Source organism: Protopterus annectens, chromosome 6.part0 (genome assembly GCF_019279795.1).
Source record: "Protopterus annectens isolate FY-2018-M chromosome 6.part0, PAN1.0, whole genome shotgun sequence".
Lineage (NCBI taxonomy): Eukaryota > Metazoa > Chordata > Ceratodontiformes > Protopteridae > Protopterus > Protopterus annectens.
Genome location: NC_056737.1, coordinates 257295502 through 257439680, shown reverse-complemented (window position 1 = coordinate 257439680; position 144179 = coordinate 257295502). Strand labels below are relative to the sequence as shown.

Below are 144179 nucleotides of genomic sequence, written 5' to 3'. Positions count from 1 at the left end.
GTTATAGCTCCATTCTAATACCACTATATGACAATCCATTTGTGTTCCCTATTTCTAACAGTAAGTGTTACATCTAGATTGCTATGAAGTACAGTTCAGTGTGTGTGTGTGTGTGTGTGTGTGTGTGTGTGTGTGTGTGTGTGTGTGTGTGTGTGTGTGTTAATAATTCACCATTATTATAAAGTGGTTTGCAAAATGTCACAGTATTAGTAAGGACTCCCATGCTATATCACAGCTCCAGTCATAACAACACAGTACAGTTTTAGTATTGTAGAACAGCAGTTATTAAAGAATAGTACCTTATAAAATGCAAAACAAAATGTCACAGATCTTGTCAGAAAAGTACTGTAAGGCCAAGTGCTACTTTCTAGAATTATCTACAAATACTGTATGTAAATTCTCTGTTGCTATAAAGTGCAATGGAAAGTGTCAAACAGTCATAAATCCTCTCCCACATGAAACAGTTCATTTCAGAAAGTACAGTTCAACTATTTCAGAATAGAGTATCACTCCTTGGCCAACCTTACCTTTGAGGAGCAGAGGCTATGGATGGACCAGTAGAAAATGGAAATATCTTCCTGAGCACAAAAACTCCCTTTCTAGATCACTCGTTCCATAATGAAATATTAAAGTCACATCACCCACATACAGTAGTAACCAAGAATAGTACCCACAATATGAACCCAAAATAGCAAACACAGCAACAATATACAAATGTCTTCCTTATACCTAATGTCAACAAATGGACTAGCAGTTAGTATACCTCTGACTGCCAGTAACATCAGAAAACTGTGGGGTTCTATCCTCACAACAGACACCTAGACTATAATATTAATAGTGACACTGCAGTGCAATAATGGGAAGCGATGCACTATTGAGTGTTTCTCATTTAAGTATGATAACATGCAGAGATCAAATCTGCCCTAGATGGTGGTGTTGAGGTATAGGCTAATAATTCCATAACAGAACCAAAGACCAATAGGAGTGTTTACCTTGCATTCTGGCCACATTTCCTCTGGTCAGGATTAAATACCACCTCAAATGTCCATTAAATAACAGTCATTGGCTACATAAGTGTGATGTCACCAGTCACCAATAAATAAATAAATACATCTGTTATATGCTTTCTCTCACGTCAGTGTGTTCTGCTTCTTTAAAATATAAAAGGAGCTATAAATTCAGTAATTAAAAAAAATGGTCCTGCATGAAGCTGGGACACTTTTTTGTTAGTATCCATCCATTGTTTCTTCAACCCCTATTCATCTTAGTTTCTCTTCTTCTTTCTTAACCTTATATTGAACTGTTGCCATATGATGCTGGTGTATTTATTTGTAACCTACATTATTTGTTTTCAATTGATGTACATATGTAATTTGTAATTGTTTTTCTATATACATTCAAGAATGTCCATGCACAGATTATTTTTTTTGCTACCTCTACTGTGTAACTCTGGAGTTTTTCTCCTTGCGCCTCCACTGAAAAACAGCTTTCAGCTCAGTCAGATTATATTTGGTCAACAAATGGAATGACATAAATAAATAAAACTAATACATCACATTATATGAGCTAAATATGATATTTTCTATAGTTCTAATGTTGCTACTACTCCAAATTTAAACATATAACTGTGGGGGGGGGATGTGAGTGAGCATACATGCACGTGCCATAGGATCACCAAGATCTACCTGATCAAGAGACCTAAGTTCAATTTAATTAATTTATAATGGCTAAATCCAGACAGTCAATGCTGTCTCACAGCAACCCCTTGAACAGCCACTGCCATCCACAGGGTTTAGTAGGCAAGTAAGGAACAAAAGAAGATTACTTGGCATTTCACCTATAAACACACACACACACACACACACACACACACACACACACACACACACACACACACACACACACACACACACACACACACACACACACACACACACACACACACACACACACACACACACACACACACACACACACACACACACACACACACACACACACACACACACACACTCACACACCAATGGGCAATTTAGAGTCAAAAGTCTTCCTATTGCACATCTTCGAGATGTGAAAGGAAACTGAAGTACATGGACAAAACCCATGAAAACAAAGGGAGGATACTCCAGCTTATATTCACATGTACTCCTTCTGGGAGATAGAAAAGCCAGTGATAAAATGAACCTGAATCTAACTGCAAAACGTCCTTTGCAGATGAATATTTAATATTGAACATGACAGCTGACTCTATCATAGCATGGGAGCACAATATATAATGTTTTCTATGATTTTGCCGCTATAAAGTAGTATTTTTATTTCACTTTTATAAAAAAAAATATTTATATAAGACTGACAGAATCAGTCGAATAAGAGGATTATTTTTTTCTCCTCTTTCCTTTAATTATTTCTTTTGCTTATAGTTTCTATTGATTTTTACCTGCCCATTTTTCAGGAGAAGGGCCCATTTCATAACTGTATTAGACAATGAGCATTGTTCCACATTCTCAAACAGGTTGTTAATGTACAGGTAATGACACAGATCTGTGTCTTTGTACATTGGAAGAATAAAAATAGCTTGGACTGAAGAGTTTGGCTGACTGAAAGTGTTTCCTACTTCTTCACAGTGTATGTTTTGGACTTTTTTCAGTTATATGAACTTGCCATTTTACTTATCCTTTGCTCAGTGGCAGAATACAACAGGGGTAAAACAGGCAATCACCCAGGGATCACAACTTTAGGAAAGACCACAGCCAGCCAACACAGCAATAAGTATGACACTGCAGAATAAATTAAATATCTCTCTCTTTTCCAGTACAGGAGGCTCCACCTCCCACTACAACCAACAGTGGCAGCTCAAAGTATAGGAAGTAGTGTGAAGCATATCATTTACAGTAATTTACTATGGAACATGCTGGATTTCACCCCAGGTACTTGCATGAAGTACACATTTACTCTGTACGCAGTACTTTTCAGTTTGAACCATGGCTGGAAATTGAATCAGAGTGTACGTGTCAGTTTCTGAATGTGTGTGTGTGTGTGTGTGTGTGTGTGTGTGTGTGTGTGTGTGTGTGTGTGCACGTGTGTGTGTGTGTGTGTGTGTGTGTGTGTGTGTGTGTGTGTGTGTGTGTGTGTGTGTGTGTGTGTGTGTGTGTGTGTGTGTGTAAAATGCCTCCATTAGTGAGCACTGTGAGGCTAAGTGACTTGCTCAGGTGCACAGTAAGTAGACAGAATCAAATCCTATAATTTAGCCAGGAAACAGGAGCATTAATTCCCCATACCAGCTGCCAGATCTCCATTAATTTCTTCTGCAAGTCACTAAGGATTGCAGTCATTAGAATTTCATAGTTTTTGTGGTTCGTAAAATGCACATTGATGCAAAATATGTTGTTCTGTTAACTTTTAAGTGATTTAGAGTAGTTTGCTTTCATCTGTCTCCAATGTTGCAAAGCATCTCTGATTCTGTCTCATATTTGTGCCTGGTCCTTGAGCAGGTCACTTAGCCAAACAGTGCTTTGGGGCAACTGGAATATTTGGGCTAGGTTTGTCAATCATCCCCTAGACTTCAAGCTTAGTAACTGCCTATGAACCAGAGTAATTTTGGTGTAAAGAAAGGAACATGACTGTAATAAAAAGGAGCTTTTTCATATCAGTCATGTTCTTTGGATGTGATCCTTGATTTCCTTGTTCTGTTGAATGTTGACGGTCTGTTTATTATTTAGCTATGAATAAACTGGACAGCATGACATGTAGGAGTTTAATGATAATATTTTAGCAATGAACACACTTTTAATTTGGCTTTTTTTGCAGGTACAAAGGTGTGAAATACACTGTGTTTGGGCTGCAACAGTTTGTCTAGTACTTAATGCAGATGAGTAAGGCCATGACCTGTTAACAAAATGTCTCTTGTGTTACACATCTTGATTCCCTCAGCTTTTACTTTGTGTTCTGTGTGACTCTGACCAAGTTACTTCACCAGACAGTACTCTGAGACAGCTCCTGAAAAGAGACACTTGTGTCCAGTGGGCTGTCCCAGTCTGCTTGCAAATACATTACACAGTTCTCTTTTGAATTCCTGCACCTTCACTTGTTCACTATATGCTATTTAGTATGAACTACAGCATGACTCTTGTAGTTTAATGGGTTGTCAGATGCATTTTTAGTAAATGTGAGTTTTAAGGAAGAAATCGTTACTGTTTTTCATGCTAAGTCTGTTTTCAAACTGAGGGTGTTTTATTTTGTTTAGAAAATTACTGTCAGTGTTTTTCCTGCAAAATTTGAAATTAAAGTTTTAAATGAAATCAAAATATCTGTGAAAATTGTAAAAGTAAAGAAGAAAGTAGCATGTATACTGACACATTTGAACTATGGCAACTGGGGAGAGGCAGACAAGTAATGGGATACTGGTATGGCTGGCTGGGTCCTGATTTATTGTCCTGAATATTGGCCTATTTGTCTATGATCCAGCTCAGCAGAATCTTGAGCCATGTGCTGCAACAATAAAGCATTATCAGCCATTCGAGTAGTTCAGACTTGTACTCAGTGATGTCAGAAGGGATATCTATTCTTGATGACAGAGAAGACACATAGGTAGGTCAAAAATGAGATGCAAGCATGTAAACCTTTTGGCCCAGAAAACAGAATTTTGTAAGCAGAAATATTTGTGAGTTTTGTATGACTTGTGGGTAGGTGAACAAAAGCTGCTACAGCATTTATTTTGTCTTTGTTTGGATTTATTAATTATACTAAAGAATTAATTAATTCATTAATAAACCTGAATCATGTAATATAGTCTAAACATATTGTATTTTAGTACTATATTTTGCAGTACCTTATTTACAGCCTCTAGCAACTGCAAACGGGTTGACGTTTGTCAGGTCACATAGTCTGAATTAATTGGAGTGAAGATCAAAGCCGTCTGATGTTCAGCATTTATTATGTAGTCATTCTTGCATATTACTGTGATACAGTCTTTTCTTCAAGAGCACACTATAAAGGATTTCTGCATTTAGCTAAATAATGTTAATCTGACAGCTAGGGCAGAGGGGTTCTAACTTGTTAATGAGCTGCTTTCTGTGACAAGTGTGCAGGGTTTGAATCTTACCCCATTCATTTACCTTCTCTGTGACATTGCACAAGTCACTTAACCTGAAAGTGCTTAGGAGCAATTGGGAATTTGGACTAGGTTCCTTAATGATATCTTGGACTGCATACCTAATAAATATGAACCTGTTGTTGTTCGCCAGCCATTCCCTATTGCATAGCTAATCTAGTTCAGGAAATGTTAAGGCAATATCACCAGAACGCCATTTTTTATTTCAACATAGTCAACTTATTCTCCAAGGGCAGGAGGCACTGCATTTCTAGATGAAGTGCTTGAAATGCAAAGTTGTTTGCCAACAGCTGCTTTTACATTAGTAATATTTTCTTTAATAATGTGATATTATTCAGATTACTTTTACTTTTGCAGAGACTGTGCATATCGACTTAGCCTATGTTATTAGGGGGTTAATATTTCTATGTTGTCACAAATACTCTTCTATTTACACTGTGCTATACATGGCTGGGTCTTATAGTATGATGCTAGTTATATTAATTCAGTTTCATGGAGTTCAACAAAGCTACCAGTAAAGTATACGTAATGTACTTCTTCATAACAATAAGGGTTGTATACAGTCAACAAAGTGGCTATTACTGCTGATGGGGTTAGTGGGACTATCTGTGGATGAAAGTGTCTTATGTTCTTATCATCTATTCATTTTTAAACAGTTTTTAATCAGGCTTTGCAGGACTATTGTGCGTGTTCATGTATAAATGAAGTTGGAATACTTTGGCTACTGTGTGCTTGTGTGAAACAAATTTGAAATATGTGACTATAGTTATTATTAATAATAATAATAATAATAATAATAATAATAATAATAATAATAATAATATTTTGCTATTAATTTTTTGACACAGACATCTGAGAAGGATGCAATCAACAGTCTAGCTATAATTGCTACATTTTGGAGATGACTATGGATAAAAATGACTGACCTTGTTAAGTTGATAAAGTTAAATAGTCATTAGCATGCCTTTGTAGGAAAAGTGCATTTGTGTAAAACAAATTGGAATACTTTACAGTGGCCATTTTTATCAAAATCAGGCATATGATTTATAAACAGTCAATAAACTGGCCAGACATTGATGAATTCTAATGAGTGGCCTTTTATGGTTGAAATGCTCTGAAATGGATACTTTTGTTATTATTGCTTTACATATTTTCTTTCAGTGCTTTGAAACTACAAATTTAAAACACACTCAAACAAATATTGCTGTATTAAACAAGAAATATAATATAAAATAGATTCTAATAAATATAAATTAAAATAACTGGGAAGGTGAATCAAAGAACACATGCATTTACAGTCCTTAAAATGTGTATGGGGGAGTCTCATAGTTTGAAAGTAGCCCAAGGTGCACTTAACCCACCACTGCCCACATTCAGCAAGATTTAAAAAAAAAATCTGAATTTGGTGAGAAAAATAAAGAAAATGAAATTGTGTATGTGTGCATGAGTGAGTGTGGCAGAGAAAGAGAGTACATACCTCTCAACTTCTTTGATCAAAAATTAGGAACCACAGAGGCCTTTCATCAATGCACATTACCTGAACAATAAGAAGTATGAAACTACAATTTCTGTCTTTGTTGTCTAACTGTAATTCAATGATTTACCAGAAAATAAAGGAGGCATATCAAGGACATTCTACAAAATCAAGGGAAGTTCGGGGAGGAGGCTACAATGCTTTGCAATGTATTTCATTTTTTGCATGACAAATGAAGTGTATTCAGTAAAGAAAGTGGCTGTAATTGCTGGGCACATTTGTGGTTTTGTGTGTGTGTTTGGGAGATGTATGTCTGAATGCACGTGTGTTTCTGTGTACATGTATGAGTCTGTCTCTGCATATATATATATATATATATATATATATATATATATATATATATCTTTGTGACCTTATCCGTGTGTGTGTGTGTGTGTGTGTGTGTGTGTGTGTGTGTGTGTGTGTGTGTGTGTGTGTGTCTGTGTGTGTATTGACATTTAATACTTATATAACTTATATTCTGGATGTAAAATACTAATTCCAACAATGATTACATATGCAACAGCAACTTTGAAACATCAGGCAGAGACACCATTTTGCAGCCTCACAACACCCTAGACAGGTGTTTTTTCCCTAATAACACCCACCCTGGAGAGCACTGTTGCTTACTTAACACTATGATGTGTGTAATATCCTTATAAGATTGCATCCACATGTGAAAGACATCAGAATGTTACCCATACTTCATCAGATGTGGAGGCCTGCTTATCTTCTAAGAATGAGCAATAGGGTAGACTTGAAATAATTCAAAGATTGTTTACAAGAAAGATTATAGTAACTGTGGGAATTCCATGAATTCTAAAAGGTAAAAGGCTGAAGCAACTCAGTTAGTTTAATTATAATATAAAAGGTTAGCTGAAGACCTAATACTAACAAGCATAAGATTACATCAGACTTGACGAATGACCATTTTAAAAGCTGTATATGACTAAGGAAATCTATTAAAACTTTAATTTGGGGGTGTAGAAAAAGTAATGTCAGGGTTCATTTAGATATACTACAAAAAAAGTATAGTTATAGCCAGAGAATAGTTCAAGAATGGAACAGGCTCCTGGAAAAAAGTGAAAATGCTCTGAACTTTAAAGCATATAAGAGGACATTGGAGTTCTATATGACTAAGATGTTATTTGACCATGAGTATGAAATGATCCTCACTGCCTGAAATGCATATTATATTATAACTACTATGGAAATAAGAAAAACAGAGGTATTAGTTACCAACTCTGGATAACACCAGCTAGAACACTTCTAGATTTGTGGGTAAGGCTGGAATGGATATTGGTGAGGTTGAGGGATACAGAAAAGTTCACAGATGTTTCAGGAGGTACAAAAGATGTGTGTGTGTGTGTGTGTGTGTGTGTGTGTGTGTGTGTGTGTGTGTGTGTGTGTGTGTGTGTGTGTGTGTGTGTGTGTGTGTGTTTGTGTGTGAGAGTGTGTATGTGTGTGTGAACCTGATGTTTAAGCTGGGGGAGGGTGGCTTTGTAAGGAGGGAGGTGGAGAGAATTCCCTTATGTAGCATAGAAGTTCAACTCTGAAGATGACCATATATAGTGAGGGAGGTGGTATGAGTTACTATCTAGATATTTATTTAATTTTTAAGGATTCATTTGTAGTGTTATTTGGGATCAAATGTTCTTGGCCTTGTGAATTTACTGATGAGTTTGTTACCTTCGTCAGTTACAATTTAGCTATACAAATCCCTAACCTAAGGAACAAACATTTGTGGCTTACTTAACTGACTAGAAGGTTACAAAAATGAAAAGCAAACAAGCCAACAGTCCTACATATAAATGGCTGACAAAAAATAAATGAAAATACTTAAAGGAAAATTAATTTAGAGTCTAAATAATATTAATGAATGGTTCATATAACCCAAGAGAAATTTATCTTCATTTTTATAGACCAAAGTTATGTTATACAGACATGAATTAAAGCTAGAATCTTCAGTCTACATAATGAACAAAATCCAAATCTGCAATAAAAAATGGAAAGCTAATACATGATAACAAAAAACAAAAAAAAAAAAAAAAAAAGTAAGTGTGGAGTACTGAGCCAGTATGCAAAATCAATGGAAACTAAACCAAAGATTACAGGTGCATTTGAGCAGAAAAACTGAAGCTGGCATGATCATTCAAAAAGTAATCAGTGGCTTAACTAAATGCAAACACAACTTCTTTGCAAAATGAAACAATAATATATGGATTAAATTAATTAATAAGCAGTCATGAATTAAGAAAAACAGAATTGTGAGTTACCCCATTATGCAATCCATAAGTTCAGGAAAAACACCTTCTTCCTGAATCTTACCAGTAAAATATGTAATCCTAGCACAAACAAAATGGGAGAAAAAGATCAATGATTTCATCCATGCTTTAATTTGTAAAAGTGCATGGACCTTAATTACAATCCTTGGAAATGCAGGACTCCAAATGGGTATGAAGTGGATATACAGCAAAACTCAAAGGCTACAGTATCTCATACTATTACCCTATTTCTGAAGTGATCTCAGGGATACTACGTACAGGAGTAAAGGGGTGAATCTCTTGCATTAAGGGAGTGTGGGAAAATTTTAACAGAAGAAAAAGCAAGCTATACAATTCATTGTTTTCCTGTCTGAAACACAATTTAGTTTTTTGAAGTATAGAAACACTGACTGGCTAGTCTAGCTTTTCAGACCAACAGCGTTAATTCTTATGGTTGTGCACATCTATATACCTGTTCTATGACTGCTAATGATCATGGGATATAACCAGCACTGAAAGAGACACAGAGTTATCTGGCATCAGGCACTGACCAAGGTCAATGAGTTGTGCAGTACTGCAAAGATCTGAAAAGATATGAGATCCGTCATGGCAGCTGATGGTCTAGGGGCGCCCAATAAGAAATGCAAACCTGAGAGTGCAACTTCAAGTAGTTCAAAAAATAAACAGTCCAAACAGCAACACAATCAATGTCACCCACCTGCTTCCCTGGCACTGGTAGCTGCTATATATATATATATATATATAAAATAAAATGGGTATTCTTAATTAAATTGATATATGCTAACATTGACAACAAAACATTGACAAAGCAAATGGCATGTTACCATTCATGTGCCAAGGGCTTCCCTTGGAGCATGCAAACAAAGCCACCAAAATTAAAGTTTAAGATAAATGCACCTCCTAATTGTTAGACATACTAAGTGCAAGATCACATATTACTAAGTAAAAGGCAAATTCCCCAACCCCAGGGATTGTGCAATCTCTCACACACCTGTCGATCATCTGTTTAGTAGATCAAATGTTATCAACGAAACAAATGACAGTCGATGAAATTAAAGATTCCCATATTTTAAAGATAGATAGACATGTAGATAGCACACACGTACATACGTGTACATATGAACTTCTTTGAGCAAGTCACTGATGCACCGGATGGAGGCAAATTAGTGCATGCTGCTTAACTTGACCTTACAAAGGTATTTGACATTATCCCACATTCTGGCAATATACACAAGCTAGAAATAAACCTCCTTAACCCACTGGATAACAAACTGGCTCACTGGCAGAACTGAACCTATTAGTGTAGGGAGCAGGCTTTCATCAAAGAGAGTTGTTTCTAGTGGCATCCCTCAGGGATTGGTCTTTTGGCCACTTTTCTTCAGAATTTACTTCTCTGATGTCTAGTCCAATGTTAAAGGCCTGTAATTGAACAAATATGTGGATGGCTGCAAATGGTCTAACAAGTACAAATAAATACTGCCAGGACCATATTACGCTAAATGCCAAGAAATGTATGAAAGTGTGCTTTGGTAAACATAGCCACCAATGACCCTACCACACAGATGACATCCCCTTTTTAAAACTGGCAAACATGCTATAGAACTGGACACTTTCACTGATAACTAACCATCTAACCTAACCTAACTGCAGCCACCATGTACCAACTGCCATTAATCCTTTTATCTAGCCAGATTGATTGCCAGGATATATCTTCTAGTTCACGGAAGTTTTTATCCCTCTCTACCCCTCCCTTATCAAACGTGTGTTAGAATATAATGTCTCTTTCAGTATGTACTTGTCTAAATATATTACTTAACTCAAAAGACCACAGTACGTGAACTGTGCAATGCTACAAAGATCTGCCCATATTTACCAAAGGACACTATTACACATTTCTTGGTATTTCCACACAAAGAAAATGAAGGGTGCTTTCCTTATTCTTCATAGACTGCCTTACAAAACCTGTTTCTGTGTTTCTTACAGACTTTTGAAAGGAGAACATTTGCCTCATCTACAAAGCCTCAAAGGATCCTGCCTATACAACCTCATAGACATTTGCAAAACAAACAACACCTTAAGCACCCTCTCAAGGGAATTGAACTTCCACTGCAAAATAAACAGGACTTGCTGGTAAGACATATATCTATCTCAAAGAATCACTGTATGTATGGAACAGAATTCTCTTAAATGTAAAACAAAGTAGCTCACTGACCTTCTCCTAACACAACAAGGATGAATGGCTGGAAAAGCACAAATTTATCCTTGATCTGGTCCCTCAAACATTCACTGAAAGAGGACTTTCAAGATGGTTGCACACTGAGTAACAGCTTAATTTCAGCTCTCCCAGTGCGAAAATAGAAACTCACAAGAAACAGACAGTGAACTTGCCTTTTTGGGTAAAGTGCAGTAACTAGCAAGTAAGTGCACTGCCTGAATACCAGCAAAAAAAAAAAGAACCTGAAAGAAAATCAGTCACAAATGGTGAGGAGAAATCACTGACTGGGAAGAATTATGCAGCTGTCTGTACAAGCTCCAGCTTTGGTGCAAGACAAGACTTCCAGTAACCTACAGGAAAAATAACACAAATGTACTCAGAGCTAACTAAAATAAATGAAACACTGAAGGGGTATATCACCTCAAATAAAAAAAGGTTGAATAAATGGGAGAAGCTTTAAACAGATATTCAGATGAATTGTAAAAATCAGTGGCTGAAATGAAGAAAAGGCTGGCTGAATATCAGACTGCTCAAGAAGAGATGCTAAAAAAATAAAATTAAAATACAGGGAATGTAAGGAAAACCTGAGATTTTCTGCTGCACCAGAGAAGCTGGAAGGAGTAGACTGTTTTAATTGTATGAAAGCACAAAAAAGCAACTGGACTGGTATTCCACAGGAGGAATTGTTAATTGAAAGAGCACATCACGTGTATGCTCCACACCTGGCCATGAGAAAACAATCTAGACCTTTAATACTAAAGATGCAATCCTACTAGCAGAAAGAGTTGATTCTGATAAAACTGTGACAGAAGGACAAAGTACTAAAAGTGGGAGACAATAGAGTGTTTGTGGAATATGATTACTCACATATACCAGCAGAAAAGGAGTACGTTTATTCTACTAATCAGGAAATGTTGAGAAGCAGGTGTGAGATTCAAGCTTCTTCTTCTTCTGGCTTTTTCCCGGTTGGGGGTCGCCACAGCATATCACCTGTCCGCTCATGATTGGCAGTGGAGTTTTTACGGTGTCGAGTTGCCAGCCCAGCGCCCAACCTTCCACAGAAGGCACACACACACTCACACCTAGGGCCAATTTAGAGTGTCCAATACACCTACAGCATGTCTTTGGGATGTGGGAGGAAACTGGAGCACCCGGAGAAAACCCAAGTGACTACAGGGAGGACATGCAGACTCTGCACAGAAGGCACCCCGGTCGAGGATCGAACCGGAGAACCTCTTGCTGTGAGGCGGCAACGCCAACCGCGCACCACCGTGGCCGCCCTTAAAGTTGGTCAAGAAAATGATGATCATATATTAGAATTTCAGAAACAGACATGCAGTTTGGACTGGATTAAGTCAGTAAACTCTTATGCATTGAGTTTTCAACAACCAAATTAGCTAAAAAGGGAAACCACGGGAAAAAAAATTCCACACTTAACATGACATGCTCTAATGGGGGGAAATCAGTACATTTCTGATGATCTCATTGTGCTCACAGCTATTTTCAGAATATTCTTTCCTGGTGGGTCAAAATCATTTTTTGATGCAGAACATGCTAAGGTGGAAATACAAAAGTTTGTCCAACAAAAAGTGAGCTGTGAGATTCTGCTTTTTGTTATTCTAGTAATAAAGCCCATAGAGAGAATGTGCCAGTGAATCCTATTCCAGTGTTTCAATGGAAAATGCTTGAGAGACAAAAAAGCACATGAGCTAATTAGAAAAACTGGGAGTACATTGGAAATGAAGCAGAGACAGGATTTGGGAGATGGAGATCAAGCGGAAGAAAGCCAGCAACTCAGAAATTGACAAATAAATGTGGGCTTACAAAGCTTTAATTATATTTGTGAAATATGACAGAACAAGAAAACCTAGAAATATTGCACTTTTTGACTTTGTTAAACTTGTAGGGGACTCCAAATCATATGCCCTTCTTCATGTCAGTAATGTTTGGAAGAACATTTAGGAGGAGGGGAAGAGGAGGGAAAGAGTTAACTGTAGGTAAGACAAAATTTTGTTCATAACAGTAGTTTTTTTTAATAATGCATGACAAAATCTGCATGCTATAAAGTAAAGCTCTCTCAGTTATTTTCGAGTGTAATAAGGATATTAAAGTACTGAAGAACCAAACGAGCAAATGGAACAAGCAGGCACGATGTAGAAATACACCACTTTCATAGTTCAAAAACCACACATGGACAATATTCCACAAGTTAAGCACTTTCTTCACCAACTACAAGGGACTTCATCAGAACAAATGAATGTAACATCCCAGTCTTTTTAATATGTGTACCCCACCTCAATTAATCATGTTTAATTTAATAGAAAGCTTTAAAACATAAAAAACTAAAACATTCAGGTGCTAAATTTGTTTCCAAAACTGCCAGAAAGATTAAGATTCCTGCCAGTTCTTGTACAAATTAAATGGGGTGGACATCAGCATTGATCTAATCATGGTCATAGTGGATGTATGCAATTTATTTTCAGTAATACCCCATGATGAGGGACTAAAATGGTTAGAACAACAGTTACTTAGAACCCATAAATTTAACCAGGATCAAATTAATAAATATGTCACTTTGATGGAGGTAGTACTTTAAAGTAATTACGTGTATTTTGAGGGGCAATTTTACAAACAAGTCAAGGGGGCAGCAATGGGGGCAGCGTGTGCCCCATATTTGCAAACGTAATTATGTCATTTTGGGAGCAAAAATATGTTATTCAAAGTCCCTTTGCCTCCAAGCTAATACATTACACTAGGTTTTTGGATGACCTGTTTCTGATTTGGAAGGGTTCTGAGATTGAATTAAATGAGTTTTTGGTTTACATCAATGATACTGTAGATTTTTTTAAGTTTACTTACGAATATCACAGAAAAAATATTACCTATCTGGACATGGATTTAAAAATTGATCAAGATGGTAAGAGTTTTATTACAAATATTTGCAGAAAACTGACATTTTCCAACTCATACCTAGATTATGACAGCTGGCACCCGCACCATCAGAAGAAATCTGTAGTTAAGGGACAGTAGGTGTGGGCTGCCAGGATGGTTAGCCAGCAAGATGATTTCTTAAGAGAAACAGAGTTCATAATCCAGTTATTTGATCAAAGGGGTTATTCTAGTAGTCTATTGAATGAAATTTGTATGGAAGTAAAAAAAGCGTGACAATGGGATTTACAAGCCCATTTTAGGACACAAAACAAGGACATCACCACATAGGGACATTTTAAGTAAATGTGATGACATTCAAACTAGTTTAATCATCACTTTTAACCAAGATGCAGACATCATATATAACATCATCAAGAACAACTGGGATATTTTACAATTTGAATCGAATGTTGCATTTAGAGTGGGTAAAAATCCTAGATTGGTATACAGGAAGGACAGGTCATTCAAGGACATTTTGGAAACAAATTCATCACCTGAATGTTGTAACAAAAACTAGGTAATTTTAAGTGCAATAATTGTATTTATTGCCCCTACATTATGGAGACTGGAGGAAATTTCAGGTTAAACAACAGGAACATTTTTATTAATGGACATTTTAAATGTAATCGTATTAATGTTGTATACATGGCAAAATGCCAACAATGTCCCATATTTTATATAGGAAAATCTTTAGAAAATTCAAGAACAGAATTGGAAAGTATTTGGGCGACATGAAATACAGTAGGTCAACTAGTGCCCTGAGTAGGCATGTGCAGGACCAAAAAGAGCACACTTTTAAGTTTCTGGTAATACAACAGCTTAAAAAAGACACACAGGGAAAATGCCTAGATATACATTTGGACATCAGTGAGCTGAAATGGCAGCTGCATTTGAATGCTGTAGAGTATCCAGGAATCAATGAAATGACTAGCATAGCTAGTATTTTAGGATAGTGTTTTAATTCATACACACAACATATTTTTAGCATGTATAGGTTGAGTTTATATTATGTTTTAGCTTTTTATGTTTTAAAGCTTTATATTAAATTAAACAATTAAACATGATTAATTGGGGTGGGGTACACATATTAAAAAGGCTGGGATGTTACATTAATTTGTTCTGATGAAGTCCCTTGCAGTTGGGGAAGAAAGCGCTTAACTTGTGGAATATTGTCAACATGTGGTTTTTGAACTATTAAAGTGGTGTATTTCTACATTGTGCCCGCTTGTTCCATTTGCTGGTTTGGTTCTTCAGTTTGTTGTTGTTTCAAAGACCTACTAAAAGATATTAAAGTAAACTTTCTTCCTCTTTGTTTGGTTTTAGGAAATGTAGGCAGTGCAATGTAAAAAAGAAAAAAGAAGAAGAAGAAAAAAAGTCTGGTTAAAAAGCACGATACAAGAAAAATTGATGTGCTTTTTCTTACTCCCGCATTGGGGAATGACTAGATTAAGGCCTTTGCTGATCTGGTAACAAGTTTTAAGGGGAAACAAATAAATAAAAAAGAACACTGAATATAATAAAAAGTTTTCCTCAAATAAATGAGTGCTTGTAGAGGAAACTGTGCATCTGGTTCTCATGTTACCATGAAGACAATCTGATAAGGAGCAATAAAAACAGAATACTTATTTCTTTCAATGGCTAGGAATATTTTCTGAAAGCATTCAAGTGTTTTCCCAGTCTGGGAGAAGAATAAAGATAAGACAAAAGCAGACAGCACTTAGTAGAAGCACAGGCTGTACCATGCATATTAGAGTGGATAACCTTACTTACAGATTTATCCAAGTCTGTTATTGGTGATGTCAGTCTGGGGCAATTGTTCCTATTTGGAGGGTTAAACTTCACTACTTGAAGATGTACATAGTTTTGTGTGTTAGTATTAAGTTAGAAGGTTTTAAGGTTGTCCTGGGGGTGTTTGTTTTATTGCTTGAGGGCTTTCATTAAAACAAAAAGTTTTGTAAGATGTAACACAGGTTCAAATGGATGTGACAAGAAGTAACTGTATGAAATATCAACCTGCCAAACATTAGTGTATGCATGTAACACAAAAGCTGGAACTAAACATTGAAAAATAACTGTTATACATAACGGGGAATAATCAACATAATGACAATACTTTCTATATCAGATACACACAAAAAACAAAGAGTATTGAACTATATTAAAAATGTAGAATGCAAATAACTATGCTACAGGAGACACATTCGGAAAGAACTGAACATGTCAATTTGATAAAGAATGGTTTTCAGGATGGTTATTCAGTGGAATATCTGGGACAAAGGAAAAGGGGAGTACTTATATTCATTGCAATAGTGATAGAAGAGGATAAAAAAGATAATAATTGTAGATTTGTAGTACTATAGGGTTATTGGAAAGAGAAAAGGATTACACTGGTATGTACTTAAATTCCACATAAAAGTATAATGGAGTTTAAGAAAATTATGGGAGAAATAATTAGCAGGGAATATTACTTATAGGTGGGGACTGGAATTTGATTTGCAGTAGTGAGGGGGGGTCAAGAAGGGAAAATACAACCAAAGAGGATAGACTTTTGAATAAATGTATGAAAATATCTGTCATGGAAGGGGAGAATTCAGTAGTAGGACTCTGGAGTGAATTTAAGTAACATTCCCAAAACACAAAAACTGGGCTAGGCTAGACAGAACATATATTTCACAAGAACGTATGCATTTCATTGAAAGTTTTGATACTCATCCAATAACTATTTCAGATCATGCACCAATAATAACTAAAATAAAAATGCAGGGTAGTGAAATAAAAATGAGACACTTGCATTTTCCCACCTATCTGTTGAAAAAAAAGGAATTCAAGGAATGGGTAGTGGAAATTATTTGGGAGTTATCAGAGAAGGTAGACAATTCTTCTGAAAATATAAGAGAGTGGGATAAATTAATGTGGAGTTTAAAAATAGGGTGGAAATAAAAGAAAGAGAGATATGGTTAAGAAGTAACAAGAATTATTTAGAGGGACTGACAAAAGTTAAAGTATTGCAGAATTGGAGGAATCTCACAGAACAAGAAGAGAAGCAGTTGCAGAATGCTAAACAGAAAATATGGGATTACCTCTATAATATTCATGAATTTAGAAAGAATGCTATTAAGCAGCTGTTTTTTTTTTTTTTTTTTTTTTTTTTTGATAACTCCAGAGGACAAAACATTTTTAACACAATGAATTAGGCAACAGAAAGTAGAAAGGGTTGTTGCTAAGCTTACGGAGCCTATAACAAGCAAGTAACAACAGATCCTGTGGACATACTAGGAATATTTAAGAAATTTTATTAAAATCTGTATAAAGCAGAAAAATATGGAAATCAAGAAAAAATACTAATGCAAATATTTATGGAAGAATTAAATATACCAATATTAGCGGTAGATGAGGTTCAACTGCTACTAGTTAGGATAGGAAGAGATGAGATAAAAATGGTGATGTATAACCAATCTATGTGAAAATCCCCAGGAATAGATGGCATTGCTGTGGAAGCCTGGAATCTGGGAGGAAAAAATGATAATGATTTGGAGGGTTTTGTTTTAGCAGTATTTTAAGAAGAAGAGAAGCACCATCATCCTGGATGAAAGTGGTGGTGGCTGTAATACCTAAAGAGGATAAAGACACATCAGATACAGCTTCATACAGACGTATCTCAATTCTAAACCATGATTATAAAGTGTGTATGTATAAAATGGCTGAAAGAATGGCAAATGTGATGCCAAAATTGATAGATATGGATCAATGTGGTTTTTGGAGGGCAGGCAAACATTTGATAACATTAACTGAACAATGATTATCCAGCGGGAAGCATAACATAAGAAATTGCCACTGTTGGTGGTGGTTCTTGATACAGAGAAAGCAATTGACAGAGTAAGCTGGGATTTTATGAGCAGGGCAATGGAAGCATTTGCTTTCCCTGATAAAATTATAAAGTTGATTAGGAGAATACATATGGGATCAGAAGCAAAAATTAAAGTGGGTGGGTTCCTCTATGATAATTTCTGTTGGAGCACAGGAACCAGGCAGGGTTGCCCTCTTTCCCCTTTATTATTTCCACTATATTTAGAACCACTGGCAAAGAAATTCAAAGATATAACTGGTATAGTAGTAAGAGAAGCTGGCTTTATTTGCAGATGATATTATTTTATACCTGATAAAACCGGAAAAGGCATCTCAGTGCTGTGGAACATTCTGAGACAGTTTCAAGCCTTTTCAGGATACAAAACTAATGATGCTAAAACAAAATCAATAACTCTAAACTATGTACCCACACATGAATTGGTTCAAAAATATCCATATTTATGGGGACATGATAAAATGAAGTACTTAGGAGTATGGATTACAAAGGAAACTGTTGTGACAACTAAGGATATATGGGAAGAGACTAAACAACAGATAATGCAAAAACTGAGAAATTGGAAGCTCTGTTTTATGAATTTGGATAACAAGATACAGGCAGTTAAAATGTTTTAGTCTCTTTAGATCTATATACATGTCAGGCATATTTTTATCAACCAGAGGAAAAAGTATGGATATCAATTAATAAGCAGATGAAGAATTTTATCTGGGAGGGGAAGACAGCAAGAGTCAAGTGGGATAAGCTGATTCTTCCAATAAAGCAAAGTGGTTTGGCATTACCTAATTTGAAGGGGTATTTCAGAGCTGCACAGTAAAGGCTCATATACATAGCACAAGCAGAAAACTATAATTCAAAGTGGAAAGGAATGATAACAAAACAGGAAGGAAGCTCAAGAAACAAGGAGACACAGATATTTTTGATGTAGATCTTTATGAATAACCATAATCATACAGATTATATTCTTAAAGTAGCATTCAGTATTCTAAGAACTAAGCCAACATATGAATGGAGAAAGGAAATTCTGCCCATAGTGATGACTGCAATTAGAAATACTGACAATAGGCAAGAGGGGGCTGGAATTTATTGGAGAAAACTGGCAAAGGAATCAAGATGTTGACAGCAAATAATTAAAGAGGGAAAGGTAATAGTATGAGAAGAGGCCAAGAATTTATTTGGACTGCAGGCTAGAGATTGCCTTCCCTATGAAGGATTGATATCAGAGTTCAAACAAAGAGAAAGACATAGGGGGATCCCAAGGGAAAGACCAGCAGTGGTATAGTTTTTAGTAGAATCTGGAGCAGAAGCTGCTGTTAAAAAGGGATAATTATCAAAGCATATAAAATATTGCATGATAACTATAAGAATCAATCAGAGGTTAGAAAGGATTGGGAAGAAAGACTAGCTAAGCAACTCATAAAGAAAGAATGGTGGAGTATATGCATGTCTCTCAAATATGCAACAAAGTCTAAAAGATTTAGGATCTTTACTTGGAAGTACTGACATAGGTATTTTTGTACTCCAAGTAGACTCCAAATAATTTTTCCTCAGGTAGACAGCAAATGTTGGAGGTGTGATGGGGAAGAAACAGGTAATTGGGAACATATTTTCTGGGAGTCTAATAAGTTGACAGACTTTAAAAATTCCCTGCAGACTACTCTATCAGAAATACTGGGTGAGCAAATTGTTGTAACTAAAGAAATTATTTTTTTGAGCTATGATACAGAATCGGAATTGCCTAGACATAGTAAGGCCTTGGTGAGTCTAATTATGGTGGCTGCCAAAAAAAGCAATTACTAGAAAAAGGAAATTAAAGGCTAAGCCAACTGTATTAGAAGGAGAGCATATGGTAACAGAGATAAAACAACTAGAAATGTTTTTTTTTATAAAAGGGTAGATGTAAATGACATAGAAAAAAATGGGAATTGTGGGAATAATGCATGCAGAATAATGCTTTGGAGGAGGAATGAGGTTTAAAAGAAGGCATGATTTGAATGAGCTATGTAATGGTTGACTGACATGTATAACATTTGCAACTAAAAATATGCCAGTATGGTTTGCTTTCATTTATATAAATCTATGAGTACCTATGTCATAAGTGATAGTTTAATAAAGATGTTTCTTGTTTAACAAACAAAACACTCACTGAAAGAAATTAGGTAGTAGTTACTTCGTGATGCAGGGTACTGACAAAACAGGATCTTGAGATTATGCTACTATTGATCTGTTTGATCAATAGCCTAGTACGAACTGATTATATATATATATATATATATATATATATATATATATATATATATATATATATATATATATATATATATATATATATATATATATATATATATATATAAAATAGCACCTGACAATCAACACTGGCTCTAGACAACTGTTTTATATATATATATATATATATATATATATATATATATATATAAATTTGTGTGTGTGATGCGCCTATTGCATAGCTACAAAACAAACAGCATCAGAATTATCTGATCTAGCAACCTAAACCTTACCAGCAAGTAGGACATGTTGGAGGGACAGGTATATGTCTGAGAGACTACCCTTCTCTGGAACAGGATTCCCAAACACATGAAGCACAGTTCTTCCCTAACCAAATTATAGTGTAACTTGGACCAGTGGGTTAGGAATCAGACACTTACCCCTGGTCTGGCATTTATCTGTCTAGTAGATGCAGGCAGCCTGTAAATACTTAACCACCTATACCCAAGCCTACATATACCGTTTAAAATAACCCCAGGGAATTAAAACTTGTGAGATACATTTGGTAAGTATGACTGGGCTTAAGGGGTTGTTAGCCTAGTAGTCACCTATGAACACCTTTATCCTCCAATATCCCAAGGCCATTCCTGAACTCTGAATTTCAAAAACCAAACACCATGCCATTATGTCATTAAATTAGCTTTCCTTTAGTAAAGATTTTGCAACTTTCAACAATTTTTTATTTTGTTGTGGATGAATGACAACTCTGTTTGAAAATATGCCACTCCACCTTGTGTCCTAAGTTATCGATCCAGAGAAATCAGGACAGTCCACAACAACAGGACTTTTGTATTTTATTTATAATACAAACTAGACACCATATGAAAGGCCGCAACATTATATGTTCTATATTTGCAAGACTGTAGATCTAAAGATTTTGATTATGTTTGGTCAAAGTGTAGATGTCAGAAATTAATAAAAACTCTACCATGAAAGTGATAAAACTCTAATTTCAAAAGAAAAATAAATACAAGAGGAAAATCTCTTTGCTGAAGTCTTAAACACAGGTATGCTGGATATACAAAGAACAAGAACAGTGTGTGAGAGTAATTCGTGTGAAGGATTAAAAAGACAAGCATATAACACAGACTAAAGAACCCTAAAGAAGGAAAAATTAAGGCATTTTCTCTGAAGAGTAACCTTGCAGTTTGCTTTATTCATAAATTCTTACAAAGTTTAAAAGAGGCCAACAAAAAGCTTAGCTACATAACCCACTACTGGTAGGATGCTACCAATATCCCCCATTAAGAAGAATTTTCTCATATATCCCAGGTGATAATTAATGATCAACCATCCGGTCACCCAGACTGGTTTTAAAGTCTGCTAGGGAAGTACTCTGATTGATTTATAAGGGCAGACGGTTCCAGAAATAAGTAATATGCTAGGTTAGGTACCTCCTATGCCATCTGGTCTTGTTAATGGGAGTGTAGGTTTAGGTCTCTAGAATGGATGTTTGCTTTACCACATATTCTGTTTAAGTAAAGTTGTTCAAAGAGTGCCGGTTCATTCCTGGCAGACAAAGCTAAGCAGAGGTCATTCTTTAGGAGTCTGTATTACACTGAGTAGAGAGGAAGAGTTTTTGTTTTATCAGAGTAATTAATCAGTAATTTATCAGATTAATACTGAGACCTGAGATCTTTTTGGTGAGAAAAAAATTGAGTTCTCTCAAGCTGGTTTCAGTATTTGATGATTACATACCAAAAGGTGCATTATTTTCAGTGACAGGCCAAATACAGGATGAAAAAGTGGAATTATAACTTTTTTGACCTTAAGGGGATACAATAAAGGATAAGCTCTGTAAGGTAGAAGCATTTTCTTGCCACCATAGAAACATGGTGAATGACCAAGTCTATGATGACTGTGTCAAATTCAAGTAAAATGTTATCTACATCGTAAGGAGTAGTGATGTTAGATTTAGCAAATGATGGTATGCTGTAATTCTTGGTGTTAAGGACAAGCCCATACAGAATAAACTTTGGCTGGTCCAGCATTTGCTGGAGAATGTTAATTCCTGTCATAATGGGGTTTGATAACTGTCCCCAGTTTGCAATCATCAAAAATCTTGGTTAGCCAAAGTCCCTCAGGATCACAGCAGAATACTAGGCTAATTAATCTAAAGGGCCTTTTTAAACATAGCCATATTTCCCATAAATATTAGAAAGGTGTTGGTCCCTTAGGTTTTGTGGTGGTATATAAAATTAGACATGAGTGATTGAGCATTTACAACCTTCTTCTGTCTATAATAGAGACATAGGGGCCAGACCTGAGGTAGATTTATGATTTCCCATCCATTGACCCAAGTTTTGCTTGAGTAAGGGCAGGGAAGAACTTTGCTCCACATAAATATGAAGCCTGCCCCACAGAAGGGATAACCTCTGAGACATCTACCTGTTCTTCCAGCATGTCCTACGTATATTGTAGGCAAAGATTAGTTCCCTCAGTCAGGTGTTTCTGATGCTATTTGTTTTGCAAATGTGAAAGAGGTCCATTAAGGCTGTATGAGACAATGCTTTGTAGGCCAGGCATAGGTCACCTCTCAGCAGGCTGTAGGAGGCTGTGTATAAGGACAAGGTGGTCTGGATAAGACTTGTTTTCTAAAACATGCATTCTTTTTGTGTGGAGCCTGTGTGGATACTCCATGTTGCATATGCCTGTTCAGGTACATGTCGAAGGGGGTATTCTACTCAATGACTGGTGTTATGAGGGCAGAGTTCAACACAATGATAATATATTTAGACCTGGATGATGTATCCTTGCTTATAAGTTGTGTAACACAGAATGATTTCCTTACTACTGTGATTCATGATAACCAAAGGTCAAGATGTTGACTTGTTGTCTACATGTGTTCCCAAATCCCTGACTACTTGGTCAGCTGTTACAGGTGTATTATCAATGTAGTAATTTGTGGAGGTGACTGTCATACCGAAAGATACTATTATGTATTTCTTGGCACTGTGTTTAAGACTGTGGCTCTGGCACAAGTTACTAGTCTGTGTCAGGCCTTCTTGGAGGGTATTTGTGTCTTGGAGGGATTCAGTGAGTGTACCATGTTTGCAATCATCTTTGATCTTGGTCAGCCAGAGGCCTCTGATGTTAGCCTTGACTTCAGAGAAGTCAATGCTAAAAAGAAGCAGTCCCAGAACTGAGCCCTGAGGCATTTTGCTAGTAACCAGCTTTTTTGTGGAGGTAGACTCCCCTGTGTTAACTTCTTGGGTCCTGTCTGTCAGCCAGTTGGCTATCCGGCAAGTGATATAGGAGTTAATATCTAATTCAAGGGCTTGTTTACAATGCCTGAGTGGGTTACTGTGTTGAATGACTTGATCAGGTCGAGGTAGACAGTGTACACCATCTTGCCCTCATTGCTTTGTTGACCTTGTCAACTGGCATTCATGTTGTAGAGATGTACAGGGGACCCAGAACAGAGCCTTGTAGGACAACACTAGTGACATTTTTTCTGTCTACAGCAAACACCCCCCACCTTAATAGTATGAGTTCTGCCAGACAGCCAGTTACCAATCCAGCAAACTATATATGGGTTAATGTTGAGTTGGGAGAGTTTGTCAATAATTATAGCATGGTGATAGTGTCAAAGGCATTGGCAAGGTCCAGATAAGTATTGTGGATCATATGCTCCTACCACACCATTTTCAAGGCTTTAAACGCAATAATTATGAAGTATATTGTTCTACTTGAGCTAATGCCTTTAATATTCCAATCCTTCAGACAATGGAATGGCTAATTATAATGATAATTAGTTTCTGAAGAAATAATAAAATAAGTGAGATACTGATCACCTGTCACTAAACATCAGGTGAAGCTGGACAGCAGCTATGAAAAGATATAGCAATTATATGTGCATGACTACAGTGTGGAAGACAACATCTGGCACTGCAACTATAGCTTTGCTGCTTACCAGTACAAGGTATGTTTGAGCACATTTGAATGCTTTGTTGCTTCACAAACCTAGGAACACCATACAGTTCTACTAGCCAAAACTATCATAGAAGCAGATATTTGGAAGAGATTTCTGAAGTAAGTGAATGCTGCAAAACACTCATCCCTTTGTCTAAGCTCTCTAATGGTAATTCTAAAATGCCTGACAGAGTCAATTAGGGTACAAAACTTGGAAAGTAGTACATTTTTTCTGAGGGAGGCATGGTATATGTAACAGTTCCAGTGCTCCCTCCCTGAGCTTCTAATGATATCAATTCCAAGCATACAATTGCTATAGAGTTACCGATGATCTAAGCAGAGTCTGCATAGCCACTGCGTTCTACCAAAGATTTCATAAGTCTTTGTTCCATGTATATGGATGAAAGTGGTGAGAAGTTGATGATCCTGTAGAGATAAAGGTGAAACTAAGCACAAAAGCTAGCCTATTGATCAATATAAATAAATAGGTATATTATATGCATCTATCTATATATATATATATATATATATTTTATATATATATATATGTATATATATATATATATAATATATATATATATATATATATATATAATATATATATATATATATATATATATATATATATATATATATATATATATATATATATATATATATATATATATATATATATATATATATATATATATATATATATATATATATATATATATATATATATATATATATATATATATATAGGTCTACTTTGATTCAATGAAAACTCATTTCACTGAATCACATTTTACTGTTGGGCAAATAAAACGTATATGCCCTTTTCCCCACTGAAGTGCGATTCTGGATTATATATAGTTACGGCTTGTGGGGGGCATAGCCCCCCACCTATTTAGCTTTTATATTTATGAATGTCATTTCATTGAAAGCTAACAATATAAAACAAAAGTAGGTAGGATGCTACACCCCACACACACCCCAATGTGGGGGGTTATGCCCCCCACACACCCCTTAACTATATATACTAACTCCAGGATCGCACTACAGTGGGGAAAAGGGCGTATACATTTTATTTGCCCAACAGTATTTACATTCAGTGAAATGTGATTCAGTGAAATGAGTTTTCAGTGATTTGAGCTTTCAGTGATTTGGTATATATATATATATATATATATATATATATATATATATATATATATATATATATATATATATATATATATATAGATTTGCCGCCTACTTTTTGGCATTTTCCGGCTTGCTAAAGTTTATATCTGTAACAGTAACAGTACTTGGAACACATCTAGAGCCTCTTTACTGCATTTCCTGTGTTGCACTTAATTTAAAATAGTTTTTTTCTCTAAAAACTGCATTTTACCTGATTTTGGCCTAGCACTCAAGTGTGGGGTCATTTATTGCACTGTTGTGATTATTTTGCTGCTTGTGTATCTCTGCTACCTTTAAACTACAACAAATAGAAAAAAAAAACAAAAAAATCTTGCTTTTTTCCCACTTTCTGAAAGTTAAGAAAGTTCAGTTACAGATTTGCTGTTCTGAACTGTTTGGAAGTTTCTAGAAGGCCAGTACTTGCTTGGGCTAAAGGGAAGTCTCTGTGTTCACCAGTGGGAGTGGTTAACACTGAACAGCCTGCCTGTCCCTGGAGGAGTGGTTACTACCTAGAAGCTGTAGTTTTATTGGCCATTTTGGGTCAATTCTAAACTCCTTGATCTCTCTCTCTCTTAAAACCCTGCAACTCTCTTTTTGTGCGGTTTTGCGCACTGAGCAGCGTCGGTCAGCGCCGCCTAAACAGGTTTAAACTATTCCAGGCTCCACAAAGTCTGCTCTTCACCTTTTCCCTTAGAACTGTTCAAACTAAGTAATCACTCTATTCTCTTTCTAAAGCCCTGCACTTGCTCAGCTCTTATAAGGAAACACTAACTAACTAAAGCACTACACCCTCCTTGACTTCTCATAAGTATTAGACTCCCGATTGGTCCTTCCTGATCAAGTGAAAAATCAGTTCCCTTCCCTAATCTGATCAGTAAAAAAAACAGTTCCCTATACTAATCTGGTATGTCCAAGGGTCAGTTTCAAGGTTACTCTCCAGTCCAGCTGGTGAATCTGGGAATTTTGAGGCAATGTTACAATTGCCTTATGTACACAGACAACCCTCTCCTCCTTCCAACAAACTCTAATACATGTGAGAGATGCAGTTACACAGCCAAACTGGAGGCAGAGCTCTCTCAACCCAAGATTGGCACAGTCAGTCAGGAGGAAATGGTAACCACCCCCACCACAAATCCAGTCTCACACAGACCTATTGCATCTGCATACCCAACACATAAACACACAAAAACATACTCGGAGGCTCTAAATAAAAATCTGCCTAAACAGCAGACCTCCTAAGCAGATATCCAAGCAACAGCCACCCCTCAACAATACCCACAAATCACATATCTCACAAAATCAGTGTGCCTCACAGTCACAGCCCATAAGGCCAAACAACACACCAAATACACTTGTTATAGGGGACTCTATTGTTCAGCACAGTGACGTCCCACTCACCAGACTGAACAAGGAGAAGGTCACTGTAAGCTGCCTGTCGGGTGCCAGGATCCGCCACATAACGCAAGCACTCAGGTCACTCCAAAGCAAGTACAAGTATGACTCCGTCATTGTCCATGCTGGTGTGAATGACCTGAGACGTACCTCCCTGGACTACATGAAAAGAGACATAGAGGAGCTCTCTGACCATGTAGCCCAGGCTGGTATGTCCCTGACCTTGAGTAGCATCTTGCCCTCATGAAGAATGATGCCACAGTATAAAGACAAATTGATCAGTTTCAACAATTGGCTAAAGTATTGCTGTCATTCAAAGGGGATCCAGTGTCTGTCAGCCTGGGATGACATGCTCGACAAGCCACGTTGCTTCGCTAGGGACGGCTTGCACCTGTCACCCTTAGGCTTTCGTATACTGGCCAAGGCTCTTGCCACCCCCATAGTGCCTTTTTTAGGCAAGGCTCATAGGACAAACCCACCTCCATAGACAACCCAAAGATAAAAAAAACTAAAGGTAATGCTACTCAATGCCAGAAGTCTAAACCTCAAGATGCACGCACTCGAGACTCTCCTCAGTATGGAGGAAATCGATGACTGTGCAGTAACAGAAACCTGGTTCAAGACTCCTGAGAGCACCCCAGCACTACCAGGTTATAACTCATACCATGCGTTTCGGCCCCAAAACTCGGACCGAAGCACAAAAGGAGGGGGAGTATCTATATTCATCAAAGATACCTACACCTCCAGGTTAGTGACACTGCACGAAGCATCGGAAACCATCCATGTGCAATTAGCAGCGGGCAAAACTGCCTTTCAGTTTGTAGCCTGCTACAGAACACCCTCCCTATTACAGGAACCCCACTTGGCATACCTGAGAACACTGGAGAATATGAAGGTCTCTCCAAACACTATGTTATTGGGTGACTTCAACTACCCAAACATTGACTGGGAAAACTACTCAAGACCAAACACCTTCACTCAACGGTTCCTTGAATTTATAAACTCTAATGCAATGGAACAACTGGTCACCACTCCCACAAGAGGGAACAACATATTAGACCTGGTCATCACCAACATGGGGACTCTATGTTCCACACCAGAGGTAAACCCCTCATTGGTAAGATCAGACCATAAACAAATTTCCCTGGACATCCATATCCCGTCCCCACCCCCAGCCAAGGAAATCACTGTAAAAAATTTCTCCAAAGCCAACTTTGCACTTCTCAAGACTGAGGTGGAATCCTTCAAAGCCCCTGAGCCAGAGGATAATACAGCCCAATCTGCAGAATCCTTTACAAATGCATTCTATGAGCACCTGCAGGAATGCATGGATCGTGCTATCCCAAATAAAACCAAGACTCACTCCTCGAAAAGCAGGAGACCGGTCTGGTGGACCCCGGCCATAAATAAGCTATACAACAGAAGGAGGAAGCTACTACATGACAGAGCAAAATCCCAAAAAGGGAAGGCATCAGTATTAGCAAGAAACTTCGATCCCTCATAAAATCATCAAAGGCCAGTTTCGAAAGAAAAATTGCCCTAGACACTAAAGATAATCACAAGGCCTTCTTTAGTTATGTCAGAAACATGGGCAGAAACTCCCAGATATGCTCTGAATTGTTGCATAACGGTACAAAATATACCGATATACCAAACCTACAGACATAGCCAACATCCTGGCAGACAGATTCAGTGCAAACTTCTCCCTCCCTTACCCCCAAAGGAGCAAACGCCTATCCCAACTGAATGTAACCTCCCTGACATCACAGATGCACAGGTGAAAGCTTCCCTCTCCAAATCAAAAAACACAGCATCTAATGGACCGGACGGTGTCACAGGCTGTGTCTTACATGAGCTCCAAGAAGAACTGAACCCTCACATTAAGTCACTGTTCAAACTTAGCCTTACTACAGGATATGTACCCAAAGAATGGCGTACAGCTACAGTGGTCCCACTCCACAAAGGTGGTGCCACAACAGACCCCGGAAACTATCACCCCATAAGCCTGACTAGTCTGGTCTGTAAAGCTATGGAGCATGTTATCATGGAACTCACAAACAAAGACATTGGGAGCCTCCAGACACTGGAACCTACCCAATTCGGCTTTGTTATGGGCAGATCTTGTCTGTTAAACCTAGCTGATTTCTTTGAAACAGTTACCAAAGCCATAGATGAGGGCAAGGTAGTCCACACAGCCTACCTGGACCTCGCAAATGCCTTCGACACAATACCCCACTCGGGCATCATAAATAAGCTTACCAGCTCAAATTTCAACCCCTACATCACAAGATGGGTTGCAAACTGGCTCAGAGATAGAACCCACATGGTCAGAATCGCAGGTGCCATGTCCGAATCCAAACCAGTTACAAGTGGCGTCCCACAGGGCTCAGTTCTGGGACCTCTCTTGTTCGGTATATGCTTCTCTGAGGTTCAGGCTAACACGGGGGGGATTATGGCTGACAAAGTTCGCAGATGACTGCAAACTGGGGGCCACAATCGAATCTCCAGCTGATACAAGCATCCTCCAAAAGGGTCTCACAGAGATGGATGCTGCTGCCAGAGCCACGGCCTCAAGCTAAATGCTAAAAAGTGCATAGTCATCCCCTTTGGGAAAAACAAGGTGCCCACAAATTACCACATAGGTGGTAATCCATTAAGTACGGAAGAAGTAATTAGAGATTTGGGGACCAACGTAGATAGTAATCTCTCCTTTGATAATCACGTTGCCAAAGTGGTTAGAAAGACCTTCTATATAGCCCACCTTATCACGAAAGGGTTTGCATCTAGATCAGGAGAGGTCATTGTGCCCCTCTACTCATCACTCATCAGGCCCATAATTGAATACAATGCCCCTTTTGGGATGTACCTTACCCGACACCTGCAGCAACTGGAGAGACCCCAAAAGTACCTCACCAAGAGGATCATGGGCTACAAAGAGATGTCCTATGCAGCTCGACTAAAGAAACTCCAGCTCTACTCAGTTGCTTACCGCCTACTCACAGGCGATCTATGCCTGACGTACAAAGCCATGTCAAACTCAGAATTAATGGACATGCTCCACCTCACAAAATCCAAATCCCTTAGAGCTACACGCTCCAGGGACCTAAACCTCAGCACAAAAATAAATAGGACATGCTGGAGGGACAGATTCATTTCCCAAAGGCTCCCCTCACTCTGGAATAGAATCCCAATTCATGTTAGACATAGCCCCTCGCTGACCCTCTTCAAGTGAAATTTGGACGCGTGGATGGGAAATCGCAAATTCACCCCTGAGATCTCTCCTGTGTCCCTGCTAGACAGAGGCACAGTAAACTAACCTTAAAAGGGTACCTTCTGTGACCTACTTTACAGAGGCACAGTAGGCTAATCTAATAGGGAGGCGGAAGCCAAATACACTCTGGCTAGGCTAATAAATGCCCTAGGGCAGATAGCCTAGTATCTACCTATGAACCTATATATATATATATATATATATATATATATATATAGAGAGAGAGAGAGAGAGAGAGAGCTCTATGTCAGATTGTCAAAGTTACAAAATAAGTTTCGGAACTTCGAACATTAAAAAAAAAAATAATAAAAAACAAAAAAAATCTATTTTTAATGTTTTTGCAAGGGAACAAGCCCCCCCCCTGTACCCACCACACCCCCTGCTAATTAAATATACCAAATCCAATACTGCACTACATTGTGGAAAAGGGTAAATTTCTCATTCCACTCTGTACCACGATCTCCATTCAAAACGTTCAATGTTTCAAGACTTCGATCATATGGTCCTGTTTTGAAACTTCAGTAATCTGATAGGGACCCATATATATATATATATATATATATATATATATATATATATATATATATATATAAACGTAAAGCAAGTGGCGCCCAAGCACTAAGAAACAAAAAAAACACCACAGTCCACCAAGCGCAAATAAATCCAATCCTGAGAGTACGTAGAAAGGTACTTTAATCAGCGATACTCAGCAAACAAAATAACGCACATGCGACGTTTTCGTCTTCAACTTTGTCAATACACACTCATATAACTTTTAAAACTGTATATATATCCCAAAGTTCCCTCCAAACCAAATTTAATTATCCAATAGGAGTGTTTTAGTGATCTATTAATCAATGAAAGGCAAATGGATGTTCATTAACCAATCAAATAAATAAATAACTGGTATTTATGCATACAAATTTAATTTGACTATACATCGATATGTATTAAAATACATAATAAATGTATGAATTTGTTAAAGAATCGTATAATAAATACATAAAACTAAACCATGAATAAATGCATTTTTCATTAACATGAACATGTGTAATGTAATAAAAAATAGTAAATAACAGCAGCAAAATAGCACCATCTAGTGGAAACCATAAAACAATCAAATTCATGTGAGAAGAAATTGAGTTGATAAAACATTGTATGTTATAAAATGTTTAAAATATTTAAAAATGTTTAAAAATGCTAAAAGGAATGTGTAATAAGTTGAACATTGAGTGAATAATGACATTATTAAAATTTAATGATGTAAAAACAAAAGAAAATTAACTTTAAACCACTGGCCAAAGTTTTGCAGCCCTTAGTTTCAGTACAGGTGCAATTGAGACCATTTCATTAAGCCCAGGACTTCTCCCAGCATCCAAAACCACTTGCCAGTACAACTCTCTATACTCGATTTGAGTTTCCCACATGCCACCCCTTGGGGTCATAGGTACAACGTCTAAGACAAAGAATTCGAAGTTCTGAGACCCACATTTTACTGAATGTTTATATAGTGCATTCCTGTCATTTTGGACCCTAATGTCATATAAGTGTTCGTAGATTCTTTGTCTAAGTTTCCTCTCACTTTTGCCTATGTAAAAAGACCCACATTTTTTACAGGTCGCAATGTAAATAATACCTTTTGTCTCACAGTTTGCAAAGGTATCCAAAAACAATTTCCTTTTCCTGGCATCCAAAAATATATGATCACTGCGTATTAAATATGTGCAATATCTACACCTGCCACATTTAAACAAACCTTTCTTTGTGGTTCTGTTCAACGTATCCTCACCTTTGGTTACAAACCTGTTTTCTACAATGTTCTTAATTGTTTTTCCTTTTTGGTATGTGTAAGTAAGTTCCTTGTCAAAAATACCCTCCAAATCAGAAATCTTAGAAAAATTCTTCCATTCCCTTAAAAAAATCTTTTTAATTATGTTTGAATTCCCATCAAAGGTAGTTATTAATCCTGAGTCATATTCCCCAGTGGGGGTACTCTCAATGAAGATATATATATATATATATATATATATAAATAGGGTCCATAGCAAATGCTCGAAGAGGCGTTGCAGAGAATGCCTCTTCATCGACACATACACAGTGAATGCACAAAATCGTGAACGCTGACATCAGTGATTTCTTTCCCTGAGAAAGAAATCACTTGGCCATCCCTGTAAGTTTGCCATTTTCCCCACTATAGTACGATCACGGTGTTGGTATATTTAGTTGGGGGGATGTGTGTGTGTTTGTAATGATGTGTTTATGTTTTGAGGCAAGAGATTTCTTTCCCTGGGAAATGCTGATGTCAGCATTCGCAGTTTTGTGCATTCACTGTGTATGTGTCGATGAAGAGGCGTTCTCTGCAGCACCTCTTCGGTTTTATGATATAGACCCATGTATATGTGTGTGTGTGTATGCATGTATATATATATATATATATATATATATATATATATATATATATATGTGTATATATATAGATGGTGATACCTAATATGGTGAAATCGACTTGCATTTGTTATCTTTTTAGTCAAAACAATGTGGTTGACTAAACAAATGGTTGACAGGTGTATGAGATGACACAATTCCCAGGGATGGTAATAGGTCCCTTCCCTGGTACTGTTCAATCTCAGAGTTAGTGCATATAATTAGCATGGGGTGTTGGGGGTTAGGGTGATTTGCCGCCCTGTTTAAAAGTATTTCTGTTTTGTTTTGTTTGTATTTGATTTGTATGCACTGAGAAATTCCCTTGGCTCATGCATATTGGTGTGCTGACATTAACAAAAATGACATTTGGGTATATTGATCTTATTTAGTAGACTCATATATGTTTGTCATCTAACCCTATCAAGTCTTTCTAAATAGATGGGGAAGAAGTGCAGGCAGTGATATATTTTATTTTTCTGGGCTCAAAGATCTCTGCAGATGGTGATTGTAGCAATGAAATAAAAAGACGCTTACCTCTTGGAAGGAAAGCTATGGCAAATCTGGATAAGATATTAAACAGCAAAGACATCTCATTGCAAACAAAGGCCTGTATACTTATAGATGAGGTTTTCACAGTAAAAATATATGCCTGAGTATTAGAAAATTGATACTTTTGAAGTGTGTGAATGGGGAAAACGTTTGAGAATGCTGTGGCCTCTGAGAAGATCAAATCATTCAGGCAAAGCCCAGACTGTTCATTAAAAGATCTGATACTAAATATGAAACTCTGATATTCTGCCCACATAATGCAATGACAGGATTCACCTGTGAATATACTGATGCTTGGAAAGCTCAAACACAAAAGTAGAAGAGGTACAGAAGGCAAAGACGGATAGACAGGATTAGTGGTTTGTATTTGATGTGAATTTGCAAGAACATAAAAAAGCAGTTGTTGGCAGAGAGGCTTTGTGTACTGAAGTCATTGAGGTTACAAAGTGTCAGCCTTAACTAAATAACAAAAACAACAACATACATGTATAAATGTGTGTGCGCGCGCGTGTGTGTGTGTGTGTGTGTGTGTGTGTGTGTGTGTGTGTGTGTCTGACTGTGTGAATGAGTGCATAAAATAATATATATGGTATATAATAAAACATCAATGCTAAGAAAAAACTGAATGTCATTTCACAGAATTCAAGTTGTAATCTTTTTTAAATGCAGTTTTTAGTTGCTGCTCATTATGTGCCTTTCACCCACTTCAAAACCTGTAACACACAAGTAACAACAAACACAAATTACCACTTGTGTATTATTCATCTGATAATATACATGCAATACATATGTATCAGTCTCTGTACTCTTTTGTGCACAATATATTATTTTTAAAAAGGAAACAAAATATACTTATCTAATGAGTCATGAAGTTTTAAAGATAGAATTTTGACATCTTTCATTCTCTGGACACTGTTCTCAACCTCATTCTAACAAAAATAATGTAAATTTCATAAAACAAAATGTTTCCCAAACCAGTCATTATCCTAGAAACTAAACAAGAAGTACAGTGCAATGAGTTTTCTTTCAAGAAATACCATTATTTAAAATTAAGCATCATAATTCAGACCGTTTCATAGTTAGTCTTCGTTGCATATGAAAAACATGGTGACAGTGTAATACTAAAGGAAAAGCTTTATGCATTAATTAGAATTTATTGTTTTAATCATTCAAAAGGAATTGATGTATGTTGTACCTTATAGATGAACATTCCCACCAAGACAAATTTATAGAAGTTTCCAGGTCATTTAACCTCATCCTATGGTATAAATATAGGGCTTCAGAAATGAAAGAACAAAACACTGAAAAAAAATGAAAGGGTAAATTGAATGTGTTTACCCATATAGCTGCCATTGATTATATTGTTTTTGTGCTGTTTGGGAAGTTTCTTTTTTCCCTTAAAACAGTTCATGTGTATTTCTATACAAAAGGCATCAATGGACAGAGGACTTGTTACATTGCTGTATTTCCTGCTAAAAATTTGCAAAATTCTAAGCTTTATCCATGTTGGCATGGAGCTCTGCTTCTAAAGCCATCTTGTCAAAAGTCCGCACATTTGTCTCCACCCTGACCTTTTCACGAACATGAAAGGAAGCTCTAGCTACGGACCTGGCACCCTCCAGCACTGCTTTCTTCTCCCTGAAAATCTGTTCACTTTTCTCCAGCTTCTTTTCTATGGACATCAAGAGCTCCTTACGTCTTACATCCTCTTCCTGCTGAACCTTCTGTCTGTTGAGTTTCTGGACCTTTTCCTTTTCCATGCGGCTCTGTACTGCCTTGCGAGCTTTCTGTTGGAGCATTTCCTCCGCAACAAGTTGGGCATGCTGAAGTTTTCTTTCTGCAGCTTTAGCCAGTGCTTCCAGATGCTCTCTGTGTTCCTTTTCCCTCTTTTCAGCCTCCATCCTTGCTTTCTGGAGCTGCAGCTCTTCCTTCTTAGCCCTCTCCCTCAGTTCACGATTCCTCTTTTCAAGTAGCTGATTGTAATTTTCCTGAGCCTTCTGAAGGTTTTCTTCAAGTGTTTTACGAAGCATCTGTTTCTCGACAGTTGCCTCTTTGGTGATCTCCTTCAGCAGCATTTCATGCTTCAGCTTCTCAGCTCTGTTCACTGCTTTCTTGGCTTCATGCAGTTGCAGCTCTCTGTCCAGTCGCTTCTGCTCTGCTACAGACAACTTTTCCTGTACAGTTTGTATGCTTTGATCTAAAAGTTTTTTACTTTCTTCTTTGGCCTTCAGGCTATGCTCTTGCTGTAGCTTTTTCAGTTGCTCTTCCTCTTTTGTCTGTTTAATTTTTTCTTTCTTCATCTTTTCTTGTCTATCAGCCTGTTTATGCCATTTATCTTCATGTTCAACAAACTGTTTCTGCTTCTTAGAAACTGATTCAGTTTCCTCCTTGTATTGTTTCTGGTGTCTTCTCCCAACCTTTGACTCCCACATCTTCTGACATTGCTGTAGTGCCTTCTGTTTCTCTTTTTCTTCTCTTTCTCTTCTCGTTTCTTCCAGTTTTTTCTCAATGTCCCACTGCATGTGTGCCACATACCTCTGCTCACTTAAGATATTCTCTTCTTGATGTTTTGCCAACATGAGAGCAGCTATCTTCTTGTCTCTTTCAGGCACTTCCTTCATGCATTTCTTCTTGACTTCCTTAACTATCTTTTCCACTTTCTGTGTGGTCTGTGGAGAGTGACTCAAGTCACTAAGACTGAGGCTTCTCCCAGCAAAGGAGTTCACAGTGAACAATGCTTTTGTCTTGGCACCTGCTTTTACCCATTTCTCCCTATCTTTATCTCTAAGGCTGTCAGAGCTAAAGGAGGAAGTGCCTGATTCAGAAGATGACCTAGTGCCACTGGCATCCTTTTTTCTCTGGAGAGAGTCCCATGAATGGCTCTTGGGTCGTACTGCTGGCGGTGCTGTTACTTTCCCATTTGTTTTGGTTTCTACCTTTGCTGCAGGGGATGAAGGTACGCTGCTCATAAAGTGTGTGAATATCCTCCTTTTCTCTTCTTTAATGATCTTTCCCCGTTCATCCCTGCATTCCTGCAGCTTCCTCTGCCTCTCTGCTTCATACACCTCAAACAGACCAGTGGCCACTCTCATGGACTTGCCTGGGGCTTGCTTAACAAAATCATTAATACTTCTGGGAAGAAGCTCAACAGGACGCACCCCACACCTGACACATGCCTCTAGAGACCTTGGGCTGGTAAGGACATAACGACTGCCTTCTGCCTCTGGGGAGTCAAAGTTAGACAAGTCAAGGTGTAAAAGGGGAGACTGCTCACTCTGCCTGTCCTCCATAGTCTCTACATTTGCATCCATGCCGTTTTGGGATGAGGTAGAGGTCCCTGCAGTAGCACCCTCACACATAAGGGCCTGTTTCTTCTTCTTCTTATCATCATCGTCTTCTGGATCAGCTGGATCTACCATTCCTGTTCAACAGCAAACAGAAACAGAAAAAAGGCATATTAAACAGTGGTTTGTATTGCAACAAAATGCTTCACCCATAACCTTACATTACACTTAACACAATGGGTATATTCATTGAGACTAAGCATATTATAATACAATTATGTTTCAGGTGTAGAAATGGATTCAAACATTCAGCACCTTTACAGAGGGAACAGTGAGGCACTGCCATTCAGCAGTCCTTTCATGCAGGAAGGCAAAGGCTCAATCATTTGCAAACAAGCTATCCCTATATTAAAATGTGGGCTTGGTTCTTCACACTGGCATACCAAATGGATTAGGTGCATACTTGGTTACACCTGACATCAAAGCAGACTAAAAACAGGGAATGCAAACAAACAAGGAAAATATAGTGACATGCCAGTCAGTGCTGGTGAAAGTAACAGGACTGGTACAACCTGCCACACATAAAGACATGAAGGTGTGTGCTTGAAACATATTGTGCCTGACTGACAAACAGGAAAAGTGAAGTTGTGGTATTTATTGAAACAAGCCAGTCCTGGTTGTGACCAATGGCCAAGCGACTGAAATTACCAAGAAATTCACTTTCATTTTAAACAAGGCACAAAAGGGAATGTTCTTCTTAATACCACAACCACAACAAGAGACAGCTGCAGCACAGGTTAAAAATTTTTTTTGACCATCTAAGAGAGGTATTGAGAAGCAAACAGATGGGTTTGAATCCCAAAATTGCTAACTGATGTAAAGAGAGAAGGATGGGCGGCAGAAAGATGGGGGGTTGAATCCCACCACTGCAAGGATTATGGTGCTGTAATCTGCTCTGCCTACCATTAAATGTAAAAATTTTAAATCTAAAAAACTCATGGACACTAGCAATATGGCCTCTCAAGTCATATCACTGGTGCCAAACATGTTTATGTGTACAAAACATCACAGAAATAATGTGAATCACTAAGCAATTCACTAGCATCAGCTTAGTGACAACAGCATACAGGATATATGCACTGCTGCACCAGGGAATGGGCCTACACTGTCTATACCATTTATTCATACTGAATAATCCCTCTAAGCATAGCATCTAGACCCCTTTTTCTCCACTAATTCTGAGTTTCAATGCCTTACAATGCTCGTTTGTCCACTGTAGATGTACTTAAAACTTTTACATTCCTTTGGGAACAGAAAAGCTAACATATTGTGGATTAAATCACATATATTAATTTACCAATTAAAGGTAAACTAAAGTGCAGTTCATATTTCTGTTATATCCAGATTCAAAAAGCAGTTATATATATATACATATATATATATATATATATATATATATATATATATATATATATATATACATATATATATTGTGTATGTGTATATGTATATATATATATATATATATAGAGAGAGAGAGAGAGAAAGAGTAGTAACACAATGTAGAGTTGCCATTATACAATGCCTTATTTATAACAACAGCAGAAACTTTTTCTTTCCTGGGAATAATCCTAACAGTGTGATGTTACCAACATCAGAACATCAGAGTATCCAATGTTCGGCAACATGTAATCTCTTGAATTTACTAAGCCATTACACAATTAAAGGCTAAATATAGCACAAATGTGCAGGGAGAAAATTGCTAGAGCCTCCACATTTAAATATATCCATACCTGCGTATACTCTGGAGTATATTACTTGAAATGTAATGACAGTGCTATTCAAAAAACAGAAATTAAAAATATATCACTTCACTGTAAGTATAGGTCTGGTAAATATATATATTGCTCACAATGACTTTTAGCTTCTAACTAGTTAAGTACCTTTTGTCCTTTCTAAATTTTATCCAAATATTTATGAACTTAGAAGTGGTCCTTAAAGCATGTTTTCCCTTGATTTATCTAGTATTTGTTATATTTTTAGCTGTAATTTAAAATAAGCAAAAGTCCTTTTCTTCCTTCAAATAGTAATGTTCCTTCTGCTAAAATGTCCTCTTACCTTTACATTCCTAATCTTAACACTATAATAATGTTATTTCAGCTTACCCAGTCAAAATTCTACCATCAAAAATCAACAAGTGAATGGAAAATTGTATTCAGTGGTGTTTGTCATACTGACACATACAAGTAATAAGCAGCTGTGATAAAAATAATACAGCAGTGTATAATAGATTATGCCAAGTAAACCCAGCTCATATGAACAATTGATAGCCATATTTTTCAATAATTTTCATTAAAACAAATGTGTTACTTGCAGTGATATGGACAATACATGACAGTAAAATATTATCTTCCAACCCATGTTCAAGCATCCACACATCTGGAAAACTTCATCTGCAACCAGCAACATCCCTAAACAAAAATATAGGACAATGACATGGATATAAAACAAACTATGGTCGTACTGCCAGATCACTAATGGAAAATAAAGGATTTTTGACTGGAAACAGACTGCATACCCTGCTTGGATTACTTTCGAATGCATAGTAATTCTGTATAATATTTCAAATTATATTTTTTTTATTATTTTTTTTACTTAGAATAAGTTTATGTTCGCTACCTCTACCACTATTATCTGATCTGATTAATATACTGCAATTAACTAGATATATATGGATTGAAAATCTTCCACACAGAGAAGTTTCTCACTCTATTTTATCTAATTCAAATCCTGACTCCTTGTAGCTTATAGCTCTCATGTGAACCCCTCCCTCACCCAAATTCTGTAAAAGGTTGCATCCTCCCAAGTGTAGAAGACTGAAGCCTACAGATTTCTCACAAACCACCAGCATGGGTTTAGAAAAGGGTATGATACTAAGATGGCTGTTCCCACATTGACTGAGTCAATCTACTGTTCAGTAACTCCAGGGAACCTCAATGCCATTATCTTCATCACTTTGTTAAAGGCATGTGACCATCTGGATCATTCACTTCTCATCAAAGAGCTCTCACTCGCTGGGCTCAATAAACGAATTATCTGATTATCTACAGGTAGTGGTCTTTGGCACTCCCAATACTCCATTTAACAATGTAATATTCCCCAGAGCTACATCTTTGGGCTGCTGTGGTTTGTTATTTACATCAATGCCCTCATTGTTTACCAGAATACATACAGTGTATAACTTTATAATTTTATAAAAACAATAATTACAATCTGTTCCTGATTATGTGATATCCCCCATTATTTTATCAGTTGCCCAGATTTCTGGCACTAAGCGGTTGAGAGGTGTAATTTCCTATTTGCACCACTTAAAAAGCTGCATTTAGAGAACCTGAAAAAATAAAATGAAACAAAACTAATGCAGATAGCTACATTAGAAGACTGTGTGTGTGTGTGTGTGTGTGTGTGTGTGTGTGTGTGTGTGTGTGTGTGTGTGTGTGTGTGTGTGTGTGTGTGTGTGTGTGTGCACCTCTACTTCTTAACTTCTTTGCTAAAGAATTCTGGACAAAACCAACAATAATGGGATGACATAGACTCAAAATCAGGGACATGTTAAGTATTACCCAAATTCACTTAAAATTAATAGAGTAACAGGTTTTGCAGTAACATACTTTTCTGAACAATAAGACTTTCTTCCTGTAACAGAGCAAAAATATGATAAGGCATCAGCAACATTCTACAAAATCAGGGAAAATTGAGAGGTATGTGGGGTGGAGGGAAGAGAGGAGAGGAAATGCATTGCTTTGCACTGTATGTATTTTTTTCATTAATTTAAACATTATGACAGATTGTAACTGATGAATACATGTGTGCGTGTGTTTCTGTATGTGAATCTCTGTGCCTCTGCATATGTATGTGTGGGTGTGTATGAGTGTCTGCACTATGTCGGGGTGCATTTTGAGGGTTAAGTGCATTTTTACATTCATAGGTGGGTAATGGAGCAACATTAGGGGTGAGTAGAAAATCTAAATTTCTGGCTACACAACTGTTGTATATATGTATATTTGGATGTAAAATACTTCCTCCAAAAGCAATTGCATATCCTACAGCAAATATGAAATATTAGGTGGATGAACTATTTTAAATCAAAAATATAAAAACAAACATGCATATACTAACAGTAAAACAAATACAAACCAAGTTAACAGACAGCCTGTTTTCTAAACACAATGATGTCCACCTGAGTGGGTGTTATAGCCCATTTTCTAAGCACAATAATGCCCTCCAGGGTGAATTTATAGACGAACAAACCCACCCTGTCAGGCATTAGTGTTGCAAATTCACTTGCTATGTCTACATCTATAGTTCCTTGTAACCCTAATGAATCTGGTTCTTCCACTACTTTACCAGATATATTTTCCATAGTGCTCTAGGGAGGCTGTGGTGGTACTGTGGTTAGTGCTGTTGCCTCAGAGCAAGAGGTTTTCTGGTTTGATTCTGAGCTGGGGCCTTGAGTGTGGAGTCTGCATGTCCTCCCTGCAGTCATGTGGGTTTTCTCTAAGTGCTCCAGTTTCCTCCCCCATCCCAAAGACATGCTGTAGGTAGATTGGACATAGATGTGAGTGTGTGCCTTCTGTGGAATTTTAGGCGCCAGGCTGGCAACCCAACACCATAAAACTCTACTGCCAATTGTTCTGCTGTGGTGATCCCTAACCAGGAAATATAGGAATATTTTCCATAGTATTCTGAGAAATTCTAGCATCCATCCTTTCTTCATTAAAGACTTGTATTTCTGTTCTACCTTTATTTAAAATCAAAACTCTGAATTTACTTTACTAATTGCACCTGTTTTTCTGTCCCAATAAACATTATTCTTTATTACACATCTGCATTTTGAGAAATCTTTTTTCTACTGTTATACAAGAAACAAACAAAAATCATCCTTCTATATTTTATACAAATACCATCTTTCCCCATAAGGAATATTATTTTATTTTCACATATTCTCATTTTTACACATGAAACAGTCTAAAATGGCCAGTGTAAAATGTCAGGCAACAGTTTTTGTCAGAGGAATTTGGCAAATGCTGCAGAACAGTTTCAATATTAGCAGCAATGCCTTAACTTTTCAGATGCTTCCACTATACACATACAAAAGCAAATGTACCAAGGATCAGAATCCCTGAACTACATTCGTTGAAATCTTTTCACCAAAAAACACTTTTTAAAGTGTTTTTGTGGGGGGAAAGCTTCCCTACAACCCAATGTGGGGGGCAAATCCCCATACCTCCAAACTTATATACACCAATTCTGAGTTCGCACATACTCAAAAAAAGGGGGATATTCTTTCAAAAAGGGAAGCACGTCTTGCAAAACTTGCCGACAATGATTTCCTATGCTGGAACTTCGACCATCATGAATTGAAGCCCTGGCAGTCTAACCTCAAGAAGTCAAGCTTTGTTCACCAGTAGGTTAACCCTTTTTGGACCTTACCACCAAAACTATCCCGAATGCTAGGATTCGTATCATCCAGGAAAGTATAATCTTTATCACAACTAGTATCAATATTGTCCTAGCGTACTAGATCATTTATTAAATACTTTAATAAGGCAAAATGCTTCATCAATTTAAATTAGCACCTCAAAATTCGCAAACTTGTTTTATTGTTTTTCTGATATAAATTATTTAATATCTTTCAAATCTTTCTTAAATGAAAAATTCTGATTTCATCCACATACAAAATCATGGTATTCCATGAAAATACTCCTAATCCAAAATTCAGAATTTGTTTTAATTTACAGAATGACATTGTAAATGATCTGTTGTTTCACCTACAGAAAAAAAAATCCTAGTTTTTGACTAGGCAGCATTAATAACACTAGAATATTTTATACATTCTGCAAAAGTTACATTACCAGATTATATAATGGGCTTAGTCTGTTTCTTAGCTAAGGTCAGCACAGAATCCGGTACAGAATAAGGTACAGACTTTTATAATTTTCCTTGTCCACCTATTAAAATCTGCAGAGATTAGTCAGTTGCTGTTTCATCTGCAGCTCTTTGTTGACTAACTTGTAAAACTACATCCATCACTTTCCAAGATCTTCTTAAGGATGTTTTCCACCTCCACAATGCTCTTATTCGTTCCTGACTTGTGTACTTCATTTGTCCAACATACAGCACTCAACAAATTCTCCATACTCCTGATGTGGAGACTATACTCTCTTTCCCCGCTTCCTGCAACACTCTTCATTATTACAGCATATGCTCTCATTTCCATATCGTCACAAAAGCTTGTAGAAACATTTCGCTAAGTGAAATTTCCCCAGTGTCCTAGCCAAATCACCCCTACTCAGTTTAAAAAGCCACTTGGATCCTCCTGAAAACAGACACATACATGTTGATAGATTGACAGATGAATGCATATTCCACCAAAACCATTTATCCGGAAGCACTCCCCTAGGCATCAGTCCCACCCCATCCAATCAGCAGTCAGCCTTCCCTTTTCTATCAATGCCAGGCAGACAAACAACAGACACAGTAGCAGCACACGAGTAGCTGTTACTAAAATATACATTTCATTACTGAAGCATGGGAACTGAAATACGGAATTCCATCAGTCTTACACTGTTGGTGTTTGCCTTTTGCTTGTATAGAAATATAGTTACTGAAGCACAAATTTTCTGCTACAAAAATGGGTAAGACACTTAAACACTTCTTAACTATATGCCATGAAATCTTTTTATAGCTCACTGAAGCCAGATGGTTTTCATTGCACCCTTGGTACTGTCCTTCTGTCCAGCTTTCTGTTGACAGCTGCTGTTGGTGTCTTGCTGCAAGGTTTGGAAATAACATCTTAATCTGCACAAGAACCATTGACACAACACTAGGACAGAGGGGTGTTTACTTACAAATACCTCCTACTGGTACACAAAATACTCCTATCCTGACATTTCTCCTTCTTTTACTCAGTCACAATTCTCTCTCTCTCTCTATGCTGTTGATCTTTTTCCATCCTGTTTGCGTCCAGTGTGGATAATGAAAAGTGTAACTGAATTTACCAGACATTCTTATTTTGTCAATTAAATAATCTAGTCTGCCTCAAAATTCTTCAGTATGCAGATGCTCATATCTCCAAGATGTAGGTCATTTGCAGTTTGCTACTTTAAACTCCTTGACTATGCTCCTAAACAGGGAATCAGAGAAACACTGTCAGAGAAAACTGAAACAGGAAGCAAATTGAAATACGAGACATAAGACAGCCAGGCAGGTAAAAGGACCAGTGTTCTTTGGGAAACTTTAGATGTAATGGCAACAGAACGGGTCTATATCACCACATCGAATGGTGATAAGTTTGAACGCCCATTGTTCAAACCTAAAAGTCTGAAAACCCTAAACAGCGAACTCACGAAACAGTGATTATTTTCTCAGGGAAAATAATCGCCGCTCCGTGAAAAAAAAATCACAACTTTAAAACAAACTGAAGTGGGGGTGAGCCCCTTACACCCCCCTACTTAAATATACCAACTCCAAGATCGCACTACAGTGGAGGAAATAGCAAAGCCCCGAAGACACCCCACAATTTTTCTCCCTAGCAAAAAAATTGATGTTCCTTAACTTCGCGGTTTAGGGCTTTCAGACTTTTCGGTTCGAAAAAAGGGCATTTGAACTTATCACCATTTGATGTGGTGATATAGACCCTAACAGAACTGACAGCCAAAGGCATTGCATTACTTTGCAAGGAAGAAGGTTTTCAACCTTTTCAGAAACAAGACTAGCCTACAGTATGGGTTTGTTACATGGAAAAGCATGTGCAATTGCTAATGGAAAAGGACAGAAAAACCAAGAAAGACACATTGTTGCCCTGTTCCTCCTAAATGATGTAATATTATAAAGGAAATGCATAAAGAGGAAGATCACTTGATAAAACAACATTAAAGGAACAGAAAACAAGTAAACAAGAACTAATTTTAATAAGAGAGACATGCTAGGCAAGGAACGTTAAGAGTCAGGCCCAATTTTTTTTAGACAGGAATATAAGGGCAATTAGATCATTAAAGCAGTACACGATGGGAAGGAAGACACGGATGCATAGAACCTGAAGGCCAAAACAACAAAAATTCTGGAAAATGAAATTCTAAACCTGAAACTTTCACACCTGAAGAAGTCTACAATGAAAGGGTGAAGTGATTTACTTTTATTTGTTGTCTGGGAGGTCTAACTGAGCAGGAAAGTTGAGGCATAGAAAGAAACCTCCAGACTTTTATGATTAATAACAAAAAGAACAGAATATCAATATAATTCCTATACAGAGAAATGAGTACACAGACAAGAATATATAGTATAAATGAATACATAGAAAAAATATATGGAGAATACTACAACTAAGAAAACAGGTAGACATGTAATCAGGAATTATGCAGTTGTACCCTCTCTCTCTCATAGAGCTACCTAAAATGATCTAAACACAAAAAAGTCAACAAGAAAAATAACCTAAACTAATCAGCAAAAAGAAAAAAAAAGTGACTGCTTTATTGAGAATACAAACAGTGATTTTTACACATGAACTGTTTGGGGTTCAGATCTTTGATTTACACAAGATCACTATTAAACCGGGTCAATATCATGAAATCGAACTTCCAAAATGTCGAACACCATAAGTTCGAACTTGGAAAATCGAATTTGGATAACATTGAAACTTCAAAACAGCAAATTTTTTCCCTTGGAAAAAAATTTGCTGTTCCAAAAAACACACACATAACACAATCACACCAAACACCTTCAAAACCTACCTAACATACACCACTATCTATGCACTATCCTTAAACCAGCCCTAACCCTAAAGTTCGTCACTACTGCACACTTAGCTGACCCGCACCCTAACCCTAAAGTCCATCACTACCACACACTTACCTGACCAGCGCCCTAACCCTAAAGTCTGTCGCTATCACACACTTACCTGACCCACGCCCTAACCCTAAAGTCTGTCACTATCGCACACTTACCTGACCTGCATCCTAACCCTAAAGTCCATCACTATCGCACACTTACCTGACCCGCGTCCTAACCCTAAAGTCCGTCACTATCGCACACTTACCTGACCCGCATCGTAACCCTAAAGTCCGTCACTACCCGTTCGTACACTTACCTTGACCCGGTCTGAAAATGTCGAAGCCGCAAAAACGGCCAACTAAATTCTTTCCCTGGGAAAGAATTCGGGTTTCCGCTGCTTCGACATTCTCAACTTTCAAACTACCAAGTTCGGCCTTCCGATATTCAGCATTCTTCATATTTGATTTCGCGATAGGAACACATTAAACCGTGGCTGAAAAGTATGCCCTTACCCTGGTATTGTGCAGTCTTGGAATTAGTATATTTAATTAGCAGGGGTGTGGGGGCTGAAAAAATGTTTTTTATTATCTGGTGGAATGCCAGTGAATTATGAAATTCTAGCTGTATAGGCTTACTGAAGGCTTTATAATGGCAAAGCAGGTTCTGGAAACATTATGGGCAGAAGACTGGACTGCAAGAAAGCATGTGCTGTAACTATTCTGATATATTTACTCCTACAATGATTGACAGAGTAGAGCTTGCCAAGCCTTTGATTAGCTTACTGTAGTCTGTATTTTTTTTTTTTTTTTTGCAATGACAGCACTTGCAGGCATCAAATCTGAGCTCACTCAGAGTAGTAAAAAAATAGTAGGGCTGGAGAGGAAGAGGGTACCATTTAGGTAGTGCATACAGAAAATTGCATGTGGGAGAGTGTATCTAATATGACCCACTTGCCAGCCTCTTTAACCATAATGTTCCCTGGAAAGAGATGTAATCTGGAAATGAACTACACCTGTCAGGTTTTGCCCTTAGATGGCAATGCACACATCCTCCAATAAAGCTTATGTGGCTTGCTACCTCCTGCTCTCTACTTAATACTGATCTCCTAAAAGTGACAGATCAGTGATATTATTCTATCTCTGTACATGCCTCCACTGGAGAACTCATTAAGGGAAGATACCTTCCTTATCATTCTTATGCAGATGGCAGACAGCTATAACTCCTTTCCTCTGGACAAAATGTCTGTGGTAGATTCTCTTAGTAAGGATCTGGCATATAACTAACTAAAGTTTAACCTTTCCAAGACCAAGGCCATGGCTATTCACGTCACTAAGTGACTCAGATTCTTCAGTTTTAACTCCTGCCATCACTTATGGTGGTGAAAAGCTAAAACATATGGACACGGTTATAATTGTTAGTATGCTTTTAGATGACAGACTAACATTTATGGACCAGGTCCTATCTGTTGTTGTCATTTTTTTCCATTTCTATTAAAGGAACATTGCCAGCATCACATACCTTGTCCTACCTAAGAATGCTCCTGTGGTTGAGTGTGCCCTGATTTTATTATATCTTTGCTACTCTAACCCTCTTTATCTGTGGCTTCCTAACACAAACCCTGGGTTATAACAGCTTGTACATAACTACATGGCCAGTTTCTTCCAAATACTACTAGTCACCTTCTCAATACTCCAGTCCTGCAGAGTCTGCACTTGTCACCTATTCAAGTTCAAATCACTTTTAAAATTATAGTGCTGCTATATTTACCCCTGTATGATTTTCCCCCTCCACCTTACAGATCCACGAGTCCATATATCCCTGCTAAGTCTTTGTATCCATCACCCTTGGATTTGTTAGGGGTTCCAAGTTTGGGCTTAGATATATCAAGTGGTCACTTCTTCTTCCTCCCAAGCATATTTCTTCTGGAACCTCCTTTCCTAATAGTAAAGGCAGCCCTCTATGCTGGCTGGCTTTAAAAAGTTCAAGAAGGCCGACTGGTACACACTTTCTTATGCATTTTTATCTTTTATTTATTAGTACACTGCACTGAGAAATGTTTTAGCATTTGTTTACCGCATGTGTGTGTGTGTGTGTGTGTGTGTGTGTGTGTGTGTGTGTGTGTGTACACACAAACACACACACACACACACACACACATAAATAAATTTTGACGGTGCTTGTTTCCAAACGTCTTAATAAACCTGAATTCAGAAGTCACTCTTCACAACTTCCAAGGTACACAAAGTGTAACTAAAGATGAGTTACTATAGAACCATGTGTCATTTTCATATACAGGCAAAAAATGTTTTGTGGCATGCTCTGTCTTGCTTCTTAGAGACAATAGATACCACCGTTCCTGCAGCTAACAATTCTTTCCTCTGACACATTCCACTTCTTCTTCAGTATTCACCATAAGCAACCTCCCTTGGGGTTCATTCTCCCTTCTCTATCTAGCACAGGGTAGTCTACTTACACTTAAATACTCTACCCTTCTTGAGGAAGCCATCCACCCTCCTTTTTGTTGCACTGCCAAGCCACTCCTTTTGAGCTCTACTCTTCTTCCTTTGGCACATTTTACACCACTTCCTTTGACGTGTCCCATTCTCCTCCTCTTGTGAGATTCCCTCTACCATTTTCCTCTTGAATATTTCATTATACACCCTCTTGAATATTTCATTATACACCCTCTTGAATATTTCATTAAACACCCTCTTGAATATTTCATTATACACCCTAGAACAATCCACTCTTCAGCTTATCACACATTATATCCTACATATAAGTTCATAGGTTTATACTAGGCTAATGTCCACCAGGGTCTTTAGAAGCCTAGTCCCTCAGTTCCTTGGATGCCTATATGGTGGGGTATGTCAGTAAAGAGATAGCTAAGGGTTATGCAGGGAGGGAGAGTATGTTAGTTGGTGATTAATTTACTTACTGTCAACCACTGTCCATCAGAGGCATGGAGACCAGACCAGGATGAATTTGCAATTTCCCATCTGATTATCAAGATTTCTTTTGAATAGGGGGAATTGTGGAACAATACATACAAAGGAGGAATGAGGTTTAAAAGGCAGCATGACTTAAATGAGCTATGTAATGTTTGTGTGAGAAAGATTGGGTAGATTATAAGTGATGTATAATGTTTGCAACTGGGAGTATGTCAGTAACGTTTGTGATGTAAAATGCTTGCAACTGGGATTGTGTCGGTGTGGTTTGTTTTCATTTATATACATGTATGAATGCCTATGCAGTAAGTGATGGTTTAATCAAAATGTTTCTTATTTTAAGAAAAAGGCAGGATGTTAATAATTTATGTAATACTGTTTAGGTTATATGATGTATCGTGATATATGTAAAGCATAATGTTTGTTATATTACTATAGTTTGATTATTTTTATATGAATGTAAAGTTGCCTGTGTCACAAGTGATAATTCAATAAAGGTGTTTGGAAAAAAAAATATTTATTCTGAAAAGGGTCAGGGACGAACTCTGCTTCACGTAGAAGGAGAGTTTATTCCACAGACATATTGGTCTTTCTAGCATGTTCTATTTATGCCAAAGGTCCTTCAGTCTAGTGTTTCTCATGCTCTTTGTTTTGCAGATGTGCAAGATATAAATCAGAGGTGGATCTGAGGATGCCTTATATGTTAGGCATAGATTGCCTCTCAGTAACGTGTAAGAGACCAAGTAAAGAGACATGGTATTCATACTCTGGATTCTCTTGGTGAGGAACCTTTGAGGGCATTCTAACTGCTGCAAGTACCTGGTATTGTACATGTCAAAGGGGCCATTATACTCAATGATGAGTCTGATAAGGGCTAAGTAGAGTGGTGCTATACTTTTCTTGGCCCTGGATGCCATATCCTTGCTTAGGAGTTGGAGAATATAGAATGGTTTTCTTATTATCTTGGTTATATATTGGTTGAAGGACAGATTACTGTCTGCATAGATTCTCAGATTCCTAACTTGAGTCAACTCTTAAGGGTGTTTTTATCAATGAAGTAATTAACTTGGGTCGATGATTTTCCCAAACAGCACTATAATGCATTTCTTCACATCGAATTTTAATGTATGGCTTCACACCAGCCTTTTTTTGCATTAGACTCTCTTATAAGATGTTGCTGTCATTGGGGAAATTTATGATAGCTCCCAGTTTACAGTCATCTGCAAAGCTGGTGAGCCACAGGCCTTTGACATTAGCCTTTACTTCTGAGAAATAGATGCCAGACAGGAGCGGGTCCAACATGGAGCCCTAGGATACTCCTCTTGTACCGGTATCCTTTTGGAAGTGGCCTCACTGATCCTGACTTCTTGGGTCTTATCTATGAGCAAGTCAGAAATCCAACAAGTTATGTAGGGATTTGCGCCTAGTTCTGAGAGTTTGCCAACAATACCCGAGTGGGGTTAGGTCAAGGTAAGTAGTATGAACCATTTTCCCCTCATCCATAACCTTGGTGACCCTCTTGAAGAAGTCTACCAGGTTGCCTAGGCAAGACTTTCCCTTAAAAAAGCCAAACTGGGATGGGTACAGTGTCTGTAGGTTGTCAATGTCCTTGTTGATCATTCCCATGATAATTCATTCTATGATTTGCATATCAGAATTGTCTGACTGATGGATCTGTAGTTCCTGGAGTCAGCTGATGGCCTGCCTTATGAAGGGGAATGGCCACTGTGGTCCTCCATTCACCTGGCATGTAACCTGTTTTGAGGCTGAAGTTGAAGAGTGCCTCAAGTGGTCCTGCTAACTCTTGTTTTAGGCTATTTAACAGGCAACCAGGGATACTGTCTGGACCCACTGAAGCAGTGTTTTTGACCTTAGCAAGTTCAGCCAGGACCTGCTCACTGTAGATAGTTTGGAGGGATATGCTAGAAGGAATTTCACAGGAGGTAGTGGGGGGAGTGGGGTGTGAATTTAGAGCTAAATTTATCAGCGAGTAAACTTGCTATGTCGCTCTGGTCAGTAAATGCTGTGCCATTTACCACCAGTTCTGCACACTGCTGAGTGTTACCTTTACGGTTCCTGACATAGCTGCAGAAGGCATTTGTGATTGTCCTTAGCCTGGAAGGCTATCCTGATCTCATAAGTGTATTAACAAGAGCTTTTCTTCCTTATTATTACTGTAACATATTCTTCTATTGCATTAAGAAGTGCTTTTGTTCCTCATTCATATTGTAATGTGTTATTGTTTTAATTGTACTATTACAACTTTGGTTTATGTTTATCCTAGTTGGAGCTTTCCTCTCTGGGCCTCTGCTAAAAATGAGCTACCTGTCCACTCGGACCTTCCTGGTAAACAAATGTAAAATAAAATAATTGTCCTTGTTAGACTTTATTAGATAACTTCTTTTCTTGTTAATAGTGGTACTAAACTAACTGCCTAAACTAACCATTATTTCGAGCCTAGCCAATTATCCCTTTTTAATGACTCAAACCCTGCACCTTGTGTTTGTAAGGCAAACACCTTGAAACCCATCCCCCAACCCCCCCCCTTTTAAAGACTGCATAAATATTGAGAAACTCTAAGTCAGAGTCATATCATAGAGGTTCATTCATCAGTCAGTACTCTAACTGCCTTGCCTTACAGCCATTTTTAAGCCTAATATTATCCCTTTGTGAGACTCAAACTCTGTACCTTGTGTTTGTAAGGCAAACACCTTAACCATTAGGCCACCCTCCCAACCAGAAATCAGAGAGCTCTTGTCTCTGTGAGAGTTGCTCTTTCTGATTCTGGCCATGATTTCTTATATTTGGTTATATGCCCTGTTAAGGTAGGGGTTTCACCAACAGAGTTTATTTTTGGTGTTAGAGCTGAACTTACTTCTGGTAGGTGTGGCAGCCTCAATATTGCCATTTCCATGTTTGTACAGGGTTTCTGTAGCTGTGTTCTTGAATTTTGGGGAGCCTTGAATTTTGCAAACTGTTGCTTAACAGGCTACAGTTAGCTTTAGAATAGTTCCTAACTGGTACAGGTTTAGTTGGATTTTCCAGGCTGATTTTTATATTGAGGGAGACAGCTTTGTGGTCCATCCTCACCGATGAGAATGTGACATGGGGGGTTTAATGCTCTCCACCAGGTCCAATATGCTTGATCCTCTAGTTGAAGTGTACACTATCTGCTCCAGGGAGTTTTTTTTTATAAAGCCTAGGAAACAGTGCACCTCCAAGTTACAGGTAGTGTACATTTCCTAGTCTATAGAAGGATAATGAAAGTCTCCAATGAATATGGTATTTGCTTGGATGGTGAGCACTTCTAATTTGTCTAAGTAAGAGTTGTGAGCTTCATGAGTCATAGATGGTGACCTGTAGCTGGCCAGGAAATGGTAAGAAACCTTGTCTATAGAGACTTGGACTTGGATGAACTACAGGAAATCACCCTGTTTAACCTACATGGAGTTGTATTTGTTGCTAATATGGAGTGAGACACCTCTACTTTTAGCCCTAGTCTGTGCTGCTATTGGTCTAAATGTGTGGAAGGCACTGTATCCTACCACTGCTGGACTACTTTCTGTCTACATTTTCCAGAATGAGGAGAACTTGTAGGGTGTGGGTTTTCTTGTTAAGGCACCAAGCATTGAGCAGTAACAGCTTAAGGTTGCTTTGAGGTTTGTTTGTTTTTTTTTTTTTTGCTATGTTGGTAGTTTGCTATGTTGGTAGTTTTGTTATTTTGACATTGCCTAAAAAGGCTCTAAGGCAGTGGATAAAGTTTTATTCAATATCTAAAAGCCCATGGAGGGCAGGAGCAGACTGTGATGTCCCCACTCTGGGCCAGTAATCAAGGAGCCTGAATCCTCACCACTGACACTGGAGAGGGATGTTCACATGGAATACAAATGAATACACTCAGTATTTCCAGATGCAGACGTCTCTGCATCAAGCACAATTTCCCTTAAGAGCACACAAGGAACACACACAGCCCGGGGTCTGGGTTTTTCTCTCTCTGTCTCTCCCCAGGTCCCCAATAAGGCTCCCCACTGGCACAACTGTTGAGTTAAATCCTCAGCCAAGTGTCTAAGCCAAGTCCTCCAGCACCCTCTCTGTGAAACCGTGATTTGTGTCCCCGCCCCAAGCAGCTGACATATACACTCTTTGAGATTTGATTTGCACACACGCGCACACGCACACACACACACACACACACACACATACACACACACACACACACACACACACACACACCTGGGTAAGGCTGGCACAGGTGTCCTGATCTACCAACTTTGCCCAGACTATGAGGGAGATTCATTGCCACCAGTCAGTTACTATAAGGCTCTTAAAAGGGTACCCAATTATATTAAGTGAAGTTAATACAAATGATAATGTTGACCAAGCAGTAAGATTTTCAGGAGTGGCCAGAGGTATCACCAAATAAATATATGCAAATACTCTCAAAGCTTAAATACTTTCTAAAAGAATCAGCCACAATGAAAAGTTTAAACATATTTAATAATAAATAATAAAAGAACATGGGAATACTAAATATCTATTTACAATTTTCAGCCACAGGAAATATTAAAATAACACACATGAATAGAGTCACACTATACAGAAAAACAGTACTTAACTAATCTCACTATATTTTCCTGACTAATCCCTGGTTTGCTTAACTGAAGCAAGGCAAGATGAAGTAGGTAAGAGATCCTTCTATGTCAGGCTCCAAGAAACAGACTGCCCAGTCTGACTGAGAGACTTCTCAATATAATATCTAAATATTATTTCTGGGATAGCTTACAGGATGACATCACATCTGGTCATCTGACTTATGGTTCCCACACTATCTCCTATGGCTAGAAGCTGCCAGGATTTAGTACCTATGTGTCAATAATGCACACACATAGAGTTTTGCTAAGATCAGCTGCAGCTCTTAGAAGTCATAAAACAATTTTAACACTTCTCACAGACATTTCACCTCTGGTTGTAATCAGAACTGTATGATACAATCTTTAAGGCCTAATTTAATTTCATCTATTTTCCAAAGTTAGCTGGAACTGAGCTTAACCTAATCTCTATCCTTCATTAAAACATATACCTTTAAACAGTACAATAATACACGTATATTTATTTTCTGTTCAGCAGGACACACTACTGATACATTTTTAACACAAGCAACTTTACAAATACATTTTTGAACACAAGTATCTGTACAAATCAGTTTGATATACAAATTACATATAATTCTTTATAAAATTCCAGCTAGCTGTGCTAGCATAGGTTACACACTACTTCTCCTGCCATAGCTGGGATTACCTCACACCGTCACACAGACCATCACTAGCAAAGCAATGTGGTCTGTTAACCATGTCCTCCCATGCTGATAGATATTGGACTTCTCTGAGTAACACCAGCAACTAAGCCATTTATTAAAAATTAATAATTTTCTCTTCATAATGTAGCATCATCCTTGGTGAAGGTTGAATGCTGCTCAATGCAAGGCACATACCTGACTCTGACACATATTCGGTGACATCCGTAATATCTCTTTTCATAAAGTCCAGTGACTTACGTCTCCAGTCATTTACACCCACATGGACTATGACAGAATCATATTGGTTCCTGTGGTGCAGTGATCTGAGTGCATGCGTGCTTTTGCGGATCCTTGCTCCAGATAGGCAACTAACCATTAGCTTCTCTTGTCCAACCTGGTGAGAGGGGCATCTGTGTGTTGTACAATAAAATCCCCTACGACAAGAGTACTGGGTAAAGTGTTTGTTTGCCTTGTAAGCTTTGTTCTTGGGGATCATTGGGAGTAGATTTGTGTGTGGTGTAAGGTGTTGCTTTTGGTGTGTGCTTTAGTGTTTCCTGAGGATAGATGTTGCTATTTGATGGCTTAGCAGGTCTTTGAGGTTTGTCTTAAGTGTCTCATTATAAGAAGGTGTGGGTGTGTGTGTGTGTGTGTGTGTGTGTGTGTGTGTGTGTGTGTGTGTGTGTGTGTGTGTGTGTGTGTGTCTGGTGAGTGGCATGTGTGAAAAATATAGTGTGTGTTTTCTTGACGACCTTGTTCGTAAGCGAGATTTTTGCCTCCAAATAAGTTATGTATGTACATCTCTTGCATACTGTGTTAGTTTCTTTAAGGATTAAAAGGTTGTCTGAGAAAATTAGACAATTGCTACATTGTTTCAGGATGCCCATATCTATCAATTTAGCCACAAAGATATTAGGAAATTGCAAATTCATGTAGTCAGGACCGGCATTCGGTTTGGGCTATTATAGTTTGGGAACTGGTTTTACAAGAGTAACCTGACTGGTGTCTATGGTTAAGGTTAGATGTTAGATAGTGCTATGATCTGATATTAGTGTTGTTTGATGCACTAACTAGCTTCCCTAATCTTAGCTCCACACAAAGCCTTTCTGTGTTACAGGTTAAAGTCTTAAGTACCAGCTTTATCAGTTTGCTACTACACAGGGCACTGCTACATGTCGATGCATTAAAAAATAGCTGTGTTAAAAAGCTCCTAATTTATAGCAGACAGAAAATAAGCTGAAAACTAACTCCTGTACCCTCTGGACAATAAATGACTACACTTTAAGCTCCCTGGAATGCTTCCCAACTCAGACAGCCAGGCAAACGACTTCTACCAGATGATCCTGGAATGTCTTAATGTAAAAGCATAGCAAAAGTAGCTCTCAAGTTCAGATTAACACCAAACAACTAAGTCCATAGTACAGCCTCTGGTTGATGAAACATCAAACAATTAACTCCATAATAACTCTTTCTGGCTAATTAAAGAATCTCACTTTAAGCGTCCCTGTGTGTTTATTAACTCAGACAGTCCAGGATACTTTACTAAAGTCACTAGAATAGCAGTCCCAGTCTTCTTTATGTAAAAACACAAATTGGTTATCCAGAAATGAAAGGGTACAAGTAATAGCCCTTTAAGCCCCCTTGTGTGTTTACCAACTCAGATAAACCAGACTACCTTTCTACTCCCACTAGAATTTCAGTCACATTCTTCTTAATGTAAAAGCACACTTTAATTAGCCAAAAGTGAAAATGTTTCAGAAACAAATCAAATAATTAGCTAAAACAAGTAATTTCCACTTTAAGCCTCTCTGTGTGTTTGCCAACTTGAACAGACCAGGTTACTTCCCGACTCCCACTAGAATTGCAGCCCCAACCTTTTTAATGTGAAAACAGACTTTAGTTAGCCAAAAGTGAAAGGTATTTCCTAGAACTTACTCCTTTTTATTACTCCCTTTCTTGACGAATCCTCTAGATATCTTGCTTGTAATGTTCTGTTCTCCTTTTTGTACTACAATGTATACTTAATCAGACACACACCACCCTTTTCCTAAAGCATCTCTACCATTTTTTCTGTAGTCATAGACGGTTTTAGGGACCAGCAAACCCTGAGGTAGTTGGGCCACCCCAACTACAGCAAGTTATCTTATTTTGATATTTTGTTATGTTTGTCAAATCAACAAAAGTTACTACAGCAGCCTTCTGTACTTAATAAACCAAGTGAGTAATAATAACTCTTCAGATGAAAAATCCTAAGGACTATCACTTCTTTAAGATCCAGTGATACCTTTGACTGTTGTGACAGCGTTTTGGCAGGTAGCATGTTTTCTTTAAATATTTACAAATGACATGGTGCCTTTGCCTTACTTAAATCCTGCGGGTGGGCATTCTCATAACCAGCATTAGGCACCAGCAATACCCACAGCTGCGGGCATAACCTGATAACCTTTGACTATGTTGGTACCCTGCAAAAACTGCTGCTGGTTAGGGAAAAATGAGGAGAAAAAAGATCATTCATTCCTCAATTACATCCTTTATCATAAACATGGTTGTGATATGACCCTAAACAGAATAAAGGTAATCAGTGAATGAAAATGAATGAGTTAAGCGTTAGAGACTGGCAGCCAGAGGACCAATCTCAGTGCCTACCTGGAAGTTTAATTAGATTATACCATGACCCCCCCATTAATATTCCAAAACGTGCACGCTGATTGGTCAGCGTGCATGTTGTAAATCAAATTATACTAATGGAAAAAGGTCCGCCCGGACTTTTTCCATTCGTATAAGTCTTTTTTAAAACACTGTTTCGCTATGTTAAAGGAGTTTAACATAGCGACAGAGGTTTAAAAAAAGCAACGGAGATTTCCGTTGCTTTTTTTAAAGCTGTCTCGCTATGTTAAACTCCTTTAACATAGCGACACAGTGTGTAAAAAGCAACGGAGATCTTGCTTTCTCCGTTGCTTTTTTTTTAAACCTGCCTCGCTATGTTAAATGGGTTTAACATAGCGAGACAGCTTTAAAATAAGTAACGGAGATCTCCGTTGCTTATTTTAAAGTGGTCTTGCTATGTTAAACACATTTAACATAGCAAAACAGTTTGTAAAAAGCAACAGAGATCTTGCTTTCTCCGTTGCTTTTTTCAAAACTGTCTCGCTATGTTAAATGGGTTTAACATAGCGAGACAGCCTTAAAATAAGCAACGGAGATTCTCCGTTGCTTTTTTTAAAGCTGTCTCGCTATGTTAAACCCACTTAACATAGTGAAACAGTAAAAAGCAACAGAGATCTTGCTTTCTCTGTTGCTTTTGCCCACAGCTCTGATGTACTGTGTAGGCATGCGCAGTACATCAGAACTTCCGCGGAATACCAGACAGCTGCGGAAGGGCAGCAAGGAGGCATTATACAATGCCATTATTTAAGAAAAGTACATGTTTTTTTCTTAAATAATGTCATTGTATAATAGCAATAACCCACTTCTGGGTGTGGGTAATGCTGGATTTACCCACGGTTGGCTTTGTTTGGTCCCTTGGGACCAAACCACACCAACTGTGGGTAAATCCAGCATTACCCACACCCAGGCATGGGTTATTGCTATAGTAAACCCTCCTAATCTTCAGGAATGGCTTTCTCCTTCTTTATAAATACTGCCACATGTTGCACCTCTCAACTTTTTTTTGCTCAAGAAATCTGGGCAAAGTCAAAAACACTGGCAGAATAAAGGCTCAAAATCAGGAAAATTTTTTGAAATATTACTCTAATTCATGCAAAAAGTTAATAAAATGACATGTTTTGCATGAATGTGAATTTTTTGGACAATGAGATAAGTATGAAATTCTAATGTCTGGCAATATTGACTGTCTGTAATCTTAAATGATTTACCAGTAAATCATATTTTTTTTATGAGGGACAGGGCAAAATCAGGGACATTTTGTGAAATCAGAGGCAGTAACACATGCATTATTCCTCAATAATGCGAATAAATGTGAATTACCCCTGCTGTTGCTTGGTGACTGCTAAGCAATAGTCACTGATCTGCTCTGGCAGTACTAGTTTAACACAATGCATTATATTTGTTGAAATCAATGTAAACTAGTATTGCTATTGTTTACACTGGTATGCACATGATGGTGGGGAGGGGGGGTTGAAGTGTAAGAGTAACAAGCTGGCTGTAATTTCTTTCACCACCCCAAACACCATCAACATCACCATTGTGCTTGTGGGGGGGTGGAGTATGGTTGAAGTATATTTAAGAGTAACAAGTCAGACATAATATCTTTTACTTACCATCACAAACATAGTCCTTACACATGATCGGAGGCTATCTTCACTGGTTTGGCAGAAAGAGGATATATGTGTAACCAATCGCACACTGCCACAGTAGTACAGTGGCAACACTGCCATTTCACAGTGCCTTGTTCTGGTTGAATTCCTGGCTGTAACTTTTCTAATTGGAGTCTGCATGTCCTTCCTTTCTGTTTCTATGTCTATCCATCTGTTCTAGTTTCCATCAGCACATCAAAAACACGCAGCAAGTATATTTGAATTCCTCCAGTATCCCTGAAGGTGAATGTGTTGTGTATGCGTGTGTGTGTGTGTGTGTGTGTGTGTGTGTGTGTGTGTGTGTGTGTGTGTGTGTGTGTGCGCGCATAACCAGGCACATACTTAGGAGGTCATCAAAGTTTGTGTTGAGACTGAGGTCAGTGTGGTCACTGTTTCTTTTACTTTTCTCACAGATCCCATAGGTGACCAAAAAAGGTTAGTATAGCTTGTGTAGGAGTAGTGTACTCTCTAGAAGCAACAAGCTGCAATACAATGCTGTGATCTCTTCCTTTTTTCACCTTCCTCACAATCACACATTGGACAAGTTTACAGCAGGCTACCTTTGGGGGTAGGGTGACAAGTGAGGAGGCATGCAGTGCATATGTATTACAACAGTCTCTTGAAATACATGACTATGACCTTTTGAACCTTTGCTTTCATCTCAATCTAAAACCAGAGGGATGCACAGTCAGCAGCTGTCTTTTTTTTTTTTTTTTTTTGGGGGGGGGGGGGGTAGGCAGCAGGCAATACTCTCAGACAGGATTTATATATCCTCTTATATATTTGTTGTGTTAGCTTATTATGACTGACAAGACTAACAATTTTGAAGATTATGTCTTGACATAACTTATAGGTTCATAGGTTCACATGTGTTTACTAGACTAACAACCACAAGGGCCTTTTTAAGCCTAGCTATACATCCCAAATCTCTGAGAAGTGTAAGCAGGATCTTATGAGATGAAACATTTACAAGCAGAGGCCTGGGAAACATAGGTGTCAAAACAGGGGATGAATTTCCTGTTCTCCATTCAACTGTCCAAGTTACTGAATTGGGATAGGGGAGGAACTCCTTGAAAGAAAAACTAAGACTGAAATACTTTTCTTATGCATACATTTTGTTCAGACCACCACTGGATCAAAAGGTTGAAAAATGCTTTACAATAAAAACGAACAAGTGAGAAAGGAAATCCAACAGCTGCAGACACAGTACTTTAACGTAAGATGGTTTATTATCAAAACTCCACACGTTTTCGTCACCCTCATAGGATAACTTCTTCAGAAAATACAAACAAACTACAAAGTAACAGTTTTTTTGAAAGTTATTTAAAACCTGCAACTGGTGTCATGTGATAGCATAAACCTATCAGCTCAACCTCAATTAGTAGAACAACCACCAATAAATAAGTAAATGGAAGTGTCAGCTGAAGCATTAAAATAAACATTCACTTAAAATTAAAATTATTTAAAACTTACTATCACTGTTTATCGGTAACTATGACCATATCAACTTGTGAAATAGTAAAAAGCTAACCGATGTATACAAATAGACATTTCAATAAAAGTAAAAAAGAAAATACACGTGTTAAACTTGAATTAACATATACATCTAGAATTATACTACAAGCATTATAAACTCTATATAAGGTAAAAATACCACCAGATAATATTATTACTATGTTAAAGAATGTAACTTGTTTAAGGTGAATATCATCACGTGGGACTTTTAAAATCATCTCATGAGATTTTTTAATTTCAATAAGCATGAAATATTACAGTTTTCATTCAAACCTGGGTATACAAATGCATCTAAGGCAAGTTGCCATTCCAGTTCATGTACCTCGAGAAGTAAGGAACAGGGACCTCCCCTAATATCTGGTGTTATTTGGTCAATAGCTTGAAAATAAAATGAATGGCCATTACTTGACATTGTATGCCTAACTAAAGCATTTTCACTTTTGTTTTTAATTATACCGTATAAATGCTGATAAATCCTTTCACGGAATTTCCGGTCAGTTGTTGCACTTTGCTAGGTAAATAATACCTTTGGATTCACAATTCAATTTGTGTTTAATATAATACTTGCTATTATTACCTACTTCAAATGAACTACCCACCTTAATGAACTTACACATCCTGCATGCCCCACATGTAAAAGTGCCATAAAGTCTCATACTAGATTTAGTGTTTTTACTTTCAAGGAGGCATTTCAGATTTGCCCCCCTCCTATAGATGATTTTAGGTAAATGACCTATTCTATCACCTAAAAAATTGTCCTTATGTAAAAAGAACCAATTTTTATATAAGATCATTTTCACCTGTTCACTATCATTATTAAAAGTTGTAATAAAACACATATTATAAGTGGAGGTCTGATGAGACCGATCCTTCATGTCTTTAGTAATTCCACTAACCAACGTAGCGTTGTTGGTAGTGGTAATCTGAGAGGTAATATTGCCCATAGATACTACTGGAGACTCAAACTGAAACACTTCACTTACGTCTATCAATGTCAACAGAGGTTTAAAATGACCACTATTACGTTTAAAATAATTTCTTCAGTTAATGAATCTATTAGAGTAATAGGGTAACCTCGGTTGTAAAACATCTCTTTCAACAATTGACATTCAGCCAGGAAGTCACTTTCCAATGAGCACATTCTTGCAGCCCTAATTAGTTGACTTTTAACTATAGATCTTTTCTGTACATAAGGGTGGGCACTAGTGAAATGCAAGAAAGAGTTGCAATAAGTAGGCTTCCTGAAGGTCTTCGAAAGGAGTCTCCTGTTTACTGAGTCTTTAGTAAATTTGACATCTAAATAGTCAATACATCCAGTGTCAAATTTAAAGGTAAACTTAAAAAAGTTTGTGGTAGAATTAAAATAATCCACTAATTGTAATGCTTTGTTCTCATCACCTCTAAACATAATAAAAATATTGTCTAAAAATCTAGTATAATAAATTAAAGAAGTTTTAATTTCTGGTTTATCAAATGTGAATATCTTTTCCCAATATGCCATGAAAAGGTTTGCTAGGCTAGCCCCACATGGTGAACACATAGCTACACCTTGTTTTTGTAGGTAATATTCACCATTAAACATGAAAAAGTTGTTTGGAAGTATGATGTCAATAAGTTATGTGACTAAATCTATCTAGTATAAGTCTAGATGTATATGTTAATTCAAGTTTAACACATGTATTTTTTTTACTTTTATTGAAATGTCAATTTGTATACATTGGTTAGCTTTTTACTATTTCACAAGTTGATATGGTCATAGTTACCGATAAACAGTGACAGTAAGTTTTAAATAATTTTAATTTTAAGTGAATGTTTATTTTAATGCTTCAGCTGACACTTCCATTTACTTATTTATTGGTGGTTGTTCTACTAATTGAGGTTGAGCTGATAGGTTTATGCTATCACATGACACCAGTTGCCGGTTTTAAATAACTTTCAAAAAAACTGTTACTTTGTAGTTCGTTTGTATTTTCTGAAGAAGTTATCCTATGAGGGTGACGAAAACGTGTTGAGTTTTGATAATAAACCATGTTACGTTAAAGTACTATGTCTGCAGCTGTTGGATTTCCTTTCTCACTTGTTCATTTCCAGTTGGCTTGGTTTTTGATTTCTTGTTCGTTGCTTTACAATAAATTCAGAGTATCATAAAGCTACGGCTGAATTCAATTATTTCCTACATAATTATTACTGTGCTGTCTTGGCCAAGTAAGGTGTGTTGAAAGGATGCAAGGAAAAGTAAAGTTGAACAGTAACACTGAATATCTTTCCTTAGTCATATTTTTTATTTATGTCATTATTAGATAAAAAGTTTGGGAAAAACAACTCTGAAATGCACTTCAGAATATCTAGAGAGTCTTGGCTTCTTGAAAAAGCTGAACAGTAAGGAAAAATGTGGGAAAAGGAGGAATAAAGTAATATGCATGGTTGGGAGTCCAGGATGCAGGAAAATCAGGGAGGAGCACTGGAGGATACGTATGGGGGGCTAAAACAATAGGCAGTGGGGGGTGCTATGTGCCCTTTGCCTGGGCAACATTTTACCCAAGGCCAGTTCTGTACCTAGGGTTGTTGTAATGTATCTTCACTGCAACTAAATACCAGTCACTGTGAATGTCCTTCTGTGAGATGGGCCAACATAATGTGACATATGTAAAAAGGACCAATTTTTACATAAGAGCAGTCTGTGTGTATTACTCCTAAACCTCTTCAGCATGAAGATTGGTGAGTGAGGAGTGGCACCCACAGTGTGATACTTAGTGCCCTGGGGCCTCATCTTGATACTTCCTGGGGGCCCTCAAAATGCTACCACTGGCCCTATCTGTAGTGCAACTTCCTTTGAAACAGGCTATGACTTCATTTGAAGTGCATTCTCCCCATTTCCTGAGGGGCCATCTAGGCTATTTCTACATCAAATCCCACGTTTCTTTCCACAGAAGCACATTATACAGTTTTAAGTGCCTAACCTATGCTTATTTACCACAACCATTTGTTCCCATTGTATGATGCAGACACAGAGCACAAACAATTGAGCAGTGCTACAGCTACAACAAAAAGATCAACCTGAGAGTTTTACCCATTCTCCCGCATCTAGTAACAAAAGAGGATCAATACAAATATTTCTACCAAGAGATGCAACTCAGCAAAGTTAATAAATCTCCCCAATTTCAAAATTAAAACCACACAATCACCTCCTCGCAGCAGCCTCAGATTTAGTATATTAAACAGAGGCAAGTAAACTCTTGACTGTTTTCTCATTTGTAGAGATAGCTGAAGTCAGTGAATTGTAAGACAAAAAGAAATCCCCAAACTTAAGCAAACTTTCACCAGGGATCAAGACCCGCTGAATGTCAGACCGCATAAATTAGCATTGGGAAAGAACCACACTTCGGTCTTAAAAAAAGGTTTATTTCCCCAGATAACCATGCTCCAATATAGACATTCTGCAATGCAGTACTCCTACATTTATCATTGCCTAAGCCTTTCTACCACCTACTACCCCAGTTCATTTTTGTAAACTAAATCACCACCTGGCCAGTTTCATCCTTAAGTATCAAAGTGCTTTCATCTTACGTGACTTCAACACCAGTCTACTGGGAAAACACACAAATGACATCCCAGGCTATCCACCTCACCCTTGCCTTGTCTAGCTGATTTATAATCCCGCTAGACCTAACCCACTCACTCACATCAATCCCCTACCTGACCTACTTATCAAAAATAGCCCAAGCTGCACCTCTTCAACAGAAATCCACCCCTCCCATCCATTAGGGACCACTGTCCTATCATCTTCATCATATCTTACCCAGTGCTTAAACATTCATCCACCTTCATATCATTCAGAGTGATCAGGACACCTTCTTGCATCCCCATTCATCAAGAGGGACAAATCACCAAAAGCTGCCCCTTTACTCAATGATGGTATGCTCCTGATGTTGTTTTATTTACATAAGGGAAGTGTGGGGGAACAGGGACTGGCTTCCACCACTTTGTGAAGAGACACTAAAGTTGATGAATGCCATTTTTCAGTAAGGTGGGATGTGATGAGTTGCCTCAAATCATATTCAGATCTAGAACTCAAGAAAATATTAACCATCTCCTAACTACCTATATACTTAAGCACAAATCCACTCCCTAAAATCTCCTTCTCCACAGCTACCTGAGACTGTAATCCCAGCTCCCTTTCCTCTGTATTCTAAGTAAATGTCAAAAGAAGGAAATGCATAAGCAGTCTTGCTAGTAGATACCAAAAATATATCACTTTCCCTAACTAAAAGCTTTCTTGGTATCTATACAAAGTATTGAACATAAATCCAACCCCACAGGTGCAGTCTTTAATGAACCAACCAACAAAGAAATTTGGCCTTGTTATGCATCAGCATTTCTTAAGCTCACAAAATTTTTCATAACCTCTCATCTTCAGGACAGCTCATTCTTAGACTTGGTTGCATCTTCTGTTCTTTTCTCTTCTACCCCTATTCTAAGCAGTAAGTCAAAATGCCATCTTCGACCCCATACTTTTCTGCTTCCACACTATCGACCCTCTATCTTATGACAAAGTCAGTATTACAATAATTCTATATGACAATGATATGGTTATCTACCATTCTTCATCCTCCCATATCAGAATAAAAAAATGCTTAAAGACAATCTCAAGAATCTGTCATTAGCTCATTCTCCAAGGTATGATACGTAACTCAAACAAGACCAAATTATGTTTTCTGTTACACAAAAGAAACTCAGAACTACTCTACCCTCTTATTCTGCAATCTCTAACCATTCAGACTCACTTCTTGAAGCTTCCAACTAATTTACAGCCTTAGGTATCTGGTTAGATAAGTCAGTCATCTACTACCATGTCATAAAATGAAGCAAAACTAAACCTACTATTGTGGTCCTAAATGATTTCACCTTTCCTCTATCTCTCTAAGCCAAAAGCACCACAGGTACAAGCATCTTACTTACTATAGCCAAAAAAAACCTTCTTTAACAGCAATGCCTCTCAGAAAATCCATTATTCCTTGCAAGTTATAGAAAATAGAATCATAAACCTCTATCCTCAAAGAGGACATCATTGGTATACTAACCAAATGGCTTCATAAGAAAGATTCAATCTGATATGCTCCCCTCTGTCCATGCAAAAGTCAGAAATCAGTTTGTTTATGTATTGCAAATTAACACTATCCACCTATATTTACACTTTGTGGCTGAGTCTAAAAACATCAGCCAACTGATATATCCTGTAACACACTTGGGAATTTCAATTTTCAGCCCAAAGTCTCTGGGTGCCCTTACTACATCACTCCATAATCTCACTGATTGCAGAGTTTTCAAAGTTCAACTCCTTCACCATTTGCAAAATAGACACACTAAACAATCACTTTCCTACCTACTTGATTAGAAAACATTTACAAAATACCTCTAATATTTATTTTCGCTATATTAACAATAAAAAAAAATTCTCTCCATCAATACGATTGGACTTCTCTGAAAACTCTTCCACTTAACAGTGCAGTTCAGTATTTCAATACTTCTTTCCTACAAATACTTAATGATCCAGCCCCAGTTAGAAAATTTCACGCCAAAGCACAAGACACAATTCATCTACTAAAAAAGAGAGCCTGGTCTCTCTATCAAAATAGTCAAAGTAAAAAGAATCTTAGTACCTACCAACAACTTAGGAATCAAGCTAAAAAACAAATTAAACAGGACCTACTTCGAAGCTAATCAACTAAAATACCAGAATAATCCTAAAGGATTCTGGCAAACAATTAATCTCCCTCTCAACCCAGGAAAACCCACTACCCCAGCCCCAACTCTGACCAACCAAAATAAGTGCATAACCACACAATTTAACTCCCACTTTATTAACTCAATAACCTCTCTACTCAACAAAATCCCTAATACACCTCTAACCATACCTCAAACTTTCAACAACAATTCTACCCTTCTCCATCTCAAACCAATCCAAACAAACTATGTAAATACTCCTTTCCAAATTAAAACCTTGCACATTAACTGCAGACCAGCTACCTGGTGACTTTCTACAACTAGCTGCTACTTCCATCGCTTACCCTATATATATTCTCATCAACCGCTCAACCTCTGAACAATATGCACCTCTCCTCTGGAAAATATCTCACATAATACCCTTACATAAAGACGGTCCCTCTATTGACATATCCAACTACAGACCCATAGCCATTCTGTCTCCACTCACCAAAATCTTAGAAAAATGTATACACAAACAGATCTTAGACCATTTTCTGTCAAATAATCCATTAACTAATACACAACATGGCTTCTGGCCCAGGCATAGTACCAGTACAGCTCTAATCAGGTTTAATGATACTGTAAATCAAATTAAAAACAAAAAACAACTAGTCTCTGCTACTTTCCTAGACATGTCAAAAGCATTTGACACTGTATCACATCAAATACTTCTTAACAAACTAGCTTTCTATCACTCCAGCCCTGAAGCCCTAAAGTGGTTTCATAGCAACCTGTCTGATAGGAAACAAGCCACTTTATGGGACAATAAACTCTCCCTCTAACTCCCTATAAATGTTGGAGTCCCACAAGGTTCAATCCTGGGCTCACTTCTATTCACAATTTTTACTAATGACCTTAAAACCACAGTTAACCCAGCCTGAATTATACAATATGGTGATGATGCTGCCCTAATCTGCTCCGTCCCCACTATCAAAGAGCTCAAAGAAAAAACTCAGGCAGCCCTCCACAATATTGAAAATTACCTAACAGTCCATCAACTTATTCTTAACCCCAAAAAAAACAAGCTTATGGTCTTCCATAATACCCCGACAGCTAACAATCTACCTCCTATCTATATCTCCTCTTCCAATGGCACTAAAATAGAGCCTGTTGAACATACACAACTTCTCTGCATCACAATTGATAGTGGACTTAAGTTTGACAAACACCTTGAACTAACTATTAAAAAGGTTCTTGTCAAACTGGGTTCACCCTATAGGGCTAAAACATATCTCACTGACTATGCCAGACTCACAACAGCTAGAACCCATCTATTATCTTCCCTTCTATACTGCTCTCAAATATGTACCAATCTCCGCAAATCTGACCTAAATAGTCTTGAATCTTGCTATAACAAAATTGCCAAATTTGCTACTAATCAGTCTTGAAGATCTTATCATTGTACTGCCCTTCTTCAGCTAAATTGGTTACAGCTGCCTCATCTTCTCACCCTGAATCAGCAACTAACTGTTTACACAGTGTTATACAAACCGGACAACTGCCCAACACTATCTGAGCTTGTCCAACCCTAGAGTAACCTAACATCCCTTAGATCTGCTGATAAAATACAGTTAAAGGTTATTAAAGCACAAAACTCTAATGGCATCTCCTTGCACTCCCATATCATTGCCAAACAATGGAACTCTCTACCACAGCATATTCTGCCCATCAATGGCGCACATAAATTTAAATATACCCTAAATGAATATTTCTCTAAGCATAGGCTTTGCTCCTGTTCCCACCCAGACTAAACACTTTAACCCATAAATGTCTAACTCCTTTTTTCCCTTTCTCAATTACCTCCTGGCTATTTAGCATTCTCACTCTCAGAATGTATGGTACAACTGTTTATTGTTTGACATGACCGCCATTGTTACTTTCTTTTAGACATCATGTTAAGAACCTTGTAATTTGAATTTCTATTTGTATTTTACTTTATGTACTGTAATCACTGTAATATTTCTATCTCAAATGTAAAAATCTATGCAATCTTCCTTGGAGCTTTTCTCCCAGTGTCTCCACTGAAAACGGGCTACTAGCCCAGTCAGACACTACCCGGTTAACAAATGAAAATAAATAAATAAATAAATAGATCCAAATGCTCATGTTTCACCCATTCTGGACTCACACTGACATACTGACATCTCTCTCTCTCTCTCTCTATATATATATATATATATATATATATATATACATACACACATACCCACATACGCACACACACACACACACACACACACACACACACACACACACACACACACACACACACACATACCCTTTTGATAATGTTGGCTGGCTAACTGGCTAATTAGACTTAAACTGTTGTTATTCCTATCACAAATCATATCAGACACACGCACAGCACACGTACAGGTATGTATATATAAAGTCTAATTATAAACTGTTAGTATTCTTATCACATGATTTAGCTATTTCTATTCTTATCTAGCTTGGCCTTTGGACTAATAATTTTATTTCTTTATGGCAATGAACTGCAACATATGTATTATTTCTTGATTTATTGTGAAATATTGCACTGTATGTCTATTGCATATTTCTGTGTTCATCACAATCACTATACCTTGAACAAGGCAGAGTTTGAAATCAGTCCCTGTACATCAACAAGTGATCCTGGTTAATTAATAATCTTTTTCATTATATCAACATATATAAACATAGTTTCATGTATGTAGAGTTGTTTATTATGATACATGTACCTTATTCCTGTGTGTTCAGTGTAACCACTGAGCCTTACACAAGGAGAATTTGAAATCAGTCATCTGTGATCAGTACATTACCCTGGATAACAAATCTTAAATAATTAAAACTGATGTTTTAAGAGCAGAAAAATGCTGGTCAGCAGCTGCTCACTGAAAACAGTCATGAAACAAATTCTCTCACAGCACAGTAATGTTCAGTCACAGGCTCTTTTTTGTCACTTATGCATATTTTTGTGATTTGACCCCAAAATGTGAACCAGCCACAAGTTCAATTCTCAAATAGCATTTTGCATACTGCTCCATACATCAGCATACCAATATGAGGTGCATACAATAACAGGAATTGAAATCATACCATCACCAGTGACAACACTGCATGTGATCTGAACTGAACTACATGGAGGTAAACTGCTGTGGATTGTAACTAATGAAGAAAATGCAGACCATGCAAGTACCATCAGAGCCAGTCTCAAAAGCACGGTGACTCTCATAATGCAGATGACAGACTTCTCAACATCCAGAAAGCCACCATACAACAAAAGAATGCAGTCTGCCTTTCAGCAATAATACAAAGATGCAGAGCTATATGACATGACCATGTGAGGGCCAGCTGAGAAAAGTTAGCTATCCGCTGGACATCAGCAAAAATGAGTAACATCTCCTATACTTTACTAGGGATAATAATTTTCATAAGGTTACATTACTGAATGTGCTTCCAGTCAGGGTGTTACAATCAGGACCTGCATCAAAGCAAGCAACTATACCATGTAGCTAATCTGGTATGCTGTAATGTGAAACAGCTGTAGGCCTCATCCAGTACAGCCTGTTACGTCACAAACATTTTCTGCACAGATAATGAGGTATAACATTAAAAGACAATAGCAAAGCAAGCATACTTGTTCCCAGAATGTTTCTCTCTCCACCCAAAATGATCCCTATGTTTTCCACACTATTACATATGAATACAATGTAACTCAGCAGTTTTTTTCCCTTTTTTCTTTCATGGTATTTTGTTCTACTCAGCTTCTTAGATGCACAATATGTTGCATTTGGATGACATTTTCACAAAACTTTCTGTAAAAAATTTGTCTTCTTGGCTCTTGCATCATATTGACCAACATATTTTAAGGTTTCTAGCCCAAGAAAACCCACATAGAAAGATGTCTGTAGGCCTTCTTTTTCTTTTCTCTCCACTACGCTCATAAATCTATTCAGTCTCTAGAATTTCTCAACGTTTATTTTGTAATGTCATTTAAACCTGCCTTCCATTCATCTCAGTGGGACCACAAACTTAGTGCATGTATGGAATTTCACGGTTCTGTTACTATGTAGACAAACTCAGATAGAAAGCAAGGATAAAATGTCAAAAAAACAAATACATTGGCAGACAAAGGGAATGAACAAGAAGAGATCCCTGCAGCTTACTAATTTAAATAAGATTTTGTAACTAAAGATGAAAAGAGTTTACTTCAGCATGCTTAAAACATAAAGAAAAAACAGTGTGCCACTGGAAAAGACTTTGTCCAAAGATTCTGAAAGTAAGCAGTAACTCTGAATATTCATAGGTTCATAGGTAGGTACTAGGCTATCTGCCCGAGGGCATTTATAAGCCTAGCCAGAGTGTGTCAGCTTTCGCCGCCCCATTGATTAATTAACTGAGCCCCAAGAGTCAATGAAGTGATCCATCCACTCGTCAAGGTTTCTCTTGAAGAGTGTTAGTGAGGGGCTCTGCCTAATGTAGTTAGGAATTTTGTTCCAAAGCATGGGGAGTCTCTGTGACATGGATCTATCCCTCCAGCATGTTCTATTTATTGCTGTGGTGAGGTTTAGCTCACTAGAGCGAGTGGCTTGCAGTGACTTGGATTTCTTTAGGTGGAGCATGTCCATCAATTCTGAGTTGGACATGGCTTGTAAGTCAGGCAGAGATCACCTCTGAGTAAGTGATATGCCACTGAGTACAGCTGGAGTTTTTCCAGTCAGGCTGCATAGGACATATGTTTGAGGCCAGTAATCCTCTTGGTGAGGTACTTTTGTGGTCTTTCCGGCTGTTGGAAGTGTCTTGTGAGGTACATCCCAAATGGGGCATTGTACTCTATGATGGGTCTGATGAGTGACGAGTAGAGGGGCACTATAACCTCTTTATTTCTAGATGCGAACCCTTTAGTAATTAGATGGGCTACATAGAAGGATTTCCTAATTACTTTGGCAATATGATTGTCAAAGGAGAGATTACTATCTACCTGGGTCCCCAGATCTCTTATTACCTCTTCTGTATTAAGGGGGCTGCCACCTATGTGGCAATTCATGGGTGTTTTGTTTTTCCCAAACAGGATGACTATGCATTTTTATTGTTAACTGTTTATTGTTATTGACTATGCATTTTTTTTTATTATATTGTTATTCTATGTGAAGAGACAAATCAGCCTTAACAGGAGAGATGACCAATGTAATAATGTCACTTTCTATGTACAAGGCATAAACTGTAGAAGGAAAAAGATTAGCCAGAAGACAATGTCATGACATTGTGGCCATCCTATCAGGATTTTTTGAGGTAGAACAAATGAAAACAAAACATCACTTACAGGGCTGAAAATACCTAAGTACTGCAAAGCCCATCAAATAAGATAAAGCGGGTTCATATTATAAGCTCGAAGGTCCTGTTCATCGAATATAAAAAGAGCGACACATATTTACCAAACCGCAAATACACCGAATGCCGTAAACCGCAAAATTTAAAATCACGAATCGTCATACTCGGCCAACCCCACCGCCTGCGACATACTACTTACCCAAACAAAATAAATAAACACATACATACACTATATCTATGCACTTACCTTAACCCACACCCTAACCCTAAGGTCCGTAACTATCGCACACTTACCTTACGGAGCTATATCGCAGATGGGCCAACTATGACGAATCGACATTTCAAAATTCCCGAGTTTGAACATTCGCTGTTTCGTTGTTCGCGCAATAAGTGTCACTCTTTTCATATTCGCTGAACAGGACCATCGAGCTTCTAATATGAACCCGATAAAGCATATGCTCCTTTCAGAAGAAGGTAGGAGATTGGCATTAAATCAAGAAAGATAGCAACAGAAATACCTCTCAAATGTCCAAATTTTCATCTCATATTTTTGGTCTGTTCCTCATAAAATTTGTGGTCTTCTGGCAAATCAATGGGATGATCTGTGGATTGAAGTCACTAAATAATGACATACATTTGATTTTCAGAATTAAAATCCTTCAGAAAATGTATGTTAACACAAACCCTGTTACTCTAGCAACTTTCTAAGTTTATAAGAACAATATTTAAAATCTTCCTATTTTTGGCCCTTAGTCCCTCCATTTGTCAGGCTTTGTCCAGATTTCTTGCACTAAGAGCTTGGGAGGTATGGCGACAGATGACACAACACCCAACCCCATGTAAAAAAAAAATGTGAAAAAGACATCTTGATGATGATGATGATATGTTCCTTTCAGTTTCTGACCATAAAAGTCTTTTAAGCTATACTATCTTCTTCTTCTTTCGGCTGCTCCCATCAGGGGTCGCCATAGCAGATCAACTGTTTCCAATTCTTCCTGTCCTCTGCATCTTGCTCTGTCACACCAACCACCTGCATGTCCTCTCTCACCACATCCATAAACCATATCTTAGTCCTTCCTCTTTTCCTGTTACCTGGCAGCTTCATCCTTAGCATCGTTTTCCCAATATAATCTGCATCCCTCCTCAGCACATGTCCAAACCAATGTAATCTTGCCTCTCTGGCTTTGTCTCCAAACTTTCCAACCTGGGCTGACCCTCTAATATACTTATTCCTAATCCTGTCCATCCTCTTCACATCCAGTGCAAATCTTAACATCTTCAACTCTGCCACGTCAAGCTCTGACTCCTGCCTTTTTGTCAATGCCACTGTCTCCAACCCATATAACATAGCTGGTCTCATTACCCTCTTGTAGACCTTCCCTTTCACTCTTACTGGTACTCGTCTATCACAAATCACTCCTGACACTCTTCTCCACCCACTCCATCCTGCCTGTACTCTCTTCTTCACCTCTCTTCCACACTCACCATTACTCTGGACTGTTGATCCCAAGTATTTAAACTCATCCACCTTCGCCACCTCTACTCCCTGCATCCTCACCATTCCTCTATCCTCCCTCTCATTCACACACATATATTCTGTGTTAGTCCTGCTGACCTTCATTCCTCTTCTCTCTAGAGCATATCTCCACCTCTCCAGGGTCTCCTCCACCTGTTCCCTTCTCTCACTACAGATCACAATGTTATCTGCAAACATCATAGTCTACAGGGACTCCTGTCTGATCCCGTCTGTCAACCTGTCCATCACCATTACAAATAAGAAAGGTCTCAGAGCTGAACCTTGATGTAATCCCACCTCCACCTTAAACGCATCCGTCACTCCCACCGCAGACCTCACCGCTGTCACACTACCCTCGTACATATCCTGTACCACTCTTACATACCTCTCTGACACTCCCGGCTTCCTCATACAATACCACAACTCCTCTCTAGGCACCCTGTTATATGCTTTCTCTAAATCCACAAAGACACAATGCAACTCCTTCTGACATTCTCTGTACTTCTCCATCAACACTCTCAAAGCAAACATCGCATCTGTAGTGCTCTTTCCTGGCATGAAACCATACTGCTGATCACTAATCATCACCTCCCTTCTTAACTTAGCTTCCACTACTCTTTCCCATAACTTCATGCTGTGACTGATCAATTTAATCCCTCTGTAGTTACTACAGCTCTGCACATCACCCTTATTCTTAAAAATCGGTACCAAAACACTTTTTCTCCATTGCTCAGGCATCCTCTCACTTTCCAAGATTTCATTAAACAATCTAGTTAAAAACTCCACTGCCATTTCACCTAAACACCTCCATGCTTCCACAGATATGTCATCTGGACCAACAGCCTTTCCGTTCTTCATCCTCTTCATAGCTATCCTTACTTCCTCCTTGCTAATCCACTGCACTTCATGATTCACTATCCGCACATCATCCAACCTTCTCTCCCTCTCCTTCTCTTCATTCATCAGCCCCTCAAAGTACTCTTTCCATCTGCTCAACACACTCTCCTCGCTTGTGAGTACGTTTCCCTCATTATCCTTTATCACTCTTACCTGCTGTACATCTTTTCTAGCTTGGTCCCTGTGTCTAGCCAATCGGTACAGGTCCTTTACTCCCTCCTTAGTGTCCAACCTTTTATACACCTCGTCATACGCCTTATCCTTGGCCTTCGCCACCTCTCTCTTTGCCATGCACCTCATCTCCTTATACTCTTGTCTACTTTCTTCATCTCACTGACAATTCCACTTCTTCTTCGCCAACCTCTTTCTCTGTATACTCTCCTGTACTTCTTCATTCCACCACCAGGTCTCCTTGTCCTTCTTCCTCTTTCCAGATGTCACACCAAGCACCTTTCTAGCCATCTCTCTTACTAGCTCTGCTGTAGTTAACCAGATATTCAGTAACTCTTCATTGCTACCCAGTGCCTGTCTTAACTCTTCCCTGAACATCACCTCACAATTACCATTTTTCAATTTCCACCGTTTGATCCTTGGTGCTGCCCTCACACTCATCCTCCTCTTCTTGATCACCAATGTCATCCTACAAACCACCATCCTATGCTGCCTAACTACACTTTCCCCTGCCACCACTTTAAAGTCTCCAGTCTCCTTCAGACTGGCCCTTCTACATAAGATATAATCCACTTGTGTGCATCTTCCTCCACTCTTGTATGTCATCCTATGCTTCTCCCTCTTGTTAAAATACGTATTCAACACAGCCATGTCCATCCTTTTCGCAAAATCCACTACCATCTTGTTGCCAAATAGAACACATTCATTTTAATATTCACTTTGTTAAAACTGTCCAGGAATGGCTCTATGAAGCAGCAGAAAAAGTAGTCAGATAACCTGTCACTGTCTCTCAGTGATTATAAAATGTTGCCTAGTTTAGGAAGGGTGGATAATATGTGCTTAAGAAAGGGATTCATGCACATGAACGCCTGAGGAACTGAGTCTTCATTTTGCAAAGATAAACTGCCTGCCTGATAACTGTTATATTTCCCATGCTCTGAGGAAACCCACAGAGTGTGAAATATACCAAATATTACTACTATTTTTTGAAACAAACAACTCATTTCCTGTTTATGTCTGAAAACTTTGCTCGTTATCAACAACGGTTTCCTTACTACTGAAAGTATCATTATATTGCTTTCAAACAAGCTTGTAAAATGTTTAATACCAGCAAATATTGTAATTATCACTGTATTAGCTTTTTTGTATTGTACTTTTCTGTGGAGCTTTTTTCCCTGGGCCTCTGCTGAAAAAGTAGGGTTACCACCTGTCCCACCTTGCGAGGGACAGTCCCTCTTTGGGCAGTTGTGTCCTGACCAAAAATATTAAAAATAGCAAATGTCCTGAGATTGTAGGACATAATTATGTCCCATATATTATGTAATAGTTGCATAAAATAGTTATTTCTGTATCTAAAATACCTAAATGTTACAAGAAACAGAGTAAGCAACTAAACTGCTACAAGAATAAGCTTTTATTTAGGCAAAAAAGTAAAGTTCTATCCTTTGTACTGACCATGGGTATGTGTCGGCTTGTAAAATCTGATGTGTATCCCGAAAATGTCCCACTTTGGCCATTTGAAAAGGTGGCAACCCTATGAAAAAGGGCTATTTGTAGCTCAGTCAGACTACTCCCGGTCAACAAATGTAAAATAAATAAATAAATAAGCATAGCATTCTCTTAGAACTAAGACAAACAGACCAACTGTATTTATTTAAACCAATACTGAAAAAACATTAATTAGACAACTACCTGTGTTCCTGCGCAGCTCCAGGAGAGTAAATACTACTCATCAGCACGTTTCCCCTCCCATATATAGGTAACCTCCTTCTAACCCATATATGTCCATCCTTTCCCCATCCCTATCTCATTTAACGTCTCTGTCTCTGTGCCTCTTCCTCATGTTCCACTGCAAACTAATGTTTTTATAAAACAAACGTACATCAAAAACTATAAACTCTAACCTACTTACTTTACTCCTGAAAACTCCATGTTTTCAATAGTTAAATAACATTACATCTTAACATATTTCTAACATATCTCTAAACATATGTCTCTCTATTAACTGTATATATTCGATTTAAGTACATACTATGTTTGACATTCCAGCTGTAAATCCTAAACTGTACATACAATTATAATGTATTTACATAACCTATTCACAATGAAAAATGTCACAATGTTTTTAATATCTGTATGTCAAATGAATATCTTCTGTATTTTGCAATTGTAAAAACTGTGCAGCTTTTTTCTCCCTGTACAATGAAAAATTCATATTATGTTACTTTATATATGCATTTTGAAATGTTCTCCGAACTTATAGCTGTAATAACTGTGGAGCTTTTCTCCTGGAACTCTGCCCCCTGATGGGCAAACATCCATTCACTGGAAGACTCCAACTGTGTCTCCAGAACCACAAGCAACCCCTGGGAAGTTAAATGAAGGAAATGAATGGCTGATGCCTGGTCAGCAGATCCTTAAAGCAGGGAAGACACAGTCTGTGCAGGGCCAAATATACCAGGATCAGAGAGCTGTATATGCTAAATTGTCTAACAGGAAGTCAGGGCAACCCATACAGACCTAAAGTATCGTGTTGGCATCTAGAAATCCCAGTAAGTAAGTTAGGCTGCAAAGTTCTGCACAAGACACTGGTGATTAATTTTCAAATTTGCATGAGATATATAAGGCATTAGAGTATTCCAAATGGGAGGACACCAGGCCATGCAACACAGTGATAAGATCTACATCACCTAGTACCAGGTTTTCCCACCTCTTACATACCTGTAGCTGATTAATAAAGGCAATTTTCCTGAGACAGAAACAAGTGGCTTTGACTACAGCTGAGATCTAGTCCATTAACATTACATTCTTATCAATATTTAATCCTATTTCTATATCACCTGCCATCAACAAGAACTAAAGTTTATCTCCACTACATATGACATTAGAAAACAGAAGTAATGCAAGAAACTCCATGGAATGAATATGAATGGTGACTGTCTTAAATGTTTTGAATTTTGGCTCATTATCAACCATTTGTGTGTAGATGCTTTCCACGTCACTAGCTAGATTGTTTATGAGTAATGCAGACTCTTGAGGGAAGAGGAGGTAAAGTTATACATCATCAGCATGACAATTAAATTACAAAGTTCTTCTCGGAATAATGTCTCCCAGAGGAAGCATAAGTACTGGGCAGAGACAGAAGCCTGGTGAGCAACATAACCCAGAGAAAAAGGAACAGAAAATTTAACCCCTGACACCACACTCTGTGATTATCCAGAGAGGTAGCAGAAGGCAAACCAGTCCAATGATGCCTCAGTGATGCTCCAGAAATGTTCTAGCTTGTCACCTACATGACATGGTCCCCCATGTAAAATGCTGAAGAAAGATCACTTAAGAATCAAGACCAAGTAGCGTCATTAATGCCTCACTTTATGGATGTCATTAAAGACCCAAGTAAGGATCACCTCAGCACTATGTCTAGCTCAAAATCTGGACTGGAATGGATCAATCATGGTGCTAAGAGTCCAGCTGCACTCAAACCAATTTCTCAAGAAGCTTACCCATGAAGAGACGGTTTGAGATTGCTCAGTAATTAATTATTCAGATAATCATAATCTAAACCAGTCTTTTTTAAGTCCTGGATTAATCAATGCCCCTTCAGTTTAGTTGGAAATATTCATTCTACAACTGAGGAAAGGGAGTACTGGTACAGGACTGGACATTAAACACATCCAAAAAGGCAAGCAGCAGTGTAACAAGACAAAGATCATGCCCACTGGTTGTAGTGTGCATACTGGGAACAAGAGAAAGGGGAAACCATCATAATCAGAAAGAGAAAACTCTTACCAACTTCAAGGCAGCAGCAGTTCTCTAGTATCACTAACTGGTCCTTATAAGAACCTAGTGAAACACCTGACATAACAAGGGAAAGATTTCTTGGAAACACTGAGCAGAAAGATTTGCATTTTTCACTTGATAACACCTTCTAAATTGTGACACACACTGAACTATACAACCTCCCTTCCACCTATAAGAATGGTGCTGCTCAGCCTGCTGTAACAAGCTCAGAGTCAAATATTGGCTCATGCAGAACTAGGTGAATGAGCCTTACTTGGCATGGAGCCAATATGTCTAGTGGGATACTGAGGGCCTAATTATAGACCCTCCCCGCAATCAGCACATCAGGAGTAACAGTACTGCAATCATGAACCTGTCCAAGCAGGACAAGGCTCAAGCTTTGGGAACAATTGGACCAAGTCTTGCACCATATAAAGCATAGGTCTGCAAGTTCCGCCTGAGTTTGGACAACCATAAATCAAAACAATGGAATGACCTGACTCCACCACCAAATCACCAAATGAGACTTCAAGTTGGAAGACCAAGTCCAGGAGATGCCCAAAATGGTGGGTAGCTGAGATAACTAATTCAGCAAGCCTGAATCCCTGAGATAACCACTTCAGCAAGCCTGAATCCCTTCATACTGCAGAAGAACTCTTTTACAGAAGACACTAACTCCTCATCAGCCTTGATGATGAAGTCCCCCTAGAATAAGTCATCGTGAGATGCCAGCACAGAGGTAACACTGAAATCAGAGAATTCTTGAAGGAATTTTTTCATACTACCTCCTGGATGGTAATTGAGGAGGTATCCACAGTTTGCTGTAATGACCACAGCAGATTCAAAGGAGGTGGTACTCCAATCCTTAACTCCAGCCTGATCTAGAAGCAGATGCTTTACCACAGAGAATTTGGGGGGGGGTACTAAGGATTGCAACACAATTATTATCCAACCAGGTCTCCATGATAAACGTCAGTTCAGAACAAAGCAGCAAATCATATAGAGTATTATTCTTGTTACGGACTGAACTGGCATTAAACTACAATCTCTAAGCTGGTGCCTTGATGAAACAAATTCTACTTATCTGTCCCAGACTGCATGAGGAATCCATGATTCTTTACATAAGGAAGGAAAAATCCTCCTTTTGTGTTATGTTTTACCCCATTCACCCCATAACAGATATTGTAGTGATCCAGCATATAATGCAGCAGTGGCCCTGAAGATCCCTAGTGAGGGTGGCACTATCATCCGCCCTATGCTTTTTTAAGAATAATCAACAAAAAATCCAGTAATTAAGGTGTGTATAATGAAATAACATTCCTATAAAAAGCATTGACAGTAATAACACAATATGTGTTTCAAAATAATAAAACTAAAAATCTTTTAAAATGAGTTATAAGGTAAAAATATAAATGAAGGGTTCCTGATTTCAGGTGTACACTAAGAAGAGCAAACTCAAGTCCAAATAAATGGAATATCAATAGATAAGCTAGTAGCAGACCAGGGACATGATTTATTAGAAAAATGTCTGAAGTGTCATGTCAGCTTCTCAGGAATAGATGTTGATACTCCATTTTCTGCTCCACAGACCCAAATACTAAATGGAAAGTAATCGTTTAACTCAAGACTGCAAATCATTGACCATTCCTAGTTAGTTCACAGATGTACAGATTCAAGAAGAAAAGCTCTCATGCAAGACAAATGGTGGTAGAGTCAAATTCCTCTTACGAACGTCCATAGACCATCCACTTAACCAAAAGATAACAAACGCATTTACCATGTGGCATAGAATGTAAAAGAAGAAAAGGTTTGTTAATATGCCACAGTATCGGGACCCTCTGAGATTCTGAGCTGAGTCAGTAAGGGTATGAGATCTCTTAGTAAGAACAGAAACAAAGATATGATTTTAGAGCAATACAAATAAATAGTATATGTTGAGGGATCTAGGACTTTTGATCGAAAGATCAAAAGCCCGAATCCATTACCACCAAACACACTTTAACAAAAGTGCTTTCATTGAAAAAGCGCTTTCGTTAAAGTATGTTAAAAAAAAAAAAACACAAAATCTACTTGAATGCAGGGAGGCAAGCCCCCCTGCACCTTCCTACTTTAATATTCTCTCTCTGAGGTTGCACTACAGTGGGGAAAAGGGAATTTTCCCTTACTGCACCGTAGTATGACCGGAACAACAAGCATACTTACGCGAAACTAAATTGGGATTCGGTGAAAGATGCAGTCAAGCATCTGTACAGATCCCATGTTGAGTATCCAGAGATAAAGCCTCCATTAAAGGAAAACATTAAAAGCACAAAGAAAAAACTGTCAAATGAGCTGAATAAGCCATAATTCACAAGCCAAAAGTCACAGATTTGCAGCAAAATAATACTTAGTGTGTCTTATAGTCGGGCTGGTGGGAGTTATTTAAGTGACATTAGATGACAAAACTGCTTACTGCAAGTGATCCACAGCCATGACTGACTGCTATCCACTTTCTACTAAACTAAAAAAATTGGCTGAATAAGCTTAGATTAACACAAGTAAATGCTAAAGTGTGAGATTTCCGCAGCAGCAAAAAAAACTGCTGTTAATGTATTACCAATTTATTTACTGCTTTCTACATTTTAACTGCTTTTTTATTTGTGCTAATAACCTAATACATGCTACTGTTGTGTTACTAATTGGTTACTGCATCAGTGTATGCTTACCAATGTTATAATTTGTAGTTCTATTCCATTTATATATGTATAGCCACTTTGGAAAGCCCATGACTGAAACTGATCCAAGGACCAGCTTTGCAGCTACTGCCTATCTGATGTAGCAGAAGGTTGTAAGCACTTTCAACTCCTGTTAATACAGACCACTCAGGCCCTGTTCTGTACACAGTGCCCTCTCTTCTGTGCTGTCTATCTGTCATTACACTGCATGGGTATGTACATAGTGGTTGAACTGACACAGCAACACACATTTAATATTGTTGAGCTCAGCACCTAGTAGCACCTGATATTCTGTTTACCAGTCACCTCCTCATACACAAATGATTCACATTAAATGGGCAATTCAGTGTAAAGGCTTTATATCTCTGCCTGCTGCCCTTTTTTCACATAGCAGCATGAAATCAATACTTACACTCTTCAGAGCACAATAATGTCTTTCATACCTCATATACACAGTAATGCGAGACAAGGCCTGACTGCTTCCTCACCCCTACATGAAACACAGGTGCTCAGGTACATCCCCATAACACATACACACAAAAAATGAAGCAAAATAAAAATAACACTTTCGTGACTGTTCTCTCCCACTACATGCCAGCACTGAGAAAGCCCTGCCACCTCCCCTCACCCCCAGCAGCTACAAGTTTCAGTCTGTCCCTCGTTCAAATATTAACAAAATTTAGCTAATTTTATCATATCATCACTCCATGTGGTGCTGCGGTAGCGTTGTCACCTCTCAGTTAGACGTTGCCCGTTCGATTCTCAGTTAGAGCGTCTTCTGTGTAACGACATGCATGAATGGGCATTCCTTCGTTGAAGGTTGTGCGTTAGGCCCGGCAAGCCAGTACGTAAAAATCTACTGCCAATCATTAGTGGACCGGAGTTCTGCTGTGGCGACCCCATAACCGGGAAAAGCCGAAAGACACAAACAAACATCACTCCATGCCTTCTGGTCATACTCTTCCCTCCTACACAAATACAGCAACATGATAGTAGAGACTACCACCTGCTTTGTTCAGCAACATGACACCATCAATTTATGGCTTCACTGCTGAAGAATTGTCTCGACCATGAATAGACACAAACAAAATAATATGATACTGTTGTTCTTAAATCACCATTTCAAGACACCTTTTGGTCTTCCCACTTACACTAGACTTCACCAGTCTCAGGCCCCACTACTAAAAAATGCTCCCTGCAAACCCTATTCAGCATTATCTCACCCCCCTGCAGTCCCCCACAAATTTACATCATAACAGTGGGCTAAGGCCTACTACTTCTCTCTCTGCTTTGTGGTTCATCAGTAGAAAAAATTTAAACAGCTAAAGGTAAACAACTATAGGACAGGAGAAATTTTGATTAACACAACAATAATATAACAGTAGCACCAGAGAGAAAAAAACAATGGATACATGGTAACATGACACCAGTGATATTAGTCCATACAGTAATATGACACTATGACATCAGTACATCAGTGACCTCAAAGTTCAAAGGAACACAACACCAATAGTCTCCGGAAACAGTGACATGACAGCAGCCATAACTCCCTTCATGTTAACAGAAACCCCAAATATGTGTAGAAATTAAACAGAGAAAAGCATATAGCAGCAGAATATCAGCCATGTTATACAAATAACTTTGATACTAGCTAGCTGAGGCACTAACCCTCATGCTAGTAGTAAACTCACATACTCAATAACATGGCAGCAATAATGCCAAGTAAACAAAAATATGATACAGCTGTTCTAAGATACATAGCAATGTAATACTAGTAAAACAAAGTAAATGGAATGTGATTAAAGGATGTATATTTGGGACTATAATTTTGGATTATGGGAAGCTGGCTGATCCAACTAAGGGAACACAAGCAAATCACACATAGTATGTTCAGTCGAGACACTTTGATGTTACATCAAAAGAAAGACATGGGAAGTAATGAATGGAGAGGTGTAGAAGGAAGAATAAAAAGAAGAGAAGGGGAAGAGACAGTCAACATACACAAACACTGACATATGTATTGCTATTAGATCTAAGAGGCTGCCATACAAAAAATAGCATAAGACATGGAGATAGGAAAAGTGCCCATGCAAAGAGCCAGGAAAAAAATTTAATTGGATTTATCTTTAAAATAGGACAAAGCAAAACTGGGAAGAAAAGTTGCTGAACAGATTAAAGGAGGAAGAGGAAACAAAATAATTTTTGTATACATATATTTATTTTATTTATTTTATTTTACATTTGTTAACCGGGGGTGTCTGACTGAGCCGAAAAGGCCCTTTTTCAGCAGTGGCCCGGGGAGAAAAGCTCCACAAAGAAAAATTACAGGCACATTTAGTTATTTAGACATGATCAGTATACACACAAATTACAAGAGGCATGTTTTTACAGTGGTATGCGGCACATAAACAGTTACAGTGGAGAGAACAAACAAAAAAATATTAATTTTAAAAATAAAGGTAATTAATAGATTTGTAGTGTACGGCTGAAATTTGGAACATAGGTAGAATACATATATAGTACACAAGATATATAACTGAAGAAAAGAAAGTTGTGACATTGATGGAGAAAAGTGGGAAGAGAGCAGGAGGTCCAAGTAAGCAGGGTGAGCTACTGAACAATGTTTTGTCTACAAATTCACCAAAGATAAAGGTAGAGAGCTCCAAGCAGTAAAAGGCCATGGAGGTTAGGTGAGGGTGACTGCAAGGAAAAGAGGACAGCATAGAAAGAGGCTAGACTAAGAAGGAGAATAAAGCATGCTTCAATTAACAGACTATATAACATGCCCTTGGAAACCAGAGATAGTTCGCAGTGATAGTAAAAGTGGTGTTTTAGGAACAGTTCAGCAAGTGTCATGCCAATGTTGTGAAAAACTAGTGAAAAATTCCCAAAAGCAGGATTCTTAAATTTCAAAAAGTGCATGTTAGTTTTGCATAATATCAGGGAGATAGCATCACACAATTCATTACAGTATTTTGACTATGAAACAGCAGACATTGATAAAGACGAATGTATATCATTGTCTTGATCTTAGCAAGACCTTCAGCACTGTTACACAGAAAGGGTTGATGCAAAACAAATCACACAATTAGGAAAAGGACTGTGAATAGTAAGGTAGATCAAAAGTTTGCCATCTCAGAAGAAGTAGAAGCTGCAGGTGCTACAGGAGGAGTGAAGTCAGTGAGAGAACATTGACTAGCTGGATACTTCAGGAGTCAGGTCTACAGCTATGCAACACATCACTAAGGATAGAAATAAATGAAACTTAAGGGAATAATTCATACAGAAAAAATTTTAGAAGAAAGAGCAGGAGTGAAATTTAAGAGAAGACAGGAACTGAGCAAGTTATGTAATGATGGAGTGAATGAAAATTGTTAAAAAGAAAATATATGTACAATATATAGAAATAAAGGAAAAAATTTTAGTCATATGTGTATACTGCATAAAAATAAAGGAAAAGTTATTATGGTTGTTTTTTTCTGTTACTGTGTACGTACTATGTCACTTTTAAAAAAATGTCATGTTTAATAAAAATGTTTAAAAACGGGACTGGTAAAATTATCAAATATCTTGTCAATGGCCATCAAGACTGTGGCAAATGGAATAGGATGGGGAAGAAATTAATTATAGGGATCTAGGGAGGTTGACAGACTTAACAGAGACATAGCAGCTTAAGTTGCAATGTAGATAAATGTAAAGTTATGCAATCTTATTTTAAAAGAAAAAGTCCTAAAACAGTGTACAGTATAGATAGGAAGATGTTGACAACCAAGAAAGAAGGAAAAGACCTGAGAATTATCATAACACCTGAAAAATCATCAGGGTCAACTGGTGAATATTTATAAATTCACCCATGGTATAACTGGCCTGGCCCTTCTTAAAAAGGGAGGCAAGGCCTAAGGGTAGGTGCCAGCAGTACCATTCAATAACATATTACTAGTGTAGCCAGTAATTTAATAACATCCTTTTATCAATCTGACACACACTGTAATAGGATAATGGTGATGCTTCACCTTCTATTTCTTTACCTACTGACCTAGTTGTCTCTCTTAAATATAGGAGAAGAGTCTTAGGACTGAAGCTACAAGGACTCCTTTTCTTGCACGCCAAGGTGAGGGTTAGCATTAGTCACGCCTCCTCCAAAGGGAAAAGTGGCTTGTGCCTGTACTTAAGATACTGGCTCTCCATCTCTGGTCAGTGAGCAGGACCTGCCTTCCATATAAGTTGTCAGGGGTTGTATAATATAATACCATATCAAGCAGGAAAAAATGGGTATTATATCTGACTTTGTCCATATGCCTACCCTGGCATTTATGCAGACCTAGATGAATGAGCACTCAACCGCTTTGTCTTGGGTTCTGTATTCCTCTTGGTTACTGTGTGACTCACATCCCCAAGAAGGGGCAGTCAAGTAGTAGAGTGGCTGTTTCAGGTGATGGGATGGCTCTTTGTTTTTCATCTGACCTGGAGCTGACCAAGGTTAAGGCTATTGGCTGGGCCGCTCTGGTGGCATAGATGTATAAAGCCCTGACTATGGCCCAGTCAACCCAAGTTCAATTAGTGGCTCAGGTGACTCATGGAGCAGCAGGAAGGGATGGGCATGCCTAAGGAGAAGTATGGTTCCAAGACTGGAGATGCCCTTGAACATAAATGATGAGCATGGGAGGCAGGCAGGGAAATAAATAGGGCAAAGAAAGACTCCCCTAGGAAAGAAGCATAAGAGACAAGCTGGTAGACCCAACATGGATGTAGGACACTTGTTCTGGGCCAGTGATATGATGCTCCAAAGAGAACCAACAAAATTAAAAAAAAAATAAAAAAGTTAAGGCTGGAGGCTCTGGAGATGACTAAGGTTGAGGGTGGAAGCTTTTACTCCTTTAAATCTGTCCTTGAGACAGATGTACAGATCTCCCTTTGTGTACCATCCACCACATTACACTGGAGCATTTCTGCAAGAATTCTTCGATCTCCTCACTGACCTAGTTCATAAAATCATCAGGTGGTTAGTGCTGGGGGGATTTAAGTCTCTGACTGGCTGGCAAAGCCCATGAATTTGCTATGGAGCTCTTAATGGAGAGTTTTAGCTTCCCTCAGTTTTTTTCCACTGCCACCCATAAGTATGGACATTACTTAGACTTAATTTTCCAGCTTGGCATTGAAACCATGGATTTAGTAGTGGAATGTATGTTTCAGTCTGACAATTTCCTTGTCTGCTCCAGGCTTGGTATTCCAGCATCTCTGTTTCCGACTGTTGGACTGGTCAAATGTAGAGACCCCAGGGAAGTAAATTCTCTGATATTCCACTGGTTCCTTGAAGTGGTCAGTATGGATGATCCTGATGTAATGGATGAAGAAGGCAATAGTCCTATTGCCCCAGTGCTTGTGGGCCTTAGTACTGTGGTTCAGCAGAAGGTATGAGCAAGATGCACGCTATTTTCAACTGTTACAATTTATTTCCATAGAAAGCTAGTTTTAGAGGTGTATTCTTTTGGCACAATAATTATTTGTGTACCACTATACTGTGAATATTCATTTATACAGTTGTAAACATTCTATGCTTTTTGAGTGTTGACATTTGCAAGAGATGCTCATTAAAAAATGTACTAATTTCAGTACACTGAGTATGCTTAGCTACACCCTTGAGTTGATCGTGAATTGCAGTGCATACTCAAGCCAGGGCAGAGCTGGTAGTGATTATGGGATAGGACATGCTTGTTCTGGAAGAACATTATGCTTTGCAACAAACAGGACACTTATATCTAAAGAAATATCTGCTGCACCAATCTGTCTTGCTAGATTCTTTCATCTAGATGAAATACTATGGAGCCCAGTCTGTCTGACAGTTTTTCTCCCTGTTGACCTTGAGGAAAATGCATAATTTTTGCAGACAAGTATTCCAGGAAAATTTGCTCTTTCTCAGGATTCACCCACTGTTGGTTGTTCGAGACAGGATAACTTGGATATATACTGGATCCAGAGCCTACAAGACTGATAAAAACTTGCTTCAGTTTTTTATGTCCAGTTACTCTCTCTGTCTGCACAATGCAATCATCCTCAAGAAGTGGGGAACCTTCCATCTTCAGTAAAGAAGGCTATGATCACCTCAGTTCTTAAAAAACCTTGGATGTGAACTTATTAGAAAATTATCACCTTATCACTGACCCTCTTTTTATAAGAAATATTATTTAAAAAGCGGTATATGAACAGCTGCATTATCTAATGTCATAAGATCTGTTAGATCATTATCAGTATAGCTTTAGAGCTAGACACAGTGTGGAGACAAGACTGAGAGTGGTAAATGACCGCTTGATGGTGAGGAATCAATAGCAATATTTGATCTTGGTCCTTAACCTTTTGGTAGCTTCTGACGCTATGAATCACAGGATACTGACTGAATATCTAAGAGCACACTGTGGGTTATTTGGTATAGAGCTTGAGAGGTTTGTACCTTACCATATCAGGTCATACTCAACACGTGGTCATACTCAGGCTGTTACATGCTGCAATGGGCATCAGGACTTGATTTTGACTCTCCTGTTTTTCATGGTTCACATGCTGCCAGTATGGAAGGTCACTGCAATGAGGGATATTTGCTAGCAGTCTTGTGCTGATGATATTCAGCTTAACCTCTCCTTTTGTTTGGATAATGTGCATGATGTTTTATCCTTGAAACACTGCCTAGATTACTTCCTTGAGTGAATGACATACAACTGACTGAAGATCAACGCAGCCAAGATAAAGGTAATTCTGGTAGATACTACCATTCTTCCACTGAATGCTCCATTGCTCTCTTCTGTTAATTACCTATGGAGAGAATCGCTGAATTTATTTCTTATATCCATGTGGCATTGTTTTTGATGTCAGTCTATAACTGTAAAACCAGGTATCAACGTCATCAAGACACCTTATTCCCATCTGAATACTAGTGTCCAGATGAAGCACTTTGCTTCCACTTCAGACCTTAGAAACAAGTAAAAGTTAACTGATTTTGCCATTCTTTGACCACTGTAATGCTCTTTACCTTGGGAAGTCTGACGGTGATATGGTCAACATTCAGCAAGTGCAGAATTCTGCTGCTAGGCTTTAGACTGGCATGTGATGTTATGCAAGTGTTGCACGATCTGTGCTCACTACTGGTTCAAGACAGATGAACTTTTAAAGATCCTCGGTCTCACCTAATGGGCCTTACACAGTCTGAGTTCTGCTCAACTGAAAGTGCTCCTGAGACCTTATGCCTACAAGACACAGCAAAGGTCATTTGTTGCAGGACCACTCGCTGTTCCAAAGGCTCAACTTGAGACCTCTGGAAGGATTTTCTTTTCTTAACTTGCAGCAGTCCTTTGCAATCAGCTAACGTCTTTGATTCAGGCATGTGACAGGAAAGACTCTCATTAAGGAGGGACTTGAGAGAGTCTATTGTGAGCCTGATTTTTGAACCAGAATCTTACTTAAATTTGTATTTGAATTTGTTAACCGTACAACTTTTTAAATAATTTTAAAGATGACAAGCATATACTGCTAATTTTTTAAGGTTTAAATACAAGCATTATAATACTTTAATAATAAATATTGCTACATAATAGGCCTGGTCACTCCAAAAATAATATAATAGCATTCTCATACTTCACTGTTTCTGCCTGCTGTCTGCATTTTGATCCCCTATACTGATACCCATCACCATAAAAATCCACAGTCCTGCATCCCAATCCCCAAATGTTACACTGATTCTTCCCAACAAAGCAATGTGTTAATAACTGTTTAAGGGTTTCCACCATTCCTATATACACACACACACACACACACACACACACACACACACACACACACACACACTGATATACATATATATATATGGGTTCCTATCAGTTGATCGAACTGTCATTACATCGACGCTCACCTCTTCGACACGAAAACATCGACTCTTCATATCATCGAAATGTCAGGTAAGCGATCCTCCCCCTCGCAGGACCCATGGTAGCACTTGTTTTTCTGCTACAACGCGTATGGTTCACGTCACTACCTACAATTTCCCTAGACAACGTTGTGATTTACTTCGCAATATAGCCACAAGTGCTACCATGGGTCCTGCGAGGGGGAGGATCGCTTACCTGACATTTCGATGATATGAAGAGTCGATGTTTTCGTGTCGAAGAGGTGAGCGTCGATGTAATGACAGTTCGATCAACTGATAGGAACCCATATATATATATATATATATATATATATATATATATATATATACATATATACATATATACGTCTTACACACACACACACACACACACATACATATGGGTCTACTTTCATTAATAAAAAGTACATTTACCCGAACCACTAAAATGCAAACCGATTTCAGCTAAACCTTACTTTTGAAAATCCATTGATTACCAATATTTTTTTCTAAGGGGAAACAAACCACTTGGCCACCAGGGAAAAACAAAACAAACATACACAAATTAAACCCATTAAAGCGGGGGCTTTGCACCCCACACCCCCCTTAACTAAATATACCAATTCTGAGATCGCACTACAGTAGGGAAAAGGGCGAAGTTCACCCTGATGGCCAAGTGGATCATTTCCATTAGAAAAAATACCTGTGATCCATGGATTCACAGTAGTAAGGTTTCGGTGAAGTTGTCTTGTGTTTTCCAAATTTGGGATAGACCCAAACCATATATGTGCATATATATATATATATATATATATATAAGTAATATTTACAAAATGCTGTTGAAGCACTCTTGATCTGCCATCTACTCCTTAATAGTAATGTGACATAACCCTAATTTAACTTCACCTCTTCTTAAGGCTTGTGGGTTCTTCAGTTTTTCAGCACAGCATAAAAACATCTGCACCTTCTGAATCCACAATACTCAGCAGTGTACTGGTATTCTTCAAAAAGAGTCAAGAGAAATATATAATCTAGGTACTACAAAAAACAGGTAAAAGTCCAAAATTCACAAATCCAAAAAACAAGGCACAAGGTTCTTCTCCGAAATAAGGCAACACCACCAACTTCAAGAAACGCTGTATAAGCGCTTCCGTTCCTTTATTCAACCATAAAAATGGAACTTCATCATATACAAAGAACACATAATTTCCTTCCATTTAAATACGGCATAAGAATCATGTGTTCAAACTTCAAATTACGTCTTTGTTAAAAACAATAACATCTTTATATTGATATTAGTACAATAAATCCAACTACACACAATGCACCTCATTTGAAACTACACCCTAATCTATAAAATATTAATCATAAAGTATAATTTATACAATTTTAACATTCTACTCAATCCCCGCTAAAATTCCTAATAAACCTTTTTATAAAAACTTCTTATGGGTAAAGAATAAACTAAAAACTATAGGTTGTACCCACCAAAGACATCCTACCTATTTAGTGTATTTTTATTTTTATTTATATTTAATTTTGTTTTTATATCTCTTCTGCCCTTAAATTCAGCAGACTACTAATCGAAATTCTGTCATTTAAGCCAGGCAGGGTACTTGCATTTAATAAAATCTGCCAAAACATTTCCCTATATTCTGTTTTTATGGTTGAATAAAGGAATGAAAGCGCTTATACAGCCTTTCTTGAAGCTGGTGTTGTTGCCTTATTTCGGAGAAGAACCTTGTGCCTTGTTTTTAATCTAGGTGCTACCATAAATGGGAGTGGTGACACCTACTAATGCCCTCCATCTCCATTATCTTGTACCTCCAATCTCCTGCCCTCCTTCTTAGTACACTTAAATCCTCTCTGCACAGCTGCATGACCCTGGTACATTCAGATATACTCCTTATAAGATATACCCCAGGTCACCCACACAGCAGATAGGGGACAGCAAGTCAGACTCACAACTCACAGCCACCAATCATTCTCTAGCTTCCTCTACTCATAATGCACTTTCTAAACCTACCTGCATCTACTTCCTGTACCAAGTTCTCATACCCCATTTATTTCTCCTAAACACAGATAGAATTGATACCTCTAAACAAATAGCATACTTAGAATTATTCAGTTATTCTGCATCATCATTGTCTATTCTTCTACAAAGACATCAACTTTGTTACATTAAACTGTTGATTGTTATTGTCTTTGTAGTTTTCATTTTCTGCAATTTACTCGTATTTGATCTTAAACTTTGAAAAAATGATCCATCAGAACTGGTTTATTCTCCCAATTAAAGAGGTAATAAAATTAAAAATACAAATAATAGAGACATTTTATGACCCTTTAGATCCAAATACCTCTTTCCAGAGCTGACCTAGGTGCTTCGGTATTAAATGATTCAAGAGTCATAGAACATGTACATGTAGACTAAAATAATCAAAACCAGGTCTGAAGGATGTGTCTCATGTGCAGCTCCCATCCTTGACTCTTTGTGATATGCTGATATCCCAGTAGCCCGCTGCCTAACAAACAATGCATACAACTACATAAACCTTACACTCTTAGGTCTGAACTTTCCCCAGAACACTCAGCATTTTCACACAACAGAATGGGATCAATGCATCCATGTCTTAACACAGACGCCTGTTGGCTGGACCCAACATATATCAATATAAAGGCAACCCTTCAAACTGTTTATGTCGAAAGTATGCAGCTAACAGGGTATAGGAATGAGGTCTCTGTAATATATACAAAAGAACAGACACTCCAAATATAAAAAGTAACCGAATGTCAGGAACACAGAAATGTCTCTTTATTGCTAAAATATTAAGCATTCTGGCCTACATTCATAGTCTTCTGACTCTGAAGCTCCTTTTTTTCTGATATTTATAAAAAGGCCAGTTGTACTACTGCAAAAGTTTGCTACGCATTTGGGATTTTGAATACACACTTGTCAAATACAGAGCATCTAAAATGAGCTTCTCCCTTTCCAAACAAGAAACCACCCACAAGTTTACCATTCCCACCCTTTCAAATATCTTATGAACGGTGGAAACCAGGAAGTAACCAAAAGTTTGATCAGGGCTGTGAGAGCTCATACATCACAGTAAGACAGTACATTGCACTCCAAAATTAACTTGCTGTTCTAGGTGTCTAGGCTCACGTTCATCACCATATTAGCATGCCGGACCATTGCTCTCATATTCAGTGGAGAGGCCAGCTACTCCTGGCTCCACATGACCAACCCAAGGGGAAGTGCACTGCAGAAAGCTGATGGAACCAGCTGCCATTTACTTCTTCACTCATTCAACCACTCCAAAAAGCAGCGTTAAGTCTGGCTTCTGCAAGCGTAGTACTCTGAATGCAGCCCTTGCACCCACTCATAATCAAAAAATTCCAGCATTCTTGGCAAATACTGAACAAACACTGCAACGATACATATTTTAGTACAGACACAATACTCTTCATCCCTACCATAGCTGGTTCCCTTTCCAGTCAGTGTAACTGCAGCAGTAGCATACCCCACCATCCCTAGCTATGCTACGGCATTATCCATAACCAACAGCACTTAACTCTTCAGGTTGAGATTTGATCCTCCCGCATGAGAGCAGAAACTCATCACTATGCAGTGCAACCTCCCCACCTTCTAAATGGTGTGCCTTCAAAGCAACATGGGACATGGCATTGCCAAGTCACATCTTCCTCTGTTGTACACTGTTTTCTTAAATATCTCCCAAATAAAGGTACAAATATTCCTGGTAACTTGACATCTCCACAACCTCCAGCTGCCTGTTCCTAACCAAGTACAAAAAATATATATCTAGGCAGCCTTGGACCCCACTATTGCCAAGAGCATGAGCCTCACCTCACAGCAGGATTCACAGGACCTAATATGCCTACCTCAACCTCTCTTATCATGCATCATAATGTTGCTCTTCTGGATCCAACCAGCTCCTACCTATGTAATGATGTTTCTTATATGTCAGCATGCTTACATATCTCCAGCTCCATATATCAAATATTGGTTCCCACGGCATAATACTTGTAGACCACAAGGCTGCAAATATATTCATTTACTATTAGAATAAATGTGCTCATACTTAGTAAACACCACAGATTTGTACTGAAAGAAAATACCCACAAGAATGCATTTATTGTGGCCAGTAGAAACAGAATAAATGAATTACTAGTCAAAATATCATGTGAATGAAAAAACAAATGGTTACAAAGGGCAGGACTTGGAAGGGATACCACTCAGACAAAAAAATAAAAAGAAAAGAAACTACTACTCATGAAATCTAAACATTTCCCATAAATACTAACCCAGCCAATACCAATGTGAAGCCTCTGAATCTAATGTATAACTTCCATGTCTTGGCCAAGCTTCCACACTAACCACATTAAGTGCAAAGGTTTGCCCACTCTTTCAGTTTTCATGCTGCCAAAGGGGGGCAAAATCTACATTGTTGAAGGGATCAGTGTGCCCAAGTCCCTGTCCCCAATTTCACCACGCTCACATAAATATAGCCTGCCAAGTCTGCCCATCTGTACAAGCAGCATTGGTATGACAACTTATTTTAGCCTCCTTAACCTTTACTAAGGAAGGTACAAACCTGAAAAAAATTACTTGGAGCAAAAACAGGAAATTATTTCCTGACTTCTAGTGCAATCACTCCTGTGGGCAATAAGAGGTTGAAAACACAATTATTTCAGTGCTGTCCTAAGGGGATTATAAATTTCACCTGGGATGTAGCAGTCTCTCTGTGTTATATATGAACACACAAACATACAGGTGTGCTTTTCAGCTTCCTGCCTCACAATTTAAGTCATAAATCAAGAACAGAAGCCAGGAATCTCTAACTATGAATTCAGGAAAATAAAGGTAGTTTTTAAATACAATTTATCTTTAAGATCAGATAAATAACTTTAGGGTTCAGCATTGTACTTTAATTTGTATTTCTTACTTTTTGACTCAAAACTTGTGTTCTGGCACTCAGTCTTTCACAGACTTGATAATACTGTTATTTTTATTTTGCTTATAACTATGAGTATCTACATACCTCTCAACTGTACAGATTTTCGCAGAATGTCCAGATTTGTGCCTCATATTTCTGGCGTGTTTCTCCTAAAATCTGTACTTTTCTGGCAAATAGATGAGGAATGAAGTCATTAAATAATGATAAATATTTGAGTTTAAGACTCCACATCCTTCAGAAAATTCATGCTAATGCAAAACCTACTATTTAATCAAATTTCTAAGTTTGTAAGAGCATTATTTCAAATCTGTTCCTATTTGTCCCCCCATAATTTTAGGCTTTGTCCAGATTTTTTGCTCTAAGAGGTTGAGAGGTACCACCTACATCCTCCACAAAGGGTGACGGGTGTAGTTTCTTGAATATAATCAACTGTAATACATAAATTCTCAGCATTCTGGAACTTCAACCAATCAGCTAAGAAAACAAGCTGTTAACCATCTCCATGTTGAGGATGGCAGGTACAAACACTGGATGATGGTGTGCAATTCCAAAAATGTTGGCTCCATTCATGGTTTGATTCTCACCTTTGCTTGTTTTTCATAGCTCTCAGCAAGTCACTTGATAACAAAATGTTCTTGTACAGTCTCTGAAAACAGGGAGCTACTTTGCAGGCCCTTAGTACTTAAAAACAAGCTTATCTATACAACAAAAATCCAACATGTGAAGTCCAAATGGGGGGGGCGCTCCCACCACCAGTGAAAAGTAAAATGTGTACATTTAGAATGAGCCAAAACCAATACTCAACCCCCTGCGAGTTCAACTATATAATGCAAAAGCCTCAGGGTGGAAAAACCCTGCTGAAAAATATGGATTACATGTACCACATATTTACCCTCTAAGGTCACTGACAGTTTGCACACGTTTAATGATCTCCACAGAAATAAAGCAACTGGTTTGATTAAAGATAATAATAAATATCGACGCCAGTGCTCCGACAGATTAATTACTGCACGTTTATAACATATATTACAGTAATCACCTGCCCTCTAGTTAACAAATACAATACAATTTCGATGGTCCGGAACGCTATGTTAAAATAAAAGTAATGAGAAATACAGGATTTTACTAGCCTAAAGACTACTTATTCGTTTCTGAACTGCCTGACATAAGGCAAGTAGCATGGTTGGAGACCGCATCGTCGCCACAGGACAGCAGAGGAGCCCCTGTGAATCAGGCATCCCTGAGGCACTGAGATGAGGACCAGGGATGGGAAAGATACTTACTGTAGCCAGCTTCCCTGCATGCATCAGGACCGCCACCTCTGCTTTATCCAGTTGTCTTCCTCCTTCGGCTCTCGTCTTGTATCATCATCAGTCCGGTTATTGTTTTCTCCCAGCAAACCCTGCGACTCCTGCTTCAGCAACCCAACTAAGCATCATCTCTCGGGTGGGGTGATTGTAGATTCCTGCGGATCTGATCCATCTGTGAGCTAGGATTACACATCAGACTAATTCCTTTTAAGTATAGCTTTTCTCTTTACAGCTATAGCAGGGAGAGAAATGGCGACATGCTGCTTTTCCGTTGCACTGTACAACGAATATAGTTCATTCCATATTTTTGATGGTTTATATTCAACCTGCAGACTACTCTGGTCTATAAATACAAAATTCCATTTGCGAAGTTCCTGTCTTTGGCAGGCATCCACACACATTTGTCCTGAGTGTGTGGTCCTTGATGCAATGAATGCTGCTTTGTAGGTACTGAAACAACAGTTTAGATATACTTAGCAAATAGGACTGACACTGAGACGCCGGTTAGTAATCGGTGATACAGTACAATACACAGAAAAATGTTCAGTGATGGTACTAGCAATACCTGGTGAAGTGACCTCTGGGGAAATTGCATCAACTGCTAATGACACAACTGTCAATAAATTCCCATAAAGTGCAAACAATTGTTTCTGAAAGCAACTAACTATTGCAAGTAAGTTAATGCCAAATGAGTTCGATGTACATATTTATCAATAAGATTGTTTCCCTTAGTGACTTTCACTCTTCTGTCTCTGTTTCTCTCACAACTGACCCATTGTTTTTTTGACGATACAAGTCTGTGGTGTAAGATGTAAAGTTAGTCACTGAGTCAGGAATTCTGAAAGCACCCACATTTTTTTCATCAGAAGTGTGGGAAAAGCTACTAATTTCTTTCTAGATTTCCTGTAGAACTAGCCAGTTTTTTAGTTTTAGCACTCAAATCTGTTTCTTTGAGCTCAGCACTTGTTCAGAACTCGTTGTAAGCACTAAATAAGCTACAAATGACTACAGCACTCAACTTTCCTCACTTGTCTGGAGGAAAACAGTTTTTAGTACTTAATAAATAAGCACCTATCCAGGCATGTCTAAGGGTCAGCTCCCGGTGTTTTCTCCCATCTACCTGATGAATATGGGCATCTTGGGGCAATGCAGCAATTGCCTCATGTACACAGACAGCCATCTCCTCCTACCAACCAACACTACAACCTGTGAGAGATGCACTTATATAGCCAAACTGGAAGCAAAGCTTTCTTCACCCAAGACTAGATTAGACAGTCAAGAGGAGAAGGTAAACACTTGCACCACACCACACTCATCACATAGTCCCTCAAAACCTACACCACCAAAATAGACACATGGAAACACAAAGCACACACCTACATTCACGGAGGTTTTCAATAAAAATCTGCTCAAGCAACAGAGACCTCCAAAGCAGAAACGCAAGCAACCTCCACCCCCCAACACAACCCAAATGACACATAGCCCACAAACTCAGTGTGCCACTCAACCACAGCCCATATGGCATAACACGGTACCCAACACTCTAGTCATAGGTGACTCTATAGTCAGGCACAGTGATGTTCAACTCACCAGGCTAAACAAGGAGAAAGTTACTGTCAGCTGCCTGTCGGGTGCCAGGATCCGCCACATAATGCATGCACTCAGGTCACTCCACAAAAAGTACAAATATGACTCTGTCATTGTCCATGTTGGTGTGAATGACCTGAGACGTACTTCCCTGGACTACATGAAAAGACACATGGAGGAGCTCTCCGATCTTGTAGCCCAGGCAGGTATGACCCTAGCCCTGAGTAGCATCCTGCCATCATCCAGAAAGATACCACAGTACAAGGACAAAATGATTGACTTCAACAATTGGCTAAGCTTCTGGTGTCATTCTAAGGGGATCCAGCATCTGTCTGCCTGGGATGACATGATCGACAGACCATGATGGTTTGCCAGAGATGGCCTGCACCTGTCACCCTTGGGATTCCAGATACTGGCTAAGGCTCTTGCCACCCCTATAGTGCCTTTTTTAGGTAAGGTTCAAATAACAAATTCACCACCATAACAGGTATAAGCAAGCAAAATCTGAGGGTAATGCTACTCAATGCTAGAAGTCTAAACCTCAAAATGAATTCACTCGAGGCACTCCTTAAAATGGAGAACATCAATATCTGTGCAGTGACAGAGACCTGGTTCAAGGCTCCAGAGAGCACCCCTGCATTACCAGGCTATAATTCATGCCACACCTTTCAGCCACCTAACCTGGACCAAAACACTAAAGGCGAAGGTGTGTCCATATTCAATAAGGATATCCACACCTCCAGGCTAGTTGCTCAGCATAATGTATCCGAGATTATCCAAGTGCAACTAACTCTGGGCAAGACTGCAATCCAAATTGTAATTTGCTACAGATCCCCCACCATGTCCCAGGATTCCCACTTCTCATTTCTTGATACACTGGAAAATATTAGGGTACAACCCAACACCCTAATAATGGGTGATTTCAACTACCCCACCATTAACTGGGAAAACTGCTCATGTACCAACTCTTTTGCTCAACGTTTTCTGGAATTCATAAATTCCAATGCCTTGGATCAACTTATCCACACCCCCACCAGGGGCAGCAATATCCTAGACCTGGTCATTACCAACATGGGCGACTGGTGTTCCACACCAGAGGTCAATTCCTCGTTGATCAGATCTGACCACAAGCTAATCACTCTAGACATCCACATCCCTCCCCCACCCCCCATTAGGTAAACCACCGTAAAAAATTTTCACCAACGCCAACTTTACGCTTCTTAAGACAGAAGTGGCAAACATCATGACACCCATGCAGATGGACAATAGAGGTACAACTGCTGAATCCTACACAAATGCACTTTATAAGCACTTACACAAGTACATGGATCATGCTATCCTTAACAGAACCAAGATGCTATCCTCCAAAAAAAGGAAGCCAATCTGGTGTTCCCCCTGCCATAAACAAACTCTACAACAGAAGAAAGAAACTGTTGCAAAAAAGAGTAAAATCCCATGATTAGAGGAACTCCCTGGTTAGCCTCAGTAAAAAGCTGAGATCCCTCACAAAATCCTCCAAAGCTAGTTACGAAAACAAAATCATCACTGATTCTAAAGAAAACCACAAAGCATTCTATAGCTAAGTTAATATTCTCAATGGCAACACTCAGATCTGCTCTGAGTTACAGCACAATGGCACTCAATATACAGAACCAACTGATATTGCCAACACTCTGGCAGATAGGTTCAGTGCTAACTTTACCCCCCTCTCACCCCCTGAAGGACCCATCTCTATACCGGAAGAATGCAATGTTCCTGTAATCATGGCTGCACAGGTAAATACCACACTCTCCAAAGCCAAGAACACAGCATACATGGGACCTGACAACATCCCAGGCTGCGTTCTACCCAAACTACAGAATGAACTGGCACCCCACCTAAGCACCATGTTCAATCATAGCCTCACCTTGGACTTTGTGCCCACTGAATGGTGCACAGCAACAGTTATCCCACTCCACAAAGGGAAAGCCACCACGGACCCCGGGAACTACTGCCCCACTAGCCTAATGAGTCTGGTCTGCAAGGCCATGGAATGTATCATCATGGAACTTATGAACAAAGACATTGGCAATCTCCAAACTCTGGACCCTACCCAGTTCGGGTTTGTAAAAGACAGATCATGTCTCCTAAACCTGATAGACTTCTTTGAAGCATTCACCAAAGCCGTAGACAAGGGTAAGGTGGTTCACAAAGCCTATCTAGATCTCGCCAAGGCTTTTGACACCATCCCCCACTCTGAAATTATAGATAAACTCACCAAACTAGGTATAAATCCCTATGTCACAAGATGGGTTTCCAGCTGGCTCACTGACAGAACCCACACTGTGAAAGTAGCAGACTCCAAATCCAACTTCAGACGAGTTACAAGTGGAGTACCACAGGGTTCAGTCCTGGGTCCTCTCCTGTTTGGTATCTACTTTTCTGAAGTACAGGCTAACACAGAAGGTCTTTGGCTAATGAAGTTCACAGATGACTGCAAACTAGGAGCCATAATCGAAACTCGTAACGATGTGGACATCCTACAAAAGGGCCTCACTGAGACAGATGCCTGGTGTCAAAGCCATGGCCTCAGGCTCAATGCCAAAATGTGCATTGTCATCCCCTTTGGTAAAAATTCTGTACCCATGAGCTACCACATAAGTGGTAGTCTACTTAAAACTGAAAGTGTGATAAGAGACCTTGGGACACAGGTGGACAGTAGTCTCTCCTTTGATAATCACATTGCCACAGTAGTCAGGAAATCCTTCTACGTGGCACACCTCATCACAAAAGGTTTCTCATCCAGGAAAAAAGAGGTCATTGTTCCCCTGTACTCATCACTCATTAGACCCATTATAGAGTACAATGCCCCTTTTGGTATGTACCTCACAAGACATCTACAACAACTGGAAAGGCCACAGAAATACCTCACAAAGAGGATTACTGGCCTCAAACAGATGCCCTATGCAGACCGTCTCAAAAAACTCCAGCTTTACTTCATCGCATATCGCCTACTCAGAGGCAATCTCTGCCTAACATACAAAGCTATGTCAAACCCAGAGTTTTTGGACATGCTACACTTAAAGAAATCCCAATCCCTCCGAGCTACACACTCTAGGGACCTAAACCTTGTCACCACAATAAACAAAACATGCTGGAGGGATAGATTCCTGTCCCAGAGACTTCCCATACTCTGGAACAAACTATCTATCTATATCAAACAAAGCTCCTCATTAGCACTCTTCAAGAAAAATCTTGATGATTGGATGGGAAATGGGAAATTCACCCCAGGGATCACCTCTGTGGCTCTGCTCGACAGGGGCACAGGAAAATAATTTTCTTGGGTGGTGAAAGCCAAGGTACCTTTTTGGCTAGGCTTATATAGGCCCTAGGGACAATAGCCTAGTACCTACCTATGAACCTATGAACCTATAAATCACCATACCTCACCAGTTTCAAAAGAAAAAAAAGTATAGTGTTTCCATCTCAATTCCAGACCCTCTGGGTTTAAGCACTGAATGTAACGCTCTTAATCTAATAATTGTTTAATTAATGTATATTATTAGTCACATATTGATCATTTTTTTTACTTTATTAGATATACTGTTTTTTGAATGTTTTATTTTGCTGAGGTGCAAAAGGTTATTAAAAGTTCTGTTTTTATATCTGGTGGCCTGTGGTCTTATTTCCATCCCAGTTATAACCTGCAAATATAACTCTCATCTTTTCCAGGTTTTGTGGAATGTCCCTGATTTTACATCACATTTTTTCCCTGTCCCTCTCAAAAGCTATAATTTTCTGGTAACTCACTGAAGATTATACTCAATCAGTAATGCCAGCCATTAGAGTTACATAGTTTTGCTTACTCTTCTGAAAAATGCATGTTGATAGAAAACTTGTTGTATTAATTTTCCAAGTGAATTAGACTGATAAATAAAAATTGTCCCTAATTTGTAGCCTTTTACACTCATTGTTTTTGCCTTTGTCCCAGATTCTTGAGCAAAGAAGCAGAGAGCTGTGTCACATGTGGGTCAATTTTGTATGTATAACCCATATTTTCAAAGAGCTCCTTGTCACTATTAAGGTTAAAAAATGTGTCCTAACTGCTAAGTGATTCTCCCTCTCCTTGTACTCTTCAGCACCAATTTTGTTACTACTTCCTGGTGACATCCACATTAATCCATGACTCCCATCTCACCAGCTCATGACTTCTGCTGACATGTCAGTGGCCTAAATATCACACACAGTAATGCAAGAAGTATCCATAAAAAATATCACATTACTCACATTTGGATCAATCTCTTGTCTATATCGCTATCAATCTGATTTCCCTGCTGTCTCTCTAACTTGGCTGATACCAGCTGATTCCAACAGTGCTATCTATCAATCTGCCTGGCTAAACCATACTTATAGGTTCATAGGTGTGTACTAGGCTAATGGCCCTGGGGCCTTTACAAGCCTAGCCATAGGATTACCCTGGCATAGTGCCACCCAACCTTAGTTCCCAATGCCTCTGTCAAGTAGTTATCCCTGGAGTGAATTTTCTCTTTCCCATCCAGTCATCAAGATTTCTCTTAAAGAGGGTCAGCGAGGTGCTCTGCTTGACATGTATGGGTAGTCTGTTCCATAGCATGGGCAGTCTCTGGGTTATGAACCTGTCCCTCCAGCATGTTCTGTTAATTGTGGTAATGAGGTTGAGGTGTCTGGAGCTTGTGGTGTGGAGGGATTGGGATTTCTTTAGATATAGCATTCCTAACAGAGCTGGGTCAGACATGGCTTTGTAAGTCAAGCAGTGATCACCTCTAAGTAGGCAATATGAGACAGAGAACAGTTGGAATTTTTTGAGTCTGTCCATATAACACAAATGTTTAAGGCCTAGGATCCTCTTTGTGAGGCACTTTTGCAGCCTCTCCAGTTGTTGCATGTGTCTAGTGAGGTACATGCCAAATGGGGCATTGTACTCGATGATTGGCCTAATGAGGGAAGAGTAGAGGCAGACTTCTTCCTGGATGCAAAACCCTTAGTAATGAGATGTGCCACATAGAAGGACTTTCTGACCACAGTGGCAATGTGGAGATCCAAAGAGAGGTTGTTGTCAACCTGTGTTCCCAGATCTCTTATAACACCTTCTGTGTTCAGTGGACTACCATCAATGTGGTAATTCATGGAAACTGGGTTTTTCCCAAAGGGGATGACGGCGCATTTTTAGGCATTGAGCTTAAGGCCATAGTTCTGACACCAGTCGTTGGTCTCAGTGAGGCCATTATGTAGGATGTCAACATCACTTGGGGAGTTAATAATAGCTCCCAACTTGCAATTGTCTGCGAACTTTGTCAGCCAGAGTCCATTCGTGTTGGCCTGGACTTCAGAGAAGTAGATACCAAACAGGAGAGGACCCAGGACCAAACCCTGTGGGACTCCACTCATGACTAGTTGGCAGTCTGACTTGGAATCAGCTACTTTCACACTGTGGGTTCTATCTGTGAGCCAGTTTGCAACCTACCTAGTGATATAAGTGTTGATGCCAAGCTTAGTGAGTTTTTCTGTGATTCCTGAGTGGGGAATGGTATCAAAAACCTTGGCCAGATCAAGGTAGGCTGTATGAACAACCTTGCCTTCATCCACAGCTCTGGTGACTGACTCAAAGACCTCAACCAGGTTGAGCAGGCATGATCTACCCTTCACAAAACCAAACTGTGTGGGATCCAGTGTTTGGAGATTCCCTATATCCTTGTTTATTAGGTCCATGATGATGCATTCCATAGCTTTGCATATCAGACTCATCAGGCTAATGCGGCGATAGTTCCCAGGGTCTGTAGTCGCTCCACCTTTGTGGAGAGGGATGACTGTAGCAGTGTGCCATTTGGTAGGGACAAAGCCTGAGGTGAGGCTGTGATTGAACAGGGCACACAGGTGAGGTGCCAGTTCACTCTGTAGTTCATGTAGAACATAACCAGGGATATTGTTAGGTCCCATAGAAGCTGTATTCTTGGCCTTGGACAGTCCGGTTTTAACCTGTGCAGCAGTAATACTGGGTGCCTGGCAATCTACTGGTATTGTGATTGGTCCTTGGGGGGGTAAAGTTAGCACAGAATCTGTTGGCCAGTATACTGGCAATAACTTTTGGCTCGGTATAGGAGGTACCATTGTGCAGTAGCTCAGAGCAAATCTGGGTATTGCCGTGGAGATTCTCTGCATAACTACAGAAGTCCTTGTGGTTGTCTTTACTATCTGCTGCAATTCTGTTTTCATAGCTAGCTTTAGAGAATTTGATGAGAGATCTCAACTTTTTGTTGAGGCTGATAAGGGAGTTTTTCCAGTCTTGGGACTTCACTTTATTCTGCATCAGTTTCCTCTGTCTGTTGTAGAATTTGTTTATGTCAGGGGACCACCAGATTGGCTTCCTTTTTTTGGAGGAGAGCGTCTTGGTTCTATTGGGTATGGTGAGATCCATACATTTGTGTACGTGTTCGTACAGTGCATTGGTGTATGATTCTGCAGTCATGCAACATTTCTCCATTTGCATGGGTGCCATGAAGTTGTCCACCTCTGTTTTTAGGACCCCAAAGTTAGCTTTGGAGAACTTTTTCATGGTGGCTACCTTTGCAGAGGGGGGGTGGATTTCCAAGGTGATTAGTTTGTGGTTGGATCTAACCAGGGAGGAGCTGACTATTGGTGTAGAGCAACAGTTGCCCATGTTAGTAATGACCAGGTCAAGGATGTTGCTACCTCTAGTGGGGGTAAGAACAAGCTGGTCCAGGGCACTGGAATTAATGAACTCCGAGAAACGTTGGGCAAATGTATTGGTACATGAGTAGTTTACCGTGTTAATGGAGGAGTAGTTGAAGTCGCCTAGTAAGAGAGTGTTAGGTTGGACCCTAATATTCTCCGGGGTGCCTAGGAATGTGGAGTGTGAGTCTTGGGACATGGTTTGGGATCTATAGTAGGCTATGACCTGAATCACTGCCTTACCCACTGTTAGCTGCACCTGAAGTATCTCTGATGCGTTATGTTGCTTTCAGGGAAGCATCCAGGCCAGAAAGGATGCTTCCCTGAAAGGTGTTGGAAGAATGTCATTAGTGGATAAAGAGAATTTATCATGTGTGTCTAGGTTAAATTCTGGTTTCTACTCACTGTGAGACCATCATAGCCCTTGTCATAATAAATGATGCCAAGTTCCTCATCATTGTCTTTATCCATATATACCCCAAAGGGGAAAATTATACAGTTTTTGAGGAAGCCGTGCATTGGTTAATTTTGACCCCAATTCAAAAACTATCGTCCTTGGAGACTTCAGTATTGACTGGTTACTTGACAGTTTTGTCCCCAAATGCCACCACAACAATATTATGGTGTTTACCAGTTCATCTTGAAACCCAAATCAGACTGAAAAAGACAGTGCCAAAGAAACCATGACTCAATCCTGAAATCTTCTCTGAGCAACGTTATCTCACACAGGAGTTCCTTCTAATTGAAGCGCACAAACTACAGAAGTTTTTGTTCTCTTGTAACTTCTCCAAAAGTGATGTCTCCTCCCTTAGCAATGCACTATCTAATTCAAAGTGACCTCTCCACTCTCTCTCCCTCTAGACATAGCTGCTTCATGTTTCAATCAAATATTTTCTTGTTTCACTAAATACATTTGTACACCTTCAAAAATGTGCTTGCTCATCCTTTCTGGCCTGGCTGCTTCCTTGAAAGCAAAAACTAATGGAGACTAAAGCCATCTGTGACTTGTACCATATTATTCAACTTCCTAGTGGTTTTACCAAGTTTCATATAACACAAAATAGTGTAAAAGTTCTGTTTTCCTTAGTAAAAAGGGTTATTTAGCCGAGCAAACTAATAAATAAATATATGAAAAAACTTAATCAGGTAAACGTACTGGGCACACAGACATTTTTCAGGAGTGACCAAGTAGCAATGTTTGGTTCAGTGACTTGTTCAGAGTCACTCTGTAGGCAAGTTGAGGCTGTGGATATGATACCCAGGACTGCTGCATAGTATAAGTCTATCAACACATAATGTCAGGCTTCCAAATTGACAGAATATAAATAACCCAAAAAATGTTGAAGCCCAGTCAACTGCCCCCTCTGCTCTGGTCATTCCCCCAGCCATTATCCTTTCCCACAAATGGCTGATACCAGAATAGCTGAAAATTCTCTAATCTCTTCCTTAACATTGTGCAAATACTCATTTTACCCAATGCACAACATCCATCTCTCACTGCACAAATAACCCTGTTTTACTGTCCTATCAGTCCATACTATCAGACTCAATAAATTACTTATAAAAATCAAATTCATCTCACCAGCAACTGACAGCTATCTTCCTGAACTTCTTAAAGTTACAGCTCCATCTATTGCCTACCCTAAAAATAGAACCATGAAAGAAAGGTTCCCCATTGCATAAAAAATAACTTCCCCTTCATAAAGTTAGAACCACTGTTATCTACAATTATCTTCTTATAACCCTCTCAAAAATAGAAGCATGTTTCCATCAGCATCTTAATCATCTTCTGAACTTCAGTCTAGTATTTCATACATACATCTTTGGGCCCAACCATGGAATTAATACCACACTTCTTAACTTCATCCTATGCATCTCAAAACTATGTTAGTACAATATTTTGGAGCTACTGGAGCTTTCAAAAATGTGCCCATAAAAAAAAAAAAAAAAAAAAAAAAAAATACAAAAATCATTCATAATAGATAAAACGAATGTATCCAGAGCCAGATCATGCTTCCTACTATTTCTCATGTATTTGTATCATCTTCTGTCCGACACAGTCTCTCTACTTCAGAACAGATTCCAACAAGTCTGTAATACATTTTCTAATTTACTTCTGGACATTAACGGTCTTTTCCACCTTTGTCATTCACTTCATGAGCTGGCTGTTAAGAATTTAGCCACTTCCTCACTTCCACAAAACTGGACATGGCTCATAAATTACTCTACAATTCTAATTATCCATATCTGTCTGATATGGTCTCTTGGAGAATCCTTTCTAGGAACTTTAGAGAATTAGCACTTCACCAATCCACATAAAAATAGTGGTCAATAAACATGTTGACTAAATGTTTTTAATTTCTTTGGAATGTAAGCACATAAGACAGGCATTCAATCAAATCTCTCCTGATTACCCACCTTCGCAAAAATTGGATAAGGAGATATTACATTACCTAAGGGGACACTTTGAAAATCCTGATTAACTAGTAATTAATTGTGATATACAACTCAGCTAAAGTTTTGATAAAGCCCCTTGTTATGCTGCTCTTACACACGTCTTTTTTTCTATCTTTCTGTTCATTCCTTCCTTCTCCATATCTTTCCAGCAGGGTGCAAGGGAATTTCAGGGAGGTTCACTGGAAATATCCCTAAAGTATATACACAGCAGGCTTGTCCAAAAGACAGTCTGAGTCAATCCATCCAACTACCATTTGGGACAAACTTTCTACCTCTTCCCAGGTGCATTACGTAAGAGTTGGGCAGCCAGTCCTTTCTGCGTGTATTTTCGCCTTCACAGTGACTAGTCTGCAAAAGAGTGCTTTGCTGCCCTAGTTTGTAATCATTAACCTTAGAGTCTGTAACCCCTTCTCCACATACAGTCTACTTGTCAGCTTTTACTCTCTGCTTTCTAACAGATACTGAGATTCACTCCTTTCTGTTCTCACTCCTCTGCTATTTCTTTCTCTTATTTTTCCTTCACTTTTTCTAGAATTGTTCCTCCCATTATTTGTCTCCTCCTTTCTATGTTCAGTGGAGCTAAACCCTACCTAACACAGTATGGCAGAATAAGCACTGCCTCATCTCTTTTCATCCCTATTGTCATATAAGCAGGCCCCATACCCGTCAATTTACAATCTAGTCAACTCTTCTTACAAGACAAGTGCTATAATAAAACTGCAAAATTTGTTACCAACCATCATTATATGTCACATCACTGCCTCGCACTAAAGCAACTTCAGTTGCTGGAATTAAGGCAATATTTAACCAGGTGACAGCTTGTCACAACACATAAGCTCATATATGACTCAGACAAATGCCCAGGTCTAAGTAATATTCTCCAACTCTACAGTCCCAAAAGATCTTTATTCTCTGACAAGAAGCTTCTAACTGTACTAAAACAAACAATATTGCTGGAGAGTCCCTAAACTCAGCTTCTCTCTCTTTCTGTCTATAAAATCTTGAATTCCATACCTCTCTCTCTTAGAATATTAGAACACAATAGGTCTTTCAAACTACACTTAAATGATCACTTAAAAGTACTTGGCTATTCTCTTGCACCTCTCCTGGTTTAACTTAAATGCTGCCTCTTTTATAACCTCTTTCCTCTGCCTCTCAATAAATGGCTCTCATATTTCTCCTGGTATAACCACAATCTGGTCTACTGCTCTTTGTATTTCACAATACCTAATACACTTATTGTCAGCCTCACAGTTCACAAAAAAAATGCCATAAGCATAAAGCTTTGTAAACATTGCATTATGTCAGTAATAAATCTGTTTAATTTTCTTGTCCTCAAATGTAACACTGTATGACATTTTTATTCTGTTGTGTACTATTTCCATATCAAGTGTAAAAAAAACTTTATCAAACTGTAACTAAATGATATTGACCTAAAATGTATCTATGCTTAAAATGTATTTATGATTATTGTCTAAAATGTATTATGTATTGTTTTACTGTTTACTCATTTTATTGTGGAGCTTTTCTCTCCAGGCCTACAATGAAAAGGGGCAGCTTGTCTGCCCAGGTGGACCATCCCGGTAAAAAAATACAATAAATAAATATATAAATATATAAATTACTTCTTATATGCCCTTCCCCCCAAAAAATGCTGTATTACTACCTGCAATGTCTTTCTTATGTTTATTTTCTAAGTCTGCTGCAAAGATTTGTCCCTGTGTCATTGTTTTGTATAACTTTTTGTGTAATTTAATTTGTGAATTGCTGCAATGTTCTTTTTCTGTGTCATTATAATGTATAACCTTCTTATATAATCTTGTTTATTTTGGATTCATCTCCCCAGGTCTTAACTATAAATGGAACTTCCCAGCTGGACATTGCCTAATAACAAATATGAATGAATGAATAAATAAATATGAACTCTTAAAGCAATTTATTGTTGCAGATAATTAATTCCAGGTAGGTGAGCTTACAGATATTAAAAAGAAATAACATGACTTCTGCAGGTATTTGACCTTAACGTTACTGGTTGCTTCCATCAGTGTCTTTCAAGTATATTTCTTGTTTTTGTGATACTTGCCTCATTGCTTACATAAGATAAGCTTGCCTGAAATGAGATCTGAAATCAGTGGTTGGTTCAGAATTTTGAAAATGCCTACTTCACTCTTATCAGATATCATAAATACTGGGGGAGTATTTTCTTCCCATTTACAACAACACAAAAATGCAACAAGACATCTATAAACCTTTGTCAGCTATATAAGCAGTTTCATTAAGATCTGGCTTCTGAAGTGAAGTCCAGTACCACTTCACTGCTATGATTTAAGCACACTGCAATGAGTTTTCCTCAAGGATTCTACTTTGTTCCTCCTCTAAATTTATTGATTTTCTTCTTAATGGCAGACCCGATTAAGAGTACTGGCATCAACTTCAATCCCCTTTTTATTTATTTATTGACATTTGTTTACTGGGAAAGTCAGAATGGGTAGGAACCCATTTTAGTGGAGGCCTAGGCAGAAAAGCTCCAAAGTATTACAAAACATTTTAAGAATAATAATTATAGGCAGGACTTAAATGAGCCTTGTAATGTTTAACTGAAAATGATTGGGTAGATTATAAGGGATGTATAATGTTTGCTACTGGGAGTGTGTTGGTATGGTTTGTGATGTAAAATGCTTGCAACTAGGATTGTAATGGTGTGGTTTGTTTTCATTTATATAAGTGTATGACTGTCTGTATGGTTTAATAAAGACGTTTCTTGTTTAAATAAAGGGGGCAGGAATTGAATAATGTGTTTAATGTTGCTTAGGCTATATGATATATAGCAATATCTGTGAAGTATAATGTTGGTTAATGTTAATTTGTTAATATGGTTTGATTACTTTTGTATAAATATAAAATTGCCTATGTCACAAGTGATAATTCAATAAAGGTGTGTTTAAAAAAACAATTATACAGTCATTAAAAATAATACAAAAACAAATACAATTTAAATTATCACATCAAATTAGACATAATATGAAAACATTGGTTAAGAGTAGATACAAGTTATATGACAATGATTTAACAGTTAGAGATTTTTAACCCTTTTCTGAAGAAATTAAAGGTAAGTTAATATAATACAAACAAGAACTACAATATGAAGTGAGAGAAAACCAGGCTTATGGTATATTCACAGAGAAAGTCAGGGGAAGAGAAATTGTTAGAAGTAAGGAAGTGAGTGAAGAGGGGGAATAAGGAGATGCAGGTATGAATAGGTATTTGTCCACATTTAGGGATGTAATGTAACCTGGGTTTGAGGAAGAACAAGACAGCTTTTGGCTAGGAAGTCTTTCAGAATGGTTTTGAAGGAGGGCATTGACCTGATGGATAGAGATAAGGAGTTCCAGGTCTTAGCAACATGGTATAAGTACAGACAATGCCCAGCAGATTTGTTAGATTTGTGGACAGACAGATATTTTTGGTCAATGGAGCGTAATAACCAACTAGGAGCATATTTATGTAGAATGTCTTTTAGTGCCTGGCAAGCAGATCGATTCTGGATAATTTTATAGGTGGTAAGAAGCTGTGTATATTTTTCCCATTTTATTCATGGGGTTAGGCTGTTATATTAACAGTGACCATCACCTAGAGCTAATATTCACACCGCTGGGTGGCTATACATCATTAAATAACTAAAATGAGTCGACAATGATTCCTTATCAGTAACCGTGTGGAGTCTAGTATTTAAAGACAATCTTTTCTGCAAAATAAGAAAATATTCCTCTTTCTCATCCCATCACATGCTTTTTAAAATATGCTTTTTAATGTACAGAGGCTAAAATGGATGTGTGATAGGCAGGGAGCACAGATCCCTATCCTGAAAGGAGAAAGGTAAGCTTTCATATTTTTAGCCTCTTTGAATGACACAGATTATCAGGAGGTAGAAGCCGCTGTGGAATACAAATTGCCAACTTAATGAGCAGTAGTTGAGCTGCGGTTCAGCCACAAGGCAAGCCAAAAACAAAAGGCATCCAAAATATTTGAAATTCCAGAATGGTTAGTGAAATTTTTGGTAACTCAAAGTTCCATGTCTTACTTGTTACCTCATGTATATGGAATAAAGCAGGAGGCATCCTTTCTAGCTTGTTGGAAAAGGGTTTTATTAGATCACAGAACATCTTGTGTCTTCTGTGAGTAACAAGCTAAGAGCATGTGCACACACACACACACACACACACACACACACACACACACACACACACACACACACACACACACACATGCGCTTGTGCACGCATACACGCATATAGCCAGAAGGGTCTAGTTAATTTTGCATTTAAGGTGTCCAATAGAAAGTGAGCTTGAGAAAATTTTCAAGATAATTTAAAAAAGAGACTAAAGCAATAAGATTATCTTTATGTAACAGAAATAGAAATAAACCTGAAAGTGATACATACCTAGCACGAGTGCCAAAGAGTATGACTTTTTCTCCAATTTATGGTTGCTTGTTTAATAACTAGCCAGGTTATGAGAGTTTGTAAATCTAGGAGAAAAATGTTCCTAATACAGTTAACAAAAGCAAAAGACCTAGAGACACCAAGTTCATCAATGCAGAGAATAAGATTTGAGAGGTACAGGTCAGAAGGTATTGAGAATGTGGATAAGCTAAACAAATGAAGGCCTAAAAGAGGACCTTGAATTACACTGGAGTAAACAGAAGATTTTGAGGAGAAGTTATAATAAAGACTATATTAAACAGCTTCTAAGCCAAAAGATAGTGGTTTGGCTGAATCCAGATAAATAAGGGAATTAAGGACACTATGGATTACAAGGAAGAAGTCCTTTGTGACGTCAGTAAACAAAACACCTGTTATGAGGCCATCATCCAGTGTGGCAAAAATGGAGCCTTTAGGGGTAAGTAGAACAGTATGGAGGCTTCTGTCTTGTGAAAACACATGTTGGTATCCATTCAGGGTGTTGTATTTAATTATGTCATCTAAACCTTGATTATAGATTGCTTTTGCAAGTGCTAGGATAAGAGAGATTGGCCTATAGTCTGAGGTGCAACTACATGGGTTGTTATTGGGAGATGAAAGACAAAGGCCTCTTTCCAGTTAGTAGAAATGTATCATGAAGTAATGACAGATTAAACAGACAATAGAGTTGGAAGGAGATCAAATCTTTGCAAAGATGACAGAAGGTGGACAGATCTTTGCAAAGTTTCACGTACCAGACATACAGATTATTGTTGGCACTGTTGCCAGGGTTGCCTTGGTCAGGCAAACTATTTAGCAAATTTTCCTCTTTGTTGTAGTGAAATCATTTTAAAATAAGAGACAGGGAAGAACAGAGAATGTGTGACTGGATAACCAAATATGCACATCATTATATAATGTCAGAACCAGGATCTTTTACAGAGATAAATACTGAAAATTATATTTTGGACCAGAAATCTACATCAACAAGTCAGGTGAATGCCACCAAACCATTTTTACCAATAATCAGTATTTTACCTTGCAAAGTGCTCATTTCTCCAATTATCAGATGTTTAGCTGTAGAGTTTTCATGGAATATGCCAAAATTTATCCTACCAGAGTCATTTGACTTCATGAAGCCATCTATCTGGCCTGGACAGCGGAAGAAATTTGTGCATTTCAGAATAGTAGCCAAGCTAGATTAAGAAACTGAAGAACTCTAGGTACACAATTTATTATTTGCCATAGGGTCAGAGTGTTGATATATTTTATTTTATTTTACATTTGTTTACTGGGATGGTCTGACTGGACACAGGTCCATTTTCAGCGGAGGCCCAGGGAGAAAAGCTCCACAGTAGAACACATTTAGACACAAGGAAAAATACAGTATACAGCAGTCTGGAGAAACAAGACATGTGCATACAGCAGTATGTAGTAACAAGACAAATATATACATAAGAGATATTTAAACATAGATACTTCTACATTCTATCTACAATTTCAGACATCAGCATTAGCATCCTATACTGTAGCTTGTATTACAGCAGGTATAAGTTGTAAGAGGTCTATTGAGTGATAGAAAGTGGGATTTATGTAATACAAGAGTACAACCATTTATTTTTTGGTGTGATTTAAGTGAGTTTTTAAAGAGAATATTAGTTGAGGCAGAGATCAGAGCAGTAGGAAGATTGTTCCATGTTTTAGCTATGCTGTGGGAGAATAGTGCTTCTCCTGTGGAACTATTAGCCTTTGAGATGCAGAGGGGAGATTTGTCAGAAGAGCGGAGAGGTTGATTTGTATTATAAAGGGTGGATAGAGCAGGAGTTTTTTCTGGATGCCTTATCACATATAAGGTATTAATAAGCTCAATGTGAAATTTGTAACAAAAATAGTTTATCTGAAAGGGATGTTTCCACAGATGAGTTTCACTAAAGATGAAAGTAATGAACCTTCTGTAAGGCACCTCAATGAACTTGCTAAAAATGTTGGGTTTGAGAAAGCAAAAGATGAACAGAGTAGGGATAAAACTGTAATTGGAGAACCATCTCACTCACGGAGTCATTCAATTACCTTAACTATGAAGGTGGCTAGTGCAATGACATCAAGACATTGCTGCCATCTTCTGAGATTTGCCTTGTCTCTCCCCCTGGGATAATTCAGTCAGCCATTGGCCACTTCATCTTATCCACCCATCCAACCCTAAAGGTAGTTCAAGTCTGTTTCCAAACTCAGCAGCACAAATAGCCACCCTGCTTCTGCGTCACTGGGCTGGATACAAGATGGGATATTTTGCTGTTGTTTGCAAAACTATGCATTATGATTAAGAAATGACAACTAAAAATAAAACAGAGAATATTGTTAAGAAAGTATTTTCCTGGGTTCAGTAACTGCAATACCAAAACACTGAATCATACTGGCAAGTATAAGTCCCTATTCACAGAACTCCAGTGTATTGTTAAGACTGATACAGGGGCTGATGTTACTGTGATATTACTTGCTGCCTACATAAATATCTCAAAGCATCTGTAGTTGATGAAGTAGAGACAGAAATACATAGCCATCATAAATTGCAACTGTCCATTATTTTGCAGAATGTCCCAGATTTTGCCTCATATTTTTGCTTTATAAAATTTGTTCTATTAACATTTTGAGTGAACTAGAATACTGTTAAAAAAAAACTGTCCCTGATTTTGAGCCTTTGTCCCACATTATGATTGGCTTTACCCAGAATTCTTGAGGAAAAAAAAAGTTCTGAGGTATAGCAGCCAGCAGGCAATCTCAAGTGCATTAGAAGATTCCTAGCCACGTCTGAGTAGAGGGTACACAACTATGAGTTCTTGGTTTGTGTGCTGGATTATTTATACGCTAATAATCTGCTCAGCAGAGCTGAGGCATGCAAGATGGAGATGATTACCAAAATAAACAAAGTTAGTGTTGCTGTATTTGGTGAAGTTGATCTACTTGCATTTAAGTAAAGGTAAAATTAAATCCAAGCATAATCCCATATGCCTTGACCACACCTACAAGTGTTATTTTGTATACTTTCTAAAGCAGAGACAGAATTTAAATGAATTTAAGCAGCTGGTGTGATTGAGAGTGTAACTGAAGTAAATGAATGGTGTTCACCCATGGTCCTAGTCATGAAAAAGAGTGCTGGTGTTCAAATATGTGTTGATTTGAAAAAGTTTAATAAAGTAGTCATGCTAGAAACATTTATTCTACCTGCACTAAAAGATGTTGAACCCAAGCTGGTCAATATCATGGTGCTCTCCGCATTATGCACCTTCAATGGGTTTTATCAAATACTCTTAGAGGAAGAGAGTTAAAAGCTGGCAGTCTTCATTATGTCAGTGAGAAAGTTCTGACTAACTTCAGCACCAGAAATATTTCAAATGAAGGGAAGATTTGTTAAAAGGTCATGTCGGTGTTGGCGTAAAGGATGATGGGCTGTTTTTTGGTCCTGATAAAGAGACACATGATATGAGGTTGGAGGCAATGCTTCAAGTCATTACAAATTCAGTCTAAAACTGAATAAACATAAATGCTACTTTAAAGAGTCTGAGCTTCAATATTTCAGTCACAGTCTTACCTGCTACTGGAAATATGCCAGAGGCAAGGAAGGACAGAGCAATAGCAGAGCTAAAAAGTCCAGCCTATGTGACTGAGTTAAGACAAGGCTTTGGCATGATTAACAGCTTGGTCTGGTTTGTGCTAGATCTGTCCGCACTACTACTTCTTCCACTGACAGCCTGGTCACAGGGAGATGCTCAAGTCCAAACCTGTAACAGAGTGAAAGAAATGCTAATAACTGCTCTGGTGCTAGCATAGCATAATGTTTCCATACCAAAAACAGTGAGCAATGATACTGCCTTTGGTGATATCAAACCAACAATAGTGAATATTGATGCTGGTAGCTACAGCCTAGGTCAAGTATTATTCCAAATCGGTGAACAAATCTTATGACATGTTGCTTATTGCTCAAGGAATCTAATGGATGCTGAACACAGATGCTCAGAGATTAAGAACGAGTGCTTTGCTACTCTCTGGACAGGAGGGAAATTCTCCAGATTCCTATTGAGACTGACCACAAGCCCTTGGTTCTGCTGACTAATTCTTATAATTTGCACAAAGTACCACCTAGATGTCAGAAATTATTCATGAAACTGAGATGGTTCAATGTTAGAGTAATCCATATGCCAGGAGGGTGGTTAATTGTGGCTGACATATTATCCAGAAATCCTATACATGACTAGATGCAGTCAGATACCAAAGAAAATGTTGCCATCTGTGTACAGAGCATCATGACACTGTGACCAGTGAGTGCCAAATACTAGAGAAGTTGAAACAAGGTATCAGCAATGACCATGGGTTGCAGACCATTATCAGATATGAACAAAATGGATTGCTCAACTGCTGGACATAGGCAAACCATCTGATGTACAAGTGTAGTGACTGAAAGTTTAACTGACAACAATGAATGAGGTTCACCAATGCTCCCAGTCATGAAAAAGAAATTAAAAAGTTTAATGATACAGTCTTGTGAGAGACTGTCAGAGCACCATTGTCCAAATTTGATAGCTTGTTACTGGACCAAGACACTCTTCGCAATTAATTGAAGTGTTAAAACAAAATGCACAGAGCACACGAATGTCACACTAAATATTGTGAGAGAGCTAAAATGCCAACTTTGTGGCTTAACATTAGTCTGGACATTGAAATGTATAATTATCCATAAATCATCATCTTCTTTTGGCTGTTCCCATTAGGGGTCACCACAGCAGATCATCTGTTTCCATTTCTTTCTGTCCTCTGCATCTTGCTCTGTCACACCAACAACCTGCATGTCCTCTCTCACCACATCCATAAACCTTATCTTAGGCCTTCCTCTTTTCTTGTTACCTGGCAGCTTCATCCTTAGCATCTTTTCCCCAATATACTCAGCATTCCTCCTCAGCACATGTCCAAACCAACGTAATTTTGCCTCTCTGTCTTTGTCTCCAAACCTTCCAACCTGGGCTGACCCTCTAATATACTTATTCCTAACCCTGTCCACCCTTGTCACACCCAGTGCAAATCTTAACATCTTTAACTCTGCCACATCCAGCTCTGACTCCTGCCTTTTTGTCAGTGCCTCTGTCTCCAACCCATATAACATAGCTGGTCTCACTACCCTCTTGTAGACCTTCCCTTCACTCTTACTGATACTCATTTGTCACAAATCACTCCTGACACTCTTCCCCTCCCAATCCATCCTGCCTGTACTCTCTTTTTCACCTCTCTTCCACACTCACCATTACTCTGAACTATTGATCCCAAGTATTTAAACTCATCCACCTTCACCACCTCTACTCCCTGCATCCTTACCATTCCCCTATCCTCCCTCTCATTTACACACATATATTCTGTCTTAGTCCTGCTGACCTTCATTCCTCTTCTCTCTAGAGCATATCTCCATCTCTCCAGGGTCTCCTCCACCTGTTCCCTCCTCTCAGTACAGATCACAATGTCATCTGCAAACATCATAGTCCACGAGGACTCCTGTCTGATCTCGTCTGTCAATCTGTCCATCACCATAAAGCATCTCAGAAAAGAGAGGCAGTATTGCTGACAGCCTTACCACAATATTCCATGAAATAGATAGCTGCTGACCACTTATGTGAGTGTGAAATTAAAAGCTCCTAAGTAGTATTAAACTATTACTACTTAGCAGCATTAAACTTGCTCTTAAATAATATTAAAGCATTAATACTTAGTAGTATTAAAGTATTACTACTTAGTTGCATTAAACTATTACTGTCATGCCATCGAGATATTGTATGTACCAACTATGACTAACCAATAAATAATAGGAAAGTTCAAAACTATGTTTACAAGATATGAAGTATCCTATGAACCAGTTTCAGAGAAGGTATGCAATGTGTATCAACTGAAGCCTAGCAGTTTGCTAATCACTATGGTTTCACTCATATCATATCCATTCCACACTATCCTTAATCAAGCAGAGTCAGTGAGAGGGCAGCCCAAACAGCTAAAAAGATCTTGAGACAGTCAGATCCTCATAGAACTCTTTTGTCACATTTTGGGCCACTCCACTCATTGCCACAAGAGTAAGCCTGTCAAAGCTAATGCTTGGAAGACAAACAAGGACTGATATGTCAGTGCAAGAATCCAAACTACAGCAAAAAAAAAAAAAAAATATATATATATATATATATATATATATATATATATATATATATAAGTTTATAATACAAAATAATCATAAAGCCAAGGCCTCCAATAAGGAATTAAAAAAAAATTATACTCCAGACTATGTGTCCTCCAATCACCATGCCTAAAGTGAGAGGGGAAGAGAAAGCTGGAGACAGTAAGTATTGCGGTGCAGAACACTGATGAACCAAGTCATACATGGTGCAACCCAAGTATGGTGCTATACTTAGATGAAATCAGAGACACATACAAGCAGTGGAAGCAGAGAAGCATTGAAGAAAATGCCAAGTTCCTGATTGTAAATCCCTGGTGTTCAAGCCAATGATACTCAGGTTCTCAGCTATTCAGTGTTTCTGTTTTCTTGAAGGCTTTACCACAACCCAGTATATGAGACAAGTCTGGAAGTTCTGAATCCACAATGTGTGTTAACAGTTTGTATACTATCAACCGAAGTATGATTGTACCTTCTTCAGCCTAGAATGTTCCAAAAATTAATTCTAGACAATATTGTCCATTTTAATTGTTTGCCTAACTGTTTTCCTTCCCGAAGTTTAATTTCCTTTTATATGACTGGTGGTGGGTGTGATGTCCACACTTTGTCAAAATACTGAGATTTCAATCAAATAATATGGACAGATAACTGTCTAGTTTTCAATTTCCTCACATAAAATGTGTTTCTGAAATTTCCTCATATGAAAGGTATTTCTGCTAAGAGCAGTGTCTTCCTCAGTTGCTGCTATTTAATGAATAACTGCTTGTTTAACATGCATACATATTTTAGAGTACTCAGTCAGTCAACAGCATTCAAAAATATTAAATATGTGCATCGGCAGTACACTACATCTGTGTCTCTTACTCTATCTCTTTCCTTAGGAGGTAGATGTGATGTAATGTACAGATGCTCTGTGCTTGTATATACTGTGAATATGTATAGTAGTACTTAGACTTTAAAGAAATTAAACGTATCCAGTAATGCATCGAGGCTGGTTTGCCGGGTCAATATTAGAACACCAAACATTTGAAATGTCGAATGTTCTAATATTGACCCGTTTTCAATTAACGTTGAAAATATCGAAGTAACAGGAAACCGAATTCTTTCCTAGGGAAAGAATTTAGTTGTCCATTTCTGTTGCTTCGGTATTTTCAGTGCTCTGGTGGAAAGTTATGGGTCTGGTTCAGGTAAGTGTGCGATTGTGTGGACGTGTGGGTTAGGCCGGGTTAGGTGAGTTAGGGTTAGGGCACGGGTGAGGTGACTGTGCAATAGTGACGGACCTTAGGGTTAGGGTTTAGGTTAAGGTAAGTGGATAGTTAGTGGTGTGTGTATAGTTTAGTGTAGGGTTAGGGGTAAGAGTTTAGGTGTATGTGTGTGGATTGCTGTTTGTTTGGTGTGCTTGTGTTGTGTGTATGTGTTTTGGAACAGCAAATTTTTTCCTAGGAAAAAAATTTGCTGTTCCGAATGTTCAATGTTTTTTTTTTCTCGATTGCTAGGGTTCAATATTAGAACACTCAACATTTCAAATGTTCGGTGTTCTAATATAGACCCGGTTTGCCATATGCAAGTGTATTTTTGAGTAAAGAAGCTGTTCAACTCATTTGTGCTGTGCTGCCATTTTGTGTAACATTAAAGTTAAATTTTATTTCAAATGCTCATTTACATAACATTAGATATGTTACCTACAAAGATAACTAGGTGACCAAAAGTGCACATCGTGACAATGTGGAGGGTTACTGAGGCAGGATAATTGTTGAAGGCAAAGATTCTGAAATTAGTTAGGAAACATTCATGCATCAGGAAGAGATTTAACTGACTTTTTGCATTAGTCACAAATGTTTTCCTAGGACCAAAATGATTTGGAATTTGGAAGTTGTGATTATTTATCACGAGAGTAGATTACATTTTTGTTCCCTTATGGCTTGTCTGACCTGTTTCTGTAGGTTAATATAGTTGGTTTTAGAGTCAATGGATTGAGTGTAATTCCATTTTCTTCAGGCAAGATTTATATGTTTTAGGAGCTGAGACAAAGGTGGACAGCTGGGGACATCCAGGCTTCTCTGTTAATATTTTTTTTGTATCTAAGGAGCAGAAGAAAGTATCTGTTCTGAAAGTTGAGCAGGATAAGGCATTTGACTATATTTGAAAGAAACAGGACATGAGACTAATTAATACAGAAGAAACGGGACATGAGACGAGTTAATGCAGAGTAATTCATTTTTCAAAGCATTTATTTATTTATTTATTTATTTATTTATTTATTTATTCCAGTTTGATTACCGGGGAAGTCCACTGGGTCAACATGGCCCATTTTCAGTTGAGGCCTGGGGAGAAAAGCTCAGAGAATGCATTAAATCAGATTACATACAAGATTTACAAGAAACAGAAGCAAGGTTTTAGAATGAATTAAACAGTTTATAAATATGATTACAAGGAATACAAGACAGTACAGATTATAATTCTTATGGAACTGATTAGAATTAAGCTTTTTACATGAGCATAGGTAAGCAGTAATTCTTTGTAACTCTTTGAAACTGAGTGTTAAGGTTGTATAGATATTTACGTGTATTGAGAAGTTACAGGAATTGAGATATAGTGGAGGTGCTTTATGTGCACGTATTAGAGAAGAAAGGAGTGCTCTATATTTAAAATATTTACAAGTTTTGTTGAGCAAGTATAGCTCTAGGAGTAGAAGAATTAAGTATAGAGGGGTAAAGCTGCAGGAGATTGCAGGGCAATTTGATAGAGCTGTAAGAATGTCTGTAGGAGGAATATAGGGCTTATTTGTCAGTATGGGGAGACTCTTATGTAAGAGCAAGCATTTATATGATACGGTCATCTCCTTCCTAAGGAGGTAAATTATTGATTGGTAGAAAGTTAAAGAGCAGTAGACACACAAATTAGGAAGAAAAAAAAACTCCCAGGCAGCAAATTTTGGACAGATTGTTAGAAATAACAAGGTCTTATAGTGAGTAATTATTTTTAGTAGGTTTTAGTTAAGGAGTAAGAGTCCATGATTGGATAAGCTGCCTTGAAGGTCCTATGGAGCAGATGTGAGAAAGTTACATTTCTGATCACCCATAACAATAATGTTGCTATTCCTAAGAATGTAAGGAGACAAAGGTGAAAGAATGTGAACTAAATTAGCTGGGGCAGAGGAAGGAATTAGTATACTAGAGCTATTTGTATACTATAGCTATTTAGACTCTGATAAAAAAGTGAATTAGGATGTCATTGATGAGCTAGTTTGCTGCATATTTATCAGAGTCAGAATAGAATGCAATTGCAAAATAAGAAAGTTGAGATTTTATCACTTTAAGACAACTTTCACCAATTCTGTTTGGTTATTTGCTGATAATGCTGACATTAGGGAATTAGAAATCAAGAGACTGTGACTTGGGTTTGAACCAACTATCACAGAGTGTGGCACTGTCTAGGTTGTTTTGGAGGATCCTATCATGAATAGTTGTTGTTGTCATTCTTGGTTAGCCAGTTAGACTTTAGTTTACTCAGCATGCCTGTCCACAACTGCTTCTTTAAGTTATTATAAATTCATATTCATTACTTCAGTGATATTGTATATCAATCTTTGCCTTTCTCACCATTCATACCTCTCAACCTCTTAGTACAAAAAAAATCTGGACAAAATCTAAAATAATGGTGGGACAAAGGCCTAAAAATAGGGACAGCTTTTAAATGTTGCTCGTATAAATGTAAAAAGTTAAAAAAACACTGTGTAAGGAAACACTGTGGACACTGTTTAAAACAAAAAACGAATTTAATACTAATACTGTTTAAGCGCTTTTGACCTGAAAGACAACACTATGAGAACTGGTCACTGTCTATGCCTTTAGTTTACACTATAGACAGTGGTGCTATTAAGGAAATTATTAGAAATAACTGCAGAATGTTGGAGGGCAATAGTGACATCTTACAAGTGGTGAGAGTAGCCCCTGTCTTTATAAATAAGAGAGCAAACAACTTTTAAGAAGTTATTGGAGAGTGCTAATAACAGGACCTGTACTAAAATAGTAGGTACTTCCAAATGTCAAAATGGTTCACAGTGTAGGTACATTGCAGATGGACCATATTTTGAGGTGTTTGGAAATAATAAGATATGACAGGTACCAGGCTCTTTTAGTTGTGGGTCTACCTTTGCAGTTTACTTGGCTAAGTGCTCATCATGTAACACATTCTATATAGGAAAAACGAATAGGCAAGTAAGAAAAAGAATATATGAACACTCATGCTATTAAAGTTAAGAATTTTGATAATGCATTAACTAAGAATGCAGCAAAAATGTTACAATTTCAAAAAACAGTATTTCACTGTGATAGATCATGTACGAAGATAATTTAATGGAGACAGAGAGGGGGAACTAGATTTTAGGGAATAGAAATGGCGATTTGTATTCAATGCTTATAATAAGCTTGGTTTGAATAGCAATGCAAATTATAAAGTAATGTTGCAAAGAAAACTTTATTATGATAAATGTAAGTAAATTAAGTACATCTTTTATTTATTTTTTTGTGCTTGCATGTTCAAAAAGTGATAATTGGGATTAGCACGTATTTATTTGGTATAGTATTTTTAAAGAGTTACATTTGAACTGACACCTTTAAGACAGTTGTTGTGTCTTTCGGCTTTTCCCAGTTAGGGATCGCCACAGCGGAACTCCGTTCTGCTAATGATTGGCAGTAGATTTTTACGTGCCGAGTTGCCAGCCCTGACGCACAACCTTCAATGAAGGTATGCCCATTCATGCATGTCTCCACACAGAAGACGCTCTAGCTGAGAATCGAACAGGACAACGTCTTACTGTGAGGCGACAACGCTACCGCAGCACCACCACCTTTAAGACAGTACATTTTTAAATTAATTAATAAGGTTCACCAGCTGATTGGTTGGTTAATTTATGTTCTAACAGATATAAATGAGTTTATGTGCAAATGGTTTTATTCTAATGAAGACCTATTTTTGAGGTCGAAAGCACTTAGTATTGACATTAAATTACTTTTTTGCTTTAAACAGTGTCTGCAATGTTTCCTTACACAGTGTTTTTTGACAGTTTATTTTGTTTCACTGTGGTGGAGGCATTCAAGTTGTTTTATTTCTTTGGTTTTAAACTTATAAAGTTGCTAGAATAATAGGATTTGCTTTAGCATTCATTTTCTAAAGGACATGAAGTCTAAAACTGAAATGTATGTCATTATTTAGTGACTTCAGTTCTCAGTGATTTGGCAAAAAAAAATACATTTTATGAGGAAAAGTCCAGAAAATCTGGACATTCTGTAAAACTCTGGATAGTTGAAATGTATACCATGTTATTATTTTCCCTTCAATCTGTCCCAGCATCAGCATTTTCTGAAGTGAATCCTGCCTTTGCATTACATGTCCAAGGTAATGAGTTTTAGTTTTTACTATCAGAACCAGTGAACATTCTGGATTTATTCCCTGTATTGACCAATTTGATCTTCTTGTAGTCCATGGAATTCTCAAAATGTTTTCTCCAAGACCATAGTTCCAAAGCATTAATTTTCCAGTGCATAACTTTATTGTTAGACTCTCTTCAAGTGGAATCTTGATGAGTGGATGGGAGATCGTAGGTTTACCCCGGGTATCACTTCTGTGTCACTGTTAGAGGCACAGTATACTAACCTCGAAAAAGGGCATAGCAAAATTAATTTAAAATGGGTGGCGAAAGCCAAACACACTCTGGCTAGGCTTATAAATGCCCTAGGGCAGATAGCCTAGTATGAACCTATGAACCTATGAACCTATGAACTATTATAGCCATGTATTATTACTGGGAAATTATGTCTTTGTTCTTTAATATCTGAATAAAAACAAGAAAAAAAATTGAAATCTACTGTGTCTTTCCTTCAAACCATCACTATGTTACACACAGAGCGAATGCTTGTATCTGTTCACATTCAGAAGTTTTATTGTGAAGAACGACAGTGGATTTTGAATTATTTTCTATTTTTTATTTTATTGTTTTTTTAAAGTCTGGTGTTTGGTGTTTGTCCATTCTGTTTTTGTTTATCTTTAATAGCTTATCCAAAGTTGCTATGGGTTTCTTACCAAAGAGTAAGTATCTTTTAATTTCATAGCTGCAGACACCATCTACAGACATCTTCAGTCTCAGAAAATTAAAAATTGTCATTGTCTCCACATCTTTCCCATCTGGTTCCAAAGTCTTAATATAGCTAAATGACATAATATTAGTTTTTTTTTTTTTTAATGTTAAGCAGAGAACCAGTTTCTTTACTTTCACGTTTATCTGCAGGCTCTTCAGGTCCTGCTTATTTTCAGATGTAAGAATGATGTTGTTTGCATATCCAGGATTGTTAATATTTCTCTTGGCCGTTTTGATTCTAGAATTTGATTCATCTAACCTGGGATTTTGCAAGGTGCACTGACACATAAATTAAACAAGCAGGATGTCTACACAGCCTTGTTGCACATTTCCCAGTCTTCAAAGCATTGTTTATTCCATAAATTGTACTGATTGTTGCTTCTTGCTCTGTATATAGAATCCACAGGAGGTAAACTAGGTGACCCAGCATCACCATTTCTGTTACTACTTGCCATAGTTTGTTATAACCCGTACAATCAAAGGCTTTTGAACAGTCAAAAAAGCAAAAGTATTTTTTTTCATACTCGCTTTCTCAGGTATCCAGCAGATGGTGGCAGTTTGATCTCTGATGCCTTCAACTCTTTCAAAACTAGCTTGCACATATGGCAGTTCATGGTCTATTTACTTGTGGAGTCTATCCTATATGATCTTAAAGTATACCTCGCCAGCATATGAAACAAGTGCAATCGTTCAATAATTTGAGAATTTTTTTCATTGTTCCTTTTGGGATTGAAATATAAACTGACCTTTTTCAACCCAATGACCACTGTGTTTTCCAAATTTGCTGTTAAATTATGAGCAGTACCATAATAACATTTTTTTGCAGAATTTTAAACAATTTGGCAGGAATACCATCACTTCTAGCAGTTTTGTTATTAAAAAGTGTTTCTTTGGTCCATTTGACCTAACTTTCCATGTTGTTTTGCTTTAAATCAGAGAACTTACTGTCACATTTATCTTTGATAAAAAACTTTTTTTTATGTTCCTGCAAATTGTTTTAAATATCTTCTGCTTCTGCTAGCTCCTCCCATATTGTACACATTTTTTACATGGAAGTTTCCCTTAGTATTACCAGTTTTCTTGAAGAGATCTCTTGTATTTTCCATGCTAATATCTTTTTCCTGTTCTTTGCACTATTGTCAGCACCAGTGACATGGTGGAATAAAACTCTGACTATGGGCCAGGCAATCCGAGTTTGATTGGTGGCGTATGTACTTATAAGTTCATAGGTGTGTTCTAGGCTAATGGCCCTGGAGCTATTACAAGCCTAGCCCATAGGATTACCCTGGCATCATGCCACCCGACCTTAGTTCCCAGTGCCTCTGTCGAGTAGAGGTGAATTTTCTATTTCCCATCCACTCATCAAGACAAAAGTATTCTCTTTTATTTTGTATGCCATTACTCTGATTGGATTGGACAATTCTATAATTAATCTTCAGGCCAATTGTAAATATTGTATATAGTTAGTAATCTTGTTTCATTCATTAGACAATGTATTAAGAAACTATATGAAAACATTTTTCTTTCTTTTTTTTTGAAAAAATTAATAAAAAGAATTTGAGTAAAAAAAGATTTCTCTTGAAGAGGGCCAGTGAGGTCCTCTGTTTGACATGTATGGGAAGTCTATTCCATAGCATGGGCAGTCTCTGTGTTATGAACCTGTCCCTCCAACATGTTCTTTTCATATGTGTGTACTAGGCTAATGGCCCTGGAGCATTTACAAGCCTAGCCCATAGGATTACCCTGGCATTGTGCCACCTGACCTTAGTTCCCAGTACCTCTGTCGAGTAAAGCCACTGGAGTGATCCCTGGGGTGAATTTTCTATTTCCCATCCACTCATCAAAATTTCTCTTGTAGAGGGCCTCTGGGTTATGAACCTATCCCTCCAGCATATTCTGTTGATTGTAGTAATGAGATTGAGGTCTCTGAAGCATGTAGTGCAGAGGGATTGGAATTTCTTTAGATGTAGCATTTCTAACAGGGCTGGGTCAGACATGGCTTTGTAAGTCAAGCAGAGATCGCCTCTAAGTAGGCGATATGAGACAGAGAATAGTTGGAGTTTTTTGAGTCTTTCCATATAGGACAAGGGTTTAAGGCCTAGGATCCTCTTTGTAAGGTACTTTTGCGGCCTCTCCAGTTGTTTCAGGTGTCTAGTGAGGTACATACCAATTGGGGCATTGTACTTGATGATTGGCCTAATGACAGAAGAGTAGAGGGAGACACTGACCTCTTTCTTCCTGGATGCAAAACCCTTAGTAATGAGATGTGCCACATAGAAGGACTTGCTGACCACAGTGGGAAGGTGGTGGTCAAAAGAGAGGTTGCTGTCAACCTGTGTTCCAGATCTCTCATAATACCTTCTGTGTTCTGTGGGCTACCATCGATGTGGTAATTCATGGGAACCAGGTTTTTCCCAAAGGGGATAACGACACATTTTATGGCATTGAACGTAAGGCCATGGTTCTGCTGACACCAGTCGTTGGTCTCAGTGATACCTTTCTGTAGGATGTCAACATCACTTGGGGAGTTAATAATAGCTCCCAACTTGCAACCCTCTGCGAACTTTTTCAGCCAGATTCCCTTCGTGTTGGCCTGGACTTCAGAGAAGTAGATACCAAACAGCAGAGGACCCAGGACCAAACCCTGTGGGACTCCACTTGTGACTGGTTAGCAGTCTGACGTGGAGTCAGCTACTTTCACATTGTGGGTTCTATCTGTGAACCAGTTTGCAACCCACCTGGTGATATTGGGGTTGATGCCTAGCTTAGTGAGTTTTTCTATGATTCCTGAGTGGGGAATGGTAACAAAGGCCTTGGCTAGATCAAGGTAGGCTGTATGAACCACCTTGCCTTCATCCACAGCTCTGGTGACTGACTCAAAGAAGTCAACCAAGTTGAGCAGGCATGCTCTACTCGGTTCCTATTACCAGATCACAGATGCAGTTTGTCAAATGCATCTTGATCGAACTGACAAGAGCAAAAAGGCAAAATAACCAAGCGGCTTTTCAGTGTAGACTTTCCCTGGGAAATAATTTGTTTGGCCGCTTTCGTGACTTTGCTGTTTTCGGCACTGTAGTGTGATCTCAGAGTTGGTATATTTAAGTAGGGGGTGTGGGGGTGATTATGTAATATTTTAAAGTATTTTTTTTTTTTTATTTTGGAACAGCAATTTTTTTCCCTTGGAAAAAAATCACTGTTCTGAGGTTTCGACGTTGTAAGCTTTCGCTTACATGGGGTCGTCTAAGCGTGCGATAATATAATATAGACCCGATCTATCCTTCACAAAACTAAACTGTGTGAGATCCAGAATTTGGAGACTCCCTATATCCTTGTTTACTAGGTCCATGATGATGCATTCCATAGCTTTGCGTATCAGACTCGTCAGGCTAATGGGGCGATAGTTCCCACGGTCTGTAGTCACTCCTTCTTTGTGGAGAGAGATGACTGTAGCAGCACACCATTAAGTAGGGACAAAGCCTGAGGTGTCAGTTCACTCTGTAGTTTATGTAGGACACAGCCAGGGATATTGTCAGGTCCCACAGAAGCTGTATTCTTGGCCTTGGACAGTGCTGTTTTAACCTGTGCAGTAGTAATACTGGGTGCCTGGAAATCTACTGGTATTGTGATTGGTCCTTTTGGGGGTGTAAAGTTGGCACTGAATCTGTCGGCCAGTATATTGGCAATATCTGTTGGCTCGGTATAGGAGGTACCATTGTGCAGTAGCTCAGAGCAAATCTGGGTATTGCGGTAGAAATTCTTTACATAACTACAGAAGGCCTTCTGGTTGTCTTTACTATCTGCTGCAATCCTGTTTTCATAGCTAGCTTTAGAGGATTTGATGGAGGGATCTCAACTTTTTGTTGAGGCTGATAAGGAAATTTTTCCAGTCTTGAGACATCACCTTATTCCACATCAGTTTCCTCCTTCTGTTGTAGAATTTGTTTATGGCAGAGGACCACCAGATTGGCTTCCTTGTTTTGGAGGAGAGTGTCTTGGTTCTATTGGGTATGGCAAGATCCATGCATTTGTGTACGTGTTCGTACAGTGCATTGGTGTATGATTCAGTGGTCATGTAACTATTCTCCATTTGCATGGGTGCCGTGAAGTTAGCCACCTCTATTTTTAGGAGTCCAAAGCTATCTTTGGAGAAGTTTTTCATGGTGGTTACCTTTACGGGGGTGGGGGGTGGGAGGGATGTGAATTTCCAAGTTGATTAGTTTGTGGTCAGATCTAACCAGGGAGGAGTTGAATATTGGTAAAGCAATGATCACCCATGTTAGTAATGACCAGGTCAAGGATATTGCTACCTCTTGTGGGGGTAAGAATGAGCTGGTACAGGGCATTGGAATTAATTAATTCCAGGAAACGTTGGGCAAGTGTATTGGTACATGAGTAGTTTTCCCAGTTAATGGAGGGGTAGTTGAATTTGCCCAGTATGAGAGTGTTAGGTTGGACCCTAATATTCTCCAGGGTGCTTAGGAACGTGAAGTGTGAGTCTTGGGACATGGTTGGGGACCTGTAGCAGGCTATGACCTGAATCACTGTCTTACTCAATGTTAGCTGCACCTGAAGTATCTCTGATGCATTATGTTCAGCCACCACTCTGGAGGTGTGCGCATCCTTTATGAATATGGAAACACCACCGCCTTTGGAGCTTCAGTCCAGGTTCTGGGGCAGAAAGGTGTGGAATGAGTAATAGCCTGGTAGTACAAGTGTGCTTTCTGCAGCCTTGAACCAGATCTCTGTTACAGCACAAATGTCAATGTTCTCCATTTTAAGGAGTGCTTCGAGCGAGTGCATTTTGAGATTTAAACTTCTAGCACTGAGCAGCATGACCCTCAGATTGCATTTGTTTGTAGAGTGGTAATTTGGTCTTTGGAACACCACCTAAAAAAAGGCACTATAGAGGTGGCAAGAGCCTTGGCCAATATCTGGAAGCCCAGGGGTGACAGATGCAGGCCATCTCTAGCAAAGCACTGAGGTCTGGCAATCGTGTCATCCCAGGCAGACAGATACTGGATCCCCTTAGAATGACACCAGAAACTTAGCCAATTGTTGAAATCAATCATTCTCTGCTTGTACTGTGGTATCATTCTGGGTGATGGTAGGATGCTAGGGTCATACCCACCTGGGCCACATAATCCAAGAGCTCCTCCAAGTCTCTTTTCATGTAGTCCAGGGAGATACGTCTCAGGTCATTCACACCCACATGTACAATGACAGAGTCATATTTGTACCTGTTGTTGAGGGACCTGAGTGCATGCGTTATGTGGCAGATCCTGGCACCTGACAGGCAGGTGACTGTTACTTTCTTCTTATTCAGCCTATAGAGTGGGACATCAGTGTGCCTCACTATTGAGTCACCTATAACTAGTGTGTTGGGCATGCTGTTTTGCCTTAGGGGCTTTGGTTGAGTGGCATACTGTTTAGGAGAGTTATGTGTCTCATGATTAGTGTTGTGTTGTGGTGGTTGAGTACATTTCTGTCCTGGAGGCCTCTGCTGTTTGGGTAGATTTTTAGTGAGAGCCTCTGCAATGGTGGGTGTGTGCTTTGTGTTTTTATGTGATGGCAGTGCTGGTGTGTGTTCTGGAGGGCTATGTGTTCCACGTGGTGTGGTGCAAGTGTTGACCTTCTCCTCTTGACCTGCTATTCCAGTCTTGGCTGGAGAGTGTGTGACTTCCAGTTTGGATATATAAGTGCATCTCTCATAAGTCTAAGTGTTGGGAGGTAAGAGGAGAGGGTTATCAGTGTATATGAAGCAGTTGCTACATTGCCTCAGGATGCCCAAGTTCATCAGATTAATAGGAGAAAGCACAGGGAACTGACCTTTAGACATGCCTGGAGGGGTGGGAATTAATAATAAGCACTGGAGCTGTTTCCTTGTAGAACGTTCAGTGCTGGTAGCACTTTTGTGTGCTACAATAATTACTACAAGAAGTCTGGTAAAGTGCTAGACTAATAAGCTAGTAAAAGTGCAGGAGAGGAGAGAACTAGCAGATTTAAGGGAAAATTTGAAGAGCAGACTTTGGCAATGCTCATAGGCTTACAAACAGTCCTGGATACAGCAAATCTGTATCTGGACTAGACTAGTTACAGGAAAGGTGGCAAACAAGCACAAACATGAACTTTTAAACCAGAAAGTTGAAAGAGATAGAAAAACTGTCCAAACAGCCAATAAACTACAATTTCTAGGCTGGACACCACTCCTCTTGTGGTAGATAAGCTACCTAGTGCTTACCATTCCCCCTGATAAGCTAGAAGGCTTCCCTCCAACACAGAAAGGTTTGGGGGGCTCAGAAGCTTACATACAGTTCTGGATACAGCAAATCTGTATCTGGACTAGACTAGTTACAGGAAAGGTGGCAAACAAGCACAAACATGAACTTTTAAACCAGAAAGTTGAAAGAGATAGAAAAACTGTCCAAACGGCCAATAAACTACAATTTCGGGGCCAGAAACCACTCCTCTTGTGGTAGATAGGCTACCTAGTGCTTACCACTTTCACTGACAAGTTAGAAGGCTTCCCTCCAACACAGAAAGGCTTGGGGGGCTCAGAAGCTTGATGACATGGGAAGATGGGTATACCATCCTGAGGTGAGGGGAGGGAGGAAAAAGAAGTATACAGCCACAACCCTCAGAGGATTGGTGACCTTGTGTAGGCATTCTGGGGATGAGGTTTCAGACCACCAAGCCACTGTCTAGTGGTAGCCTACATTACTAAGTACATAGGAGCATGTATTTGCAGGGGAAAGTGTTATGGGTCCCCACAGTGATGCAGGTATATTGTTCCCTCCCTGCCCAAGGTGTGGAATTAAGTTATTCAAATGCCCTCATAGCTGGGATGTCTGCAGTGCAAAAAATAAAAGCAAAGGAAAATAGAAAAAAAACACAAAGATAATTTGGAGGAAAGCTTGAGTTCTATAATGGGGCATTGAATGTAATCCTAGCAAACTGTTTTATTCAGAGCTTGTGTTTTATAAGGACTCTGCAGTCATTACAGTAGTCCAAAACTCATGAAAAAACAAACCACAAACATTCTCCTATATGAAGAAGGAAAAGAAAGCTACATTGACTCTAGATGACAAATCAAGGCTACACTTTGCAGTTTGCTTGCTCCTTCTACTGTCCAACATGCACAGGAATTTTTAAAGCAGGTGGCCACCTCCAGAATGCAACAAAGTCCTACAGAGACAGCTAGCACTGAAATACCTGCACCAAGTTATACATGATACAAAGTACTAAAGCATAAACAATAAAGTGACTCATCTTCATGCTCTCCTAGAAATACATGCATTTGACATCTTATGTCTAACTGAAACATGGTAAAAACCAGCAACCCAAGATTATGAAATCACCCCTCCAGGATACAATATTTTAAGATTAGATTGCCTGAACAAGAAGGGTGGGGGCGTAGCAATAATATATAAAGCAGGGCTCCAAGTTACTTCACTAGATATACACCCACCATCAGACACCAATACTGAAATTCTTATCACTAAGCTTCAACTAAATACTTGTAAGTCCATCAATACTATAGGCTCCTATCTTCCTCCTAGCAATAATATCACCACCCTTGAAAATATCCTCAGCTGGCTTTCCACACACTACCCACAAGAAACCATAGTGCTAGGTGACTTTAATATAGACTGGCATAGCTGTAATACTGACAATCCTACTAACCACATAAGCCTACATGGCTTTTCCCAAAATATTACCTCTCCTACTAGAATCCACAAACCTACCAATAATGAAAGAACCTTAGGCTGGATTCTAACAAATACTCAATCCCTAACATATACAGCAAGCACCCTACCAGATGACATTAGTGACCACTCACTAACATACATAATTAGACAAAAAGCTAATATTCTCTACCCTACCGTTTACAGAACCACTTGTTCCAACAAACATTTTAACCCTGAAAGTTTCCAAAATGAACTTAGTGTGTGCGACTGGTCACCCCTAAAACACCTCCAGATAGAGGAAGCAGTGACATACTTCAACTCCAAATTCATAGAAATCTTGGACTACCATGCCCCTACTTGTACTCTTAGGAATAGGACAAAAACTGCTCCACGGCTAACAAAGGAAACTACTTAGAAACAAATTCTGGGCCAAATGGCACACTACTAGAGACCTAGCTGATCATTTAAAATTTAAACAGCTTAGAAATGCTACTAAAAAATTGATACTATTAGATAAAAGAAACTTCTACTTTCAACTTCAACAAACTAACCAACATAAACTGCAAAAAGTTTGGACAGGTATCAATAGACTCATACATCCAAGCCACTCAAGGACACCAACCCCATCAGGAATAGCCCATGAGACTCCCAAACAAATTGCTAATGCCTTTAACACCTTCTTTACTGAAGCCATCCAATCACTTGCCAACTCATTACCACCTGTGTCTTCCAATCTGCCTTCCTCCTCTACTAACTTACTGCCTTCATTTCAACTACAACCTGTTCCTACATACCTCATCTGTACCCTTCTTCAAAAACTTAAACCATCTACCCCCTCTGCCGACCTATTACCAGCCAAATACCTCCAAATTGCAGCAAAAGCAATAGCCTATCCCATTTCTATCCTAATAAATAGAACCATAACAGAAGGTACCATCCCATCCATTTGGAAAATTTCCCATATAATCCTCTTACACAAAGGTGGTAAATCAACAGAACTCTCTAACTTTCGTCCAATTGCCCTACTCTCTCCCTTAGCTAAAATTATGGAAAAATGCATCCACCATCAACTATTAGACCACCTTCTCCAAAATAGCCTATTAGCAAACTCTCAGCATGGCTTTAGACCTTTCCATAGCACTACCACTGTCCTCCTATCATTTTCTGACCACATTAACAAAAACCGTAACAATAACACTCTTTCTTCTGCAATCTTTATTGATCTCTCAAAAGCATTTGACATGGTCAGCCATCAATTACTGTTAAATATACTTAAGTCCCTCTCACTTGATACACAGGCACAACTGTGGTTCAAGTCCTACTTAGATAACAGGCAACAAGCAGTGATTTGGGAAAATAGTCTATCTAACCACCTTCCTGTCACCCTTGGTATACCCCAAGGTTCTATATTGGGCTCTCTTCTATTCTCAATTTTTATTAACGATCTGAATGTAAACATCTCTCAAGCTACATGCATACAATATGTAGACGACTCCACATTAATATGCTCTGCTCCTCGTCCATCTGAACTGCAGTCCCTCACCCAAAATATCTTTGAATTAGTAAAAAAATGGTTCTTACAGCGCTGTCTCCTCCTTAACCCCAAGAAGACTAAATTATTGCTCATTACTCCCACACAAAAGTCCACCCCAGTTGACTTCACTATCAAATCTATTAATGGCACGGCCATATCTCCCGACACTACCACCAAACTCTTAGGAGTAACAATAGACCATAACCTTAACTATGATACTCATATCAATACCACAGTAATATCAGTCAACAGAAAACTAGGCTCCCTCTATAAGATTAAACCCTTCCTTACTCCCATAGCTAGAACTACTATTGCCCACACCAACCTCATCTCAACTCTCCTCTATGCCTCTCCTATATACACTTTGTTTGTTTGTGTCTTTCGGCTTTTCCCGGTTAGGGGTCGCCACAGCGGAACTCCAGTCCGCTAATGATTGGCAGTAGAGTTTTTACGTGCTGGCTTGCCGAGCCTAATGCACAACCTTCAACGAAGGAACGTCCGTTCACGCATTTTGCCACACGGAAGACGCTCTAACTGAGAATCGAATGGGCAATATCTAACTGTGAGGCGACAACACTACCACAGCACCACCACCATGGACCTCTCCTATATACACTAATCTATCAAAAAGCAACTTCAAGCTGGCAACGTCCTACAATAACATTGCCAGATTTGCAACTGGCTCCCCTTTTAGAACCCACCACTGCTTAAATCTGAAACTACTGGGTTGGCTTGAGCTGCGAAATCAAATACAGTTCCACCAACTTATTATTTCCCACAAGACCCTTTATCATCCAAGCAATACACCTATCCTTATGAGTCTAATCACCCCATATAGAAATCTTACAAACCTACGCTCAGCAAATAAACTACTTGTATCTAGACAAATCCCCAACAATAAAGCAGGAGATTCTCTTTTCTCTAACACTGGGGGAAAATCTGGAACCTACTTCCTGGTGAACTCACATCTCTTTCTTCAACTCCACTATTCAAAAAGAAACTCAAAATATACCTTACAACCCACTGGCTGTGTCCTTGTACCAACCCAGACTAAGATTCCTCATCCTGTTATCCTCTTATTCTTATCAGTTAGCTAACTTGAGACTGTTCAAAACCTATTCCTCTTAGATTCTATTACAAGTTAGGATGATCATACCCAACAAGGGTCTTATGAATGTGTCACTGCCTTATAGATGAGTCACTGCCTTTTAAATAATGTGTCCCTGCCTTGTAAATAATTACCTGTTTTTCTCTGACATATACAACCTGGATTTTGGAATGTAAAAAAAAAAAAAAAACTTGTTTTGTTTTTGTTTATCTATCATGACTACTATGTTACCATGTAAACAGCTGTTTTCTTTGACAAGTGAACTGTATCTGTAGTTGCAATATTCTGCTTTGTTTTATGTGGAGCTTTTCTCCCCGGGCCTCTACTGAAAATGGAGATATATCCAGTTAGACTAGCCCGGTCAACAAATGTAAAATAAACTAAAATAAAATAAAATAAATAAATACTTAAAGACTCAAAAGAAAAGAAAGAACTTTTGGAAGCCTGGCTTGGGATGGGGCCAAATGGTCAGGCAAGAGAGTATCTCAGTGAAAAGGGAAAACATGTTACAGAGGGACACCTGGGTTTGCAAAGAGATGCAGCAAAAATATCAGCAGACGGCATCACATGAGTAAGTAGTATGGGTACTCTGGTAAGATAAATGCATGGAGCAAAGTCAGGAAATTTAACCAAACAGTATAAAGAGGAAAACAGCAGCTGAACTGCAGCTGAGAACCGAGTATGGTGGAGCTAAATGTAAGCTGCATGACTTCAACAGTGAGTATATAGCCAGAGACATGTAACAAAATAGGCAAAGATGGACAGGGACAGATTAGAAAAAAAACAGCATTCTATATAGTGTGCAATGTAATGTAATGTAATGTAATGATAAATTGACTATGTTATTCAGATAATTTGTTTCACAGCAGCACTGCAAGTAGTTAGTTATAACATGTCCACACAGGGTGACTACAGTACAGTAGCCCTTTAGTAAAAGCAAACTACAGACCTGTTCTCACCCATAGTGATTGTGATATATATGATTGTGATTTATACATCTCATATATTATTCCATCTTGGCTTGCAGCCAAATCTATATTTACTTATCCTAATACTTTATCTAGCTCATTTAAAGAAATCTCCTTTTCCAATTCTTTATTCTCTTCTCCTGTTAACTTTTTACTTTCCATGTTTTTTCACTACCTTCTTTTCTTTAAACATTTCTTTACATACTGTACTACACTATTCATAATCTTTTCCTGAGTTCTTTCTATTTCTCCTTTTATATTTCTTTCTTTCATCACACTACTTCTTTTACTAATCTGCTTAAGTAACTTGATGCTTCTTCTCCTTTTCCTTGTAAAAATATCTTTGCTTATATAATAATTCTTGTATTTTGTCTTGATTTCTTTCATATATTTCTTTTTCTTTGTCAAAGTCCTTTCTGTCATTATGTTTTAAATCTTTCGATGTATTGTTATATGTTCTTTTACATTTCTCTTTCTCTACTTTCCTCACATCATATTGCCACTGTAAAAAAAACTTTTTTTCTATTTTTCCGTAAATATTACCCACCATTCAGACTGATTTTTATAAAATGTTCTCATAGTAATATGATCTTTCCATAACTGTATTACTAATCTCTTTCCTTCTTCATTCCATGCTTTCTCATTTATCCTTTTTATTCATTTGCCTATTTTTATATATTCCTTGTTTGCTTTTATCTCTAGTCATATTGCAAGATGATCAGAAAATCATGTTTCAACTATCTCCCCTCCTCCTACAGCTAAACCTTCTGATACTATAAAATCATCTATTTCAGTTCTATACATATTTTTTTGTAAGTTCATGAATTTTTGTTCCAAAGTTTTAACTTTTAACATTTTTCTTATATCCTTTTCTATCTTTTTATGCTTGCCTCTTAAATCACAATTAAAGTATCCTGTTATTATAATATTCATAATTATCACTACATAGTCTAAAATCTGATGAAATAAGCTCACCCCTTCTTTACAGTTAGTATAAGCATACAAATGTTATAATTCTATAGACTTGTTCTTTCCATTTTAAATCTACAATTATTAAGCTTCCTAATTTTGCTAAAGTTACATCTAATATCTTTACTGTATTTCTACAGAATACAGCTATTCCAGAACATCTCTCATTTCCCAAATTCCAGATTACCTTTCTTCCCCATAGTTTCTAGTATAATTACATCTATATCACATGTATTACACCACTCCAAAATTCCAATTCTTCTTACTGTATTCCTACTACTATTCACATTTACAGAAAGCACTCTAAAATTTTCATTTTCCATTTTCCTTAGATTCATGGTTTCATAAATTCATAGCTTAACTACTGGTCTAGCTTTCTTAATAGGCCATTCTAAGCCTAAGCAATTTTATCTCCCAAAGATGAGAATCAAACTCTGTACCTTGTGTCTATGAGTCAAACACCTTAACCAGAATACTGACCATCAATGTTTAGTTGTATGTATTCTTTTTCATCCATTTTCTTTCTTTTTTCTTTTGTACTTATCCCTTCAAATTTTCTGTTTCTGTCTATTATCCTTTTACCAATAGAATTCGTTTTCCCTTTTGTTTCCTCCTAATGTATGTCTTATTCATCAGCTTTTTCAGAACCGTCTTCTACACCCTATTTATTATTTTTTTCTCATCCAATTTTAGTTCTCCTACTTCTAACATTTCTTCTCTTTGTTAATTTTCTTCTCTTTCATTTTCTTTTTCATTGTTGTTACTTTCATTTTTGCAATCCATCCATAAATATCCAAGTTTATTACATTTTTAACATTTCAAATAACATTTTTTGCGTCTTGTCCCATTTCCCCACAAATATAACATTTTCTTTTTTCACAGTTACTTATCAAATATCCTTCTTTTCCACAAAAAAAATGTTTTGGTTGTCCCCAGTATTTTATAACACCCCTATTCCCCTCCACATTTATCATGCTTGTTATATGTATATTTTTTTCTCTTTCCATTTTTATCACAATATTACAGTCCCAGTCACCGGTACATAAACCCTTTTGTTATAAACTTTTGCAATGTCCAGTACTTTTTTTTTTTACATAAAGCTTTCAAATGTCCTTTCAAAGTCTCTCTTTCTACCTCTGTTCAAAATTGTACATGAATCTTTTTTTCCCTGTTAAATGCTTTTATCAAACAAAGATTTCATGGGTAACGGACTTTTTTTTTCATATTCTCCCAAAAAATTTCCATTGAAAGAAACAGTCTCAAAAATACTGGCACGAAATGTCTCTTTGTAATAAGAATAAATGCTCTTACCTCGTGTGTTTTTATACCTAAAGGAGCTATTAAATTTTCCCACGCTTCATACCTGTCCATTTCTTTGTCTTCTTTACTTTGAATCCTTACCACCTACTTCTGTTGTTCATTCATCTTCTGCCTTCTTTTCTGGTACTCCACTTTTGCCTTTTTTACTTTCTCTGCATATGTTTTCTTTTCCATCTCACCACTATTCTTCAGGATTGTCTCTGCATCCTTCTTTTGTATTTTCTCCATAATGCCCCTCAGAAAAAAATCTCCTTCATCTTCTGGCTCACTCTGCACCACCATTTATTTAAGTAAATCATCCCACAACCCTCCCAACTGGGGGGTGGGTTATAGTTATATATCCATCATTTTCTGAGTCATCTCCATCAAACAGGTTTCTTTGAAACAGTTCCTCAGAATCCTGCAAACATTCTCCAGTCTTGAAATTTGTTTTCTCCTTCATTTCTTTCACTACTCACCACCTCCTTCTCTTTCCATACACCTTCCAGTTTCTCCAGGCTGCCTTTGCACTTGGAACTGAAACAGGAAGTCCTCCTCCAAAATGGGTCTCACTCACAACAGTGACAAGTGGAGGAAGTCCCCAGTCCCCCATCCAAATTTCCCCTAGTAGTATAAATAATGCATCAGGTCTCACCTGAAAAAAGGCTACTAGCCTAGTGGAACTAACCCTGGCAACAAACAATAGCTAGATAGTGTGAAGGCTGCCAGCCTAGCCAGATATGATTTTATACATAATTCTATCATTTGTAAATATGAATGTGGAACTACATACTTGTTTTCTTAAATGAAAGAATATGCTGTGAAATGTGAACTTAAAACAATGTAACAACATTGCCCTCTGCTGTAAAGAAAGCTAAGACAAGCATTTATTGTTTGTACTGTGAAGTTCAAATTATTTCATGACTGTCTTTGATGTTTAGAATTCAGCTCCAGCCGGACTAGATGAAGGCATCCTGCCTATTGTTTTAACTTAAGGAATAATTACTAGAGTTTACATATGGAATGTCTTTTATTGATGTAGTTTCCTGCAGCTGCAAGATAACAAAAGAATGTAGTATCTGTCAGCCTGGGAACATCAGGAAAGTGAAAGAATGATGCAATGTTTATCAGAACTGTAATTTCAATTTAAACAGAGAGAATCAGAAGGCATTAAGCATTTTTTGTCTTGATCATCCAACTCACAGCACTGTCTTACTCATATGTAAGTTATCTTAGACTTGTGTTTTCTTTTAGAAATAGCTAGGAACTAGAAAGATTAGACTAAGTATTTTTCTGTAATGTCAGAACTGTACTACTGAATTATTTTAAGTATTTCTGTGTGATCTCTGAACTCTTGTCTAGCTCTGTATAGTAGAAAGTATTGTCTTGTGTTTTTAATTATTTATTATTAAATATTTTAAAACCTTTCAACTGTGGCTGCTTTGTGTAAATATAATTTAAGCTCTTAAGAGTATTTGCATGCCTTTGGTAAAACTGTACAAGGCTACTCTAATAGCTTTAGCCCTGGGTTATACTTCCAATTGGATAATAATATTGCACAGTAATAATTGGACACCCTTTTAAGGGCCTTTGAGTAGCTGATAATTATTAGTGGGTGGTGGCAGCTGGTACTACCATAAAGTCTGGGGAAAAAGGGGCACAGCTGGAGAACCTGTGCCAACCTTCCCCAGGAGTGTCTGTGTGGTTGTATAAACTCTTCTCAAAGTGTGTGTGTGTGTCAGCTACTTGGCAGGGACATGAAACACTAGTTGGACAGAGAGGGTGCTAGAGGTTTTAGCTTGCCCACTAGGCTGAGATCTGGACCCTATAGCTGTGCCAGTGGGGAGTCTTATTGGGGACCTGGAGAGCAAGGGAGTGACCAGCCCCAGACTGACTGTGATATCTGTGTGCTCTTAAGGGAAATTGCACTTTACTGTGTGTATTTGTTATCCTCTCCTCATATATGGGACACCCTCTCTGGTGTTAGTGGTGAGGATTGAGGCTCCTTGATTGCTGGGCCAGAGCACGGGTGTCATAGATAGATAGATAGATAGCTAGACGGATAGATAGAGAAAAACTCACATAATAGATAGATAAAAACTCATATAAGGGTACATGGGATTAATACATTTATTGTAAACAATGCAGCACTTTAAAAGAACAAGAAAATAATCAGGAATCATAACAAATATCTTCTGAAATGCTGATCTGGGAAAGGGTCATATGGTGCTGGGTTGTGCTTGCTAATTTAATGAAAAGCTTACAAAACAGTGGCAAGCTAGCATCCAACCTGCTAGTAGTATAGTGCAGCCCTTTGGAAGAGTATAAGGTTAGGTCTAAAGTATGGCCTCAACAACTACCTTATACATACTGCAGAAGAAACAGATGACACGCATGCATGTAACAACAGCTCTGCAGATACCCCAATTAAAAACTTATGAAAACCCTTACAAAGAATTATTCATTAAATATGTAAATATGAAGTGAAACTTGGTGAAACGCCCCGTTAAAGAGGTTTCATTTATGGAGGCCTTCAACTAGAGAAGAAATCTCCAGAGGTGAGGCAACCTTGGGTTTAATTATGATTAGGTCACTGTGGTATGGGATGGGCTGTAGGTTGTTTTATCACAACAAAAGAATATAGTTTTATGCATTTTCTGACTCCTGTTTTAAACAGTTAATTTCATTTAAAGGGAAGATGCACAAATGGTTTTCACACAAACAACTTCATTCCTTCTGCCTCTTAAAGCATGCTGTACATTTCTTACAACTCGAAGTTTCTGCAGTATAAAGATTTTCACACAGTCCTGCCACTAAATGTCATCTGACAGCTGGCTCTGTATTTATGTTACAATACACTGGGAGCTTCTCTGGGAACCAGTAGAGGTTATGATGCATCGACATTTTGTGGAATATTTATGGATTTAAGCCAATGCATGATTATTGCTCCATGAAGAGTAGCTAAACAAATACCATACAAGCTGAGATGGACAGCTTCATTTTTAAGAGGTAAGATTTTGTTCATCACAAAGGCAATAGGTGTTCCAGCCTCTTATTCTACTAGCCCCATTATGAAAGACTTGTAGTAAAATCATTAAAGTAAATGTTCTGCTTCTTTATTCAGTTTTAAGTGTATAATTATATATATATATATATATATATATATATATATATATATATATATATATATATATATATCGACCCGTAAATGTCGAACCCTTAAAACTGCAAATGGCCATTTACGCAATTTTATTTCCCTGGGAAAAAAATTGCTTACCACACAGCACTACTAAGAAGAAAAATTACTATAAGTATATGCACACCTGTTGCTAAAAAGAGAGCGACCAGTCCAAACATAAAATCCAAAAATAGTTCAATGAAGCACTTTTTGTCTCACACTGAAGGTGTAATGTAATTTTATCTGAAGAAGTCTCACCACAGTGTGAGACGAAAAGCACTTCATTAAACTATTTTTGGATTTTACGTTTGGACTGGTAGCTTTCTTTTTAGCAGCAGGTGTGTGTATACAAAAAATTCGCTTGGCCGTAGGAAACAAAACAAACCTTTAAACACTAATCAAGTGGGGGGCTTTGCCCCCCACACCCCCCAACATGGGGGGCTGTGCTCCCCACACCTCCCTAACCAAATATACCAACTCCGAGATTGCTCTACATTGGGGAAAAGGGCAACTTACCAATGACGGCCAAGCACATTTTTCCCCAGGAAAAAATTTGTGTAAATTGCCATTCGCAATTGTCAGACTTCAACATTTACCGGTCGACATTTAGGTGTTCGATCACCTAAACTTTCGATCATGTAATATACACTCTAGGAAAAAGGCAAGAAAGAGTTTGATGCATAGATCAGAAATTTCGATTTACTCTCTTATCGGAAAGGCAGCCTTCTGAGTGCTGGTGTAAAAAACCCTGTTCTTTGTCTTGTGTAAAGGAATCTCTGCACTGCCAGGAGATGTCTCCTGTTCCTACATAAGATACTTTGCACTGTGCAGACACAGAGGAATATAGGAGTCACTATTCTTGTGAAATCCTGCCTTAGCCACTTTATACCTTTATTTTTGCTCCACTCTTTCTTTAAAATGTTTAATGTAATTAATTTAATTATATATCTTCTGGGACCTTCCTATAAGCAGTTCATGACAGAGAACACATTTATAGTTATATACAGCCAGAGAGCTATGGCCCATTTGCAACACCTTTCACATATCTGCATTGAACCTCGTTTGCCATCTTTCTGGACACCTAGTCATCTCTTCCAAGTCTCTGTCAAGACTCCTCACCATCTTTCACTGCTGCACCTATCCTCATGTCATCAGTAAATGATCCTTCTCATTCTTTGTTCAGCTCTACCTGAAATAATGACACTGAAAAGTTCTAGAACTAGGCCATCCTCCTCCTCCTATCCAGCATAACCCTCCAAGTCCTGTTCAACAACCAACTTGGGTTACTTTAATAAGTCTAAATTATTGTGACTTAAATGTCTTTCCAGATGTTCTACACTACCCATGGAACAGAAATTAAATATGCTAAGTCCACAAATCTAAATCATTGTACAGATAACTATTCTGCAACATAGCAGACTTTGAGCTGCAAGTCAAGTGACTTGATGAGTAATCTGAACTGAAGACCTACACATTTTCAACAGCTCATTGGATAGTGCAGTAGTGTCAGAGACTGTGAGAATAGCAATTGTAGTACCTTGTACAATGTGATCAGAAAAAAATCCAGAGAACTACAGTCTGTCAGCTTAACAACAGCAACAGGGAGCCAATGGCCTCTTCTTAGGGGAGACCTGAGGTGGTATTCATACTGACTAAGGGAAATTTGGCCAGGGCAGAGAGGAACATCCCTTACACATTCTATGAGGGGGGGGATGAAACTCTGTGTTTCATTTCCTGCTTCCATTCGAGTGCAGTGGCAGCCCAGAGAAGCAGAGAGTACAGTAGAGCTAGAATGAGGAGATGGTGGTAGCAACAATTCACTGTCCTTGCAGCATTCTTTTCTGTTGAAGAGCATCATGAGATGGAAGGTGGAGAGGTTGATGTCTGTAGGAATGCAATTGAGCCTTATTTAACAGAAGGAGCACATGATATTGATGTATTGAAGGTAATTGAGCCTTTAGAGATAATGTGCACTGAGAAAGCAGACAAGAGGGAAAAGGAACAAGTGAAGGTGAGCGAACCTTTACAGGATTCTGAAGTAGTGTTTCAGAAGAGACTGAAGATGAAGATTTGAGCCAAATTGGGTGTATTATTACAACCTTATAATGGAAAGAGTGCAGGAAAAACAAGTCAAAGAGATGCTAAAGAAAACATATGCAGATATAGTAAGTGAATGTTGAAGAAGAGAAAAGAAGAAGGTTGAACAAAGAAACAAGAAATACCTAGTAGCAGTAAAGAAGAAAAAAGTCTGAACTGGTGTGATATTTGAGATAATATACTAGCCCCACTGGGTATTTCACCACAAGAAATAATAGCTTTCTATTCATATTAATAAAGACTCTTTTTGTGACATTGTATTTGAATCTAGTCAATGTATGGAAAAGTTATTGGGAAGACATGAAAAAGAACTGCAACCCATGAAACTTGTATGTTTTTCAATTATTTAATAGGGAAACAAAAAAATGAAATATTTATTCAGTTCTGCACTGAAATTGAAAACAGACACTCAAAAAATGTTTAAGGATTCTGTGTAAAGAAGTGGAAGACATTACAAAAATATATGATAGCAGAGGTTATGGACTGGGGCTGGGAATGTAATCTTATATTAAAAATGGAAAATTACAGAACGATGCATATTCCAAGCATGATAAAGGTGGAGGGGAACAAAGGTACTGTGAAATACTGGGGGCAACAAAAAAGTTATTTATCCCCCAGAAATTGTGATCATTTAATTAGTAATTGTGACAAAAGAAAATGTTACATTTGTGGCAAAGTGGATTATGATGCTAAATGGTGTGATCTGAAGTGTTGTGAATGTGAAAAAACAGATCATTTGTGGCTGGACTGTAAAGAAAGCAAAGAAGAAAATAAGGAGAGCGAGGTACAGAACAAGAGATTGAGTAAGACATCGAACAAGAGAAAGAAATAGAACCAGAGCAAGAAAAAGTATAAGGTAGATAGATACTGATTGAAAATAATGAGACAAAAGAAAAGAATATAGTGAAAGAAAGAACAAGAGAAAAAAAGGAGATGAAAGAATGTCAGAAAAAAATGAAGAAGAAGATATGATTCGGAGATTATCGAAAGCAAGGAAAAATTCTAATGGAAAAAAGAGAGAAAGTTAGGAAAAGAAAATTCTTAGGTTTAGGTGTAAAAGAGAATAAAGGGAAAAGACAGTCACATGATAATAAAGGATATAAGAATAGAAAGAAAACAAAAAAAATAAATGAAGTGAGAGCATTACAAATAAATGTTAACAGGATAAAGAATATAAAATGGAGAATAGGATACTAGGATGGTCTGCAAAACTAGACATGGATGTGATTATTTTAGACAGGAGTGGCCTTAGGTCAACTGGTGCCCTAGGCAAAAGGGCTCCACAGTGCCCCCCCCCCAACCATCTGGTGCCCCCATCCTGGTCTACCTACACTAAATAAATACTAGAAAAGTGCCCCTGATAGAGCGGCACCCTAGGCAGCCACCTAGCTGGCCTATGCCTAAGGCTGGCTATGATTTTAGAGGATATAAGAATATTGTCAGAAGAAGAGAAATTATAAACAGAAAAATTATTGGGGTGAGATTATTTGGAATATAGGGATAGAAACATGTTCAGGTATAGCAGTATTCTGTAAATTATCAGCAAAAGTTTTGGATTTTATATTAGTCACTGTGGGGAGAATAATGATTTTAGACTTGAATTGGAAATGTAAAGTTTATAGAATTATAGCAATATGTGAGTATGTGACAAAAAAGGAAGAGAGGCTATGTTAAAGACAGCATAGAATTATGTAAATATAAATAAGGATATAATATTGGTAGGTGATTTGAACTGTGATTTAAGAAAGAAAAGAAGAGTGGGGATGTAAAAGTAGTGTTAGAAGTTATAAAAAGTAGAAACATTACATATCTATCACAACAAACAATGGGCATATAAAAGAAATAATTTAAGGGCAGAAATAAATTACTTTATTATTTGTAAGAGCTTAAAATAGTACAAGAAGGAACAATGTGTAGATCATTTTCTGATCTTTTAGCAATTTGGCTAGAAATTCAAGAAAAAAAAAGATTATATAAAAATATGTAATGGTATTAAGAAAATAAATGGAAAAGAATTAGATAACTACTGATGATTACACAATTATGGAAAGATCATGCGGGAATGAGAGAATTCTATATGAATTGCATGTCAAGGTGGATAAGTTACAACAATAAATATAAAAGATATTATTTGGAATGGCAAAGATTAAAAAGAGAAGAGGTAAAGAAAAATGTAAAACATAAGAAGACATGCTTGTTGGCACAGTTAAGTAACAAAAAATATTATAATAGAGTGAAAGAAAAATATAAAATTAATCAAGAAAAGATTAAAAAGTATTTGTTTAAACAAAAATATTTTTTACAAAAGAAAAAAGAAGAAGTGGCACTATACTTGAGCAGTATAGTAAAAGAGACTTAAGTAATGGAAAAGAAGAAAAGGTAATAAGTCAACAGGAAATAATGAATGTAGTCAAAGAGCATATAGAGGAACATTTAAAGAAACTAAGATAGAGAAAAGACAAAAGTAGAATGTTAAAAATTAACAGAACCAAATAATAATGAATTAGAAAATCGTATAACAATGAAAGAAACTGACTAATGCATTAAGAATGGCAAATTTAGAATCAACTACTAGACTAGATGGATACAATATCATATGTATAATGTTATGTTAGATTGGCAGAAGAAAAAATTTGTACAAGTTTTAAATGAATGGTTGGATGAAAGCTTTGGACAAGGAGAAACAGGTATTGGAGCTATGAAATTTATATGAAAAAAAGATCACATAAGAAACTGGTGGCCGATAGTACTTAATCATTTGGATTATAAGATATTTATGAAAAAATAGAAATAAGATTGCACAATAAATTAAATAAAGGAATAAAGGAAAAGGAACTCAAGAATTATTAATGATAGTAAGAGAAATTAGTATGATATCATATGCAGCAAAGCAGATGCAAAATTTATGGCAGGTGATTTGAATAAAGCATTTGATAAGTTACAACATGAGGTTTTATGGGATATAATGAAAGAATATCATTTAAGTGAAATGACCCAAAAGATTTTTGAGACAGCATACAAGAGTAATAAATCAAAAGCATTAGTGAATGGATGGTTAAGTCAGGAAATAAACGTAAAGAGTGGTATAAGACAAGGATGCCTTGTGATTAATATTTTATTTGTGTTACTTATGAATACAGTGGTTAGTAAATTAAATATGTCATTGAAGGTGGCAGAATATAAGACTTCAAAAGGAATTATGATACCAGTTATGTTCACATATGCAGATGATATAGTACAAGTAACCAAGTAGCAAACAATAAACAATGGATGGAGCAAGTTATTAATATACTTAATGGACAGCTGAAGGCTATAGGCATGAGTATAAATAGAGATAAGAACAGAGAATAATGGAAAGAAGGTAAGGTAGAGACCATTCAATTTAATATGAAGGAAATAACACTATTAGGTATAACATTAGAAAAAGAAATGGTGAAAATAAAGCAGTGGGAAAATATAATACAAATTTGAGAAATATACCCTTACTTTGGAGAACTTATAAGCTGTCGTACAAAAAGTATATTTAACAAATTCTGTTTTATTAGGAAACATGGCATATTTGGCAAATGTTTACATGATTCCTATAAAATATGAGAAAGAACTTTTGACAATTGTTTATTATTCATTTATATGGGGGTCTAGGTTGAAAAAAAGATGAATACTGTATGCTAAAGAAGGAGGATGAAGACCGGGACTGATGCAGCATCACTGAGCTTATAAAAAGTGCTAAACTGGATAAAAGAGGGAAATAGTTAATTAATAAGTGTGATAATGAAAGAAAAATATAAGACATATGGTGTATGATAAATTTAAAAGAGAAAGAAAAATAAATGACTGGGGAAATTAAATAATATCAAGAGAAAATAACATTATAGAAAATAAAGCTAAGAGAAGAAGAAGAGATAAATAAAATATGGTATATGAATACAATGAATAAGTATTATTGTATCTATCCATGGAAAAAACTGAAGAAGGGAAAATAAAAGTGTCAAAAATAAGAACAGAATTGTGCAAAAATATGTAGACTGTAGAGGTTTTTGTGGAAATTATCCATAAAATATTGTCAGTAAAAGCAAATATACCATATAAAAAAACAGAAGAAAGGATTAGTAATTATTGTGGTGAGGCTAAGACAACAGAAAATGTTTTCTTGAAATATAACAGGATAAATACATTCTGGGAAAAGTTATGTGAAGAAAACTACTTGCACAGTATTAAGAAAATGGAAATTATAAATATAGATATGTTTGAATATGGTTATTATGGAAATAAAAGAAATGAATTTGTAAAGAAGATAGAAAGATTTTTTATATATTTGGAACTCTATGGAATCATAGATTGAATGAGATAAA

General features: G+C 38.0%; 1 protein-coding gene across 1 annotated transcript; it reads right to left on the bottom strand.

The window, feature by feature from the left end:
- Positions 1-33653: 33653 nt before the first annotated feature.
- CCDC177 (coiled-coil domain containing 177) lies at positions 33654-93858 on the bottom strand. Its single transcript, XM_044073998.1, has 2 exons — positions 93410-93858; positions 33654-36335 (listed from the first exon to the last, which is right to left on the bottom strand). The coding sequence occupies exon 2, from the start codon at positions 36331-36333 to the stop codon at positions 34405-34407; it is 1929 nt and encodes a 642-aa protein (XP_043929933.1). The 5' UTR covers positions 36334-36335; positions 93410-93858; the 3' UTR covers positions 33654-34404.
- Between the last annotated feature and the right edge of the window lie 50321 nt (positions 93859-144179).

Excerpts from the sequence above, each read along its gene's own strand:
- CCDC177 (XM_044073998.1), bottom strand. The coding sequence starts at position 36,333 with ATGGTAGATCCAGCTGATCCAGAAGACGATGATGATAAGAAGAAGAAG.